The sequence below is a fragment of the Mustela nigripes genome, chromosome 14 (assembly GCF_022355385.1).
Source record: "Mustela nigripes isolate SB6536 chromosome 14, MUSNIG.SB6536, whole genome shotgun sequence".
Classification (NCBI taxonomy): domain Eukaryota; kingdom Metazoa; phylum Chordata; class Mammalia; order Carnivora; family Mustelidae; genus Mustela; species Mustela nigripes.
The window spans coordinates 40,532,821-40,676,999 of record NC_081570.1 but is presented as its reverse complement, the minus strand read 5'-3'; the positions used below and the strand labels follow the sequence as shown (position 1 = coordinate 40,676,999).

Genomic DNA, 144,179 nt, shown 5'->3' with positions numbered 1-144,179 from the left:
GGCTATTTGGAGTCCCTTGTGATTCCATATGAATTTTAAAATACCTATTTCTATTTCTATTAAAAGATCTTGGGATCTTGATAAGGTTTGCATTGACTCTGTGGATTGCTTTGTGTAATATGGCCATTTAAACAGTACTAAATCTTCCATTTCATGAACATAATATGTTTCCATTTATTTATGTCTTCTTTAATTTCTCTTAGCAATATTTTATAAGGTTCATGTACTAGTCTTTCATCTCCCTAGTTAATTCTTACGTATTTTATTCTTTTTGATGCTATTATTAAAAAATTTGTTTTTGTAATTTCCTTTTCAGATTGTTCATTGTTAATGTAGTTGACCCCTGCAGAACACAGGTGTTAGGACTGCTGAACCATGCAGTTGAAAATACATATATAACTTTGACTCTCCCCAAATTTAACTACTAATAGCCTACTGACTAGAAGGCTTACCAATAAAATAGTCAACACATATTTTTGTATGTTACATGCATTGTATACTATATTTTTACAGTAAAGTAAGCTAGAGAAAATAAAATATTATTAAGAAAATCATAAGAAAGAAAATAAATATTGATAGTTCTGTACTGTAAAAAAATTCATGTATATAAATAGACTCATTCAGTTCAAACCCATGTTCAAGGGTCAACTGTATGTAAAAATGCAACTGATTTTTGTATTGACTTTGTTTTTTGCTACATAGCTGAGTTTATTAATTAGTTCTAATAGGGTATGTGTGTGTGTGTGTGTGTGAGATCTTTAGGACTTTTTTATGTATAAGATCATCACCAGATAGAAATAATTTTACTTTAGGGATACCTGGCTAGCTCAGTCGGTAGAGCGTAAGACTTTTAATGGGGCGCCTGGGTGGCTCGGTGGGCTAAAGCCTCTGCCTTTGGCTCAGGTCATGATCCCAGGATCCTGAGATCAAGCCCCACATCGGGGCTCTCTGCTCAGCAGGGAGCCTGCATCCTCCTCTCTCTCTGCCTGCTTCTCTGCCTACTTGTGATCTCTGTCAAATAAATAAATAAAATCTAAAAAAAAAAAAAAAAGAAAGAATTTTACCTCATCTTTTCCAATTTGGATATCTTTCTTTTTTCAGCCTAATTGCTCTGGATACATCTTCCAGTACTATGTTGAATAGAAGTGGTGAAAGTGGGCATCCTTACCTTTTCCTTATTTTCAAGGAAAAGCTTTCAGTCTTTTACCATTGAATATGATATTTGCTGTTGGTTTTTCATATGTGGCTTTTATTATGTTGAGGTCATTTCCTACTATTTCTAGTTTTCAGAATGTTTTTATCATGAAGGTTTGTTGAATTTCGTCAAATGTTTTTTTCTGTATCAGTTGAGATGATCATGTGGGTTTTTTTCCTTCATTCAGTTAATGTGATATACCATATTGACTGCTTTTTGCATATTGAAAAATCCTTACATTCTAGGGATAAACTGCACTTGATTGTGGTGCATAACCCTTTTATACTGCTGAGTTTGCTTTGCTGGTATTTTGTTGACGATTTTTGCATCAATATTCCTAAGGCAAATTGGCCTATAGTTTACTTGTAATGTCTTTTTCTGGCTTTGGTATCAGGGTAATGCTGACCTTACAGAATGAGTTAGAATTGTTACCTCCTCTTCAGTTTTTTGTAAAAGTTTGAGAAGGATTGGCATTTGTTCTTTAATTTTGGTAGAATTAACCAGTGAAGCCATCAGGCAGTCCCAGGGCTTTCTTTCTAGGGAGATATTTTATTGTGAGTTTAATCTCCTTACTAGTTATAGTTCTATTCAGATTTTCTGTTTCTTCATGATTTAATCTTGCTAAGTTTTTTTTCTAGTAATTTTCCCATTTCATCTAGATTATTCAATTATTGATACACAGTTGCTAATAATACTCTCATAATCCTTATTCTTTCTGTAGAATCAGTAGTTATGTTTTCACACTCGTTTCTTTTTTTTTTTTTAAAGATTTTATTTATTTATTTGACAGAGAGAGATCACAAGTAGGCAGAGAGGCAGGTAGAGAGAGAAAGAGGAGGAAGCAGGCTCCCTGCTGAGCAGGACCCTGAGATCGTGACCTGAGCCGAAGGTAGCGGCTTAACCCACTGAGCCACCCAGGCACCCTCACATTCGTTTCTGATATTAATAATTTGAGTCTTCTCTATTTTTCCTTAGTCATCTAGTGAGAGTTTTGTCAATTTTGTTGATCTTCTGGTTTCATTGATTATTTTTCTATTGTTCTTGTATTCTCTATTTCATTTATCTGTGGTCTGTATTATTTCTTTTTTTCTGTTAGCTTTGGGTTTAGTTCTTTTTCTAGTTCCTTAAATTGCAATGTTAGATTGTTGATTTGAGATCTTTCTTATTTTTTAATGTGTTTATAGCTATAACTTTCCCTCTTAACATTGCTTTAGCTGAGTTCCATAAGTCTTGGTATGTTGTGTTTTTGTCAGTCATCTCAAAGTATTTCTTAATTTCCTTTGTGATTTCTTCTTTAAACTATTGTTTGTTTAAAAGTACATTTTTAATAGGCACAATTTTGTGAACTTTCTAATTTTCCTTCTATTATTTCTAATTTCATCCCATAGAAGATACTTTGCATAGTATTTATATTTTTAAATCAATCGAGACTTAATTTGTGGACTAATATATGATCTACCCTAAAAAATGTCCCATACGCACTTAAGAAGAATGTGTATGCTGTTATTGTTAGGTAGAGTGTTCTGTGTATGTTCGTTAGATGGTGTTGGTTTATTGTGGTAAGTCCTTTATTTTCTTATCTTCTGTTATTTCCTTCTTTATCATCTTCTGGAATGGCTGTCCTATTCTTTATTATGAGTAGGTAAAGAAGTCTTCAATCATGTAAAATTGTCTATTTTTCCCTTCAATTCCCTCAAGGGGAAAAGAGAAAAATGAAGGGGCAGCAAAAAAGGGGGCACCAACACTTTAAACTCCCTGGAAGTCACTAGTTGGAGGGGGAGGGGCTTGCAACAACTGGAAGGGGCAACAATAATGGCTGCCCACCTCTTTGTACCTCTGTGATCAGAAGCAGCAAACAGCAATCAGAGCACAGTTCTCCAATATTTGGAGGACAGGTTCCTTTTTGCTCACCCTAGCTTGTACCAACTGTGGTCAAGCTACTCAAGGAACTTGTGCATAGCAGCCTGCCACTGGGAGAAGTCGGTGGATAGCTGCTACTGTGTTAAGTTAAATTTATTGAAACTCACCACAATTTATCTTCCATGTCTTCCCCTGGAAGTTGTAGGTAAGGCATAAATAGACTCTAGAGTTCCAAATACATAGTTATATGAGGCAGATTCTGCTGTGCAGTTGTTGTCTAGGTGGAGAGACAGAATCTTGGTACTTCTTACTTTGTCATCTTTCCAGAACACTTTCTTGGTAACATTTTGCCATCTAAAAAATAAATTATGGTGATTACAATATATTTACATTAAAAACCAGGAGCTAGCATATATGTATTTACTGAAGGACAATCTCAGAAACAATAATCTAAATATTTGACCATAGGAAAATGATTAAATAATCATATATTCACTTCAAGAGGTATTCTCTAAAATTGTCATTCTCTACAACATTTTTCTCTAGTACCTTGCCTTACTTTGTTTTTCTGTATAGCACCTGATATTTTACTATGTATGTATTGTTTATTGTATGAACACTAGAATTAAGACCATAGAGTAAAGTCTTTGTCATTTTCACTACTGAATCCTCAGCATCTAAAATAGAGCCTGGCAAATTATAGGAAATATGTAAATATTTATTGAACATATGCATAAATGAAGCATGAAAAGTTCTTGGGAAATACCATTTAGTAAAAAAGACAGAAAATGAAATATTTTCTCTCATTAAAACAATGAAAAAATGGCATACGTGTTGACAGAGTTTGGAATTTAGGAACTTGAAGACAATGGTCACCAAGGTAATGTGAAGAATGGAAATGATATTCTGATAGGAGACAAGGTTGTAGGCAATGTTTCCTCTTTCTCTTTCCCTTTATTCCTGGTATTTTTGTTTCAAAATGGTTTGTGCTATGAAAAACAACAACAACAAAACCTTCAAAAACTCTCTTCCTGAGGCAGATGAAAGTATAGATAGGATATTATACTTGCCAAACTTATTCCTGATAAATGGAGCTATATATTCCAGGGTGGGAAGGAATAGTCCTTGGAGCTTTCAGAGAGGAAAATAAGCACAGAGAAGGATGATTGCTTAGTATTTGAATAGCAAGTCACATGATAGATTAGAATCAAGGGATAGAGGGAGAAGGAAATAAGAACTAGCTTCTGTGGTCTGTGTCTACCGGTTCTGTTCTGAATTTAACAATAGAACACTAACAATCAGGCAAGGCTAGAACATAGAGTTTCACATCTTGTACATGTCACAAAGCTGCTGAAGCCAGGAAACAAGTGGCAACTAAAATTCAGACCTTACTCTACTTTCTGAGCCACTGAAACTCGGTGTAGGTCTGTATCTGCTCAGAAGATGTACTTTTTTCTGATTTTTCACAAAGGCATCACAAAGGATAGGTAGTAGAATGGGCCACTGACTTAGTGTGCTGGAGTCTGATGCCAAGTAAAATAACCTCTTAGTTGTACCACATCAATCTCTACTCTAAGCAAGTAGTAGGGTCGGCTCAATGTGTAGGTTTCAAATAACCACATGAAAAGACATGTGATTAGTATTCATCACATACAGTCTGTTACCCAGACTTGCACACATGCTGAAATAAATTTATATACTGGATGTAAATATAGAACACTAAATGACCTACTTTCTTCTAAGCCTACTGCCATGATTAAAGAAGAAGTAAGGGTGGGAGGCTTGCATATGGGAATATAGAAAGAAAAGCTTTGGAGTTACAACTCTTGGACTCATCAGTTGGAAAAACATTATGTTGAAGTCTTCAATCACTTTCTCCTTATACCTCTCTGATTGCCTTAGGAAAAGACATTAAATAGTTTCTAAGTGGTTTATATTTTTCACATCCTCTGCAATACCATGTGAACTCAATATTTCCCAAACATACCATGCTTTCTAACCCTGTCTCTCCTTGGCCCATGCCTAGACAGTCATTGTCTCCTCAGCAAATTCTTTTCAGCTTTAAAATTCAGCTCTTCAGTCATTTTTTTTTTTTTTTTTTTTAGGAAGAACTCCTGATACACCTTCCTCAGTGGAGATATTTCTTCCCTCTTTTGTGTTCTCCCAGCATTTGGCATACTTCTCTATTAGCATGTAGCATGATCTGTGAACATATCTACTGACTTTATTAGACCGTGGGCTATCCTAGATTTTATATATATACATATACGTGTATACATATACACATATATATATATTTATGTCCAGTCTTAGCATCTAACACGATGGCTAGCAAACAGGGCTATTATGTTTGTTGAATCATGAATCAATGAATCAATGAATGCAATAAGGACACATGCCTGTACCTGAGGCAGAAAATGTGGGTTCAATTTTTGGATTTAATGTTAACTTTTTTTATGTGGCAGATTAAATATGGCCACAAATACTTTGGTGCTCGTCCTATTAAGAGATGGGGTCTAGGGGCGCCTGGGTGGCTCAGTGGGTTAAGCCGCTGCCTTCGGCTCAGGTCATGATCTCAGAGTCCTGGGATCAAGCCCCGCATCAGGCTCTCTGCTCAGCAGGGAGCCTGCTTCCTCCTCTCTCTCTGCCTGCCTCTCTGCCTGCTTGTCATCTCTCTCTGTCAAATAAATAAATAAAATCTTTTAAAAAAAAAGAAAAAAAAAAGAGAGATGGGGTCTATGTCCTTTCCTCCTGAATCTGAGTAAAGACTCTGGTACTGTTTTAATTAATAAAATATGGCAGAAATGACACTGTCAGTTTCTAAGTCTGGGACTTAAAAAACTGGAAGTGTTCATTTCCTATCCCTTGGAAATCACCCCTTGGAGCTTTTGGGTGTCAGGTAAGATGTTTGGCATCCTTCTGAAGGGACATCACGGACAGATTTTGAGACTACATGCAGAGAGAAGGGCCTGGCTAAGCCCAGCTTCTATGTGAGGGAGACTTAGCTGAATCCAGTCTTCCAGTTGTCCCTGCTAATGCCTTAGTCATGTGAGTGAAGCTGTCTAGGATCCTCCAGACTAGCCAAACCGCTAGCTGAATACCATCCACTGTCACCATCAATTGTTCATCCAAGCTTATGCCAAATATTAACTCACAAAATTAAGATATATAATGATTTTTTTAAACGCTATTAAATCCAAAACTGATAAACAGAACAGAAGCTGATACCTGGAATTGGGATATTTCTATAACAAAAAACCTAAGACATTGAATATTGACTCTGTGACTAGGCAATGGGTATAGATTTGAAGGGCCTTGAGGAATCTGTTAATTAAATCTGGAAGAAGAGAATCTGGAGAAGACTGTTGGTGAAGACTTGCAGAATAGTCAAGAAATTGTGTTTGGAAGTGGGAAGAAGTTTTGGCAAATGGTCATTTATAGTAACATGTAAAATAGAAAGATACCTAATGAACTTGAGAATCTGACTGGGAATTTGCCAAGCAAAAGTATAAAGCATTGACTAGCTTTTTCTAGCTATCTATGATAAAATATGAGAAAAGAGAGGTAAACTAAAGAAGGACCCAGGGTAGTATTTCTAGCCTGTTTCCAGGACAAAGATGTCCAAGGAATAAATGGCCTCTTGTTACTGGTCCAATCCAAGGAGCTGCCAGCAAAATAAGGTCACAGTGTAAAAACAAATCAAGGGTGCAACTGTAAAATCTTTTTTTTTTTTTTTTTAAGATTTTATTTATTTATTTGACAGGGAGAGGACAAGCAGGGTGGGGGGATGGCAGGGGAGTGGGAGGGAGAAGCAGGCTCTCTGCTGAGCAGAGAGCCCAATGCAGGCCTCCATCACAGGATCTCGGGATCATGACCTGATCTTGAGGCAGATGCTTAACTGACTGAGCCACCCAGGCATCCCTGTAAAATCTTTTGTTAAGACCTCATAAAGATTTAAGGCTGTATCTTATAGATCCTTTATAAATTATTCCTGGGGTAAAAAAAATTACTTCCAAGAATCTTAATGCTATACCTCATTGTTCCTCAATGCTAAATAATAGGTTTTCTCAGAGTCTTAAGTGTGTCATTCCACAGAAACGTCACAGAGCATGCAAGGTCAAGAAAAGCTCTCTGAAAGAGATATGTGGGTGTGTTTTGTGGATAATGGAGTAGAGTATACTTTGATACACGGGAAACTCCCTGAATTTTCAAAGGATTACATTAGCTTGGCCTGAAACTGACAGCGACAACACAAAATGAAAAGAGGTCTTTGGAATCCCAATCTGCTGTGGGCAGAGAACAGGCTGAGAAACTACTCAACTACAAAAATGGGCTATTTGTTATGGAAAAAAGAGGGATGACTCAGAGGGAAAAACCAAAAGTCACAGACATTCTTATTCCCAGGGAGCAGAACTAGGCCTTAAGGAACTGGTAACATGTGCCTGGCTAGATTTCCGAATACACCAGTGACTGCTGTGTGCTTCCATTCCCCCACCCACTGCTACCACCACCTTCTTTTGAACCGGAGTGTCCATTACAGTTATTTTATGCCTGTCACTACTGTAGTTGTGTGTGTAAGGGGAAGATAACTTATCTCTTTAGTTTAGAGATCTTCAGGTTGAAAGGCAAAACTCTCAAGAAGCTACAACTGAGGAATTACATCTGAGGCGCTTCATCCACACCTGGAACTTACTTGGATAATGAGCTCATGGACCTTAATCCTGAGTCTGATGCTGTAATGTAATGGGCTGTTTGGAGGGGCTGGTCCTTTGAGGAGGTGAATGCATTTTGCCTGTGGGAAGAGTGTAAACAATTTGTGGTCAGAGGGCAGATGGTGACGGATTAAAGATGGCTGTAAATTCTTTGATCCTCTTACTGTTGTCCTTACGGCTTCTCCTCCAAAATCTGGGTGGGCTTTAGATTGTTTTGAGCAATAGAATACTGTAGAAATGACACTGTGCTGGTTTCCAAGTCCAGGTCTTAAGAGATTGTTAACTTCCACTTCCTGTATCTAGGGAACATTGTCTCTTTGAGCCCTGAGCCACCATGTACCCTGCTGGAGAGATCACACTGAGATTGTCTGCAGGGTAAGAGGGGCCCAAATGAAGCCAGCTTTCTAGCCATTCCTGCCAAGACTTGAGGCATGTAAGTGAAGCCAAATGAATACCTTTGAGTGACCCCAGTTGACTCCTTGTGGAGCAAAGAAACAACCAACCTAGTGCTGACTAGATTCTTGATTCACAATTGTAGGAAATAATGAAATGTTTGTTGATCTAAGCCAACAAACTTTGGGATAGCTTGTTACACAACAATAGGTAACCGAGATCTTCATGACTTTAGGTCAATCTTTTCTCTCTAGAACTATTTCTTCAGCTTGGACAGTGTTGCACTCAGTTGGTGAACTCAAAAGGCCTTAAAGGTTCTGATTTTCAGTTCGATGCAGCTAAAGGTGGTTGGACTATTCCAGATGGTGTTTAGACATTTGTTAAATGACCAGAGGAATATAGACTACATATATTTAGGTACTCAGTAAGTATTTTAATGAGTTTTGAAGGATGGAAAAGAATGGAGTAAGTAGAAGTGAAGGAAGGAAACAGACAGATGAACAGCATGTGCAAAAACTCAAAAACCTGGACAGCTTAGGAAATTGCAAGCATTTCAGAATCGTTGAAGTAGCAAGTACAAGGGAGAATGGGGGAGAGGAAGCTGGAAAGATAGGGCCAGATGGTAAAGAGACTTTCATGCCTGGCCATGTGTTTTAGGCTTTATCTGCAGACCCTAGGAGACCTTGAAAGGAAAATTATCACTGAATCCTCAGTAAGATAAATGCATTATCCCTTTTTTCATGGACATAGAAACTAAAGTCTTGTTACCTGTCTAAGACTACATAATTAGTAGGTGGCTGATCCAGGATTGGAATCCATGTCTAATAACTCTGAAACTACATTTTCAAAGACTTCAGAAAGGAATATAACTTTAATTTTTAAGAAATCACTTTGAACATATTCTTCGAAATTATATAAAGTCAGAGAGATGTGAAAGTGAATGTCATAAGCAGTATGAATTGCATATGATTAATTTTCCTTGGGTGAAATAGAAGAAATGATTAATTATTCTTGGAGAAATGAGTAAAGCCTTTCAGAAAAGATGACATCTTATTTATGTATTTATGTATGTTTTTCTTTTTCTTTTTTTAATAGATTTTATTTATTTATTTTGAGAGAGAGGTGGGGGGTTAGAGAGAGAGAATCTCAAGCAGACCCCATGCTGAGCAAGGAGCCAAACTCAGGGCTCCATCTCGTGCTGGTGGGATCTTGGCCTGAGCCGAAATCAAGGGTCAGTTGCTTATAGGACTGAGTCATGAGGCACCCCCATTTATTTATTTATTTATTTTTAACTTATTTTTATTTTAAGGCAGAGCTAGCATTCACTGAGCTCTAACTACATGTCTGGCATTGTTCTAAGTGTTTTCCATGTATTATTTATGTCTCACAACAACCCTGTGAAGTATGTACTATTACTTTCTACTATTACTTTAAAGCAAAGAGAGTTTAGGTAACTTTCTCAAATCTCACATTCAGTAAACCTGGATTGGATCCTGGTGGGCCAGAATCATGCTTTTAATTATCAGCAGGAACATTTAAACTGGATTTTAAGATAAGGAGATTTTTGGGCCAAAGAGCATTTAAGAGAAAGAAGCAAATGCAAATACTTGATGCAAATGTTTGTTGGCATGAAAGTTCCCTATGTTCTAAGAATACCATTTCAGGGAAGCTGAAATTTAGAGAAAGAACAGTGTGTGTGTGTAGTAGGCAGTGGAGGGAGAATGAGAGAAGTATGGTAGGTGAGGGTGCTAGAAATGTAGTCTGGGGCCACGTAATGGAAAGCCTGGGATGCTAGACAAAGGACTTAATACTCCAGGGTATGGGGAGACATTTAAGTTTTTCTTTCTTTTTTTTATTTTTTATTTTTTAATCAAAGGAGTACTTACTACAATTAGGTCTATATTTTAGAAAGAACAATCTGGTTACAAGGGGGAAATGGATTGAATAGAAGAGACGGGAGGCATAGAGAAAGGAGTCAGGAAAGTAGTTACATCCTACCTCATCCTGAGGTAGGATGGTGGTAGGGAGATAGGGGACAGGGAAATGAGCAATATGTAGGTTAGTGCTTGTTTTCATAGCTAATAGCTAGTTCCTACTGGGCATAATTTTGAAAGTTGATTAAATGCGGCCTGTGTTTTGCTTGGAGAGGCTTGGATAAAAAGCTTATTTTCCTAATTTGAAAAGTCAGGAACTCTGTTTATAATTCAGTGGTCCACACAGGGCAGGCAAATCAAACACACTAAGGCCATTAAAAGACACACATGTAAAAAGAGTTTGAATACTTTGGTGTTTTCCTGGCCTTCCCATCTACAGCTATTTGCATTATTTCTACCTCAAAGACAGGACCCCAGCTGCATTTAAACAGGCATATTCCTGGATTTTAAAATGTCCACAGAAGGCCACAAAACTTGACCTCACCCAAATAAAACTGAACAAAGGCTGAGACAAATCCTGCATTCTGCACATCCTGCCTTAACGAACATGACAAAGGAAACCTGCTGACACCTCCAAACCTTTTCACATCAATTCCATTAGCCTGGAAAGCCCTCCCTTGCACTGACCTCCTCTAGGATGAGCTCAGACCCACCTCTCTCAAGGCAAAGCCAGATATGCACTTCTCTCTGCTCCTCTAGTACCCTCCATGTCATCTCTTTAATAGCTATGTGCTTTCTTATCTTTTTCTCTCACCTGTACTGTGAACTGTTTAAGGGTACAGATTTAATTTTACTCATTTATTTTATCTCCAGTGTCAGGCAAGACCCCTAACACATGAATGCTTTTTAAGTGACTGGCAGCATATAAATAACCTTTTTCTTCTTTTTTTTTTTTTTCCTGCTGAGATACAATTGTGGGACTTGTTTCAAAGAGATAAACAGTCTATACAATTAATAAAGAACTTTTTCTTTCCCCCTCTGTCAGTCAGCATATAAACACACGATAAAAATCTTCAGTTAAAGAAATTCAAATGCAATGAAATACTGTCAAAATTATCTTAAAACTTAAAAAGTAATCAAAATAATGCATTCACATTGTTTATAAAGTCAAAAAATACTATCAGACTTATGGTGAAAAAGCCTCCTCCCCAAACTTTTTTGGCTATTTCTTTTGGTATTTACTTCCATTAAAGGATAATATGCTTATACTGATTCTTTTTGATTTCTAAACTTTAGACATTATCTTTTGAATTCTTATGGTGAAAAGTGAGGTGTCAGCTCTTTCCCATCACTCTAGGTCCCAACTTCCTCTCTCTAATGTATATAAAACATAATTTTTGACTAAACCACAATTCACCCTTGGAATTATTTAAAGTATTATTTACTGCCAAGCTAAGCACTGTACTATAATTATATTTTCCTTTCTTGTATACTTTTCTTACTGAAGATATTAATCATTTTATCTTTTCCTGTGCTTTATTCTCTATGTCACTATTTTCTACATTATCACATATATCAGATAAATTCATCTGTTCCATTTATTTTCCTGAGGATAAACATCCTGGAGCCCTGCATTCTCCTATTCCAATCTTCAAACATGCTTAACAGTTGCTACCCCAGCATTCTCCTTTACTGTCATAACAGAGAATTTTCCTTGCCACTCTCCTGTGGTAAATGTCTTTTTTACCAATCCCATGTTTCTTTCTCTTTTTCGCCTTTATTTTGGTGGCACATATCCCGTCAATAGCTTACTGAAAAAGAGGTACGGGAAATAATTTTTTTTGGAGACTTTGGAAGTGTCAATATGCCTTAATTTTACCTTCTGGCTTGACTGGCAGTTCTCTGTGTATGGAATTCTAGCTTGGAAATAGTTTTGACAGAACTTTAAAGGCATTACTACTTTCTTTTCTAGTTTATATTGCTGAGACATTTCATGTACTTTGGGTTCTCTGTCTATACCTTGTAGGATACCATTATTTTCCCTTGGTAGTTTAAGCACACTTTATCTCCTGGTACCCTAAAATTTCTTTCTTTCTTTTTAAGATTTTATTTATTTATTTGACAGAGAGAGGGATCACAAGTAGGCAGAGAGGGATCACAAGTAGGCAGAGAGGCAGGCAGAGAAAGAGGGGGAAGTAGGCTCCCTGCTGAGCAGAAAGCCGGCTGCAATGCGGGGCTCTATCTCTGAGATCATGGCCTGAGCCAAAGGCAGCAGCTTAATCCACTGAGCCACCCAAGTGCCCCTACCCTAAAATTTCTTAAGGATGTACCCTGACACTTCTTTTTTTAAAGATTGTATTTATTTATTTGACAGACAGAGATCACAAGTAGGCAGAGAGGCGGGCAGAGGGGGAAGGTGGATCAGGCCCCTTGCTGAACAGAGAGCCTGATATGGGGCTTGACCCCAGGACCCTGAGATCATGACCTGAGTTGAAGGCAGAGGCTTAATCCACTAAGCCATGCAGGTGCCCCACCCGGACACTTTCTTAAAAAAAGATATTGTGCTCAGGCTTTAGTACATCTTTCAAATGGAAAACATGTGTTCTTCAAATTCTGGAAATTTTTTCTGTGTTCTTTCTTTAATAATTTCTTTTTCTTTATCTCTTTACTTTCTCTTTTCAAAACTTACATTGTTTGGATTGTGGATCTCCTGAACTGATCTTCTAGGTTTCTTCCCTCTTCTGTCGTCGTGCTGTTTGTCTTCCTGTTTTGTTTTTGGGGAGAGATTTCTTCCATTTTAATTTCCAACTCTTCTATCGATTTTTTAAAGTTTTCTCCTTTCATGTTTTTAAACTTCATGGTTCTTATTCTCTTTTTATTCCTTTTTTTCTTAAGAAAGCATCCTATTCTTGGGGCACCTGGGTGGCTCAGTGGGAAAAGCCTCTGCCTTTGGCTCAGGTCATGATCTCAGGATCCTGGGATCGAGCCCCACATCGGGCTCTCTGCTCAGCGGGAAGACTGCTTCCCACTCTCTCTCTGCTTACTTCTCTGCCTACTTGTGATCTCTCTCTCTGTGTCAAATAAATAAATAAAATCTTAAGAAAAGAAAAAAAGAAAGCATCCTATTCTTGTTTCATGAATGCAATATCTATTCTTACTCTCTAAGTACATTGATGATCATCTAAAAATTTTCTTCTGGTCTCTAGTTTGTTTTTTGCTTTGTTTTGAGTTCCATTTCTTGATTTCTTTTGGTTTCTGCCATTTTGGAGGCTTTCTTCAACTATTTGGTGAAACTTTGCTGTCCTTTATATTTAGTAGTGAGGTACTAAAACATCAATTGAAAGCTATTGTCATCTCGTGGCTTCACTATAGGGTAATAGGGAGGTTATGTGATCATTTTGCTGGGTACCTCAAAATATCAGTATCTATAGCTTTTTTTTCTGAAGCTGGTCAGTTTCTCCAGATTGTCCCCTTGAGTAGTAGAGGCAGGTATGGCTGCTTGGCTATCCACGTACTCTAAGCTGATTAGGACTAGGGGCCAGAGGTCTCACCATTCAGTGAGTGCACATTCACTTAATTTTCCTGTTTTCTTTTCTTTCTTTCTTTAAAAAAAATATATAGATATAGATAGATAGATATAGATTTATAGATTTTATTTATTTCTTTATTTGTCACAGAGAGAGAGAGAGAAAGAAAGAGACAGAGCACAAGCAGGCAGAGAGGCAGGCAGAGGCAGAGAGAGAAGCAAGCTCCTCATGGAGCAGGGAGCCCAGTGCAGGACTTGATCCCAGGATCATGGCCTGAACTGAAGGCAGCGGCCTAACCGACTGAGCCACCCAGCTGTCCCAATTCCCCTGTTTTCTGCTGGCACTACTCTCCTTCTGCTAAGTGCCTAATTTCTCTGGGCTCTGACTTCATGGGTGCAATTTTTCCATAGAAGAAATTTCTGGTCTCCTACCAGGATAGGGAGATACACTAGCCTGGTTGAATGAACTGGGGGAAGGGAACTGCAAGTCTAAGTTTTCTCTACACAGACATTTAACCAATATCCACACCTCATCCCTGCCTTCTGCAATGCCCTGTGCCTCAAATTACTGAGGTTTTCTCAAATGGCAGTACAATTTAGTCATTAAGGAACTGGACTTTGAACCCAGACAGCCTGGGCTTGAAATTTGTCTAGGTGCCCTTGGACAAATGATTTGATCTCATGCTTCGGTTTCCTCAGTTGTAAAATGGTGAAATTAATAGTACCTACTTTGAAGGATGTTGCGAAGATTAAATGAGTTTATGTATGCAAAATGCTTAGAATAATGTCTAATATGTACTAAGATATATAATAATATAATATTATTCTTATCCTTATTTGTTTCTACAACTTCCAACTATCCCCTCAGCATATACTTCAACTTTCTCAACTTTACTGACTTTTCCATCTTCTAAAAATTTGCCTATTGACAACTTCTCCTGCATTCTTTTCTTATGAGTTGATATTATTGAAATAAACATTTGTTCCCATTTTATTGATGGTTTTGGAGAAAAGGGAAGAAAACACACATACAGATTATAATGTATACATATTATGTATAGAACATATATATTACATATAATACATGTAACATATTATGTATTATTATATGTTACTATACTAAAACTGGTTCAATTCACCAAAATAAAAACACTGAGATCATATCATCAATGTTGATAAGATTGTGCTGAAATAGGGAACTCATTGTTATCAATATGAATTCATATAATTCCTTTAGAATACAGAAATGTATACTGAAACAAAAAAATGCTTTAACCTGTAACTGGCTATCCAATGAAATTATTTAGAGGGGGAAAATCAATAAACAAAATGTTATTCATTTTAATGAAAAATTAGAAGCAACAATAATTTCTAACAATCTTAGGATGTTAAAATTTAGTACATGTCTTACACATCTAACACATGGTTGATAATATATAGTAATTATTTTCAAATATGACTTATGTTAAAGTTTAAATATTGTAATATAACACTAAGTGCAAAGAAAAGGACACAAACATATGTCCATTGTGGGTAAGCAATGTAAACTTTATATGTTATAAAGAGAATATACAAAATAAAACCAGTTGTTTTTAGAGAGGTAGAATTAGGGAGGTTTTGTTTTTCTTTTTAAAAAAATCCCTTTTATGTTGTTATAAAAATGTTTTTATAATTAAAAAAAAAAAACCCTCAAGCCTAAAGCTGACAAAAATCATGGTGATTGTGCCTACCAGACCCCTGAGATGAAGACGAAAACTAAACGGTTCAGCCAAACATCTGAAAGTTTCAGAAGAGCCAGGTCTTTGATGTTGGATAGACTAAACAACCAGATGTTTGACTGAAGTTTTCTGTTTTCATCTGAAAATCTGACATCATGTAACTATAGCCTAAGTGTATTACTAATGTCAGTCACCATAAAGTTCAATGAGTTGTTAACACAGTCCCATGCAGCTCTCTTGGCCTTCCTCATTTGGTACTCATAAACATCATCATCATTAGCTTGCTCTTTCTTTTAGGTGTTATATGACTCTTTGATTATTCTTCATTTTCTAAAGAATAATGTCTAACCTCCTTAAACCTTCCTAATGTGGCTCCAACTGCATCATCAGCCCCATCTCTCACCATTTCCCTCCCTCACAAGGTCCATATTTTCTAGGTGTTGGAAATACAGTCCCTGATTCTCAAGATATTCATAGTGGTATTATTATTATTGTTGTTGTTGACTAGAGAATATTAGTGTTATCATTCATTGAGCTATTATGAGCCATAGTGATAGGGCTTAGTGTAAACAATTGAATTTAATCTTCACCATAACTTTTGTAGCATTATTATTTTCATTTTACCAATAGTGAAAGAGAAACTAGAGAGATTAAGTCTCTTGCCCAAGGTTATATAACCTGTAAGATACAGAGTCAGGACTCAGTCTATTAAATTCCAAAGCCTATGCTCTTAATCACAACATCATAGAGACATGTCTACTAATAAGTTTACTAAGGTATTATGGTGGCTATGTAGAAGTATGGAGAAAATAAGGACTATAAAATGACAGCAAATAGATAGGCAGAAGTCTAGTCCAATTACAATTTGTAAAAAAAATCACCTACGATGTTCTGGGTCTCATCCCAAGTGCTAGGCACACAGGGAAATCAAATATCATCTTTGGCCTGAAGGGGAAATCAGTCTGATAAGGGTGTCAGGCACCTAAAATTAGGTGGAAAATGCCAGAATTCCAGAAATGGAGCCCAGAGGAGTGATGGTGTCATATTTCCCTAGACCTTGGCTGGGGTATAAGATCTCAGGGTAAAAGTTCCAGGAGAAGGATCAAGGGGAAAAGAGACCCTAAGCACTAAGTAACTTAGAAAGAGTGCCCAGGGAGATCATTGTCTCCTCACAGGAAAATCTGAAAGTTGAAGAAAGAGGACACACTGTTACCCATCTGAGTCAAGAAAACACTGAGACTCATGACAGTCATAACTATTCAAGACAACAATCAAAATCTATTTGTTTTCCTAGTTCATATTCTGTGCCTCTGTTGGACACCAAGGATTCAGATAAGAGTCAAACCTAACTTATCCCTGGTCATTGCGGTTGGCTCATTCTTTCTACAATTAAGTATGGAGAACCTACTATGTGCATTTCTCTAGGCATTGGGGATACAACAGTAAACAAAATAGACATGTCTTCTGTTTTGGAACTTACATTCTACTAGGGGGAGACAGGCAAATAAATATGTAAAATACATAATATTTTTTGAAAGATTTTATTTATTTATTTGACAGAGAGAGATCACAAGTAAGCAGAGAGGCAGGCAGAGAGAGAGAGAGAGAGAGAAGAGGAAGCAGGCTCCCACTGAGCAGAGAATCTGATGTGGGGCTCGATCCCAGGACCCTGAGACCATGACCTGAGCCAAAGGCAGAGGCTTTAACCCACTGAGCCACCCAGGTGCCTCGTAAAATACATAATATTTTAGATGGTGATAAGAGCCAAGAGGAAAAATAAAGCAAGGAAAGGGGGCAGAAAGTATCAGGGAGATGGAGAAGTCAGGAAAGGCCCCTCTAGGAAGATGATTTGGAATAGAGACCTTGAATTTTCACAAAAAGAAGAGAATTCCATGTAGAGAGTAGAGCAAGTGCAAAGGCTGTTAGGCTAGAACGTTGCTTGATGTGACCAGGAACAGCAAAGAAGTCAGTGCAACTGGCAAAGAGTAAGGATTATAAGAATTTTGATTTTTATTCTAAGAAAGATGGTTAGCCATCAGAGGGTTTTAGAACAGAGGAGTGATAATGATCTACTTTATGATTTTGAATTTTCATTCTGGTTGCAGTGTAGATAATAAACTAAAAGAGGATAAGGGTGGGAGTAGGGATACCAACTAGGAGGTTGTTGCAATAATCCAGAGGAGAGATGATGGTGGCTAGGATCAGAAACATAGCAGTAGAGGTAGTAAGTGGTCTGATTCTGGCTATACTATGGTATACTCAGAAACTTGGTAAGTTTGATGATGGACCAAATTGGAATGTGAAAGAGTGGAGTCAAAGAGGACACCAAGGTTTTACCCTAAGGAAATGGAAGAATAGAATTTTAGTTTTCTTTGATGAATAAGATTGAATAAGAAGCAGGTTTTAGGGGAAAGATTTGGAACTCAGTTCAGACATGCCAAGGTTTATATACATATTGATATTCAGGAGGTGGTGATGAACAGATAATTGGATATATGAATCTAGAGTTCCATGTATTCAAGCTGGAAATAAAAATTTTGGGATTTGAGGGAGGAGCAAGATGGTGGAGGAGTAAGAGACCAAAATATTATCAGGTCCCAGGAGTTCAGCTATATAGTTATCAAACCATTCTGAACACCTACAAACTCAACAGGACATAGAAGAGAAGAGCAGCAATTCTAGGAACAGAAAATCAACCACGTTCCAGAAGGTAGGACCTACAGAGAAGTGAATCCAAAGTGATGGGAATATAGACTTCATGGGGAGGGCTGGCAAGTGAGAGAGCAGTGGCACACAAAACTGGATCTTTTAGAAGTCTGCTCCTTTGAGGGACATAACTCCAGAGGCTAAGCAGTAGGTGGAACATTTGTGGGGACAGTGTGGTCTCAGGACCTTTGGGGACACAAAAAGACTAGGGGTGTCTAAGGGTGGCAGAACTCTCAGGTATTGGATCAGGGAAGCTGGCTGCAGAGATGGAGCCAAGAACTGAGCTCTCAGCTCAGGATTACCTTAAACTATGATCGAAGGCACAGTCGGGCCACTGCTCTTCGAACAGGGACACCACAAGTGGCAGATCTGGAGAGATACCCTCCTCCCTCCTCTGGGAAGACTGGCATGGGGGCCCACTGCAGGAATCTGCTGGGTTTGGAGACTCCAAACAGGGTTGTGCACCAGAGATAGAAATGCTCAGTCACAGGCTGGATGAGCTCAGAGTATGGCTGGAGACCAGGGAGACAGGAGGAATTGACTGCTTTTCTCTGAGGGTACATTGAGGAGTGGGGAACTGAGCTCTCAGTTTCTATGGGACTGGAGGTTGGGAGGCTTCCATTTTCATTCCTGGCCCCAAAGCTGTATGGAAAGTGTTCAAAAAGAACAAAAGCTACTGAGAGCAAACCTGAGCAGATTGCTTAGCCTGGCTCCTGGCAAGAGTGGTGCAATTCCACCTCAGGCAAAGACATTTGAGAATTGTTGCAACAGGCCCCTCTCCTAGAAGATCAGCAAGAACATCCAGCCAAGACCAACTTTGCCAATCAATGAGAACTGCAGAACTCCAGAGCTAGGGGAAAGCAATACATAGGATTCATGGCTTTTTTCCCATGATCCTTTAGTCTTTCAAAGTTAAATTTGTTAACTTTATTTTTTTCTTATTCTATTTTTAAAATTTTTCCTCTCTCCTATTTTAATGTTTTTTAACTGTTTTATCTCATCAGTGCCTTTAAAAAATATTTTTCTAATTTGCATTGTTATATTTTACCCTTTCATTGTATTTAACCTTACTTTTTTGTATACATAGAGGTTTTTTTTATTCTTTAAAATTTTGGTATACAATTTCTTCTAATAGATCAAAATATACCCTGAATCTAGGGCATGGCTCTGTTCTAGTCTCCAGACTGATCACATTCTTTCTTCTTCTTCTTTTTTTCTTTTTTCAACCAACTTTTTATCTTATCAATTCTTTTTTTAGAATCTTTTAAAATTTTCATCTTTACAGTCATATTCCAATGCTTCATCATGTTTACCCTTATTTTTGTATATATGTAAGTTTTTCTTTCTTTAAAATTTTGGGAAGCAGTGTCTTCTAACAGACCAAAACACACCCAAAATCAAGTGTGTGGCTCTGTTCTATTTACTAGTCTAACATATATATATATATATATTTCCCCCCCCTTTCCTCTTTTGGTTTTGGGTCTCTTCCAATTATATATATTTTTTCTTTTTCTCTTTTTTCCCCTCTTTCTCCCCCGCATTTTGGGTCTCTTCTGATTTGGTTAGTGTCTATTTCTCTGGAGCCATTGCTACCCTTTTAGTCTTTTGTTCTCTCATTCATCTATTCTTTTTTTTTTTTTTTTTTTAAAGATTTTATTTATTTATTTGACAGAGAGAAATCACAAGTAGATGGAGAGGCAGGCAGAGAGAGAGAGAGGGAAGCAGGCTCCCTGCTGAGCAGAGAGCCTGATGCGGGCCTCGATCCCAGGACCCTGAGATCATGACCTGAGCCGAAGGCAGCGGCTTAACCCACTGAGCCACCCAGGCGCCCATCTCATTCATCTATTCTTATCTGGATAAAATGACAAGACAGAAAAACTCACCACACACACAAAAAAGTACAAGAGGCAGTACTGATGGCTAGGGCTAATCAGTACAGATGTTAGTAATATGTCAGTACTAGAATTCAGAAGGACAATATCAAGGTGCTAGGTGGGCTCAAAAAAAGCATGGAAGATATTAGAGAATCCCTTTCTGGAGAAATAAAATCCATTTCTGGAGAAATAAAAGAACAAAAATCTAACAAAGTTGAAATAAAGAAAAGCTATTAATGAGGTGCAATAAAAAAATGGAGGCTCTTGCTGCCAGGATAAATGAGGCAGAATAGAGAATTAGTGATATAGAAGACCAAATGAAGCAGAATAAAGAAGCTGAGCAAGATAGAGGGACCATGAGGGGAGAATTTGAGAGATAAGTGATACCATAAGACAAAACAATATTAGAATAATTGGGATACCCAAGAAAAAGAAAGAGAGAGAGGGGCAGAAGGTATATTGGAGCAAATTATAGTAGAGAACTTCCCTAATTTGGGGAAGAGAACAAGCATCTGTGCCAGGAGGCACAGAGAACCCCCCTCAAAATCAATAAAAACAGGTCAACATCCCATCATCTAACAATAAAACTTACAAGTCTCAGTGGCAAAGAGAAAATCCTGAAAGCAGCTCAGGACAAGAGGTCTGTAACACACAACTGTAGAAATATTAGACTGGCAGCATACCTATCCACAGAGACCTGGCAGGCCAGAAAGGACTGGCATGATATATTAAGAGCACTAAACAAGAAAGCTATGCAGCCAAGAATACTATATCCAGCTAGGCTGTCACTGAAAATAGGAGAGATAAAAAGCTTCCAGACAAACAAAAACTAAAAAGAATTCGCAAACACCAAACCAGGCCTACAGGAAATATTGAAAGGGGTCCTCTAAGCAAAGAAAGAGAGCCTAAAAGTAACATAGATGAGAAAGGAACAGAGATAATATACAGTCGCAGTCACCTTATAGGCAATACAATGGCACTAAATTCATGTCTTTCAATAGTTACCCTGAATGTAAATGGGCTAAATGCCCCAGTCGAAAGACACAGGGTATCAGAATGGATTAAAAACAAACAAACAAACAAGACCATCAATATGCTGTCTACAAGAAACTCATTTTAGACCCAAGGACACCTCCAGATTTAAAGTGAGGAGGTGGAAAACCATTTACCATGCTAATGGATATCAAAAGAAAGCTGGGGTGGCAATCCTTATATCAGATAAATTAAATTTTAAGTCAAAGATAATAATAAGAGATGGGAAAGGACACTGTATCATACTTAAAGGGTCTGTCCAACAAGAAGATCTAATAATTTTAAATATCTATGCCCCTAACATGGCAGCAGCCAATTATATAAACCAAATAATAACAAAATCAAAGAAACACATCAACAATAATACAATAATGGTAGGGGACTTTAATACCCTCCTCACTGAAATGGACAGATTACCCAAGCAGAAGATCAACAAGGAACTAAACACTCTAAATGACACACTGGACCAGATGGACATCACAGATATATTTAGAACATTCCATCCCAAAACAACAGAATACACATTCCTCTCCAGTGCACATGGAACATTCTCCAGAATAGATCACATTCTGTGTCACAGATCAGGTCTCAACCAGTACCAAAAGATTGGTGTCATTCCCTGCATATTTTCAGACAACAATGCTTTAAAACTAGAACTCAATCACAAGAGGAAAGTTGGAAAGAACTCAAAAACCTGGAGGCTAAAGAGCATCCTAATAAAGAATGAATGGGTCAACCAGAAGTTAAAGAAGAATTGAAAAAACTAATGGAGACAAATGATAATGAAAACGCAACTGTTCAAAATCTCTGGGACACAGCAAATGTGGTCTTGAGAAGAAAGTATACAGCAATACAAGTCTTTCTCAGGAAACAAGAGAGGTCTCAAGCACATGACCTAACCCTACACCTAAAGAAGCTGGAGAAAGAAAAGCAGAGAAAGCCTAAACCCAGCAGGAGAAGAGAAATAATAAAGATCAGAGCAGAAATCAATGAAATAGAAACCAAAAGAACAGAAGAACACATTGATGAAACTAGGAGCTCGTTCTTTGAAAGAATTAATAAGATTGATAAACCCCTGGCCAGACTTATCAAAAAGAAAAGAGAAAGGACCCAAATAAATAAAGCCATGAATGAAAGAGGAGAGATCACAACCAACATGGAAGAAATACAATTATAAGAACATATTATGAGCAACTATATGCCAGCAAATTTGACAATCTGGAAGAAATGGATGCATTCCTAGAGACATATAGACTACCAAGACTGAACCAGGAAGAAATAGAAAACCTGAACAGACCCATAACCAGTAAGGAGACTGAAACAGTCATCAAAAATCTCCCAACAAACAAGAATCCAGGGCCAAGCGGCTTCCCAGGGAATTCTACCAAACATTTAAAGAAGAATTAATACCTCTTCTCCTGAAACTGTTCCAAAAAATAGAAATGGAATGAAAACTTCCAGTCATTCTATGAGGCCAGCATTTCCTTGATCTCAAAACCAGACAAAGACCCAATCAAGGAGAATAACAGACCAATATCCTTGATGAACACCAATGCGAAAATTCTCACCAAAATAGTAGCCAATGGGGTCCAACAGTACATTAAAAGGATTATTCACCACGACCAAGTGGGATTTATTCCTGGGCTCCAAGGTTGGTTCAACATTCGCAAATCAATCAATGTGATATAAGATATTAATAAAAGAAAGAACAGGAACCATATGATCCTCTCAATAGATGTTGAAAAAGCATTTGACAAAGTACAGCATTCTTTCTTTCTTTCTTTTCTTCTTCTTCTTCTTTTTTTTTTTTTGTTTGTTTTCAGCATCCTTTCTTGATCAAAACTATTCACAGTGTAGGCAGAGAGGATATATACCTCAATATAATCAAAGCCATCTATGAAAAACCCACAGCAAATATCATTCTCAATGGGGAAAAATTGAGAGCTTTTCCCCTAAGGTCAGGAACACAGCAGGGATGTCCACTATCACCACTGCTATGCAACACAGTACTAAAAGTCCTAGCCTCAGCAATCAGACAACAAAAAGAAATAAAAGGCATCTGAATCAGCAAAGAAGTCAAACTCTCACTCTTTGCAGATGATATGATACTTTCTGTGGAAAGCCCAAAATACTCCACCCCAAAACTCTAGAACTTATCCAGGAATTCAATAAAGTGTCAGGATATAAAGTCAATGCACAGAAATCAATTGCATTTCTATACACCAACAGCAAGACAGAAGAAAGAGAAATTAAAGAGTCAATCCCATTTACAAGTGCACCCCAAACCATAAGATACCTAGGAAAAAACCTAACCAAAGGGGCATAGAATCTGTACTCAGAAAACTATAAAGTACTCATGAAAGAAATTGAAGAAGACACAAAGAAATGGAAAAACATTCCATGCTCATGGATTGGAAGAACAAATATTGTGAAAATGTCTATGCTACCTAAAGCAATCTACACATTTAAAGCAATCCCTATCAAAATACCATCAATTTTTTCAAAGAATTGGAACAAATAATCCTCAAATTTATATGCAATCAGAAAGGACCCCAAATAAACAGAGGAATGTTGAAAAAGAAAACCAAAGTTGGTGGCATCACAATTCCAGACTTCAAGCTCTATTACAAAGTTATAATCATCAAGACAGCATGGTACTGGCACAAAAACAGACACATAGATCAATGAACAGAGTAGAGAGCCCAGAAACGGGCCTTCAACTTTATTGTTAATTAATCTTCGACAAAGCAGGAAAGAATGTCCAATGGAAAAAGGACAGTCTCTTCAACAAATGGTTTTGGGAAAATTGAACAGCCATATGCAGAAGAATGAAACTGGACCATTTCCTTATACCACACACAAAAATAGACTCAAAATGGATGAAAGACCTCAATGTGAGACAGGAATCCATCAAAATCCTTGAGTAGAACCAAGGCAACAACCTCTTCCACCTCAGCCGGAGCAACTTCTTCCTAGGAACATCACCAAAGGCGAGGGAAGCCAGGGCAAAAATAAACTATTAGGACTTCATCAAGATAAAAAACTTTTGTACAACAATTGAAATAGTCAACAAAACCAAAAGACAACTGACAGAATGGGAGAAGATATTTGCACATGACATGTCAGATAAAGGGCTAGTATCCAAAATCTATAAAGAACTTATTAAACTCAACACCCAAAGAACAAATAATCCAATCAAGAAATGGGCAGAAGACATGAACAGACATTTCTGCAAAGCAGACATCCAGATGGCCAACATACACATGCAAAAGTGTTCAACATCACTAGGAATCAGGGAAATAAAAATCAAAACCTTAGTGAGATACCACCTCACACCATTCAGAATGGCTAAAATTAACAAGTCAGGAAACAACAGATATTGGTGAGGATGCAGAGAAAGGTGAACTCTCCTATACTTCTGGTGGGAATGCAAGCTGGTGCTGCCACTCTGGAAAACAGTATGGCAGTTCCTCAAAAAGTTGAAAATAGAGTTACCTTACAACCCAGCAATCGCACTACCGTATTTACCCCAAATGTAGTGATCTGAAGGGGCACTTACACCTGAATGTTTATGGCAACAATGTCCACAATAGCCAAACTATGGAAAGAACCTAGATATCCATCAACAGATGCATGGATAAAGAAGATGTGGTATATATATTTACAATGTAATATTATGCAGCCATCAAAAGAAATGAAATCTTGCCATTTGCAATAACTTGGATGGAACTAGAGGGTATTATGCTGAGCAAATAAGTCAATCAGAGAAAGACAATTATTGTATGATCTCTCTGATATGAGGAATTTGAGAGGCAGGGAGGAGGGTTGTCAGGTGTAGAGGGGGAAAAATGAAACAAGATGGGATTGGGAGGGAGACAAACCATAAGAGACTCTTAATCTCATGAAACAAACTGAGGGTTATTGGGGGTTGCGGGGTAGGGATAGGGTAGCTGGGTTATGGACATTGGGGAGGGTATGTGCTATGGTGAGTGCTGTGAAATATGGAAGCCTGATAATTCACAGACCTGTACCCCTGGGGCAAATATAATACATTATATGTTAATAAACTAACTAAGGAAGGGAGTATACAGAAGAAAAAAGTTGAAGGACTGAGATCTGGGCACTCCAACATTTAGAGGTCAGGACATGAGAAACTAGAAAAAGAGACTAGAAGGATTATTAAAAATAGAAAGAAAGCCAGAAGAATGTAGTTTCTAGGAATCAAAAGAAAGAAGTTTTTCTGGAAACATTTGCTAGGAATGATCTAGTTCAGGGTTGGTCAACATTGGCACTGTTGATATTTTGGGCAGGATAATGTATTGTAGTGGAGGGCCGTCCTTCACATTGTAAGATGTTTAGAAACATCCCGCACATTTTACCCACTAGATGACAGTGTCCTCCCCACCACCTCTTCAGTTGTCGCAACCATTAGGGTTTCTGGGTATTACTAAATGTTCCCTGTAAGGTAGAGAGGGAGGGCAGCAGGCAAAATCACCTATGACTGAGAACCACTGATTTAGTAGAAAAGAAAAATATTCATGACGTTGGACGGAGAATGGGAGAATTTCTAAGGTGGTATCTTTGAGTTAGTGATAAGGGATGCAATCTACTGTCCAAGAAGAGGGCTTGGTCTGCTAGTTTCATGGACTATGAATCCACATTAACAGAGAAAACAGAGAGTATGGGCACAGATGCAGCTAAGTGGCTAGATGTGTTTTGTAGCAACCTAAGGAATGTCCTTAGATTCAACTCTTCTAGTTGCCTTTGTTTTCTCAGTAAAATAAGTAGCAGAGTAATCAGCCAAAAACAAGCACACAAAAGGAGGTCCTGGAGGTTTTAGGAGATGGGAGATCTGACAGGAGATCATCTAGGAGAATGAAAGACAAGCTAGACTAGTGAAATGTATGGTGCTTGCTGAGAAGCTTTACTATTCAGCAGTAAATTTCCATTAAGAGTAGAGTAAGACTAATTAACATTGTTGTGTGTTTTTTCCAGTCATACTCAGGGGTCTTGGCACACAGAATAAACTCAGAGTTGGATATGGGCAGGGTTGCATTCTTACCAAGGAATATCATGAAATGAAGGGTGGCCTGGGAGTTGACTATGAGCAAGGGAGTGATTATAATGATCGACCATAACATTTAAGCTGAGTAGAAAAGGAAGCAAGGGTATGAAGGGGGAAAGGGATGATAAAAAGGCCATAGCATCATCAGTGGAATATAAATCCCTGAGGTACTGAAGGATTGTTGGAGGTGAAGTACTAAAGACAGTGAGATGGAAATATAGGAGGTCAGGGTAAGGATAGGGTCTAGGGTATGACCAGAGTAATGAGTTTCAGAGTAGGGTAGGAAAGGAGTCACAAAGAAAGATGCACAGAGCTGAAGAGATGCCCAGAGCCACAGAATATCAGAGTCCAGGGCACAAGGAGGGACAACAAAACCTTACTGTAGTAACCATATAAACAATTAGCAATTTCTACCCTAGCTGGAATGATTATCCTTTTTTTGGTAATATTATTTATTCCTTTTGCCACTGACTGATTTCAGAGATGGCCAAGTAGATGAGGGAAATTCTGCAGGGAGCTTATGGAAAATGTTTTCTTATTCCAAAGAATGGTTTGTTTCCTCTTCCTCCTCTGGATTATGTGATGCCTGAAACTTTTGTAGCCACTCTTTTAGTAGCCTAAGGATAAACTTAACACTAAAATGTCAGAGAGATGGACAGAGCATGGGCTATTGATGACACTGTTGAACCATTGTACCAATCGATCCTGGAGATGGCCCTACTCATAAAGCAATATTCCTATTTTGAGAAATAATAAGTTATCTTATTTTTAAGTCAGTTTGCATTAGGTTTCTGATACTCACAGCCAAAGCATCTGATAACCTGCCCTTGAGGAGCCCCTTGCCTGTGGGAAAGCCAGGAAACAGATGAACACACCTCAATATGTCACATGCTGGAAAACCAGGGGGCTGTGAGATCCTTGTATAGGTGCCCAACCAGACTGAGAGTCAGGGGAGCCTTCCCAGGTGAGAGTAGTCCTTAAAGGTCAATAAGGATTTGGAAGGCAAAAGAAGGTTCCTGGGGAGAGGGAATGGGATATGTGATGGGGAAATGGTAAAACAACAAACAAACAAACAAACAAAACACTCAAAACTTAGTAGTTTTATAGCTAGCAGGAATTCTGGATGACCTCAACAAAAATACTAACATTTGCCAATCAAAAAAGTCACATACGTCAGAAGTTCATTAGTTGCTTATCCAGTATTCACCTTCCTTCTTTCCCTTCCTAACCATATCTGTGTTTTCCTTTGGGAGCTACTTCTCCCCTCCTGTGTGACTGACTCCAACCCCAGCTCTAGAGGTAGCCTCTGACTGACAGAAAAAAACTAGAGTTTTTTTATGTCCCTTGACATGGTGATTGTTCAGTAAATGAGGTACAAATCAATCAAATTTGGCAGTCTTCTGGTTACAGAAGATAGTTCACAGGTAGGGTGGACAAGTTTGGGGCTTTTACTCACTGGTTTCGAGAAATGATACTCTCTCTTCCTGCATATAAACAAAAAAGCATATAATCTTCCTGCTAGATGCTGATTTGTGTCCATGGGGGACCCCTGCAAGGATTATAAGCTACACACATAGGAGGTCAGAAATGAGACAACTGAGGAGAGCAATTGAGGAAAAGCCCTGAATGAACTGTAGGGAAGTCTGTCCAATTACTTGATTTTCAGTTACAATTGCTAATATACCCTTTTGTTAGTTAAGCCCATTTGAATTAGATTTTCAGTTACTTGAAACTGAATGGTCCCAATCTGAAACACATATACAGAAGATTAGTATGTTCATTAGTAACCTACATTATATTTTATATTAGCTGATACAAGAGCAATTCATACATAACATAATGTTTTGTATCTTTAATTTCTTGGACACTAGATGATATACAGAATGTCTGGTTTCACACCAGACATCTGTCTACTCTAATGGCTTGGGGTGGGATACATAGATAAAACTCAGAAGTGGATGGGGGACAGTGTTTTATCTTAAAGATAAGGGAGAGCCAGGGGAAGGGGTTAGGGAAGTTAAACAAACAAAAAGTAATAACTTCCACAGTTTTGAGGACAAGTCATTTCAAAAAAGAAATATTTTCCCCCTGCCTTTTCCTTTCAATAAAATTCTTACTGACCTTCAAAATCTACTGATGTATTCAATAGTTATTTATTAAGCATTTAATTTGTGCCAGTCACAGCTGTAGGAATTTAGTATATAGCAGTAAACAAACCAGGAAAAATTCTTGCCATCACAGAGCTTAGGTCCTTTTCAGGCCAAAACAGTATCCTTTCCAAAATGTCGAGGGAGAGGGAGAGAGAGAATCTTAAACAGTCTCCACACTGACCGTGGAGCCAAGCAGGCGGGAATCTCATGACTCTGAGAGCATGACCTGAGCTGAAATCAAGAGTAGGACACTTAACCGATTGAGTCACCTAGGCATCCCTTTCTCAATCATATTTAATATATCCTTCTGCTTTATGGCACATTGTTCCATTGTAATTAAACTTATGATCTGCTTCAAGTTAGAGGTATTGCTTTAGGGGTCTCCTTCACTAGACCAAAGGGTTCCTGGGATCACAGTCTATGTTATTAATCTGCCTCCCAAGCACAGACCTGGTTCAGAACAAGTGCCACTAGGTATTTGCTGAATGAGAGCATGACCCTGTCTACAGTCCTAAAAGGGCAAGCAAGACCACATGGTGAACTCTCACTGTAGGCTCTGCCAGGCATTCATTTGGAGTGGTTGGGAGCCAAACTGTCATGAATTTAGGTGATCTGGGAGTTATACAGAAATGACATTCTCAATGAGTGATTATTATTGATAAGTGATAATAATAAAGTTCATGTATGACTGTGGGCATAATAGGAAATGAAAGTCTGGATAATTGTATTATGAAATTCAAACAGCTATGCAGCTTAATGAATGTTAATGGCTCTTTGATGAAGAAAGGGAACATGCCAATGAAAATGGTGACTGCAAGCATAAAAATATTTCTTTGGTTAAAACTTAACTCAAATGTTGGGCCACATATGCATTTAAGTATTTTATAAATTGTTATAACTTAGGGGCAAAGACCTCTGGTTTTTCAAAAAACAAAAAAGAATTACTGTAAAGATACAAAGCAATAGTTGGCTATAAAATGGTTGGTGTAAAATAAAATAAAATAAAATAAAATGGTTGGTGTTTATTGCTACACAGTCAACAGAGGGAGCCCATGTTACAAAACCTTATATAATTCCCTTATTGAATTTTGTACACTGGTAGAAAGTCAATAGGAGATATAGAAAGGAATAGGAGAAGTAGAATAGAATAGTTAAGGTACTGGACAAATTTGATTTGAAACTGTACTGGGAATCTAGAATCCATCTTATTAAACTGAGTTTAAGGGATGACGTCAAGTTAAAGGTATTTCAAAATAGCATACATGTGGGGCGCCTGGGTGGCTCAGTCTAAGCATCTGCCTTCAGCTTAGGTCATGATCTCAGGGTCCTGGGATTGAACCCCACATCGGGCTCCTTGCTTGGTAGGGAGCCTGCTTCTTCTGCCTCTGCTTCTCCCTCTCCCTCTGCTCCCCCTGCTTGTGTTCCCTCATTCTCTCTGTCAAAACAATAAATAAAATCTAAAAAAAAAAAAAAAAAAGCATACATGTACTAGACTTGTTTTTAAATCACTTTACACACTGCCAGCCAGCATGATCCTTTATTTTTAAAGTCATAGTTACAGAACTCTCCTGCTTAAAACCCTCCTGTGGCCTCTTCATTACTTAACATGACAAATGCAACCTTAGGGGGTGGGTGTATTAAAGGAGATAATCCATAGCACAGGATTTGGCACAGTAAATTGTCAGTAAATTCTTAGTATTATTTTTCACTATTGTGTCTTCTATTATGGTGATCCTTCAGAGTAGAATACTTTCCAACTGCCCCAATCCTACTACTCTCATCTGGTTAACTCCTTTATCGTACTCGTGGCTTCAGGATCCCAGAAGTTTTGCTTCATTCACAGTCTGGATGCTCTTCTGTAGTGATATGTTCTGTAGTCATATGCCCAACTTAAAAGCAGAGGCAAGATCCCATAAATTGTTCTGTCTCTAATGCCTAGCAATCAAGTGACCAGTCATCCAGGTTTGCCTGGGACCGTTACAGTGTTAGCACTAAAATTTCTAGGTCTCTAGAACCCCACAGTTCCAGGGAAACCAGATAGTTAGCCACTCTCCCAAAGATCTTGATACCTAAAAATAGTTCCATCAATAAATTTGTTTTCCAAGGCAAATTCTCTTTGGTGACTCATTTTTGCTTCATGGGTTTAAATTTCTCCAGTTATAACTAACAAATTTATAAACATATATTTTTATCCCCCGGGGTACAGGTCTGTGAATCGCCAGGTTTACACACTTCACAGCACTCACCAAAGCACATACCCTCCCCAATGTCCATAACCCCACCCCCCTTCTCTCAATCCCCCTCCCCCCAGCAACCCTCAGGTGGTTTTGTGAGATTAAGAGTCACTTATGGTTTGTCTCCCTCCCAATCCCATCTTGCAACATGGGGGCTTAAGTGGGTAGGAGAAGAATCAATGAAACAAGATAACTAACAAATTTAAACAAAATAACACCTAAGTCTTTTTTATACTCTGGATTTTAGAATTGGATGTCTCATTAACGTTTTGCCTACATTCAACATTTTATCACATCTATACCAAGGGAATTTTAACTATACTAATTCTCTCTATTTTTTTTTTTTAATTTTAAAAGATTTATTTATTTATTTTAGAGAGAGAGTGAAAACATGAGTGGGAGGGGCAGGAAAGGAAGAGAGAATCTCAAGCAGATGTCATACTAAGCACAGAGTCTGACACAAATCTCTCAATCTCAGAACCCTGAGATCACAACTTCAGCTGAAACTAAGAGTCAGAAGCTCAACAACTACACCACCCAGGTGCCCCAAAAAGATTTTTTTAATTGGTGTATAGTTGATACACTATGTTACATTAGTTTCATGTGAACAACATGGTGATTTGACAGCTCTGTATGTTATTCTATGTTCTCCACAAGCATGGTTACCTTCTGCCACCATACAATGCTATTACAATAGCATTGACTATACTCCCTACACTGTAACTGTCATCCCTCTGACTTATTCATTCCCAAACTGGAAGCCTATACCTTCCACTTCCCTTTACCCCTTAAATTTTCTTTTTTAAAAGTACTGCAGAAAATACTCATGAGAAATCTAATGAAAAGTAAAATATAAATCTTGTATCTATGGTGTAATCCCAATTTCATAAAATATGTATATTTTTGTATTTCATTGAAGAAAAGAGAATGTAATTATGAATACATGTTAATAAATTCTCCCACTTTCTTAGTTTTTAAAAATTTCTACAGTGATCATATGATTTTATAGTCAGTTAACAATGCCTACAAAACATCAATGTTTGTGGTAATGGGTGTCCTTTAAATAATTATTTTTCGGGAAACTAAAACTTTCCTTTTACATGAAGTTGTTGACAAAAGTTAACTAACTGAATACATGTTTCTTTTAACAGTGCTTCTCAAATATTAATGTGGGTCTGGGTTGGGCCTGTGATTCTGCATTTCTGACAAACTTCCAGGTGATGCCATTACTTCTGGCTCATGGACCATATTTTGGATAGTGGGCTTTAGAATATATGAATTCCAATCCATGTTTGACTATCAATTACAGTTTTTTCAACCATACTGTGCTTTGGTAGTGCTTCCCCAAATGACACACAGGAGAAATACAGGAAATATCTCATAATTCACCTTTCTGAGGTGTAGTGGTTGGGAGTTCCCACCTTAGAGTTAGTTGTCTTTTGTAAATGACAAGTCAATTGCAACAATATATGTTTGACCAACCAAAATACCAGAATCCTATGTTGACAGATGAAACATTGCTCTTCCCTCGGTCCCAACAGCAGGTTTTTGCATAAGATTCTGAATACCTGACATTGTTACATAATTCCAACTTCTCCAGTTCTAGGGCACTATTTTAACTTTCTGAAAAATGAAAAATTGCAAAAATTTCTCTCAAAAGTTGTTGAATATAGAAAAAAGAATTATTAGTGTTTTGAAAAGTATTCAAAATAGAAAATTAAGCGGTACTTAAGTGATGCAACCATTTAAGCCTCTGACTCTTGGTTTTGGCTTGTATCATGATCTGAGGGTTGTGGGATCAGACCCCAAGTCAGGTTCTGAACTCAGTCTGCTTGAGATTCTCTCTCTCCTTCCTCTTTCCCTCCCCAAACTTGCGCAATCTCTCTCTAAAAATAAATAAATAAATAAAATTTAAAAAAAATAGAAAATCAATGTGGCACTTCTCTAACACATGTTCCTTCCTTCTATTAACATAGACACACACCTCTTACGAAGAGCAGCTATGGAAGTTTCAATGATGCCAAGAAACATAGGACTAAATAAATCAAAAGGTTATAAAATCATATGTAAATGCTTTTCGGACAAATCAAAGAGTGCTTTCATCTAAATCCTTTATTTCTTTCCCACCCCTAAGGAAGATGGACAGTTTCTTTGATTAAAATAACAGTTTGAAGAGTTTTTTTAAAAGATTTTATTTATTCATTTGAGAGAGAGAGAGCACATGAGCAGGGGGTAGGGGCAGAGGGAGAGGGAAAAGCAGACTTTCTGCTGAGCAGGGAGCCCATGTAGGACTCGATCCCAGGACTCTGGGATCATGACTGGCCTAAGGCAGACACCTAACCTCAAGCCACCCAGGCACTCTGAAATGTTTTTTAAAGAATATTTTTAAGGTTTTTTTTTTTTAAGATTTTATTTATTTGCTAGAGAGAGAACAAGGGAGAGAGCACAAGCAGCGGGAAGGAGCTCCCACTAGCAGGGAGCCTGCTATGGGGTTGGATCCCAGGACTCTGGGATACTTAACCAACTGAGCCACCCAGGCACCCCAAGATTTTGTTTTCTCTTATTTTCAATATTCTTAAAAGTCTTAAAATCTTCCTTTCTTTAATATGACAAAATATTTATTTTTTACTTGTCTTCTAAATAGAATTTAATAATGTTTACTTCTAATTAAACTCTAAAATGTTATTAAAATAAAAGTAATCCCCAAACCTTAACTCAAAAAGTATTTTCTTTTTCTTCCTATTCCCTTTAAGTCTTTATATGCTGTGTTTGTATACGGCTAATCCTAGGGAATATAAAATGTTGTGCTGAACTTTTTCTCCTTAATGACAACAGAAAGAAAATTGTGCTTTCTTTTCAAGAATTTATTTGCTTGTGTATCATCATTATAAATAATATTTATATATCTCCTAGGTATTGCAATCATGTCTCATATTCTTTCATCTGGAAGCAGTTTGGTGTGTATTACTGATGTGTATTCATTAAAATGAGTATTATTTTAATAAACATTCATTTGTTCATTATAATTCATATTTACCTGAGTCATGCTAGAGGTCAACCCAGGGGTGTCTGGGTGGCTCAGTTGTTAAGTGCCTGCCTTCGGCTCAGGTTGTGATCCTAAGGTCCTGGGATAGAGTCCTACATGGGTCTCCCTACTCAGCAGGAAACCTGCTTCTCCCTCTCCCACTCCCCTGCTTGTGTTCCCTCTTTCGGTGTCTCTCTGTCAAATAAATAAATAAAATCTTTAAAAAGAAAAAAGTCAACCCAATGAGCATCTAAACTAGTAAGCACTTAAAACAGTACTACTATTACTTTAATAAATGAATACTGTTATTTCTCTTTAGAAAATATTTCTCTTTAGAAAATTTATTTAGGAAATAAATGTTTCATAAAAAATTAACAGGGCACCTGGGTGGCTCAGTGGGTTAAGCCACTGCCTTCGGCTCAGGACAAGACCTCAGGGTCCTGGGATCGAGTCCCACATCGGGCTCTCTGCTCAGCAGGGGTCCTGCTTCCCTTCCTCTCTCTCTGCCTGCCTCTCTCCCTACTTGTGATCTCTCTCTCTGTCAAATAAATAAATAAATAATCTTAAAAAAATAAAATTAACAAATTAAATGAAAACTTTTCAGGAAGGAAGAGGTAAAGATACAATTGAATTCTATTTTAATGGTAGATGGGGAGAGGGAATAATTATATTTAAAGGTAGGCTTATCTTTGAATTTCTTAAATAATTTCACAGAAATGTGACAAAATATTTTAATTTCATTCAATAAATTGCTGCTTCACCTTTTTAAAAAAAAAAATAAAGGTAAGCTTATGCCAAAAATTGATGGTACTCAGAATTACCCTTTAAAATGCCAAATTAGAGAGGAGGGGAGCCAACATGGCTTAATAAGAGGACCCTCAAATCACTTGTTCCATGGATACAACTAGAAAACAGTCACATCAGTGTAAATAACCCAGAAAGCAACCTGAAAACTGACAGCTCAAACTCCACAACTAAAGGTAGTGAAGAAGCCATATCAAAGAGGGTAGGAAGGGCAAAGACTAAGCGAAGAGTAAAATGGATGGGCGCAAAATAGATCCATATGTAGGAGGAGTTATAAAGTGGAGAAGAGAAACAGATTATCCCACTGAGAAGAGGGGATGTCAGATCCCGCAAAACATTTGGCTTTGAAAATTAGATGGGTGGGGGCACATGGGTGGTTCAGTTGGTTAAGTGTTTGACTCTTGGTTTCAGCTCAGGTTATGATCTCACAGGTTGTGAGATTGAGCCCTACATGGGGCTCTGCACTCAGTGGGGAGTTTGCTTGAGATTCTCTCCCTCTGTCCTTCCTCTGTTCTCTCTCTCTCTCTCTCTCCCTCTCTCAGATGAATAAATAACTCTTTTTTAAAAAAAAAGAAAAGAAAAATAGAGGGGTCAAATTCCATGAGTGCTTATAACAGGAAGACTTAAAGCCTGGAATTTAAAAATCAGAGGGCTCTACTCCAGGAGAGCTCAGAAGGTGATAGGAAGTAGAGTCCTTGCCCTTAAAGCAATAGTATGACAAACAGCCAACAGAGATACAACACAGAAGTAGCAAAAGGGAAAAAAATCCACAGCCAAGAATACTCTATCCAGAAAGGCTGTCATTCAGAATAGAAGGAGAGGTAAAGAGCTTTCCAGACAAACAAAAGCTAAAGGAGTTAATGACCACTAAACCAGCCCCATAAAAAATGCTCAAGGGAACTCTTTGAGTGGAAAAGAAAGATCATAAGTAAGAGTAAAAAAAGTAGGAAGCACAAAAGTGGTAAAAACAAATATATTTGTAAAAATCAGTCAAGGGACATACAAAAGAAAAGGATGTAAAGTATGACCCAAATACATAAAATGTGGCAAGGAGAGGGGTAAAGAATGGGCTCAAACTTAAGTGATATTGACCATGAACTTAATACAGACTGCCATATGCAAAAGATGTTATATGTAAACCTAATGGTAACCACAAATCAAAGATATGTAGTAATAGATATGCAAAAATAGATATGCAGTAATAGATATGCAAAAAATTAAGAGAAAGGAATCCAAATTGATCACTAAAGAAAACTAGCAACTGTAAAAGAAAGTGAGAGAAGAAAAGACCAGTGAAGAACTAAGAAAACAACCACAAAACAAGTAACAAAATGAGAATAAAATGCTTATTAATAACTACTTTGAATATAAATTTTTTGGACTAAAAAGTTTAATCAAATGACATAGGGTAAAAGAATGGATTAAAAAAAATAAAATAAGATCCATCTATAGACTGCCTACAAGAGACTCATTTCACACCTAAAGACATATGCAGGCTGAAAGTGAGGGGATGGAGAAACATTTATCATGCAAATTGATGTCAAAAGAAGGCAAGGGTAGCAATACTTATATTGGAAAAATAGACTTTAAAACAAAGACTACAACAAGACAAAGAAGGATAGTATATAATAATAAAGGGACAATCCAACAAGAAGATATAACAATTATAAATACTTATGCACCCAACATGAGAGGACCCAAATACATAAAACAGTTAATAAAAAGCATAAAGGAATAACGATAATAATACAATAATAGTAAAGGACTTTAACACCCCACTTACATCAATGGACAGATTTATCCAAACAGAAAATCAACCAGGAAACAGTGACTTTGACACACTAGATCAGATGGACTTAGCAGTCATACTCAGGACATTTCATCCTAAAGCAGCAGAATACATATTCTTTGCAAGTACATATGGAACATTCTCCAGAGTATATCACATATTGACATAAAACAAGTCTCAACAAATTAAAAAAGGTTGAAGTCATACCATGCATCTTTTTTACCACAATGCTATGAAATTGTTTGCGTGTGGGGGGAGGTAGAGACACAGATAAATTATAATAATAAAGGAGAAGAAACAAGTATATGGCAAAGATGAAAATATCGTTAGTGAGCAACTACAAATAACTTTGTGCCAGTAAATATCAAAACTTACACAAAAATCAGGAATTTCTTAGAAAAGTATAAATCATCAAGAAAGAAAGAAGAAATAGGAAACCTGGATAGTATTACCATCATTTAAAAAATTGAATTAGTAGTTTTAAAGAATCTACTCACTTAAATGTATCAGGTGAATTTTATGAAACCTTCTAGAGAAACAGATTATCCTGGTGTTCTTGAAGTTAGAAATAGGATTCCTTAGCCAATTTTATGAGAGTGCCAAAGACTGGTTATTTATATCCAGAAGCTTAAAGTAATTGCAAAAATATAAAAAAATGAAAGTAGATGTGTTAAAACTCATAACTACTTTAAGCTTAAATGTTTTACTTATATCCAAACCAGAATTTTGTGTAATTCTACTTTCCTGATTTTAATAGAAACAATGCATCAATATTTTCAAAGACTACCTGCAAAAAAATATTTACCATTAAAAGTTGGTAAAAGTAGGGGCACCTGGGTGACTCAGTCATTAAGCATCTGCTTTTGGCTCAGGTCATGATCCCAGAGTCCTGGGATGGAGACCCACATCAGTCTCCCTGCACAGCAGGAAGTCTGCTTCTCCCTCTCCCCCTGCTTGTGTTACCTCTCTCACTGTGTCTCTCTCTGTAAAATAAATAAATAAAATCTTAAAAAAAAAGGATTTTAAAAAGTTTGTAAAAACGTATATAGAGGTGCATATTTTTCCTTTCACCTCAGGCTTCACCATTTCAACATGGCACCATAAAAACCTAACTTTAGAGCTTAAATAATTGGGCAATAGCTTTGGCCAAAATGAATACTTTTCACATATTTAGCATGTTTTCCATTCCTTCTCTTCTCTTCAATTATTCTACATTACTTAGTTTTAGAATGCAAAGCAGGATGTATACAGTTTCTTCTTACTTTGCAACTATCTTGTATGTAGAACATCATGCACTGAGTAATTTTTCAGAATATATTACAGATTACTTAGTTTGCTAGCTTGCACTCACCTCAACCTATTAACAATTTATATTAAAATTTTGTCTATGGGTGCCTGACTGGCTCAGTTGATAGAGCATGTGACTCTTGGTGTTGGGGTTGTGAGTTTGAGCCCTATGTTGGGTATAGAGATTACTTAAAATTATTTTTTGTCTCAACCCAAATGTCCATAAATGAATGAGTGGATAAACGAAAATGTGGTCTATGTACACAATGGAATACTATTCAGCAATGAAATGGAAGGAAGTCCTGTTATACATTCTAACATGGGTGAACATCGTAAATGTTAATCTAAGTAGAAGAAGTTAGTCACTGAAGATAACATATTGTATAATTCCATTAATGTAAGTGTCCAGAATAGGCAAATATGGAGAAACAAAGGGGTGCCTGGCATGCTTCTCCTTCTCCCTCTTCCCCTGCTCCTACCACCCCGACTTGTGCTCTCTCTCTAACATTCTCTGTCTCAGATAGATAAATAAAATCATATATCTATAGATGTAGATATAGATATGTAGATATATATGTTTGTTTGCCTAAGTCCAGTGATGGTGGTCGGGGGGGTGGGAGTGACTACTTATAGGTATGGTATTTCTTTTAGAGTGATGAAAATATTCTAAAATAGTTTGTGGTTATGGTTGGAGAGTTGAGTTATATGCCTCAAGTGGGTGACTTATATGATCTATGAATTATGTAACCAGAAAGTTATTGTACATAAAACAAAAATAACCTATCCCCCATCAGTTCCTATTTCACTTGAAGTACACACAAAGAGATGTACCATCCATGAATCTAGTCCTACTTGTTCAGGTCATGATTCACCACATCTTGGGAACCTTCCCTGACCTCCAGGCTAAGTTAGGGATTACTCAACAATCCCACATGCCTCCTTTCTGCTATCATAGCACACTTCATATATTGCATTTGTACTGCTGCATGCATGCCTCCCTGGGGCTAGAGGAGTCAGACATAGTCTTGCTTTGAAGAGCTCTACTATAAGCACTGAAGGTCAAGATCAAAGCTAGAGGGTGTTCGGGGAACAAAGGAAAAAGAGTAGTCAATTCTAACTTGTTGAGGTGGAATGGGATTAAATGTAATGAGAAAGGCATCCTTGAGATGTTTAGGAATCGGTTGTATCTTGAAGGATGAATCAGAATTAGATAGGCAGACATTGAAGCAAAGTCAGGAACATCACACTGGGAATCATGGATGTGACTTAGGACCAGAAGTCAGAATCCTCATTCTGCCCTGTATAACACTTGGAAAGTCCCTGCTCCTTGCTGGGCCTCAGTTTCCTAGAAACTAAAGGGAGGTGTTTGACTAGGTGGTATCTGATAGTCTTGCTACTATCCTAAGCTCCTATAGTCCTATGTTCCCCTATATTATCTCATTGAGTCAGCAATATATTGACCATCAGTTATGTGGCACTGAGAATACATGAGGGTACAACATAAGGCATTTTGATGTGTCATCAAGGTCAAGTGCAAGCTGCTATGAAAGTAACAAAGAGATGTGCACAACTGAAAAGGAAGAATACTCTTTCTGAGACTGTGGCATTTGAACTGAGATCTGAAGGATGAGGACGGTGGGTGTGTCCTGTCCCAGGTAGAGAGGGGCAGCACACAGAAAAGGTCAGAGTCATGAGGGATGAGGTTCAGTTGAGGGGCTAAAAGGAACCAAGTGACACGACAATGGAAGTAGGAATGGGGCCAGAATGTGAGTGGTAATCAGATCACCAGAAGCCTTGCAAGTCACAGAAAGAACTTTGATCTTTCTCTAAAGAGTAATGAGATGTGCAAGCAATGTAAGTGTCCACTGACAGATGAATGGATAAAGTAGATGTGGTGTATCACACAGTGGAGTCTTACTCAGCCATAAAAAAGAATGAGATCTCAGGAGCACCTGGCTGCCTCAGTCACCAGAGCATCTGACTCTTGATCTCAGGGTCATGAATTGAAGTCTCACATCAGGTGTAGAGATTGCTTAAAAAAAAAAAAGAATGAACTCTTGCTATTTGATATAACATATGATTTCACATATATGTGAACAAAGTTCCATTTATAAAATAAATAACAGAGATCAAAAGTACAGGATAGGGAATATAGTTAATAATATTGTGGTAACTTTGTATGGTGACAGATGATAACTATACTTACCATGGTGAGCATTTTATAATGTATATAATTATATGTTGTACACCAGAAACTAACATAATATTGTATTTTGACCATACTTCAGTTAAAAATTTTAAAATGTGAAAATAAGGATAATGGATGGATAAACAAAACATTCTTTAAATGGGATATTATTCAGCCATAAAAAGGAATGAAGCACTGACCCATGCTATATTATGGATGGATCTTAAAATGTTACAAAATCTTGAAAATATTATGGAATATGAAAGATCATATATTGCATTAAACGTTCAATATGCAAATCCATAAAGAATTAAAAAAAATCCTCTAAATTTGAAGTAGGATGGAAAAAAGGTTTCAAAAAAGGAAAAAAAAAAACTTTTGCACTGGTGTTAGTAAAGGAGAGCCATGTGGCATGGTGTTTGTAGTTAAAGGGTATATAGGGAGTTGTTGGTGATGAGCCTTTCCCCTTAGAAAGCATCTTGTTTGCAGCATAATCCAGCCTTAGCCTCAGCCTTCAATTGTGGTCAGGAAGTGTTTCTTAACAGTTTCCTGGATAGTCGCATATTACAAGTCGTATACCCCTTTCACCATCCATGAAAGAGTACAACTTATTTTCAATTAGAGTACAAATGCTACTATTTTATTTGATTCATAGGAGAGTTTTTGTTATACTATGTTTCAGGATGTCCTGTTTGCTTAATTCAGTAAGTTAAAGGGCCATTTTTGTTTTATTTTTGTTGGTCTAGCTTTTGTGTGTGTGTTTAAGAATAATACCAACGAAGAAAGAAGCATGTTGGTAAAATTCTAATAAAAAAAAATAGTGCTGCCAAAACTCTTTTGTGGTTTTGAATCGAAGAGCTAAAATATAAGAATCTGTAATTTAATAATTATCTACCCTCTGAATTTAGAAACCCTGAGAATAATGCATAATTCTAAATTTGCAGGAGTTATTTCACTCAGTGTAATCTCCTCCAGTCCTGTCCATATTGATACAAGAGGTGGGTATTCATCCTTTCTAATGGAGGCATAATATTCCATATCATATATGGATCATATTTTCTTTATCCGTTCGTCTGTTGAAGGGCATTTTGGCCCAAGCAGAGAGAGTCAATTATCATATGGTTTCACTGACTTGTGGAGCATAAGGAATAACATGGAGGACATTAGGAGAAGGAAAAGATAAGTAAAACTGCAGGGGGATAAACTATGAGAGACTGTGGCCTCTGAGAAACAAACTGAGGATTTTGGGGTAGAGTGGGGGGTTAGGTGAGACTGGTGATGGGTATTAAGGAGGGCATGTATTGCGTGGAGCACTAGGCATGGTGCATAAACAATAAATCTTGGAACACTGAAAAAAGAAGATTAAAAAAGAAAATAAATATATATTCAGGAGTTGTAAAAATAATTGTCCTTAACAGTCAAAAAGATATGTTTAGCAGATTCAAAGGATATAGAATGTTTTAATATCTGATATTACTATTTGAAGAGACAAACTAGCTGGCAAGTTTAGATCTCAAGAATACTGGTTTCCTAAAATTTACTTTGTAACTTGATTTATTAAAGCACATGATATCATTTATGACTTAAATAATCTAAACTTAGGAAAAGGGACAGAAAAACTATGTTCTTTAAAATTAAAGCTTTCTATATCTTGAATTTAAAAAATTTCAATTTTGACATTGAATATAGAAAAAAATTTCAGGGTTTAGGGTAGCTCTATTTTTAATTTATTTTTTTTTCTCAATTTCTTAAGGAATTTCCACACTGTTTTTCAAAGTGACTGCACCAACTTGCATTCCCACCAGCAGTGTAAGAGTGTTCCCCTTTCTCCACATCCTCTCCAACACTTGTTGTTTACTGTCTTGTTAATTTTGGCCATTCTAACTGATATAAGGTGGTATTTCAATGTGGTTTTGATTTGAATTTCCCTGATAGTTAATGATGATGAACATTTTTTCATGTGTCTGTAATTGCACTACTGGGTGTTTACCCCAAAGATACAGATGTAGTGGAAAAAAGGGCCATCTGTACCCCAATGTTCATAGCAGCAATGGCCACAGTCACTAAACTGTGGAAAGAGCCGAGATGGAATACTAAACCTCCATCAGAAAGGATGAATACCCAGATTTTGTATCAACATGGATATGACTGGAGGAGATAATGCTGAGTGAAATGAGTCAAGCAGAGAGAGTCAATTATCATATGGTTTCACTAGTGGAGCATAAGGAATAACATGGAGGACACTGGGAAAAGGAAAGAAGGGAATTGGGGGAAATTTGAGGGGGACATGAACTATGAGAGACTGTAGACTCTGAGAAACAAACTGAGGGTTTTGGAGGGGAAGGGGGTAGGGGGTTGGGTGAGCCTGGTGGTGGGTATTAAGGAGGGCACGTATTGCATGGAAAACTGGGTATGATGCATAAACAATGAATCTTAGAACACTGAAAAAATAAAAGTTTAAAAAATTTTTTAAAAAGAAAGAAAAAAAATTCAATTCAGTTTTATTATTTTCTTTCCAAAACACCTTTCTCTATTTAAAAATATTCGATGGCACCTACTGCCTGTCAACTCAAGCCCAAATCTTAGCTTGGCATTCAAAGCCTTCCACAATCCGATTGTCTATTTTTCTTGTTTTCTCTCCCATCATTCTGTTTCTTGTTAAACTCCTGCTCCTGATGGATTAGACTAGGATTTAATCTTAAAACAAGCTCCCTGATACACTTGGATGTGTGATATTGACCTCACTGCCTAAGAAGCCCTTCTTCTACTTCTCTGCCAAGCAAAACATTGGTATAGATCAAGATACAGCTCAGAGTACTATTATACTACAACAAGTTCTTAAATGATTTCCCTGCAGTCCATCTTGTATATCACGTCTAAGCCAATCTTACTAAAACAATTGTTTTTATCCTTTTATTATCAGCCAATGACTGGGAGTTCTAGTTCAAGATAGCAAACTAAACAATTACATTAGAGATGTGGGAAATTCTTCAGCATGTGACTATTAAGAATGAGGACATTCTTCTACCTTATAATAAAACCACCACACTCATGAAATTTAATACTGATATAGTGTTACTAATATAAACTTCATAGTCAAATTTCCCCAATTGTTCTGATAACATTCTTTATAGTGAGAGAGAAAGAGATCCTATCTCCAACTAAGTATATCATGTTGCATTTAGTTGACATGTTTCTTCCGCCTCATTTAATAAAGAACAACTCCCTTTTATTGGTATTTCATGACATGGTTGTTTTTGAAGAATCTAGGACAGTTGCATTGCAGAATATTCCTTAATTTAGGTTTATTCAATTATTTTCTCATGATTAACTTTAGGTAATTTGGGGGGCACCTGGGTGACTCAGTCACTTAAACATCTGCTTTCAGCTCAGGTCATGATCCCATGGTCCTGAGATCAAGTCCCATATTGAGCTCCCTGCTCATCAGGGAGCCTGCTTTTCCCTCTCCCTCTGCTGCTACCCCTACTTGTGCTCTCTCTCTTTCTTTCTCAAGTTAATAAGTAAAATCTTAAAAAAGTAAAACTTAGGTAATTTGGAGGGGGAGAGCAGGAATAGTGTATAGGAATTGTGTCCTCAGTGCCTCATAATGGGAGGTAAATAATGTCGATTGGTCTCATTTTTCACACTATAAATTTGGTCAGTTGGTTTTTAGAAGTCTGCTTTGGTGAGGAGATGCCCCAGCCTGAAAGGCACTCACGTGGCTAAGTGGGGCAAAATCGTGGGTGGGACAGTATGGTCTCAGGATCCTTGGGGGGGTCACAGGAAGACCAGGGGTGCCTGGGTGTGGCAGAGTTCCTCAGATCAGAGCAGGGAAATCAGTTGCAAGCAGTGAGCCCAGGAATGTGTTTTCAAATTGGGGTTACCATAAACCATGAACTAGAGCACAGTAAGGTGACTGCTCTCCAAGCAGGGGCCCAACAAGCAGAAGAACTGGCAAGATCCCCCTTCCTCACCTGGGAAGAGCAGCACAGGAGAACACACTGCAGGAGTCTCCAGGGTATGGAGACTAGAAAAGAGGCTGTGTGCTTGAGATAGAAATGCTTGGTCACAGGCTGGGTGAGCATAGAGTGCAGACAGACACCAGGGAGACCAGAGTGATTGATGGCTTTTCCCTGAGGGTGAACTGAGGAGTGGGGCCCTGGAGCCAAAAGCTCAGCTTGGGAGGCTCCCATTTTCATTCTCATCCTCTAAAGCTGTGCAGAAAGGCTTCAGGGAACAAAAGGCACATAGAACAAGCCAGAGAAACTTACTTAGCCTGGTCCCCTGGCAAAGACACTTGAGAATCAGTGTAACAGGCCCCTCCCCAAGAAGATCAGCCAAGAACATGCAGCCAAGATCAAGTTTACTGATCAAGGAGAACTGTAAAACTCCAGCACTAGAGGAACAGAGCATATAGAGTTCGTGGGGTTTTCCTCCCATGATTTTCAGTCTTTCGATTTTAATTTTTTCTCTTTCTTTTTTCAACCAATTTCTTATTTTACCAATTCTTTTCAAAATCTTTTTAGGGGCACCTGGGTGGCTCAGTCGGTTAAGTGGCTGCCTTTGCCTCAGTCATGATCCCAGGGTCCTGGGATGGAGTCCTGCATCAGGCTCCCTGCTCAGTGGAGAGCCTGCTTTTCCCTCTCCCTCTGCCTGCTGCTTTGCCTACTTGTGCTATCTTTCTAATAAATAAATAAAATCTAAAAAATAAAATTTTAAAAATTTTGAGTCTTACACTTACATTCTATCCCTTGTATTTAAGTGTATGTGTGTGTGTGTGATTTTCTTTCTTTATAATTTTGGGATGCAGTTTTTTCCAACAGGCCAAAATACATCCAGAAGCTAGTGTATGGCTCTGTTCTCTTAACCTGTTTGATCATACATCATATTCTTTGTTTTTTGTTAAAGTCTTTTTTAATTTTCATTTTTACAGTTACATTCTATCCTTCCAAAGTATTCAATTTTATTTTTTACATATATGATTTTCTTTCTTTATAATTTTTGGATTGAGTTTTCTAACAAGTGGACTAAAGTATACACAGGATCCAGTGTATTGCTCTATTCTGTCTGCTTGTCTGATAATATTCTCTCTTTTTCAAACCTTTCCCTTCTTTTGTTTCTTTTAATTTTTTTTTTCAGTTTTGTGTCTCTTCTGATTTGTTTAGTGTATATTTTGGGAGAGTCATTGTTGCCATTTTAGTATTTTGTTCTCTTGTTCATCTGAGTGCATCTAGGCATTGAACAGGAGTCTGCAGGGTTTGGAGACTACAAAGGGGACCATGTGCCTGAGATAGAAACACTTGGACAAAACGACAAGACAGAAAAACTCACATCAAACAAGAGAACAAGAGGCAGTACTGACTGTCAGGGACCTAATCAGTATGGATATAAGTAAGATGTTGGAACTAGAGTTCAGAATAATGATTATAAATATACTAGCTGGGCTTGAAAAAAGCATAGAAAACACTAGAGAATCCCTTTCTAGAGAAATAAAAGAACTAAAATCTAATCAAGTCAAAATAAAAAAGGCCATTAATGAGAAGCAATAAAAAATGGAGGCTCTAGGGATGCCTGGGCAGCTCAGTTGGTTAAGGGTCTGCCTTCAGCTCAGATCATGATCCCAGGGTCCTAAGATCGAGTACCACATCAAGCTCCTTGTTCAGTAGGGAGCCTGCTTCTCCCTCTTCCTGCTGCTCACCATGCTTGTGCTCTCTCTCTTTGAAAAATAAATAAATATTTAAAAAAAAAAAGGAGGCTCTAACTGCAAGGATAAATGAAAGGAAGACAAATACAGAAGACAAAATGGGAAAAAAATAAAGAAGCTGAGAAAAAGAGAGATAAACAATTACTAGATCATGAGGGGAGAAAAAGAGAGATAAGTGATACCGTGAAGCAAAACATTAGAATAACTGGGATCCCAGAAGAAGAGGAAAGAGAGAGAGGCACAGAGGTATATTGGAGCAAATTATAGTGGAGAACTTCCTTAATCTGGGAAGGAAACAGGTATCCAAGTCCAGGAGGCACAGAGCATCCCACTCAAATCAATAAAAATAGGTCAGCACCCTGACATATAATAGTGAAACTTATAAATCTCAGAGATGAGAAAATCCTGAAAGCAGCTTGAGACAAGAAGTCCATAACCTACAAAGGTAGAAACATTAGATTGGCAGAAGACTTACCCACAGAGACCTGGAAAGCCAGACAGGACTGGCATAATATATTCAGGGTGCTAAATAAGAAAAATATGCAGCCGAGAATACTTTATCCAGCTAAGATGTCATTCAAAATAGGAGGCATGTAGAAAGCTTCCAGGACAAACAGAAACTAAAAAAATTTGTGATCACCAAATGAGCCCTACAAGAAATATTAAAAGAGATCCTTTAAGCAAAGAGGGAGCCCAAAAGTAACATATACCAGAAAGGAACAGAGACAATACACAGAAACAGTGACTTTACAGATAAGACAATGGCACTAAATTCATATCTTTCAATAGTTACCCTGAATGTAAATGGGATAGGTGCCCCAATCAAAAGACATAAAATATCAGATTAGATAAAAAAGCAAGGCTCATTGATAGGCAGACTGTAAGAGACTCATTTTAGGTCTAAAGACACCTTCAGATTTAAAGTGAGGGGCTGGAAAAACATTTACAAAAAAAAAAAAAAAAGCTGGGGTGGAAATCCTTATATCAGACAAATTAGATTTTAAACCAAAGACTGTAATAAGACATGAGGAAGGACACTATATCATAATTAAAGCATCTATCTAACAAAAAGATCTAACAGTTGTAAATATTTATCCCAACATGGGAGCAGCCAATTATATAAGACAATTAATAACAAAATCAAAGAAACACATCGACAGTAATACAAGAGTAGTAGGGGACTTTATCACCCCACTCACTGCAATGGACAGATCATCTAAGCAAAAGATCAACAAGGTAACAAGGGCTTTGAATGACACAATGGACCAAAGGGACTTCACAGGTATATTCAGAATATCCCATCCCAAAACAACAGAATACACATTCTTCTCTAGTGCACATGGAACAGTCTCCAAAGTAGATCACATCCTGGGTCACCAATCAGATCTCAACCAGTAGCAAAAGATCAGGATCATTCCCTGCACATTTTTGCACCACAATGTTTTAAAACTGAAACTCAACCACAAGAGGAAAGTTGGAAAGGACCCAAATACATGGAAGTTAAAGAGCATCATACTAAAGAATGAATGGGTCAACCAGGAAATTAAGGAAGAATTTAAAAATTCATGGAAACGAGGGAAAATGAAAACACAACAGTTTAAAAGCTTTGGGATGTAGCAATGGAGATCCTAAGAGGGAAGTATATAGCAATACAAGCCTTTCTCAAGAAACAAGAAAGGTTTCAAATACACGACCTAATCCTACACCCAAAGGAGCTGGAGAAAGAACAGCAAAGTAAGCCCAAATCCAGAAGAAGAAGAGAAATAATAAAGATCAGAGCAAAAATCAATGAAATAGAAACAAACAAACAAAAAAAAAAAAAAAAGAAAGAAAGAAAGAAAGAAAGAAAGAAAGAAAGAAAGAAAAAAAAACCAGTAGAACAAATCAATGAAACCAGGAGCTGGTTCTTTGAAAAAATAAGATTGATAAACCCCTGGCCAGACTTATCAAAAAGAAAAGAGAAAGGACCCAAATAAATAAAATCATGAATGAGAGAGGAGAGATCTCAACTAACATGGAAGAAATACAAACAATTGTAAGGACATATTTATGAGCAACTCTATGCCAATAAATTAGGCAATCTGGAAGAAATGGATGGATTCCTAGAACATATAAACTACCAAAACTGAAACAGGAAGAAATAAAAAACCTGAACAGACCCATAACCAGCAAGGAAATTGAAGCAGTAATCAAAAATCTCCCAACAGACAAGAATCCAGGGCCAGGTGGCTTTCTAGGGGGAATTCTACCATTTTTAAAAAAAGATTTTATTTATTTATTAGACAGAGAGAGAGAGATCACAAGTAGGCAGAGAGGCAGGCAGAGAGAGAGGAGGAAGCAGGCTCCCTGCTGAGCAGAGAGCCTGATGCGGGGCTCGATCCCAGGACCCTGAGATCATGACCTGAGGCCAAAGGCAGAGGCCTAACCCACTGAGCCACCCAGGCTCCACAAATATCATTCTTAATTGGAAAAAACTGAAAGCTTTTCCCCTAAGGTCAGTAATACAGCAGGGATTCCACTATCACCACTGTGATTCAACATAGTACTAGAAGTTCTAGCCTCAGCAATCAGACAACAAAAAGAAATAAAAGGAATCTGAATCAGTAAAGAAGTAGTCAAGTTCTCACTCTTCACAGATGACAAGATACTCTATGTGGAAAACCCAAAAGACTCCAGCCGAAAATTGCTAAAACTCATACAGGAATTCAGCAACATGGCAAGATATAAAATCAATGCACAGAAATCAGTTGCATTTCTATACACTAACAATGAGACAGAAGAAAGAGAAATTAAGGAGTTGATCCCATTTACAACTGCACCCCAAACCATAATATACCTACGAATGAAACTAACCAAAGAGGCAAAGAATCTGAACTCAGAAAACCATAGAACACTCATGAAAGAAATTGAGGAAGAAACAAAGAAATGGAAAAATGTTCCATGCTCATGGATTAGAAGAACAAATACTGTTAAAATGACTGTGCTACTTATAGCAATCTACACACTCAAAGCAATCCCTATAAAATACCATCAACTTTTTTTACAGAGCTGGAACAAAAAAATCCTGAAAACTGTATGGAACCAGAAAAGACCCTGAATAGCCAAAAGAATGTTGAAAAAGAAAACCAAAGGTGGTGCCATCACAATTCTGGACTTCAAGCTCTATTACAAAGCTGTAGTCATGATAGTATGATACTGGCACAAAAAGACACACATAGATCAATGGAATGGAATAGAGAACCCAGAAATGGACCCTCAACTCTATGGCCAACTCATCTTCAACAAAGCAGGAAAGAATATCCAGTGGGAAAAAAGACAGTGTCTTCAACAAATGGTGTTGGGAAAATTGAACAGCCACATGCAGAAGAATAAAACTGAACCATTTCCTTATACTGTACACAATAGATTCAAAATGGATGAAAGACCTAAATGTGAGACAGGGATCTATCAAAATCCTAGAGAAGAACACAGGCAGCTACCTCCTCAACCTCAGCTGCAGCAACTTCTTGCTAGACATGTCTTCAAGGGAAGGGAAACAAAGTAAAAAATGAGCTATTGGGACTTCATCAAGATAAAAAAAAACTTTTGCACAGCAGAGGAAACAGTCAACAAAACCAAAAGAAAACCAAAAGAATGGGAGAATATATTTGCAAATGGCATATCAGATAAATGGTTAGTATACAAAATCTATAAAGAATTTATTAAACTCAACACTCAAAGAACAAATAATCCCATCAAGAAATGGGCAAAAGACATGAATAGACATTTCTGCAAACAAGACATACAAATGGACAACAGACACCTGAAAAAATGCTCAACATCCCTTGGCATCAGAGAAATACAAATCAAAACCACAATAAGATACCAACTTACACCAGTCAGAATGGCTAAAATTAACAACACAGGAAACAACAGATGTTAGCAAGGATGCAGAGAAAGGGGTACACTCTTACACTGTTGGTGGGAATACAAGCTGCTACAGCCACTCTGGAAAACAGTATACAGGTTCCTCAAAAAGTTGAAAATGGAGCTACCCTATGACCCAGCAATTGCACTACTAGGTATTTACCTCAAAGACAAAAATGTAGTGATCTGAAGGGGCACCTCCATCCCAACGTTCATAGTAGCATTGTCCACAATAGCCAAACTATGGAGAGAGCCCAGATGTCCATCGACAGATGGATATAGGATATATACACACACATACACATACATACACATACCTACATACACTCACACAGAAACACACACTCTAATACTACTCAGCCATCAAAAAACCGAAATCTATCTGCAATGATGTGGATGTAACTAGAGGGTATTTGTTAAGCAAACAAAACAAAGGATCGGAGGGGAAGAAAGAAAAATATAAAACAAGATGAAATCAGAGAGGGAGACAAACCATAAGAGAGTCTTAATCATAGGAAACAAACTGAGGGTTGCTGGAGGGGAGAGGGCGCGGGGATGGGGTGTTAAGGTGATGGACATTGGAGAGGGTGAGGCTATGGTGGGTCCTGTGAATTGTGTAAGACTGTTGAATCACACACCTGTACCCCTGTACCCCTGAAACAAACAATGGTATGTCAGATATGCATTATATGTTAACTAAAAAATAAATAAAAATGAAAATAAGGGAAAAAAATGATCATTTGGTTTGATTACTTTATCGTCTTTTCCCATTGGAAAAGTAGTTTTTTCTTTTTGTACAGAATCTGTGTGTATGTACAGATTCTTTGAGATGTGAATATCATGTTCTCAACTATCTTAGACTTAATGTGTACTAACACATGGACTTCTTGCATAAATCAATTATTATTAAAGAGATTGCAAAAATGATTTCCTAAATCTAACTTTCTACATTTATTAGTTGGCTTTCTGTCCTTAGCCCTTTAAATTTTTTATAAAAGGTTTTCAGGATGGATTCATGGGTCCTTTTTTAGTTCAATATGTTACAATTTATTATTATTCATTTTGTCCTCAGAATTTCCCTAGTTTGAAAAGTGGGAGCCTCTTTAAGCTAACTCAGGTGTCCTTTTGACATGGTCCCATCAATTTATGTGTGCTTTCTTACTTTAGGTGCAAGAAAATGTTCTAGATTTACTTCATAATTTCCTTGCCCCAGTCCTAGAATTAACCATTTCTTCAAGGAATATTATTTCCTTTGAGTGGAGAATTGTTTTTAGAAACCAAGTCTGAGAGGCACCTGGGGGGCTTAGTCAATAACTGTCTGCCTTCAGCTCAGGTCATGATCCCAGGGTGTGGGATTGAGCCCTACATCAGGCTCCCTGCTCAGCAGGAAGCCTGCTTCTCCCTCTCCCACTCCACCTGCTTGTATTCTCTCTCTCACTGTGTCTCTCTGTTAAATAAATAAATAAAATCTTAAAAAAAAAATGAAACCAAGTCTGAGCATTAACTGTGTTGATACATGAGGGATCAGTATTAGGAAATACAGTATAAACACATATAGCATAAAGATACTAATGTTGGGCACCTGGGTGGCTCAATGGGTTAAAGCTTCTGCCTTTGGCTCAGGTCATGATCCCAGGGTCCTGGGATTGAGCCCCGCATCGCATCGGGCTCTCTGCTCAGCAGGGAGCCTGCTTCCTTCTCTTTCTGTGCCTGCCTCTCTGCCTACTTGTGATCTCTGTCCGTCAAAATAAATAAATAAAATCTTTAAAAAAAATTTAAAAAAGATACTAATGCTAATAATAGTATTAGAAGTATCCTTGTAAATAAATACATACACACACAAACACACATTGCATATACATACATACTAATACCTTCAATTCCAACCCAATACCATAGCACATGGCTTTTTTTTTTTCTGATTTGCATTTCCCTGATGATTAATGACTTTGAGCACATTTTTATGTATCTGTTGGTTATTCGTACATCTTCTTTCAAAAGATTTCTCTTCAGGTCTTTTGCCATGGCTCACTCTTGAACTATTACATGCTTAGGTGAAAATCCAAGGTATCCAGGGGCAAAACAACAGCTGGAGAGTTGAAAGAGCCAAGCAGATACTTCAGTTATTGTCTACCACAGTGGAGAGAGATTTAACCTATAAAAGCTTATTTGGTTTAAGTAAGAGGAAAAGCTCTAAGTCTGATGAATAGTTCTAACTTGAATCATCATAATATAAAGACGTGGTTCCTCAACCGGTTTCCAGATTTGAGCTAGTTCTCAAACTCAGAGCCTTTTAGGTAAAAGATGGCCTTTGAGGAAGGGCCCAGCTGTTCTGCTAAAAATTTACATTACAAATTTTATTACATAGAAAATCTTCCTCCTACACTTCCTCCCAAATATCTGCAGCCATTAGCCAATGTGAGAGTGCATTGGGCTAAGGCAAATAACCAGATTTAAAAAACAGATTACCAGATACTGGCTATGAACTGCCACTAATTCCTGGATATCTAAAAGTCACAGTGGTCCCTTAGTTAAAATAGGGGCCTATGGAAGTAAGGTCATTAATGTAGCTTTAGACTGGTTCATCTCAGTTAGCCCAGTGAGTTCCAAACCAAACCCATGGTTATTTCCTCCAGTCCTAGGAGGCATAATTGGAGTAGGCATACTTAGCAAAGGGCAAAATCTCCACATTGGTTCCCTAACCCATGGGATGAGGGCTATTATGTTAGCAAAAATGAAGTGGAAGCCACTAGAACTGCTTTCCCCACCCAAAATAATAAACCAAAAGCAATACACATAGAGAGAGATTAGAAATTAATGCCACTTGAAGGACTCAGGAGTGGTAATTCTTGCCATATCTCTTTTCAAGTTGCCTATTTGGCCTGTTCAGAAGAAGATACCACTTAGAAAATGAAAATGGATTGTTTTAAGCTATTTAATCAGGTAGTCACTCTAATTATAGCTACTGTTCCTGGTGTTGCTTCATTGGTGGAGCAAACCAGTGCTTTCTCTTGTATATGCTATCCACCTATTCCTCCAGCAAATAATTTTTTTCTTTATTCCTGTTAGTGTGGACCATAACACACAGTTTTATTTCATCTCTAAAGATCAGCACTAACTTCGCTGTTCTACTGCAGGGTTAAATTACCTCTCTAGCTCTCTGTCATAATTTAGTCTAAATGGGCCTTAATCCTCATTCCACACAAATGGACACCAGAAGACATTTGTGATATCATGCTAGCTGGACATGGTAAACAAACATTAGTAACTACCCTAGATAATATGGTTAGATAAATGCAAGCCAGAGGGTGGAAATAAATTTTACAAAATTCAAGGGCCTGTTGCCTCAGGAAAATTACTATGAATACAGTGGTCTGGAGCATATCCCTTCCAAGGTGAAAGACTAGTTGCTGCATCTGATACCTCCAACCACTAAGAAAGAGGCACAATGTATAGTGGACTCCTTTGGATATTGGAGGTAACATATATTTCATTTGAATGTGCTACTTGGACCCACTCACTGAGGAACCTGAAAGAGGTTCCAGTTCTGAGTATGGTCTGGAAGAATAGAAAGCTCTGCAACAGATTCAGGCTACTAAGTTAGTTCTACCACATAGCAGATCCATGCTATGTGAAGTGTTTGTAGCAAATAGAAAGTCTCCATGGAGACTTTATCAGGCAACTCTAAGTTAATGAGAGTCTGTAGGATTCTAAAAAAAGCCATGTTATCACCTGCCAATTATTCTTCTTTGGAAACATCCTCTGGCTTACTATTAAACTAGTAGGGACTTAACATGTGACTATGGCCACCAACTTACCTTTGAGTTCAACTGTTCACCATGAACTGGTGTTGTCTGATTTCCTAACACATAAAGTTAGGCATGCAGATCTGTATTCAATTACAAATGGCATTAGGTTATATAAAATTGAATTTGAGCAGATTCTTAAACCACAAAGAAATTGCATGAGAAAATGGTTGAGATACCCATGGCTCTTACTCCTGCTACATGGTCTCTCTCTCACCATATAGCTATGGCATCAAGTAAAGAAAATACTTGATCCTGACTTTCAGACAGTTCCACATGATATGCCAGCATCATCTCAGAGTTCACACCTAAATTAAGAGAGCCCTGCTCATGTATGGCCTTGATAGGCAGGGGTGAAAGTCTCAGTAGGCATAACTTTGAGCAGTGACCTAGCTGTATAGCTTGGAAGAACAAATTTTCAGAGGTATAGATTTTTGTTGATTCATTGGCAGTAGGTAATGGTTTGGCTGAATGGTAGGAGACTTGTAAGGAATACAACTGGAAAATTAGTGACAAGGAGTCTAGGAATGATGTATGTAGGTAAGTTTCCCGATGGGAGAATGGACACAGAATATGAATATAAACGAGTCTTAAGTAAATGCTACCCCAAGAGCAATATCAGAAGAAATTTAATAATTAAGTGGACAAGATGATCTACTCCATGGACGTCAGCCTCTTTCAAAAGTCATCCTTGCTACTGCTATGAATAATAAACCATCCTTTGTCACTACAAAACCACTGAGGGCTAACTTGTCGGAGGGCACGAATGGTGAAATCTTAGATTCTTTACAGTTCTTGAAAATAAGATTTTAGACTGCTGTAATTTCATATGCTTATCAGTCTTTTCAATTATATAGCTATGATATAGAATAACATTTTAATAAAAGTACATGTGCTAGGTTTTGAGAAAAAAGTTCAATCTATTCATTCATACTATAACAATTATTTTATATGCATAGATCTCTTTATTTCTCATTTGTAATGACAAGAATTTGGTTAGGATGCTTTGTTCATAGTAACAGAAACAGAACTCTTTTTACTTTATGCAAAAAGGACAATTTATTATAAAATTACAAGGGTACCCTACCAAAGCCCAGAACCACAGTTAAAAACAGGACATTAATAAATATCAAATCTTGCTAGCTTAAGCAAACAGGGGAACTTATTATTAGGATACCAGACTGCCATACTAAGCCAAGGGCAGCTTCATGAAGGGCTGGAATAAGGAAATGGAGGACTATTAGAAAGCAGGAATCACATTCGCCTTATCTCTCATCTCTGCTTTTTACTTTGAAAGTGCTTTGCTGCTCTCTCACTGCAGATTTACTATTTTTCCTTCCCAAACGTAGCCCATAGCTCCCCAGGTTGTTTCCGCTATTCCAAAGACTAATCAGATCAAAGCCAGACTCTCTTATCTCCAATCCCAAATTCCTAGAAAAGTTTTAACATCTTAGCAAAATTAGAGATAACTTCTCTGGGATAGGTAGTAAGATAGAAGTTGGTGAGACACCAAGAGACAGAGAACAATTTATATATACGCTGTTCCTTACAGACCCTGAGTTCAAATAGCTTACTTAGATGTAGGGGTGGACATCTAAGAGAGCTGTTTTCACAACCAGTAACTATGTAGAAACAATGAGGTGTTCAGGAGACAGGTATTCTAATCCTTTTTAATATTTCCCATGGGACAGAATCAATAGACATGGGCAACGCTACTTTTAATTTAGAGAAGTTTCTTTTCATTTATTGTAATAGGTATGATTTATCTCTTGGGAAGATATGCACAAGTGTAGGTGAGTAACTTAAATACAAAAGTTAATATTATATTTAGTCATCTTCCAAAAAAGAAAGAAGAAAAGGAGAGAGAGAGAGAGAGAGAGAGAGAGAGAAGGAGGGAAGGAAAAAGGAGAGAACTGATTATATGGAGACTATTTAGGAGAAAGGGAAAAAAGATTAATTACATGGTGGATGATTTCAGAAATCCCTCAGGACTAAACATAGAAATCTGACCAAGGGTCTCTCAGATTATTTTCATTAAAAGGTTTTGGAAAACTCATTAAACTCAGTAAATTTTCTGCATTACCCACTGAGGATTATTCCTAATAAAATGATAAAGATATATTTAAAAAAAAAAAGAAGGATCTCTCAGATTAGTGAGAATTCTGATTCATCTAGCTTGAATCAGCAGTTTAGGAAAATAGCTGGCCACATTTCCATCATAGTGGAGTAAGGATTGGGAAACCATTCTGAGAAACGGACATAGGAAGGGGCAAAGAAAATTATTTTCTGGATTCTTCAGTTTCCAGGCTCCCCTAGAAGAGCAAAATTATATTGTTTACCAAAATCATGACAAAATAAAATTTGAATGTTAAGAGATTTATGTATTTAAAATTCAGAAAAGCTGATGGAAGTATTCTGCCCAGCCCTACCCACATGGAAGTAAAATTGAAAATGTCAAAAGTATAAGGAAATGTTGTGAATGTTTTATTCAAAAATCTATTTATGCTGAAGGTTTTTTAAAGTATTTCTCTTGTATGTTGAAATATATTCATATTATTTATTATGTCCTTTGATGAAATACAAGGAGTTAAACTTAATATTCATAATGTCACTCTACTGCTTCCTGTAATTTTGTTTCTAGAAATAAGAAATGGCAAGGGAAGTAGGACCACTCTAAGGTAAAGAACAAGTAATATTAGTATGGACATGTTAAGAGACTCAGAAGCTGGTGATTCAGTTTTAACTTTCCATGATTTCAGTGTATACAATGTTTCAAAAGAAAAAAGTCATTCAATATTATGTTGAAGGTTTTGTATTTCAACCTCTGCATTTCTTCGTGAAAATATTTCCTTAATGCTGTCATCTTTCTGATCATCATAAAGTGCCATATTCAGTACATTTTCAGTACAGTCTTCTAAGGAAATTGTTGACAGGTATGAAAATACTTTTTCCAGTAGAGGTTCCCTGATAAAAGGCATTGGAGAGTTCTTTTTTGCTAGAGTATCATCAAAAAACCAGTCATCAGCTGCTTCTATACTTTGGCTATGATAAGAATTAGATGGTAGTGTTGATAAGGTTAAGGTAACACTGCTGGGATGTGTTGCCAAGCTAGTCTCTGAGGGGTCACAAATGACCTTCTGCGTTGCAAGGCAGAATTCGTCTTTAGAGTGATCTTTAATTGCTGTAAAAGAAAATTAGATTTACTATTAATACTATACATTCATGACCTGAATCTTACATATAAAGGCGATATTTCTTTTTAAAATTCAGACTCTTTTTTGGGTTAAAATGGATGGAAGGACGCAATAATGAAAATTCTAAGTTGCTATCATCATCTGTACAATGTTAAGTATGTAACTGGGGATTAACAACTTCATTACAATCAAGAATAGAAAAGGCTGTTCTAAAGAAAATCAACCTGTTTTAATAGGAGAAGATTCTAAATAGGCTAGAAAGCTCAGTTCTGGAATATTGTAAGTAGGCAGATTACAAAATGTTTGGTTCACAGTGGAAAGGGCCTATGGGTTGCCTTGACACCAATTAAACTAACTACTAACATTCTTAGAGTGCCTTATAATATGTGAAGCAGTTTGATATATTTCCATATATCATTTATCCTTCCAATAATTTTTCAAGGAAGTTATTATTAGAACCATTTCACAAAAGAGAAGACTAAGATTTAGAGACTGATGACTCACCACAGATCAGAGACACAATGGACTTCACCTAGACTTCTAGTACTCTAAGATTCATTCTTCTTCAATTATTACATTATTTATACTGCACAGTTGATACTTTAAAATGTTGTTTAGAAAATATACTACATAATATATAGTATATATATACACCTTAGGATTAAGTATCTTTTATAATATTTTACATACTGAACTTTGATATTAATGTATTAATTTTTAAAGCTGTTTTAAATATCTTATTACATTTTGTATATCCAACATTTCTTACATAGGAGGAAAATATTTTGAGGTAGTAAGACACAATATACAATATCTAGAGGATTATAAAATACTCGTGTCTTTTGACCCTCCAGGATAACTATAGGGCATTGACTATGACACTTTTTTTTTTTTTTTTAATCTTAGGGATGGTGGGGGGATGAATGGAGACAATCTGAAACAGGCTACATGGGGCACCTGGGTGGCTCAGTGGTTTAAAGCCTCTGCCTTCGGCTCAAGTCATGATCCCAGGGCCCAGGGATCGAGCACCGCATCGGGCTCTCTGCTCAGCAGGGAGCCTGCTTCCTTTCCTCTCTCTCTGCCTCTCTGCCTCTCTTCCTCCCTGTGATTTCTGTCTGTCAAAATGAATGGAATCTTTAAAAAAAAAAAAGAAAGAAAAGAAACGGACTACATGCCCAGCATGGAGCTCTATGCCAGGCTTGATCTTACAACCCTGAAATCATGACCTGAGCTGAAATCAAGAATTGGACAGTTAACCCAATGAACCACCAAGATGCTCCTGACTATGATGCTTTCAGGTATAAATAAGGAACAAAAATTTGAATTTCACATTTTAAGATGTGACATTGTAAGTTTTGTTTTTTAAGGAATATATGCCCACTCACATACTAATACATTAATGTTTCCCTTGAATTTCCATGGTATTAAAACAATATTTAGATAACATTTAGGTAGGCCTCTTGGTTCTTTAAAAATTGCTATAATTATATATAATTATGGTTTCTTCTAACAAATTGTTGAGAAAATTTACCTTTTATATGTGCTGTTTCCTTTTTTCTTTGCTCCTCCTACATAAAAAAAGTTATTCATATTTTAAAAACTGAATGGTTTCTCTATAATTTCTTTAATATATTTAATATATATTTATATGAGAATAATATATTTTAACTTCATAATAAGGTTTTGATGGATTTTTTTCCCATAATATGAATTTATTTCATCAAAATATACTGACAGAAAAAAAAAATGTTTAGGTATCATCTGGAGAAAACATGAACTGGTTCAAGAAGGCAATCTCAGGATTAGGAATGAAGGGGTGAAATAGAGTTCATCAGGATTATTTCTCCCCCTCCTCACTAACTCAGAGTCACTAGAACTAGAGAGGTCTAAAAAACTAATTGGAATTCTTACTCATTTCATTAACCAACAACAAAAACATGAATTCATGTGCTATTCTTTTGAAGCAAATAAAATAGTTGCTCAAACAATATATTCTAAGATGTACTCTGCAAAGTGTAGTGGTACAGTAGTTCTCAAACTCCAGGGCATCAGAATCACCTGGTGTGCCTATTATTAAAATGTTGATACTTGGACATAATATCAGACCCTACTAAAACACATTCTCTGGGAGGAGATTGGGAGTATCCATTGTAACACTCTGATTACAGAGTTACAGAGTTCTGATTCAGTTTTTCTTAGACCACTAGATAAACAGTGGGCTACTGCATAGGGTGTTTGGGATGGAGTGGGTAAAAATGAGGCAGGAGAGATAATAACATTGCTTTCTTGTGTTTTAGGGGAACAGTGTTAGTACTCCATGCTGATCTGCATTGTCCTATTCCCCAAAATGGTTTCTTAGGATATATATATATACACACACACACACACTATACATTATATAGTATACATTATAAGTATGTGTGTGTGTGTGCATGTAAGTGTGTATATATAATATATATATTTCATATATGTCTTATATGTATATAGGATAACACCTAAGCACTTTTTTTGCAATCAACTTTACTTATTTGTTTTGTTTACCTTTTATTAATATAAATACCAGTACAGGCTCCTGACTTACCTTGCCTAGACTTAGGACCAATTCAGTTTGTGACTCCTATATAAATTATATCAGAATGCTGCCCCTCAGACTTTTATGTGCCTATGTTTTACCCGGTGAGTTTGTTCAAATGCAGATTATGACCCAGTAGGTTCTGGAATGGGGTCTGAGACTGTGCATTTCTAACAGATGTGCCTAGGTAATAACAATATTGCTGGTCTGGGGACCACAGAATAAGGCCCTAGACTGACTGAAATTCCACCCAAATTTAAGGGAATTGCAAAATGGACATTCTTACACATTGCTGCCTATAAACAGGTAGAATTTTTCTGGAAGGCCATATAACAAATCTACTTCTAGAAATGTATTACGCCAGGTTAATAATTTTGGATTTATGTAAATATTCAGTTACCAGAATGTTCTTTACAACAATCTTAAGCATTTTTTAAATCTGTAATTTAAAATTCTAAAAGATATACTTAAATGTATTATGATACATAGATAATAATATTATCAATATTCTTCCAACTATTAAAAATTATGCTATAGTTAGACCTGTACCCCTGGGGATAAAAATATATGTTTATAAAAAATAAAAAATTAAAAAAAAAAGAAAAGAAAAATACACAGAAGTAAGGGCTCAAAAAATGACAGGGATGTATAAAAAAGGGAAACAAACTTGGGGGTTCTCACTGCTTAAATCTGGAAAAAACTGAGCATCAAAATAAGTACAGTAATGGACTACCATCTGCTGAATAACACAGAAACCCATGAGTCTACACAGATAATAAAGACAGAGAATTTTTTTCTTATAGTAGAAAGCCCAATGGAAGATGGAAGTAGTATCATAAGAAAAACATTATTTTGCTACAGCTTTGTAAAGCAAGGTTCAGGTAGGAACCTTACCTTGGTTCAGGTAAACAGAGGAACTCTACTTATCACCTGTCTACTTGGTAAGTAGAGTTTGATGAAGAAAGATATTTTCATGGTTACATGGTTCAAAGTGTCATCACACAGATTATTTAATTGCTAGGGTAAAAACAGGAATAATACAATGGGTGAAGAATAGACATCATCCTGATGGTGTGATCAACTAAAATCATTAGTGAAAAGCAGATGAACATTGTATGTCTTCATATATGATAAAATGAATCTGATCACAAGGAAAGTCAAAATCAATCTTATGATCTATAAAGTAACTGACTGTATTCTTCAAAAATGTCAATATCCTGGAAGACAACAAAAGGACACTTCTAAATTATTTTGAACTGAATAATGATGAAAACAAAACATAAAAATTTGTGGGATGCAGCAAAAGCTTTGCTTAGAAGAAAATTTAAATATTAGATGTTTACATAAAAGAAGTCTAAGGATAACAAACTGAATATTCCGAGCAAGATTCATTTAGAAAAAGAGAGATAGAATCAGGAATGAAAAGAGTGCCATCACTAAAGATTCTACAGATATTAAAAGGAAAATAAGTGGATACTATTAAAACTTTATGCCAATAAACTTAACAATTTAAATCAAATGGACAAATTCATTGAAAAACAAATTTCTAAAGCATACAAAATAAAACACTTAAATGCCCCATATCTATTAAAGGTCCTATATTTATAGTCAAAAACTTTCTCTGGAAGAAAACTCTAGACCTAGATGACCTCATTGCTGAATTCTAGGAAAACCTTTGAGAACACAGTATTGCCAATTATGCACAAAAATTTTTCAAAAAGGAGAGTTTTCTGACCAGAATAACTATGATTTTAAAATCTAACGACAAAGAAGGGCATCTTGGTGGTTCAGGCTGTTAAGTGTTTGCTTTCAGCTCAAGTCATGGTCCCAGGGTCCTGGGATTCAGCCCAGCACCAGGCTCCCTGTGCCTGCTTCTCCCTCTGTCCCTCCCACTGCTCCTGTTTTTTTTTTTTTTTTTTCTCTCTCTCTCAAATAAAGAACTAAATAAAATCTTTTAAAAAATATAATACAGATATTACAAGATAAAATTATAGAATAATATTCCTCATATACATAGATGTAAAAGTGATTTAAAATATATCGGTAAATTGGAGTTTATTCCAGGAATATTCCAGGAATACAAGGTTGATTTAACATTTGAAATTCAATGTAATTCACAATAACAAAAGAGAAAATCCATGTGAACAATGTCAAAAGATGCAGAAAAACCATTTGGCAAAATTGAGCAAACTTCATGACTAAAAAAACAGAAACAACAAACTTTCATTAGACTAAGAATAGAAGGAAATTTCCATGACCTGACAATATGCAACTACAAAAATTTTATAGTGAACTTTACACTTACTGGTAAAGAGTTGAATGTATTCTGAGATCAGGGATATAAAAAGGATAACTGTTCCTGACACTTCTATTTATCATTATTACATGAGGTCTTACCCAGTACAAGATGAAAAATTAAAATAAAAGCATTAAGATTAGAAAGTAAGTAAAGTTGATGTTTTTCACAGATGATATGATTGTGTTGAAGAAAACCAATGGAGTCCACACACACACAAAAATTACTAAAAGTAATAAGTAACTTTATTTATAAAAGTCACAGAAGACAGGTCAATAGAAGTATCAATTGTAGTAAAGATGGCAATTTGCTTCAAACCAATCTATAAACTAAATGTAATTTCCATTACAATCTCAAAAAGGTATTTTGTAGTTAGAGATTAATTTATCTTAAAATTTATATGAACAGGCAAAAAACCAAGAAAATATTAAAAAATAACATTGAAAAAGAACAATGAAATTGGAGGAACAATACTGTCCAATTTTATGACCTACTATGTAGCTAGAGTGTGGTTTTGATAGAAATAGACACACAGGTCAACAGTATAGACAGAGAATCCAGAAATAGACCCACATGTATTTGCTCAACAGATTTTTGATAAAAGTTGCAAAAGTAATTCAATGTAAAAAGGATAGTCTTTTCAATAAATAGTGCTGGAATAATTAGACATCAGGAGCTCCCAAAATGAATTTTGACCTAAACCTCACACCTTATTAAAAAAATTAACTAAAAGTGGATCAAAGATAGAAATATAAAATGTAACACTTAATAGCAAAAACAATCCTAAAAAAAAAGTTGGAGAACTTCCTGAAATTAAAACTTACTTCAAAGCTATAATAATTAAGATGTGGAACTGATATAAGTATAGATATAAAGATCAATGGAATGGAACTGACATTCCAGAAGTAAATGTTCACATGTATAGCAAATTGATTTTTGACAAGTGTTTGAAGACAATCATTGGGGAGAGCATAGACTTTTCAACAAATAGTGTTGGGACAAGATATGTACATGTAAATGAATGAAGTTGGGCCCATACCTCACACCATATCAAAAACTAACTCAAAATAGATCAAACACTTAAATATAAGAGCTAAAACTATTAAAGCTCTTAGAAGAAAATATAGGCATAAATCTTTACACCTTAGATTAGAAAAAGGTTTTAGATACAACATTGAAGCTTTTTATCTTGATGAAGTCTCAATAGTTCATTTTTACTTTTGTTTCCCTTGTCTCCAAAGATATGGCTAGTAAGAAGTAGCTATGGCCAATGTCAAAGAAGTTGCTTCCTGTGATCTCTAGGATTTTGATGGTTTCCTGTTTCACATTTAGGTCTTTCAACCATTTTGAATTTTTTTTTTGTATGGTGTAACAAAGTGGTCCAGTTTGATTGTTTTGCGTGCTGCTGTCCAGTTTTCCCAACACCATTTGTTGAAGAGACTTTTTTCCCTTGATATTCTTTCCTGCTTTGTCAAAAATTAGTGGACCATACAGTTGTAGATCCATTTCTCGGTTTTCTTTTCTGTTCCATTGATCTACACGTCTGTTTTTGTGCCAGTATCACATTGTTTTGATCACTAAGGCTTTGTAGAGTATCTTGATATTTGGGATTGTGATACATCCATTTTTGTTCTTTATCAAGATTGCTTTAGCTATTCGAGGTCTTTTAATTATAATTTTGATTATTTGCAAACAAAATTTGGTCAGTTCATACTCTGGAATACTGTAAAAAAAAAGTCTATAATGTGGGGCACCTGGGTGGCTTCAGTGGGTTAAAGCCTCTGCCTTTGGCTCAGGTCATGATCTCAGAGTCCTGGGATCAAGCCCTGCATGGGGCTTCCTCCTCTCTCTCTCTGCCTAATTGTGATCTCTGTCAAATAAATAAATAAAATCTTAAAAAAAAAAAAGTCTATAGTGCACTATGGGTATATGCACCAACCTGGATGAAATCTCAGAAACATAATGTTGCACAAAAAGGTAAGAGTATATTAGACATGGAGTCTGAAATCATGTAAAATCTAATAATACATTGGTAAAATCATAAAGAAAAGCAAAGAAATGGTTAACTGCAATTATAAGATAGTTGCAGTGAAGGGCTGGGGTACAGACTGTAAGAGATAAATGAAGGCTCAGAACACTTCAAAGGTACTGGTAATATTCTATTTCTTATTCTGAGTGGTGGGTATAAATAATTACACTTATTAGTCTTTAAATTGTTTGTGGGTACTCTATTGTTTATATGCAGTATTTCACAATATACATTTTAGAAATGCAGCTCTAGTTCTATCCATTAAGCCATATCTTTCATTATAATTTTCATCCTCCTGCCTGCCTGTCTCTAGGAGGTGAGGAAGAGGCCAATACACAGGCAGAAACTGAGATGAGAAAAAGAAGGAAAATATGAAAAATCCTTTTGTACTGCCTGAAATGATTGTGGCTGAAGTCAGTACTACCTTATTCTTTTCATACCCTGTTTTCATACTATGATTTATACTATCATTTTTTCTGAATTAGGTTCCTATCACTATCAATAATTTTGAATAATATTCTATATTTTTGTATATTATTTATCTCTCCCATTAGTCTATAAATCTCATGGAAACAGGGACTCTTGTTTTTCTTGTTCACTACCAAATTTCCAATTGCCTAGAATAGTGCCTGGCATATAGGACTCTATTAGGTATTTGTTGAATGAACAATAAACAGTTTAATGGTACTGTTATATATGTACTTCTTCCATCATAGTACTCATGACATTTTGTTTATCTGTATCTATCATTAGGTATGAAGACATCATTGTACTACAGTATCCAGCAAAATGCCTAGCATGTGATGGGTACTCAGTAAATACATTTAAACATTTCTCTGCAATATAATCTCAATTTCAAACAATCTTCCATTTGAAAGAACTATTTAGAATTGATTTGATCATTAAACCCACCTGCCTAAAATCTCCCGGTAATCATAATGGTAAACTTGTATGGTGCTCACTATGTGGCCAGGCACAATTCTGAGTGTTTTCTACATACTAATTCATTTACTTCCCATAACAATTCTATAGAGATTAAATCATCCCCATTTTGCAGATGAGGAAACAGACACACAGTAAGTAATTTGCCTAGATTACACAGCTAGCAGTGGTTGAGCTAGGATTTGAAACTGCACCAACTGGCTCTACAGTCTATGCTCTTGACTATAATCCCATACTGCCTCCAGTGGATCTGTAAAGTCTGTGGAGTAAAATCCAAAATCTTTAAGCTATAAATAAGGTTTCTCAAAACCTCATCTCCAGGACCTTTTCCCACCATTTCCCTTTATGAACCTTAGCTCCCAAACATTATAACATTTTTACTGAACATGTTACTTACTTTCATACCTGCAAGCCTTTGAACATAGAATGAATGTCCTTTCCTCTTGGCAAACTTCTATTCCTTTCTCAAAATCCAACTAAAAATTTCTTCTCTGTGAAGGCTTTCTCAATTTATGCTCCCTTGTCTGCATTTCTTTAATTTTGTGGCTCTTACCATATTATGATGTAATTTTTATTTTATATGTTTTTCTTCTCTACTAACTTTGGGCTCATCTAGATCTGAACTCATATCTTATTTATGTAGCCTCAGTGCCAAACCTAGTGTTGTCATATTTAAGGCACTTGAAAAATATTTATTCAGCAAATGAACATTGAGTTCAACATGAGTTCAATATTCAATATGTACAATGAAACCTTGATATTCTATCAATTTGCTGCTTTTTAAAATTAATGCTATAATAATGATGATGCTATAAACCACTAATATTTGTTTTGTTTAATTATATCATAGTTTTACATTTCCACTGGTATCTCTCCTGTTTTACTTTGTCCATATAACACTGTTTTGACACCACATAACAGAAAGTTAACTATGTGTCTGCCTTTCCCACTTGTACTACACTAAGGATAACTTATCATCCTTAACGGGGGGGGGGGTCCCAGAGTTTAGAATATACTGAAATCTTAATAAATCTTTGTTAAGTAGTACTTAATTTCAGTTAGTTGGTTTTTTAGATTATTTGGTTTTCTGAGTTTCCTCTTATTTCCAATCACTTTCCTCTGTTAAGCCTGGCAATTTTGTTTTGTTTTTCTTATGCAATTTTTCTTCATCCCTGTAATAATCCTAATATGAGGAGTATAGGTTCTTAGACTAGAGATATAGAGAAGCAACTACTTCTTAGTTTTAGTTTTTCATTTTCCTATAATATAAAAACTAACTAGTTTGGGTAATTTAAATTTAGCTCCATATTACTATCTCTCATATTGAAAACAGTGGCTACTGTTTTTCAGATTTAAAGACAACAATGTTAGTGACATGGTATCAAATAAATTATTTGAAAATATTTCTATAAAACATCATACACTACCTGTGATAGGAATCCTCCAGTATGAAAATTTCGAGAAATAAAGACACAATGAGAATGAGGTTTAATCTTTCCCTTTGATGATCTTTGCCTGCATCTCTCATCAATTGCTTTAAATTTGGTTTTTCGAAATATTTCTCTGAAAAATATATAGAGAATATTATCAAACATGAGTTCCATTATAATGTTATTTCTAATAGTTATACATAAAGGTTTAAAATCAGAAATATTAATGTTTATTTTTATTTTTTATTAACATGTAATGTATTATTTGTTTCAGGGGTACAGATATATAATTCATAAGTCTTACACAGGTCACAGCACTCACCATAGCACACTCCAGCAATCCTCAGTTTGTTTCCTGAGATTAAGAGTCTCTTAAGGTTTGTCTCTCTCTCTGGTTTTGTTTTGTTTCATTTTCCCCCACCTTCCCCTATGATCCTCTGTCTTGTTTCTCAAATTCCTCATATCAGTGAGATCATTTAAGTGTCTTTCTCTGATTGGCTTATTTTGCTTAGCATAATACCCTTTGTTCCTTTCAAGTCATTGCAAATGACTTTCATTTTTTGATGGAGGCACAATATTCTGTTGTGTGTATGTGTCTGTGTGTGGATGTATACCACCTTCTATATCCATTCATCTATTGATGGACATCTAGGCCCATTTCCATAGTTTCCATTGTGGACATTGCTACTAACAACATTGGGGTTCAAGTGCCCCTTCAGATCACTACATTCGTATCTTTGAGGTAAATACCCAGCAGTGTACTTGCTGGGTCATAGGGTAGTTCTATTTTCACCATTTTGAGGAAGCTCCACACTGTTTTCTAGAGTGGCTGCACCAGCTTGCATTCCCACCAACAGTGTGGAGGGGTTCCCTTTTCTCCACATCCTCACCAATACCTGTCATTTCCTGACTTGTTCATTTTAGCCACTCTGACTGGTGTGTGGTGGTATCTCATTGTGGTTTTGGTTTGTATTTCCCTGATGTGGAATGATGTTGAGCACTTTTTCATGTGTCTGCTGGCAATTTGGATGTCTTCTTTGGAGAAATGTCTGTTCATGTCTTCTGCCCATTTCTTGACTTGATTGTTTTTTGGATGTTGAGTTTGATAAGTTCTTCATACATTTTGGATACTAGCCCTTTATCTGATTTGTCATTTGCAAATATCTTCTCCCATTCTGTCAGTTGTCTTTTGGTTTTGTTGACTGTTACCTTTGCTATGCAGATCTTTTATCTTGATGATGTCCCAAAAGTTCACTTTTGCCCTGCTTCCCTTGTCATTTTTTTTATTGTTTTATGTTAGTCACCATAAAATACATTAGTTTTTGATGCAGTGTTACAAATTCATTATTTATGTACAACATCCAGTTCTCCATAAAAAATGTGCCCTCCTTAATACTTACCACCAGGCTCACCCATATCCCTACCGCCCCCCAAAACTCTGTTTGCTTCTCAGAATCCAGTCTCTTTTGTGGCTCGTCTCCCCCTCCTATTTCCCCCAATTCACTTTTCTTTTCCTTCTTCTAGTGTCCTCCATGTTATTTCCTTTGTTCCACAAGTAAGTGAAACCATATGATAATTGACTTTCTTTGCTTGACTTATTTCACTCAGAGATTATGCTGAGTGCTTCCCTGGTCTTTGGCGATGTTTCTAGGAAGAACTTGCTGTGGCTGAGGTCACAGAAGTTGCTGTCTGTGTTCTTCTCAAAGATTTTGATGGATTCCTGTCTCACATTTAGGTCTTTCATCCATTTTGAGGTTTTTTTATGTGTGGTATAAGGAAATGGTCCAGTTTCATTCTTCTGCATGTCTGCCCAATTTTCCCAACACCATTTGTTGAAGAGAGTGTCTTTTTTCCATTGGACATTCTTTCCTGCTTTGTCAAAGTTTAGTTGACCATAGAGTTGAGGGTCCATTTCTGGGTTCTCTATCCTGTTCCACTGATCTATGTGTCTGTTTTTGTGCCAGTACCATACTGTCTTGACGACTATAGCTTTGTAAGAGAGCTTGAAGTCCAGAATTCTGATGGCACCACCTTTGGTTTTCTTCTTCAACATTATTTTGTCTTTTCTGGTTCCATACAGTTTTTAGAATCAATTGTTCCAGTCTGTGAAAAAAGTTGATGGTATTTTATACAGATTGCATTGAATGTATAGATTGCTGTAAGTAGCATAGACATTTTAACAATATTTTTTCTTCTAATCCATGAGCATGGAACATTTTTCCAGTTCTTTGTGTCTTCCTCAATTTCTTTCATGAGTATTATACAGTTTTCAGTGTACAGATTCTTTGCCTCACTGGTTAGATTTATTACTAGATATCTTATGGTTTTGGATGCAATTGTAAATGGGATCAACTTCTTAATTTCTCTCTCTTCTGTCTTGTTGGTGATAGAAATGCAACTCATTTCCATATGCTGATTTTATATCCTGACACTTTACTGAACTCCTGTATGAGTTCTAGCAGTTTTGGGGTGGAATCTTTTGGGTTTTCCACATAAAGTACTGTATCACCTGCAAAGAGTGAAAGTTTGACTTCTTGTCGATTCAGATGGCTTTTATTTCTTTCTGTTTTCTGATAGCTTAGGCAGGACTTCTAGTACTATGTTGAACAGCAGTGGTGATAGTGGACATCCCTGCTGTGTTCCTGACCTTAGGGGAAAAACTCTTAGTTTTTCCCCATTGAGAATGATATTTGTTGTGGGTTTTTCATAGATGGCTTTTATGATATTGAGGTATGTTCCCTCTATCCCTACCTATGAAGAGTTTTAATCAAGAAAGGATGCTGTACTTTGTCAAATGCTTTTTTTGCATCTATTGAGAGGATCATATGGTTCTTGTTCTTTCTTTTACTAATATATTGTATCACATTGATTGATTTGCAGATGTTGAACCAACCCTGCAGCCCAGGAATAAATCCCACTTTGTTGTGGTGAATAATCCTTTTAATGTACTACTAGATCCTATAGGCTAGTATTCTGGTGAGAATTTTTGTATGCATATCCATCAGGGATATTGCTCTGTAATTCTTCTTTTTGATGGGGTCTTTGTCTGGTTTTGGGATCAAAGTAATGCTGGACTCAGAGTTTGGAAGTTTTCCTTCCATTTTGACTTTTTGATGTTTCAAAACATCTCTGGAAGAACAGGTATTAATTTTTCTTTAAATGTTTGGTAGAATTCCCCCTGGAAAGCCACCTGGCTCTGGATTCTTGTTTTTTGGGAGATTTTTGATTACTGCTTCAATTTCCTTGCTGGTTATGGGTCTGTTCAGGTTTTTTATTTCTTCCTGTTTCAGTTTTGATAGTTTATATGTTCTAGGAATCCATCCATTTCTTCCAGATTGCCTAATTTATTGGCATAGAGTTGCTCATAAATATGTTCTTACAATTGTTTGTATTTCTTCCATGTTGGTTGTGATCTCTCCTCTCATTCATGATTTTATTTATTTGGGTCCTTTTTCTTTTCTTTTGGATAAATCTGGCCAGGGGTTTATCAGTCTTATTAATTCTTTCAAAGAACCAGCTCCTAGTTTTGTTGATTGGTTCTACTGTTCTTTTGGTTTCTATTTCATTGGTTTCTGCTCTGCTGGATTTAGGCTTTCTTGGCTATTCTTTCTCCAGCTCCTTTAGGTGCAGGGTTAGGTTGTGTATTTGAAACCTTTCTTGTTTCTTGAGAAAGGCTTGTATTGCTATATACTTCCCTCTTAGGAGCACCATTACTGCATCCCAAAGGTTTTGAACTGTTGTTTTCAATGTCATTTGTTTCAATGAATTTTTTTAATTTTTCTTTAATTTCCTGGTTGACCCATTCATTCTTTAGTACAATCTTCAACCTCCATGTATTTGGGTTCTTCCCAACTTTCCTCTTGTGATTGAGTTTCAGTTTCAAAGCATTGTGGTGCAAAAGTTTGCAGGGAATGATCCTGATCTTTTGGTACTGGTTGAGCTCTGATTTGTGACCCAGGATGTGATCTATTCTGGTGACTGTTCCATGTGCACTAGAGAAGAATGTGTATTATGTTGTTTGGGGATGGAATGCTCTGAATATATATGTGAAGTCCATTTGGTCCAGTGTGTCATTTAAAGCTTTTATTTCCTTGTTGATCTTTTGCTTAGATAATCTATTTCAGGTAGGGAGGTGTAAAAGTCCCCTACTATTCTGATATTATTGTCAATGTGTTTCTTTGATTTTGTTATTAATTGGCTTATATAATTGGCTGCTCCCATGTTAGGGGCATAGGTGCTTACAATTTTTAGATCTTTTTGTTGGATAGACCCTTTAAGTAAGCTACAGTGTCCTTCCCCATCTCTTATTAGTCTTTGGTTTAAAATCTAATTTGTCTGATATAAGGATCACCACCCCAGGGTTCTGTTTTGTTTTGTTTTGTTTTTTTAAAATACCATTAGCATGGTAAAAGGTTTTCCACCCTCTCACTTTACATCTGGAGGTGTCTTTGGGTCTAAAATGAGTCTCTTGAAGAGGCTGTCTTTTTCCCATTGGACATTCTTTCCTGATGCTGGGAAAATTGGACAGCCACATGCAGAAAAATGAAATTGGACCATTTCCTTACACCACACACAAAAATAGACTCAAAATGGATGAAGGACCTCAATGTGCGAAAGGAGTCCATCAAAATCCTTGAGGAGAATACAGGCAGCAACCTCTTCGACCTCTGCCGCAGCAACATCTTCCTAGGAACAACGCAAAAGGCAAGGGAAGCAAGGGCAAAAATGAACTATTGGGATTTCATCAAGATCAAAAGCTTTTGCACAGCAAAGGAAACAGTTAACAAAATCAAAAGACAACTGACAGAATGGGAGAAGATATTTGCAAACGACATATCAGATAAAGGACTAGTGTCCAGAATCTATAAAGAACTTAGCAAACTCAACACCCAAAGAACAAATAATCCAATCAAGAAATGGGCAGAGGACATGAACAGACATTTCTGCAAAGAAGACATCCAGATGGCGAACAGACACATGAAAAAGTGCTCCATATCACTCGGCATCAGGGAAATACAAATCAAAACCACAATGAGATATCACCTCACACCAGTCAGAATGGCTAAAATTAACAAGTCAGGAAATGACAGATGCTGGCGAGGATGCGGAGAAAGGGGAACCCTCCTACACTGTTGGTGGGAATGCAAGCTGGTGCAGCCACTCTGGAAAACAGCATGGAGGTTCCTCAAAATGTTGAAAATAGAACTGCCCTATGACCCAGCAATTGCACTACTGGGTATTTACCCTAAAGATACAAATGTAGTGATCCAAAGGGGCACGTGCACCCGAATGTTTATAGCAGCAATGTCCACAATAGCCAAACTATGGAAAGAACCTAGATGTCCATCAACAGATGAATGGATCAAGAAGATGTGGTATATATACACAATGGAATACTATGCAGCCATCAAAAGAAATGAAATCTTGCCATTTGCGACAACATGGATGGAACTAGAGCATATCATGCTTAGCGAAATAAGTCAAGCAGAGAAAGACAACTATCATATGATCTCCCTGATATGAGGAAGTGATGATGCAACATGGGGGCTTAAGTGGGTTGGAGAAGAATAAATGAAACAAGATAGGATTGGGAGGGAGACAAACCATAAGTGACTCTTAATCTCACAAAACAAACTGGGGTTGCTGGGGGGAGGGGGTTTGGGGGAAGGGGGTGGGATTATGGACATTGGGGAGGGTATGTGCTTTGGTGAGTGCTGTGAAGTGTGTAAACCTGGTGATTCACAGACCCGTACCCCTGGGGATAAAAATATATGTTTATAAAAAAAAATAATCTGTTAAATAAAATAATTAAAATACAAAAAAATAAATAAAAATAAATAAATAAATAAAATGAGTCTCTTGCGGACAGCATATCAATGAATCTTTTGTATGTGTAGTCTTTTGTGTATGTGTGTGTGTGTGTTTAATCCAATCTGACAGCAGTGCCTTTCAACTAGGGCATTTAGCCCATTTACATTCAGGGTAACTATTGAAAGATATGAATTTAGTGCTATTTTATTGCTTGTAAGGTGACTGTTACTGTATATTGTCTCTGTTACTGTCTGGTTTATGTTACTTTTAGGCTCTCTCTCTTTGTTTAGAGGATCTCTTTCAATATTTCTTGTAGGGCTGGTTTGATGTTCGCAAATTCTTTTAATTTTTCTTTGTCCTTAAAGATTTTTATCTTTCCTTCTATTTTCAGTGACAGCCTAGCTGGATCTAGTATTCTTGGCTGCAAGTTTTCTCATTTAGCACTCTGAATATATCATGCCAGTCCTTTCTGGCCTGTCAGGTCTCTATGGATAGGTTCTGCCAATCTAATGTTTCTACTGTTGTAGGTTACAGACCTCTTGTCCTGAGCTTTTTTCAGGAGTTTCTCTTCGTCTCTGAGACTTGTAAGTTTTACTATTAGATGATGAGGTATGGACCTATTTTTCTTAATTTTGAGGGGGATTCTCTATGCCTCCTGGATTTTAATGCCTGTTTCCTTCCCTAAATTAAGGAAGTTCTTCTTAATATACCTTCTGTCCCTCTTTCTTCTTCTTCTGGGATTTCCAATTATTCTAATATTGTTTTGTCTTATTGTATCACTCATCTCTCAAATTCTTGCTTTGTGATCTAGTAGTTGTTTATCTCTCTTTTTCTCAGCTTCTTTATTCTCCATCATTTGCTCTTCTATAGTACTAATTCTCTCTTCTGCCTCATTTATCCTAGCAGAAAGAACCTACATTTTTTATTGCCCCTCATTAATAGCCTTTTTTTATTTTGACTTGGTCAGATTTTAGTTCTTTTATTTCTCCAGAAAGGGATTCTCTAGTACTTTCTCCACTTTTTTCAAGTCCAGCTAGTATCTTTATAGTTGCCATTGTGAACTCTAGTTCTGACATCTTACTAATGTCCTTATTTATTAGGACCCTAGCAGTTGGTACTGCCTCTTGTTCTTTTTTTTTTTTTTTTTGAGATGAATTTTTCCATTTTATCATTTTTTCCAGAGAAGAATAGATGAATGAGAGAAGAAAATCTTAAAAGGGTAACAATGACATCAGAAAAATATACACTAAACAAATGAGAAGAGACCTTCTAGAAAGTAATTGCTTTTCTGTTCATAGAATTGCTGCTATTTTTTTCTTTGATCTCCTGTTGAATTTGTAGGTGTCAGAAAGTTTTGATAACTACCTAGCTGAATTCCTGGGACCAGATAAAATTTACATCTCCTACACCTCTGCCATCTTGCTTTCCCCCCATATATTTATTTTTAAAACACCGATCAACATATATATTCCCTTTTCATATGTTACTGATTTTACTAGACCTATTTTATTCATAGAATGTAAATTAAGCCACTTTTTATGCAGGATTAATATTTCCAGTTTGAAATTAACCACGATTTTTTGATATCCATCTTTCTGGTTGTGAGATCATCAATCTAGTTTAATGTTAACTAGTCTTTTCATAAATTTGTCTTCTATGACAAAGGAATGAAATGAAATTAATTCATCAGTTTTTTACTGAATAATATATCTGGCAAAATTAAATAGAAGGAAACTGGATTGAAACTAATGAGTTACAATGCAAGTGTACCCATGACCTTACCCATGCAACACAAACAATTTTGAGAGACGGTTAAAAATACCGAAGCAGCAAGTAAAATCCAGCTGATCAAAGATAATTAAGCATAAGGAAATGTAGTTTCTAATAGTCATTCCAAATTTACCAATTTAAAAAATAATGCTGATTGCCATTTCTTCATACAGAAGTACTAGAAAACTTCTAAGTTAATTTAAGAGACTGTATTTCATTACTTAATGTGGTTTAGGCAACCAGGATTCACTCATTCATTGAATTAAGTTCACTTAACAAATATTTAGTGAGTACTTGCTATAGGTCAGGCATTATGCTGGGTGCTGGATATATAGTGGTAAGGGAAAAAAAAGCACAGCCACTACCCTCATAGAACCGTTATTGCTCTTGTGGAGGTTAAACACTATTAAGGAAGGCAGACATTAATAAAATGCTGACAAGAAAATGAAAAATTACAGCTTTGGAAAGAGCTATCAAGGAAAGGTACCTGTTGTACTGTGGGACTATGCAACAAAGGGAATTAATCTGGTTAGAGAGTCAGGGAGAAGGCTTTTCTGAGGAAAAGACTGAATTGGGCATTTGAAGAAATAGTAATTTATTAGGCAGAGTGTTGTGGAGGAAGGGAGTTGTAGAAGAAAGTATTTCAGTCAGAAATAATATCAAGATAAAGACATAGGGGCCAGATTAGGACAGTGTAGCAGAAACAGTGAAAGCAAGAGTAAAGTGGGAGATGAAATGGGCAGACCATGTAAGGCCTCAAAAGTCATGCCATTTGTTTTTATCCTAAAAGCAATTGGAAGTCCTTTATAATATAGTGGGGATGGATGGAATGGTCTGGTAAGTTGATTATATATGTATTTGGAAAATGTCTGGCTCAAGTGTGGAAAAGAGATTTAATGAGAATAATAGTGTAGGTAGAGAGTCAGTTATTATTGTACTGCAGTAATCTATGTGAAGAATAATGATAAATAAGATGGTAACAGAGGTAACTGAAAGAAAAGAATAGATTTGGGTGATTTATGAGGTTAAATAGAACTTGGTGATGGTTCAAATTTGAGGGAAGTGGGAATGAGAGAGGAAGATAATCAAGCATGTCTTCAATTTTTAAAGAGGAAAAAAACCCTCTTTCTTGCCCTCACAATCTCTTCCAGTTACTTCCCCATTTGTCAACTCCCCTTCACCAAAAACAAAACAATACAAAACAAAACAGAAAACAACACCTTCCTTAAAGGGAGGTCTATATTGATTCAATTCTCTCACCTCCCGTGTTTTATTCAAACGTGAGCTTCTGAACTCATCACTCCACCAAAACTGTTAGAGGTCGTCAATAACTTCCATGTTGCCAAATTCAAAAATTATTTCTCCATAATCATTCTCAACTTCTTAAGCACTTTCAATATCATCATCTCATCCTTCTTGAAACATTTTCTAATTTTTTCCTTTCTATTTATTTTTAAAAATTTTAAATTCCAGTATAGTTAACATACAATGTTATCTTAGTTTCAGGCATAAATATAGTGATACAACAATTCTATACATTGCCCAATGCTCATCATGACAAGTGCACTCCTTAATCCCCTTCATCTGTTTCACCCATCCTCCCCTTCACCTCCCTTCTGATAACCATTAGTTTGTTCTCTATAGTTCACCTCCCTTCTGATAACCATTAGAACCATTATAGTTAAGAGTCTGCTTCTTGGTCCCCCCAACCTTGTGCTTTGCTCTTGGTTTTGTTCCTTAAATTTCACATAAGAGTGGAATCATATGGTATTTGTCCTTCTCACACTGACTTATTTTGCTTAACATTATACTGTATAGCTTCACTTTGCACTGCAAATGGAAAATTTTTTTTTAATGGTTGAATAATGCTCCATTATACCACACCTTATCTATTCATCATTCAATGGAAACTTATATTGCTTTCGTAGTATGGCTTCTATAATAATGCAATAAACAGAGGGGTTCATGTATCTTCTGAATTCATGTTTTTGAATTAGTTCTGGGTAAATACCCAGTAGTGCAAACACTGGATCATAGGGTAGCTCTATAATTTCTTGAGGAACCTCCATACTGTCTTCCAACGTGGCTGCACCAATTTGCATTCCCACCAACAGTGCAAGAGAGTTTCTTTTTCTGCACATGCTCTCCAACACTTGTTTCTTGTTTCTTTGATTTTAGGCATCCTGACAGGTGAGAGGTAATATCTCATTGTGGTTTTGATTTGCATTTCCCTGATGAGCAGTGGTGTTGAACATCTTTTCATGTGTCTGTGGGACATCTGGATGTCTTCTCTGAAGAAATGTCTGTGTCTTCTGCTCATTTTTAAGTTGTTTTCTGGGGCGCCTGGGTGGCTCAGTGGGTTAAGCCGCTGACTTCGGCTCAGGTCATGATCTCAGGGTCCTGGGATCGAGTCCCACATCGGGCGCTCTGCTCTGCAGGGAGCCTGCTTCCCTCTCTCTCTCTCTGCCTGCCTCTCTGTCTACTGTGATCTCTCTCTGTCAAATAAATAAATAAAATCTTAAAAAAAAAATTGTTTTCTGGGTGTTGAAGCGTATAAATTCTTTATATATTTTGGATACTAACCCCTTATCAGATGTCATTTGCAATTATCTTCTCCCATTCCATAGGTTGCCATTTAGTTTTGTTCATTATTTCCTTTGCTGTGCAGAAGGCTTTTATTTTGATGTAGTCCCAATAGCTTATTTTTTCTTTTATTCCCCTTGCCTCAGAAGACATATCTAGAAAAATGTTGCTATAGCCAATGTCAGAGAAATTAATGCCTGTGCTCTCTTCAAGTGATCCAGTTTCATCCTTTTATATGTGGCTGTCCAGTTTTCCCAACATCATTTGTTGAAGAAACGGTCTTTTTCCCATTGGATATTCTTTCCTGCTTTTCGAAGATTAAAAGACCACAAAATTTGGGACTTATTTCTGTGTTTTCTAATCTGTTCCATTAATCTATGTGTCAATTTTTATACCAGTACCATACTGTTTTGATTACTATGGCTTTGTAACATAATTTGAAGTTGGAATTGTGATACCACCAGCTTTTTCTTTTTCAAAATTGCTTTGGTAATTCAGGGTCTTTTGTGGTTCCATATAAATTTTGTGATTTTTTTTTGTTGTTGTTCTAGTTCTATGAAGAAATGTTGTTGGTGTTTTGGTAAGAATTGCATTAAATCTGTAAATTGCTTTGAGTCGTATGGACATTTTAGCAATTGTTCTAAGCAATTAGCATGGAATGTCTTCCCATTTCTGTCTCTAATTTCTTCCATCAATGTTTTATAGCTTTCTGAGTATGGGTCTTTCACCTCTTTGTTTATTCCTAGGTATTCTATTGTTTTTGGTGTGGTTGTAAATGGGATTATTTTCTTAATTTCTCTTTCTGTTGCTTCATTACTAATGTATTAAAAATGCAACAAATTTTTGCATATTGATTTTGTATCCTGTGACTTCACTAAATTCATTTATCAGTTCTAGTAGTTTTTTGGTTGAGTCTTTAGAGTTTTCTATATATAGTATCATTATCTGCAAATAATGAGAGTTTTACTTCTTCCTTACCAATTTAGAATGTCTTTATTTCTTTTTGTTGTCTGATTGCTTTGGCTAGGACTTCTAGCACTATGTTTAATAAAAATGGCAAGAGTGGACATCCTTGTGTTGTTCCTGACCTTAGGGGGAAAACTCTGTTTTTCCCTATTGAGAATGATAACAGCTGTGGGTTTTTCATAAATGAACTTTATTATGTTGAGGTATGTTCCCTCTAAGCCTACTTTTTAAAGGATTATTATCATGAATGGGTGTTGTACTTTGTCAAATGCTTTTTCTGCAGCTATTGAGATGATCACTGTTTTTTATCCTTTCTTTTATTGATGAGATGTATAACATTGATTATTTTGTGAATATAGAAACACCCTTTGGGGCGCCTGGGTGGCTCAGTGGGTTAAGCCGCTGCCTTCAGCTCAGGTCATGATCTCAGGGTCCTGGGATCGAGTCCCGCATTGGGCTCTCTGCTCAGCAGGGAGCCTGCTTCCCTTCCTCTCTTTCTCTGCCTGCCTCTCTGTCTACTTGTGATTTCTCTCTGTCAAATAAATAAATAAAATCTTTAAAAAAAAAAACACACCCTTTCATCCCAGGAATAAATCCCACTTGGTAATCGTGAATGACTTTTTTAATGTATTGTTGGATTTTATTTGCTAGCATTTTGTTGAGATTTTTGCACTTATGTTCATCAGAGATATTGTATTGGTCTGTAGTTCTCTTTTGTGGTGTATTTAGTTGGTTTTGGTATCAGGATAATGCTGGCCTCACAGAATGAATTTGGAAGTTTTCCTTCTTCTATTTTTTAGAATAGTTTGAGTAGAACAGGCATTAACTTTTCCTTAAATGTCTGGTAGCATTCAACTGTGAAGCCATCTGCCCCTGGACTATTGTTTGTTGGGTGTTTTTTGATTATAGATTCAAGTGCCTTGCTGGTAAAAGATCTGTTCAAATTTTCTGTTTCCTCCTGCTTCAGTTTTGGTAGGTTATATTTCTCTGAATTTATCCATTTCTTCTAGGTTGTCTAATTTATTGGCATATAGTTTTCCATAATATTCTTACAATTATTTGCATTTCTGGGATGTTGTTATTTCTCCTCTTTCATTGGTGATTTTGTTTAAAATCCTTCTCCCCACCCCCTTTTCTGGAAGAGTCTGCCTAGAGGTTTATCTATTTTCAAAGAACCAGGTCCTGGTTTCATTGATCTGTGGTTTTTTTTTTTTTTTTTTTTTTTTTTTTTTACTTTCTATATCATTTATTTCTGCTCTAATCTTTATTATTATTTCTTTTCTTCTCCTGGTTTTAGGTTTTGTTTGTTGTTCTTTTTCCAGCTTCTTTAGGTGTGAGGTCTCTCTTGCCTTGTGAGGTAGGTTTGTATTGCTATGAGTTTCCCTCTTAGAATTGCTTTTGCTGGGGAGTGGCTGCCTGGCTCAGTCTGTTAAGTATCTAATCCTTAGTCTGGCTCAGGTCATGATTTTAGGGTTGTGAGATTGAGCCCTGTGTCAGGTTTTGTGCTGGGAGTGGAGCCTACTTAAGATTCTCTCTCTCCTTCTGCCCCTCCTTTCTCTCTCTCTTCCTCTCTTTCCCATTCTAAAAAATAAAAATAAAAGATATATTTAAAAAATAACTGCTTTTCTCTATGACCCTGCAATTGCGCTACTGGGTATTTACCCCAAAGATACAGATGTAGTGAAAAGAAGGGCCATATGCACCCCAACGTTCATAGCAGCAAAGTCCACAATAGCCAAACTGGTCCCCAGTTTGAAGAGCCAAGATGCCCTTCAACAGATGACTGAATGAAGAATCTGTGGTCCATATATTCAATGGAATATTACTCAACCATCAGAAAGGATGAATACCCAATTTTTGCATCAGCATTGATGGGACTGGAGGAGATTACACTGAGTGAAATAAGTCAAGCAGAAAAAGTCAATTATTATATGGTTTCACTTATTTGTGGAACATAAGGAATAACATGGAGAACATTAGGAGACGGAAAGGAAAAGTGAAGAGAGGGAAATTGGAGGGGGAGATAAACCATGAGAGACTGTGGACTCCAAGAAACAAACAGAGTTTTAAGGGAAGAACTGGGGAATGGGTGAGCCTGGTGGTGGGTATTTAGGGCAAGTATTGCATGGAGCACTGGGTTTTATACATAATTAATGAATCTTGGAACACTACCTCAAAAACTAATGATGTACTGCATGGTGACTAACACCACAATAAAAAGAAAAAGAAAAAAAATTGCTTTTGTTACATCCCAAAGATTTGGACAATTGTGTGTTGTTGTTGTTTTAAGGTTTTGTTTATTTATTTGGGAGAGAGAGAGAAAGTGAAAGAGCAAGCACAGGTGGAGAGGAGGGCCAGAGGGAGAGAGGGAGGGAGCAGGGAGCCTGACCCTGGGGTTCAATCCCAGGACCCAAAGATCATGCTTTGAGCTGAAGGCAGACGCTTAACCAACTGATCCACCCAGGTGCCGTGGACTATTCTGTTTTCATTTTCATTTGTTTCTACGTAGTTTTTAATTTCTTCTTTCATTTCATGGTTGACCCATTCATTGTTTAGTATTTATTTATTATTTAATCTCCATGTATTTGTGGATCTTCCCAAAATCTTCCCAGATATTTTGTGATTGATTTCTAACTTCATAGCATTATGGTCAGAAAATATGCATGGTAAAACTTTGATCTTTTTTAATTTGTTGAGGCTTGTTTCAGGTCTTAACATGTGATCTATTCTGGAGAATGCTCCATTTGCACTTGAAAAGAATGTGTATTCTGCTGCTTTTGGATGGAATGTTTTGAATATATCCATTAAATCCATCTGGTCCAGTGTATCATTCAAAGTTACTGTTTCATCATTGATTTTCTATTTGAATGATCTGTTCACTGATGTAAATAGAAGCTAAAGTCCCCTACTATTGGTGTATTACTATTGAATATTTCCTTTCTGTTTGTTATTAACTGTTTTGTGTATTTGGGTAATCCCATGTTGGGTGCATAAAAATATTTACAATTGCTATATATTCTTGTTGGGTTCTGTTTATTATTATATAGTGTCCTTCTTTGCCTCTTTTCACAGACTTTATTTTAGAGTCTGTCTGTCCAACGTAAGTATTGCTACTCTGACTTTCTTTTGACATCCACTTGCATGATGAATGTTTCTCCATCTCCAAACTTCAAATCTACAGGTGTCTTTAGGCCTGTAATAAATCTCTTGTAGGAAGCCTATAATTGGGTCTTGTTTTTTTATAAACTCTTTCACCCTATATCTTTTTATTGGAGCAGTTAGTCCATTTGCATTCAAAGTAACTATTGTTAAGTATTTATTGTCATTTTGTTACTTTTCTGTGGTTGTTTTTGTAATTTTTTTCTGATTATTTTCTTTCTCTCTTTCATGGTTTGCTGGGGGGAGTTAGTGATATATTTGGGTTCCATACTTTTAATTTTTTGCATATCTACTCTATTGTTTTTTGATTTGTAGTTACCATTAGGTTTATACATAACATCTTTTGCATAAAGCAGTCTATGTTAAGCTGATGGTTGCTTGATTTTAATTTCATTTTTTACTTCTCTTCCTTCTACATTTCAGACATTTTGCATGATTTTTTACATCTTTTTATTTTGTGATTCTTACTTTTCTTATTCTTACTTATGGTTTTTGCTTTCCACTCAGATTCCCCCTTAACATTTCTTGTAGGGCTGTTTAGTGGCCAGGAGTTCTTTTAACTTTTGTTTGTTTGGGAAACTATCTCTCCTATTCTGAATGATAGCCTCACTGGGTAAAGCATTCTTGGCTGCAGAATGTTCCCCTTCAGCACTTTGAATACATTATGCTATCCTCTTTCAACTTACAAAGTTTCTGTTAAATAATCAGCTGATAACTTTTTGGGGTTTCCTTTGTATGTAGCTGTCTTCTTTTCTCTTGCTACCTTTAAAATTCTCTATCACTATTTTTTGACTTTTTAATTACTAAGTGTCTTGGTGTGGACCTTCTTGCTTCTTGAGTTGAATTTGTTGTGGGATCTCTGTGCCTCCTGTATCTGGATTTCTGTTTCCCTCCCCAGATTTGGGAAGTCTTCAGCTATTTCACAAATACATCTCCTGCCTGCCTTTCTCTCTTTTCCTTCTGGGATCCCTCTAATATGAATGTTATTATGCTTGAAGGAGCCACTGAGTTCTGTAAGTCTGTTCTCATTATACAGTATTTATTTGTCTCTCACCTGTTCAGCTTAATTGCTTTCCATTATCCTTTCCTCCAGGTCACTGATATATTCCTCTGCTTCCTGTAGACTACTACTTATTCCATCTATTTTATTTTTAATTTCTTTTATTGAGTTCTTTATGTCTGATATGTTATTTTTAATCTTTTTGTCAAGGTTCTTACTGATATCCTCTACCCTATTCTGAAGTCCAGTATTTTTATGATCATTACTTTAAATTCTGTAACAGGCATATTATTCTCTTTCTCTTAGATATACTGCTGTGATTTTTCTTGTTCTTCCTTTTGCAACTCTGTTTCCTCATTTGTCTACTTCTCTGTGTATGTTTCTGTGTGTTACAAAAGTCAGCTCTGTTCTATTATTCTTGAAAGTAGTGGCTTTATGAAGAAGAGGTCCTGTAGTGCCCCTCAGTGCAGTGTCCCCTATTTACCAGAAACTGGCTCTTCAGAGGAGTCTTCTATGTTTGTTGCTTGTATCCTGCTAAGGTGTGAGCCACTTTTCATTTTTGTCCAGACATCTCACTGACTCTTTGTCCATTGTGAACTATGCTTGCTCTCAATGATATTAGTGAGACCCAGGTAGGCCAGCTCTGAGAGGGTATGATAGCAGAAAGGCTTGGGGCAACTTTTGATGTTAGCAAAATTTGCACTGAACCCCTAGTCCCAGGCCAGACCTCCCACAGCCAAGTGGCTCTTGGGGGTACAGTGACTAAGGATGGTGGTGGTGGACACCTGGAACACTTGGTGGCTCGGCATGGCATTTGCAGTGTTAGTAAACTTTGCATTGACCCACTAGTTCTAAGCTGGATCCCCCAAAGTGTGATGACCATGGGGGCATAGAATGTAGAGGCATGGATGGGTGCAGCATGCACAGCGTTAACAAAAATTACACTGAGCCTGGAGCTGAGATCACCAGGCTTGGAGTTGGCAAGTGCTCAGGAGAACTTGTTGGCAGGGCTCAGTACCAATAGGGCAGCACCACCTCCTACAGTTGACTCTGTGTTTATGCTAGGGGGCAGGAGAGGAAAATGGCAACTGCCAGCTCCTTTGTTCCCAGAGAAATCCCCCAATACTCTCTGAAATTGGTATAAACAGATTTCCCTCCAATCAGCAAGCTGTCACTTCTATGTTGCCTTTCCTTGGGCCCTTGTCTCTTTAAGGGTGGGGACTCTTTATGGGCTATCACTAGCCCTCTGACTTTTAAAGCTCTAGGCTCCAAGTCCTGCTGGTGATATGAACTCACAGAATTCAGCCCCTTTGGTTTTCAAGGCCAGACGTTATGGGGATTCATTTCCTTTGTGTGGGCTTCCTGGTGTTTTTCCCTCTCCAAGTCTGCAGCTCTCTCCCTCCTGTGGGTAGCTCCTGACCACAATATCTGCTCTTCCTAAACTCTCTCATGCAGCTTTTTCTCTACCTTTAGTTGTGGAGTTTGTTCTGCCAGTCTTAGAATCACTCTCCAGTTTATTGACGTGGATGTGAATAATATCCAGTTGTAAACATGGGACAGGGTGAGCCTAGGGCCCTCCTCCTCTGCCATCTTCCCAGCAACCCCGAAACATTTTCTAATTTTGATTTCCTTAACAGCATATCTTTCTGTTCTTCCTTTTCAGATGATTCTTCCTATTCTTTTGCTAGATTTCTAAATGTTGGTGGGCTGAAGGGCATAGTCCTAGGTTCTTTTCTTCCAAAAATCACTCCCTGGTTAGTCTCACCCAGTTCTAATGACCTTAGATACCCTCTATTCATTGATATCCTCAATCTTCAGGCTTGAATTCTCTTCTGAACTTCCTACATGTGTATCTGAGTATTTGATATTTCTAATGGATGTCCAAAACACTTTCCAAAATGTAACTCCTAGTTTATCACTATTCCTTCAACTTGCTCCCCAATCTAATCATATTCCCATCTCAGTAATTGGCATGATCAACTACTCGATTGCTCATGGTAAAAAGGTAGGTGTTGGCATTAATTCTCCATTTCATTTATCTTTCCTTACCTCATTCAATCCACCAAACAAGCCCTCTTAACTTTACCTGCAAAATACACCTCAAATCCAACCTCTTCTTTTCATCTCCTTTAGTCTAAGTCTCTGACCTAGATTATGCAATAGCCTCCTAACTTGCTCTGCTTTCACTCTTGCTCAATTAAATACAGTCTTCACAGAGAAGAAAAACCTTTTGAAAATATGAATTAGAACTCTCAAATATTACTGGTAGAAGTATAAACTCACTTTGGAAGACTGTTCAGCAATTTGCTAACAAAGTTAATATGATCCAGCAATTCTACTCTTACGTATTTACCCAAGAGAAGTGAAAGCACATGTACAAAAAGATTGTACAAGAGCATTCATAGCAGCCTTACTCCTAAGAACTAAAAACTGGAAATGATCCAATTGTCCATTAACAGAATAAAGTGAGGTGTATTTATACAATTAATAAAAATCATCAATAAAAAGAATGAAATATAGATAAATACAAAGATAGGAATGAATTTCAAAAATATTATGTTAAGGCAAAAATGCGAACATAAAGTCCATACGATCCCATTTACACGTAACTCAAGACTAGGCAAAATTAACCTCTGGTAATAAAAATCAGAATAATGACTGTCTCTGAGTAGGAGGTGGGGAGTGACAACTGGAAAGGAGCATGAGGGAACTTTCCAGGGTGATGGAAATTTGTATATCTTGATCGGGGTTGTGCTGATATGGGAATATATATGCTGAAATTCATCCTCATACATTTAAAATCTATGTACTATAGTGTATGTGAATTATATCTCAAATTTTAAAAAGTGTTATAAAAGTGTAAATCATCTATAGGTGACATTATAGTGTCCTTAAAAGGGAGAAAACATTACTGCTACCTCATGGTCTGGATATGAATTCTAAATGAGATCACATATAAAGCATTTAGAACAGTGGCCACTAGGTTATTATAGTTATTTAAGTCCCCAGTGTTAGCCATTATTATGCTGATAAAGTCATTCTCCTGCTTAAAACCTTACAATGGCATAAATAACAAAATACAAACTCCATATTCTAGCCCACAACATGCTATGTGATCTAACCTCCATCTACATCTTTAATTTCATCATTATTTCCCTCACTTACTACAGTCTGTACACTAGCCTTTTTTCCCTTTCCTGAACAATACCAAGGACATTTCCACGTGGGGTCTTTGTACTTGCTATCCCTTCAGCTTACAGAGCTCTCTGACAAAGTCTTCATATGGTTGGTTCCTTCTTTTAACTCCAATATCAGATTAAATACTGCCCACTTACAGAGACATTCCCTGGCCACTTTATTTTTCATTATCTGTCTCCTCCCAGTGGCACTGCTAGTCTATGAAACAGAAACCCTGTCTGACTTATTCACAGTTATATCCATGGTACCAAGAACAATGGCAGGTACCAATAAGTATTTGTTAAAAGAATGAGTAAGTGAATTTCCAGTTTTCTGACTTATGCAAATGAATAGATAGTATGTAGTCATTGGTTAAGATAGGGAATCCTGGAAGAGTATGTGCAAGAACGTGCTACAATTTACATTTTTAAACATCAAACAAAGCAACTACTCAACAAAATAATCAAAACCACCAAATTTTAGGGTTTTCTGTCTCTGGCAAAAGACTACATTTAGACTATACCAGAGGATTCTGTCAGCTCCTCTCTTAGATATCTAAAAAAAAAAAAAAAAAAAAAAGAGTCTTTTTGTCCCAGTAATGTTTTTAACCTCTAAATTAGAAATCAAAAACTATGGGGTGCCTGGGTGGCTCAGTGGGTTAAAGCCTCTGCCTTTGGCTTGGGTCATGATCCCAGGATCCTGGGATTGAGCCCCTCGTCTGGCTCTCTGCTCAGCAGGGAGCCTGCTTTCTCCTCTCCCTCTCTGCCTGCTTCTCTGCCTACTTGTGATCTGTCTGTCAAATAAATAAATAAAATCTTAAAAAAAAGGAAATAAAAAACTAAAAATTTCTAGACTTATAATTTGAACACGTCTTCCAGAGAATAAAATATATTTCATTATTTCTTAGAATTTTAATGCATGAAGATTACTATTACAGTACTCAGACTATTACACTAGTAGGATGTGTCTTTCTGGGCTATTTTAAACATGTAAAGCTTTCCCTTCCCAATCAAAGTGTCTATAACCAAACCTCAAATTACAGAATCAGTGCTATTATAGTTATTTAATACCATTTGGAAAAGTCTTTCACTGAATTTTTAAAAGGAAAAAAAGTTAAACATTCTAATAAACCTTACCTTCGTTTGCAAATCAGGAACCACAAAGCTGATGCCAAAGCAAAGAAACCAATTCCCAAAGTAACAGCACCAGCAGCCAGAAAATAAGTTAAGTGGTTAAAAAAACCTACACAAATAAATTATAAAAGATTATTTCATGCATGTATCTTCATTCTGTAGGTAAAATTAAATGACATAATAATTTGAATGATATGATATACTGTAGTGTTAAAACATTAACCAGGAAGTTCGAAAACCTGAATTCTAGGCTCCTGTGGAATTCTAACAAATTTCAACACAAGGTCTCATGGTTATTAGGGCTCAGGGTGCATATCTCTGACCCTGCCTCAATTTGCTACCTAGATTTTTTTTGTACAGCTGTCACCTTTTTTTTTTTTTTAATCTAGCCTTCTCCTTTCCCAGTCTAGCTGTAAATTTTCAAATTATTTTTCCAGTATCAGTCTTTGCAGTCCTTCAATAAGACAATAAAATCTGTATTATCAATCACTATAAGAAGGTAGATGGAAGGTAATAAAGAACAAATATGAGGAACTTTGTTTTTATCTCTATTTTATCCCAGGAACAATAAAAGATCACGGCCAAAAGCTAAATAAAAGCAATATAAAATAATAGCATATCACAGGTTTAAAACTGGAAAAGCCTATAGGAATTGTGTGTTATAACTCCTTCATTTTACAGATGAAAAAAATTGAGGTCTAGGTAAGAGAGGGAACTAAACTGAGATTAGGCAGCAGATTAAAGTCAGTCCTGTTTTTTTCTATTAACTTATCCCTACTACAAATCATCTTAATACTAGTATGTACTGCAAAGAATTAAGAATAAAGAATGCATGAGGTATTTATAGTCAGGTTGGTCAAGTATTCCTTAAGATTGTGAAATGTGAAACCTAACCATAAAGCAAGCTGTAGGAAGCTTTTGTAGAAAGCTGTATAGAACATAAAGGGCCTTAAAACAATTTAGTAGTACAGCTGACCCTTAAACAACATGAGGATTAGGGGTACCAAACTGTGTACACTCATAAATGCAGATATAATTTTTGACTCTGCCAACACCTAACTACTTATGTATATACATATATAAACAACAGCCTACTGTTGACCAGAAGCCTTACCAATAACATAAACAGTTGATTAACACATTTTGTATGTTCTATGTATTTCATACTATAGTCTTACAATAAACTAGAGAAAAGAAAATGTTATTAAGAAAATTATAAGGAGGAGAAAATACATCAATAGTCCGGTACTATGTTGAAAAACATCTACATATAAGTGGACCGGCACAATTCAAACCCATATTGTTCAAGGGTCAGCTGCATAGTACCTGGGGAAAAAGAGTTTAAAGGTATAAAACTATAGGGAACAAACTGATGATGACCAGATGGGAGGATGGTTTAAACAGGTGATGGGAATTAAGGATGCACTTGTGATGAGTGCTGGGTGTTGTATAGAAATGCTGAATCGCTAAATTGTACACCTGAAACTAATATTACACTGTATGTTAACTAACTGGAATTTAAATAAAATGAAACAATATGGGACCGGGGAGGGAGACAAGCCATAAGAGACTCTTAATCTCAGGAAACAAACTGAGGGTTGCTGGGGGATAAGCGAGGGGTGGGATAGGGTGGTTGGGTTATGGACATTGGGGAAGGTGTGTGCTATGGTGAGTGCTGTGAATTTTGTAAGACTGATGAACCATAGACCTGTACCCCTGAAGCAAATAATATTTATATGTCAATAAAAAAATAAAAACTAATGGAATATCTTTATGTGTGAACATATTATAAGTTCCACTAAACATATGACATTATAAAGACTTTGTTGTTCCCATGTTTTTGTTGTTTCCTATGTAATTTCCAGCTTCCAACATAATGCCTCTCAAAGGGTCCAGAAAATGTGTACATTTGGGAACTAATGGTACCAAAAAGTTATAGAAGGCTATTTATCAAAGTGATACTTACAATACAAAGAAAAAACCTTCTAACTGCATATAAGGAAGTTAATTAAATAACTTATGATAATGTTACATATGAAAAATACCATATTCTTTATTTAGTGCAGGGTTTCTCAACATCAATACTATTGATCTTTTGGATCAGATCATTTGTTGTAGGGATTGTCCTATGCATTGTATGAAAGACGTCTCCAGGCAAATGTATTCTGGGGGACAAAACTGTCCCACTTGAGAATCACTGGCAGAGTGGTATAATGAAATATCAGATAGTATTCATTGGTAAAAGCAAGATAGATAAAATGCATATTTTTTAAATATTAAAAAGACACTGTCATACTCAAATATAAGATAAAAAAGATTTCTAGGGGCCCCTGGCCAGCTCAGTTGGAAGAACATGTGATTCTTGATCTTGGGGTCATGAGTTTGAGCCCCACATAGTGTGTAGAGATTAAATAAATAAAACTATGGGAAAAAAGATAAAGATTTCTGGGGTGCCTGGGTGGCTCAGTGGGTTAAAGCCTCTGCATTCGGCTCAGGCCCCGTGGTCCCAGGGTTCTGGGATCGAGCCCCGCACTGAGCTCTCTGCTAAGCGGGGAGCCTGCTTCCCCTCTCTTTCTGCCTGCCTCTCTGCCTACTTGTGATCTCTGTCAAATGAATAAATAAAATCTTTTAAAAAAAGATAAAAATTTCTATAGACAAAATAAATAAATAAAAGCAACACGGAGTAATAAGTAGAGGCTAAAATCACAGGCATAAGCAGCACTGAGATCTGGAAGCAAGAATTAGTTAGAAGAAGCAGAAAAAATCACTGAGGCAAGACCTAGACCAAATCATCCTTTGGCACTGTGAATGACTCTACATTAACAAAATCTCTGAGGGAGGGGGTTCCTGAACCACTAACAGAAAACCAAGAAGGAACCTTGGAAAATGAAAAATTCAAAAAATTTAAGATAAATTCTTTTTTGAACACAATTAATGAGATGAAATATAACACTGAGAAACTCGTCTAATTACATAAAGGAATAAAAAATATAAGGAAATATAAGATTGGAAAAGATTAAGGGTATATAATATAAAAGTAATAGGGGTCCTAAAAGAAAAAATACAGGAGTAGTAGAGAAGTAATATTCAGGGAATTAACCTAAAAAGGATTTTACTTTAAAAAAATTTTTAATTTATATAGTAATATTCATTTACTTGTGTGTGTGCTGTTCTGTAAGTTTTGACAAATACAAAAATATGTCACAGCACCATAACCAACTTACATGACACTTCATTACCATCCAAAATCCTCATACTGCCTCTTAGCAGCCAAGCACTGATTGCTAGCAATCATTGTTTATTCTCCATCCTTATACTTTTGGCCTTTTCCAGAATTTCATATAAATGGAATCATACAGCATGTGGCCTTTTGAGTCTAGCTTTTTTCACTTAGCATAATGCTTCTGACATTCACTTACACTGCTGCATGTATCAACAGTTTCTTTTTATTCCTGAGTAACATTCCACTTTACAGATGTACCACAGTTTGTTTATTCCCCCGCTGAGACATTTGGTTGTTTCCAGTTTAGGTTGTTAGATTAAAGCTACTATACTTATGCATAAAGATGTTTGTCTGAACATAAATTTTTATTTCAGTAGGGTCATGTAGCAAACATATATTTAAATGTGTAAGAAACTGCCAAGCTGCCTTCCAAATTGTACCATCTTGCTTTCCCACTAGCATTATATGACAGTTTCACTTGCTCTGTATCATTGCCACCACTTGGTTTTGTTAATTTTATTTCAGTCATTCTAGTAGATGTACAGTGGTATCTCACTGTGGTTTTAATTTGCATATCCTTAATGAATAATGATGTTGAGCACTTCATTTGGGCTTATTTGTCATCCACATGTCTTCTTCAGTGAAGTATTTGTTTAAATCTTTGCTGATATTTTAGAATTCCTCAAGTCCTTGGTCAGATATGTGATTTGGAAATATTTTCTCCAAGTTTATGGCTTGTCTTTTCAGTTCTCTTAAGGGTGTCTTTCACAGAGCAAAACTTTTAAATTTTGGTAATGTCTAATTTATTAAGTTTTTCCTTGTACAGAGGAAATATTATATTTTCCTTGTGCTATGGTATTATCTAAGAAATCTTTGCCTAACCCAGGCCACAGAGATTTTTCTCCTATGTTTTCCTATAAAGGAGTTATAGTTTTATGTTTTACATTTATGATTCATTTTGAATTAATTTTTATATAAGGTATAATGCATGGGTCAAGTTCCTTTTCTCTTCTCCTTTGGATATGTATATCCAGTGGTTCCAACACCATTTGCTGAAAAAACTATCCTTTTTCACTGAGTTGCTTTTGCACCCTTATCAAAAATCAAGTAGCTATATCTGTGTCAGTTTGTTTCTTGAATCTCTGTTCTGTCCCCTTGATATATATTGTCTATCCTTTTGCCAATAACAACAACAACAATAACAATAACTAACATTCATATAGTAAGTACTCCCTGCCAGGCACTGTTCAGTGTATTAAATATTTAAACTCATTTAATTCTCACAACTCTGAGTTAAGTACTATTATTTCCTCATTTTACAGACGTAGAAACAACTGAAGCAAAATAAGGTTAAGAGACTTGTTTGAAGGCACACAACTACTACGTGAGGGAACAATAGTTATTGCTAAGGTCCTTCCTTATCTAGATTGGGTGGAGAATAAAGACCTTTAGATTACCTTTAGATTATCTTTAGATTTGTTAGAAAAAATCAAGTAAGGATGCTAAATATTTAAGTATATCATAATAAAGAATATCTAAATGGTCAATAAATGTATGAAAACTTCATTAACTATTAAGAAAGTTCTAATTAAACCACAAGATAACAACTCTATATGATGCCTGAGATGAAAAAGACAGAAAATGTTAATTGTTGCCAAGGAGGAAGAGTAACCTGAACTCTCATTTACTATCAGAGCAAATGGAGTTTTGTACAATACTTTGGAAAACTGTTTGGCTCTATATTAAAGTTGAAAAGGTGCATAGCTATGACCCAACAACTTTACACATATACCAAAAATGAAATGCATTCAGAAAAGTATGTACTAGAATGTTTATAGCATCACTATTTAAGAAAGCCACAAATTAGAAACTATACAAATGCCCATCAATAGTTGAGTGAATGAATTTTTAAAAATTGACTTAAGAAAAAAAATATTCTATAAATAGGAAAGAATAGATTACAACTATTTCAAAATAATGTTGGGCAAAAGAAGGCCAACCTAAAATTCAAACACGGGTATTTGGGGAGTTCAAGAATGCTGGTAATGTTCAGTTTCTTGAGCTAGGGGCTGGTCACAAAAGTGTGTTCAGTGAAAATTCATCAAGGTTAACACTTAAGACTTATGAATAAGCAAGATATGTATGCATCAGCATGAACAGAACTGAAAAACATAATGTTCGGTGCAAAAAGAAATTCCCCTAAATCTGTATTCAATTATTCCAATTATATATTGATTCCATGTATGCACATTTAAAAAAAACACAAAATAATAATATTTTTTAAAAAAATTACTGTAATAGAAGCATTAAAATACATTAAATTCATGATATTTGTTGTGTCTGGAGAGAGAATGAAGGGAATAGGACTAAGGATAGAACATAAACAGACTCTATCTGTAATGTTTTATTATTAAAAAATTATAGATCTGAAGCTTATATGACCAAAAATATGTATTTAGTAGATTACATGAGTGTTTATTATCCTTTATCCTTTTCCTATTTCTTTTCACTATTCTGGTTTCCTCAAATATTAAAAAAAATATAAAAATAATATAATTTCAATTTCATAAAGAAAGAAAGACAGAAAGAGGAGAAACATTTGTATAAGGAAGATAATTAACAGTGGTTATCCCTGGAGTAAGGGCCTATAGTTACAATTTTCCAAAGATAATTAACAGTGGTTATCCCTGGAGTAAGGGCCTATAGTTACAATTTTCCACTCTAGACTTTGTGTGTGTGTGTGTGTATTTTCTACCATGAATATCTTAGAAAAATCACAAAAAAATTTTTTTAGAGTTTCTTATGTAATTCCTGACACCTTTACTTAGGTGCTACAAGTTTCCTTGCAGAACTTTATTGGTATCACTGTGATTATAGCCCACTTACCTGTCTCCCCTGAAGATCTCTGCCCTGCTCTATCTTTTATTTTTTTTCTTTCTTTTCTTTTTTTTCCCCAAGTTTCCATTAGAGAGAAAATAGGTGTGATTAGTACACCGTCATAGTCCCTGGTTTAAACGGGTCATTTACATCTCAGGGAAATCCCAATCAGGTAAAAAAGAATCTCAAAGTTTCCAAAACACTTTACCAAGAGAAAGACAAATTTCAAATTCATTAATACCTTCAACAAGTCACACATTCTCTCTAAATCAATCTGTAAAATGAAAAGGTTGGACTCTGTAATCATTAAGATCCCCTTCTCACTTTAAAGTTTTAGTCAATACATATAAAAAAGTAGTATTTTTACTTTTTTGATAATGTTCTTAAGTATCCTGTCTAAAGTAAAGACTCTATTGGGGTGCCTGGGTGGCTCAATTGGTTGAGCAGCAGGCTCTTGATTTCGGCTCTGGTCGTGATCTCAGGGTCCTGGAATTGAGCCTTGCTTTGGGCTCTGCACTCAGCAGGGAATCTGTCTGAGGATTCTTCTCTCCCTCTCCATCTGCCCCTCCCCTCCCACTCATGTATGTGCATGTGCATGCTCTCACTCTAAAAATAAATCATAAATAAATTAATGGCTCCTCATTTTCAGCAGTTACTCTATCATATCACCTTGTTTGTCTTTAATAATTACTATTATAAATAATTTTCTTTCCTGGTTTATGTCTATCCTGTCTTCCTCTGCCAGAAGATAAATCTTTTTCATTATTATATTCTTAGAGTTTAGAATAATGACTGGTTACTCGAGAAATGATTGAATATTCAATAAATGAATGATAGGCACTATGCTAAATGTTAGTATTATAAAAATGAACAAAATAACTATGTTGTTTATAATATAAGTATGTATGTAAGAAGGTCATACATGTGAAAAGGAATAAATGCAATTAAAAAGTATATATGTGTTATTATGGAAGAAAAAAGGACAGAGTGTGGATACAGAAGTTTTATAAAAAGGAGAAATTTTGAAAAGCTCCATAGTTTAGTTAAACATTGCCTGAGCACTTTCTATTGCCAAACCTTTGCCAAGAATTGGTGATTGAAAGATAAATAACACATGATCACAGAGTTTATAATCTGCAGGAAACAAGACATTTAAATGGATATATTCATTAAAACATTCTAAGTGATATGATGATAACCTTTTGACAGTGCTAAGACAACAGAGGAGTTTGATCAAGTGTAGGTATAGTCCTAGAGATAATACCTGAGCTAAATCTTACAGACTAAGTAAGAGATAGCTAGATAAGAACATTAAGTCTTTTTTTTTTTAAGATTTTATTTATGTATTTGATAGAGTGAGTGAGAGAAACAGCACACGTAGGGGACAGAAGCAGAGGGAGACGCAGGCTCCCCACTGAGCAGGGAGCCCAATGCAGGGTTCGATCCCAGGACCCTGAGATCATGACCTGAGCTGAAGATAGCCAGCTTAATTGTCTGAACCATCCAGGTACTCCAAGAACAGTGTCTTAAATCAGGTTATGATTCTCCCATCTTAAAATTAATAAAACTCTCTCCTGGCAGCACCCTCCAGCTTACAATAGATCTTTTTTTTACCCCCTACCAATGAGAATTCCTACTTCTTCACATCTATTTCCAAGGCCATTAATAACTTCATTAACACAAAAATCAAAACTGGCCATTCTCTTTTGCCTTTGCATCAGTAAACTAAATTCGCTCAGTTTTCTTTCCATTTATGTATCTATACATTTATTGCCTCTGTAGGTCTCTCTTTGTTTGTCCATCTATCCTTTAACATATGTATCTATAACTAAATATATTCTTTATATTGATATAAATGTATGTATGTATATATCTGTCTAGATTTAGGTAGATACATTAAAGGATATACAGATGGATATATAGAGGTATTTAAAGGATATAGATAGATATGGATGCTACCTGTATACACCTATCTATAACTTCCCTAGATTTATTAGGTACTTGTGTCAGAAGTGTTTTCAGATTATTTTTTGCAATAGTTCCAGAACTACAAGTCCTGTTTTATTTTTTCCTCTTCTTCTTTTTGTTATGTTATGTTAGTCACCATACAGTACATCATTAGTTTTTGATGTAGTGTTCCATGATTCATTGTTTGCGTATAGCACCCAGTACTCCATGCAATACGTGCCCTCCTTAATACCCATCACTGGGCTAACTCATCCCCCCTCCCTCCCCTCTAAAACCCTCAGCTGGTTTATCAGAGTCCACAGTCTCATGGTTTGTCTCCCCCTCCAAAACCCCTCCCTTCATTTTCCCCTTCTTCTCCTAATGTCCTCCATGCTATTCTTTATGTTCCACAAATAAGTGAAACCATATGATAATTGACTTTCTCTGATTGACTTATTTCATGCAGCATAATCTCCTCCAGTCCCATCCATGTTGATGCAAAAGCTGGGTATTCATCCTTTCTGATGGCTGAGTAATTCCACTGAATATATCGACTATATCTTCTTTATCCATTCATCTGCTGTTGAAGGGCACCTTGGCTCTTTCCACAGTTTGGCTATTGTGGACATTGCTGCTATGAACATTGGGGTGCATATGGCCCTTCTTTTCACTACATCTTTATCTTTGGGGTAAACACCCCATAGTGCAATTCTCAGTCATAGGACAGCTCTATTTTTAATTTTTTGAGGAACCTCCTCAGTGTTTTCCAAAGTGGTTGTATCAACTTGGTTCTCACCAACATGTAATAGGGTTCCCCTTTCTCTACAGCCTCTTCAACATTTGTTGTTTCTTGTCTTGTCAATGTTTGCCATTCTAACTGGTGTAAGGTGGTATATCTCAGTGAGTTTTGGATTTGAATTTCCCTGATAGCTAGTGATGTTGAACACTTTTTCATGTGTCTGTTAGCCATTTGTATGTGTTCTTTTGAGAAGTGTCTGCTCATGTCTTCTGCCTATTTTGACTTGATTATCTGGTTTTTTTGGGTGTTGAGTTCCAGAAGTTCTTTATAGATCTTGGATAGCAGCCATTTGTCTGTAGTATTGTTTGCAATTATCTTCTCCCATTCTGTGGGTTGCCCCACAGACTGTTTTCTTTGCTGTGCAGAGCTTTTTATCTTGATGAAATCCCAAAAGTTCATTTTCACTTTTGTTTCCCTGGCCTTTGGAGAAGTGTCTTGAAAGAAGTTGCTGTGAATGATGTCAAAAGGGTTACTTCCTATGTTCTCCTCTAGGATTTTGATGGATTCCTGTCTCACATTGAGGTCTTTCCTCCATTTATAGTTTATTTTTGTGTATGGTATAGGAGAATGGTCGAGTTTCATTCTTCTGTATATAGATGTCCCATTTCCCCAGCACCATTTATTGAAGAGACTGTCTTTCTTCCATTGGATATTTTTTCCTGATTTGTCAAAGATTATTTGACCACACAGTTGAGAGTCCATATATGGGCTCTCTATTCTGTTCCACTGGTATATGTGTCCATTTCTGTGCCAGTACCATGCTGTGTTGGTGATCACAGCTTTGTAATATAGCTTGAAATCTGGCAACATGATGCCCCCAGCTTTATTTTTCTTTTTCAACATTTCCTTGTGATTTGGAGGTCTTTTCTGGTTCCATAGAAATTTTAGGATAATTTGTTCCAGCACTTTGAAAAATGCCATTGGTATTTTGACCAGAATGTCATTAGAAGTATAGATTGCTCTGGGCAGCACAGACATCTTAACAATGTTTATTCTTCCAATGCATGCATGGAATATTTTTCCAACTTTTTGTGTTTTCTTCAATTCCATTAATGAGTGGTCTATAGCTCCTTTACCTCATTGGTTAAGTTTATTTCAAGGTATCTTATGGTTTTTAGTGCTATTGTACATGGAATCAGTTCTCTAATTTCTCTTTCTACAGTTACATTGTTAGTGTTTAAGAAAGCAAATATTTTCTGTGGATCGATTTTGTATCCTGCCACATTACTGAATTGCTGTATGAGTTCTAGTAATTTGGGGATGGAGTCTTTTGGGTTTACATAAAGTATCATGTCATCTGCAAAGAGAGAGAGTTTGACTTCTTCTTTGCTAATTCAAACACCTTTTCTTTTTGTTGTCTGAGTGCTGTTGCTAGGACTTCTAATACTATGTTGAACAGTAGTGGTGAGAGTGGTCATCCTTATTGTATTCCTGATTCCAATAGGAAGGCTCACAGCTTTTCATTCATTGAGAATGATATTTGCTGGGTTTTTCACAGATGAATCTTATGAAATTGAGGAATGATCCCTCTATCTCTATACTCCAAAGAGTTTTAATCAGGAAAGGATGCTGTATTTAGTCAAATGCTTTTTCTGCATCAATTGGGAGGACCATAAGGTTCTTCTTCCTCCTCTCATTAATGTGTTCTATCACATTGATTTGTGAATGCTGAACCACCCTTGCATCCTAGGGATAAATCCCACCTGATCATGCTGGATAATCCTTTTAATGTATTGTTGGATCCTATTATCTAGGATCTTGCTGAGAATTTTGGCATCCATAGTCACCAGGGATATTGGTCTATAATTCTCCTTTTTGATGGGGTCTTTGCCTGGTTTTGGGATCGAGGTAATGCTGGCCTCATAGAATGAGTCTGGAAGGTTTCCTTCTGTTTCTATTTTTTGAAACAGCTTCAGGAGAATACATACTAATTCTTCTTTGAATATCTGGTAGAATTCCCCGGGGAATCCATCGGGTCCTGGACTCTTTTGGGAGGTTTTTGATCACCGGTTTAATTTCATTACTGGTTATTAGTCTATTCAGGTTGTCAATTTCTTCCTGTTTCAGTCTTGGTAGTTTATAGGTTTCCAGGAATGCATCCATTTCTTCCAGGTTGCTTAATTGATTGGCATGTAGTTATTATTGGTAATAATTTCTGATAACTGTTTCTATATCCTTGGTGTTAGTCATGATCTCTCTCCTTTCATTCATAATTTTATTAATTTGGGTCTTTTATCTTTTCTTTTGAGTAAGTCTGGCCAGTGGTTTATTGATCTTACTAATTATTTCAAAGAACCAGCTTCTAGTTTCATTGGTATGTTCTACTATATTTCTCATCTAATTCATTGATCTCTGCTCTAATCTTAATTATTTCTCTTCTTGTGTGTGGGTTAGGCTTAATTTGTTGTTCATTCTCCAGTTCTTCAAGGTGTAAAGATAGTTTGTGTATTCAGGATTTTTCTTTTTTTTTTTCTTTTTTTTTTGTTTTTGTTTTTGTTTTTGTTTTTGTTTTTTTTGAGTGAAGTTTGGATGGCTATGTATTTCCCCCTTAGGACTGCCTTTGCTATATCACATAAGTTTTGGATCTATGTATTTTCATTCTCATTGGCTTCCATGAATTGTTTAAGTTCTTCTTTGATTTCCTGGTTGACCCAAACATTTTTGAGCAGGATGGTCTTTAATTTCCAAGTGTTTGAATTTCTTCCAAACTTTTTCTTATGACTTGAGTTTCAGTTTCAAAGCACTGTGGTCTGAGAATATGCAGGGGAAAATCTCAATCTTTTGGTACTGGTTGAGACCTGATTTGTGACCCAGTATATAGTCTATTCTAGAGAAAGTTCCATGTGTGCTTGAAAAGAATGAGTATTCCATTGTTTTAGGGTGGAATGTTCTGTATAGATCTATGAGGCCCATCTGGTCCCGTGTGTCATTCAAAGCTCTTGTTTCTTTGTTGATTTTCTGCTTAGATGATCTGTCTATTGCTGAGAGTGGATTGTTGAGGTCTCCCGCTATTAATGTATTATTATCAATATATCTCTCCATTTTGGTTAACAGTTGGCTTATGTAGTTGGCTGCTCCCATGTTGGGAGCATAGATATTTACAACCATTAGATCTTCTTGTTGGATAACACTTTAAGTATGATACAGTGTCTTTCTGTTTGACTGATATGAGAATTGCTACCCCAGCTTCCTTTTGAGGTCCATTGGCATGAAGGTTCTCTATCCCTTCACTTTGAGTCTGGATGTATCTTTAGGTTCAAAACGAGTCTCTTGTAGACAGCATATGGATGGGTCCTGTCTTTTTATCCAATCTGCAACCCTGTGCTGTTTTGTGGGAGCATTTAGGTCGTTCATGTTGAGAATGATTATTGAAAGATATGATTTTATTGTCATCATGTTGCCTGTAAAGTCCCTGTTTCTATAGACTGTCTCTGTAAATTTCTGTTCTATATCACTCTTGGGGGTATTTCTCCTTTTATAGAACCCCCCTTAGTATTTCTTTCAGGGCCAGCTTAGTGGTCACATATTCTTTCAGTTGCTGCCTGTCCTGGAAGCTCTTTATCTCTCCATCCATTCTGAATGACAGCCTTGCTGGGTAAAGTATTCTTGGCAGCATGTTCTTCTCATTTAGTACCCTGAATACATCTTGCCAGTCCTTTCTGGCCTCCCAGGTCTCTGGAGACAGGTCTGACACTATCCTGATGTTCCTCCCTCTGTAGGTAAGGAATCTCTTCTTCTTAACTGCCCTTAAAATGATTTCCTTGGTTCTAAGATTTGCGAGTTTTACTATTACATGCCAGGCTGTTGGGTCTGTTCTCCTTGATCTTGGGAGGAGTCCTCTCTGCTTCTAGGACACAAATTCTTGTTTCATTCCCCAGATTAAGGAAGTTCTCGGCTACAATTTGCTCAAATATATCTTCTAGTACTCTCTCTCTCCATCCCTCCAGAAATCTCAATAATTCTGACATAGAAATGTTTCATGGCATCATTTATTTCTCTAACTCTGTTTTCATTGATTTTAAGCTATTTGTTCCAGGTCTCCTCCTGTTCCCTCTTTTCTATCAGTTTGTCTTCTAGATCACTAATTCATTCTTCTGCCATGTTTACCCTGGCTGTTGGAGTATCTAGATTAGATTGGATCTCACCAATAGCATTTTTAGTCCTGCCAGATTAGCTCTCATTTCTGCCCTTAGAAAATCTATGATGCCCTTAATGGTTTTCTCCATTCTAGCTATTGTCTTCATAACTGTTACCTGGAAGTCTATTCCTGTCATCTTCCTTATATCCATAAGCATTAGTTCTGTGGCAGGGCTCACAATCTCTGAATCTTTCCTCTGTTGGGGGTTCCTCCTCTTAGTCATTCTTTTGAGTGGTGGTTCAGAGACTGTACAGAGTCCAAATTATTGGCCACAACCCAAGCAAGATGCACCTGTTTTATAGGAACCTTAGAGATGTTGGCCTCTTCTTCTTCTAGTGTGTCTTCTGGGGGAGGGGCCTGCTGCACTGTTACTCATACAGCCCTGTTTGGGCAGAGTTGCTCTGCCCCCTGTGAGGGGAGGATGGGCTCAGTGAAAACTGGTTTTGGGGGGCTTTTGTTCTCTGGCAGCTTTCTGTGTTCTCTTCTGAGTGAGCAGAAGTGACTGTATCCAAACCTCTGTCTCAGAACAGAGAGATCACTGCTCTCTACTGAGTACTCTAGGCCACACTATCTCCATTTCTCTCTGTGTTACTAAAAAACCTTGAGTCCTGGGTCATGTGCCCCACAGCAGCACTCCCAGGCCTCGCTTCCAAGTTCAGGCATATCTCTGCCCTTTGTGCTCTAAAACTGCAAGCTGCCCCCATTTCACAGGTGTGCCCCTGCAGCCCCCCAGGTTTCAATCTGGGGGGCTGCCTAAAGTTCTTTCCCTACCACTACCACTCTCTGAGTCTGTGCCAGTCCCCAACATGGGAGGCTTTTGTACTCCAGTGGCACAGGATCCCTGAGGCTCCCTCCCCATTCTGTTTATCTTCTGATATCTGCCCACAGAATCACAGCTCCATATTTCATAACTCAAGACCAATTGTCAGAAATATTCTGTTTGTAGAGATCCATATCTTCTTACATCTCAGGCTGATTTTGTGGGTGCTTGGAATGGTTTGGTAGATATCCAGCTCAATTCAGAGGACTGGTTGAAATAGGGTTCCCTAGTCCTCCACCATCTTTTCTCTTGCCTTTGTTTTATTATTTGAATCTTCATGAATTACCTGTTTATTACACTCTTCTGGAATTTTGCCAGATTTCAGTATCAGGTACTCTAATTCAGCAAAAATCTTTTTTTTTTTTTTTTTTAAGATTTTATGTATTTATTTGAGAGAGAGCATGAGCAAGTGGGGGGAGGAGCAGAAGGGGAAGAAGGGAAAGGAAGAATCTCAAGCAGACTCTGTGCTGAGTGTGGAGCCCCATATGGGGCTTGATCTGACAACCCTGAGATCATGACCAAAGCCAAATCCAAGAGTTGGTCCATTAACTGACAGAGCCAACCAGGCACCCCATCAACAAAAATCTTTTAAACACCAAATATGCATAGAATATTATTTCAGGTATCAAGTGAGGGATAAAAAACCATTTAAATAAGAATGAATCCTTGCCCTAAAGGTTTAAACATCTATAATGAGATATAAGCAAGGCTCATATGCAACCAGTATAAAAAGTTGACCATACTTTTTTACTTGGTATTTGTTCAGAGTGGTTATAAGACTAATTAGATCTGTTTGTGAATATAGTAGTTACTTATTGTGATGGCTGGACTTTAACGTTCTGATTTGAAAAATGGGAGTCTTACACAACTATAATTATAAATAAATAAGATAATGTTGCAAGGAATTAATAACATGGAAAAAACCAGGAAGACATCTCAAACTTAATGTGCATATACAGGCCATAAAGTAAGACTCTATAAGTTTTACAGAATCATTATTACATATACCACATTCTCTGAAAATAATGAAATTAATTTTGAAATTAATAACCTAATATATACCCTAAGAAAAGCTCCTATACCTGTGGAAATTTAAAATCACACTATAAATTACTCATGCCTTAAAGAAGAAATAAATGGAAATTTGAAAATACATAGAAATAATCAATAATGATATGTACAAATACTTGTGGCAACAATGCTGGAGCCAAATTCAAGGTGAATATATGGCCCTAAATGCATATATTAGAAAAGAAAGCTGAAAAATAATAAGCTTATCATTCAAATTATAAGTTGAGAAAGACCAGCAAAATAAGCCCAAGTAATGTAGACAAAAGAAATAAATAATGAACAGAAATTTATAGGATAAAAATTAAGATTCTTGGTAAAGACTAACATGATTTAATAAAGCTCTAGTTAGATTAAAAACCAAGTAAAAAAGTACAAATAAACAATATTTAAAATGAAGAAAGAACATAATTACAATTACATTAGAGTTTAAAATAAGAAAATACTTCAAACAAACTTATGGTAATACATTTTAAAACTTTTACAAAATTATATATACCTAAAAAGTAACTTACAAAAAATGACTCAAGAATAGAAAACCTAAATCAACATGTATCCATTAAACAATCAGCAGTTACAAAATTTCCCCTAAAGAAAAGAGCAGGCCCCAATAACTTTATAATTTCTACTGTATACCCATGATTCAAGTATTTCTTATCTTATACAAGCTCTTCCAGAAAATATAAAGAGATTGCTGGCTGTTTGTCCAAATACATTTTCCTCTTCTTCCCCGGCAAAAAGCTAGACTACCGTGTCCCAGCTTCGCATACCATTAGGTGAAGCCATATGACTGAGTTCTAACCAATAGAATTTGAATGGAAGTGATGTCATAAAAACCTCTCAAGCACCTTTCTCCATGTTCTTTCTCCTTTTAGGTATGACTGGGATGGAAATCATTCCCAGGGAACTTTGGAGCCATGTGTCACCATGGATCTAATTAACATTCATAGAACACTCAACCCAAATAAAATGAAAATACAACATTATCAGGATTTGTGGGATGCCACTAAACCAGAACTTAGGTGAAATTTTACACCAACACCTGCAATATTAGGGGAAAATGTGTGGAAAACCTTAAAAACTAAAGTAAAGCAGATTAAGCCTAAAATAAACAGAAGAAAAAGGATATTAAAAACTAAAGTAAAAACCAATGAAATAGAAAACAAAACAATCCAGGTGGTAAAAAACTTGTAATAGATATGCAAAAAATAAAAAAGAATCCAAGTATATCACTACAGAAAGCCAACAACACATGGAAGAGAGAAGAAAGCGTCTAGAAAATCTATGGAAACAACCATAAAACAATAAAAAATGGCAATTAAATATATATCTATCAATAATTACTTTGACTGTAAATGGACTAACTGCTCCTATCAAAAGACATAGGGTGAAAAAGTGGATTAAAAAAAAAAAGACCCATCTATAGGCATCCTATAAGAGACTTATTTCAGAACAAAAGACACCTAAAGACTGCAAGTGTGGATATGGAGAAACATTCTTCATGCAAATGGATGTCAAAAGAAAGCCAGAGTAACAATACTTATACTGGACAAAATAGACTTTAAAACAAAGATTGTAACAAGAGAAAAGAAGGACACTATATCAGAACAATCTATTAAGAAGATGTAACAATTATAAATATTTATGCATCCAATATGAAAGCACCCAAATACACAAAACAGGTAATAGCAAAATAAAGAAAATAATTGATAATAATATAATAATAGTAGGGGACTTTAACTCCCCACTTACACTGATGGACAGATCACCCAAACAGAAAATAAACAAGGAAACAGTGGTTTTAAATGACACACTGGACCAAATGGAGTTAACACATACATTCAGAACATTCCATCCTAAAGCAGCAGAATACACATTCTTTTCAAGTGCACATAAGACATTCTCCAGAAGAGATAAAATATTAGGCCATAAGATAAGTCTCAAAATTGAAAAATATCAAAGTCATATCATGCATCTTTTCTGACCACTATGCTGTAAAACTAGAAATTAACCATGAAAAAATCTGGAAGGACCACAAATACATGGTGGTTAAATAACATGTTACTAAACAATGAATGGGTCAACCACAAACTAAAAGAAGAAATTAAAGATTAGAGGGAAACAAATGAAAATGAAAATACAACAATCCCAAATCTTTGGGATACAGCAAAAACAATTCTAAGAGGAAAGTAAATAGCAACGTAGGTTTACCTTAAGAGGAAAGAAAAATCTCAAATAAAAAATCTAACCTTGCCTTTTGGCTCCCTGAGCAGCACCATGGCGGTCGGCAAAAACAAGCGCCTTACGAAAGGCGGCAAAAAGGGAGCCAAGAAGAAAGTGGTTGATCCATTTTCTAAGAAAGATTGGTATGATGTGAAAGCACCATCTATGTGTAATATAAGAAATATTGGAAAAACATTAGTCACAAGAACTCAAGGAAACAAAATCGCTTCTGATGGCTTCAAGGGTCGTGTTTTTGAAGTGAGTCTTGCTGATCTGCAGAATGATGAAGCTGCATTCAGAAAATTCAAGCTAATTACTGAGGATGTTCAGGGCAAAAACTGCCTGACCAATTTCCATGGCATGGATCTTCCCCGGGACAAAATGTGCTCCATGGTCAAAAAATAGCAGACCATGATTGAAGCTCATGTTGACGTCAAGACTACTGATGGTTATTTGCTTCGTCTATTTTGGGTTGGTTTTACTAAAAAACGCAATAATCAGATTTGGAAGACCTCTCACGCTCAGCATCAACAGGTCCACCAAATTCGGAAAAAGATGATGGAGATCATGACCCGAGAGGTTCAGGCAAATGACTTGAAAGAAGTGGTCAAAAAATTGATTCCAGACAGCATTGGAAATGATATAGAAAAAGCTTGTCAGTCTATTTATCCGCTCCATGATATCTTTGTTAGAAAAGTAAAAATGCTGAAGAAGCCCAAGTTTGAATTGGGAAAGCTCATGGAGCTTCATGGTGAAGGTAGTAGTTCTGGAAAAGCTACTGGGGATGAGACTGGTGCTAAAGTGGAACAAGCTGATGGATATGAGCCACCAGTCCAAGAATCTGTTTAAAATTCAGACATTCAATGGTGACAAATAAAAAATCTTATTTGTGAAAAAAAAATCTAACCTTATGTCTAAAGGAGCTAGAAAAAGAACAAACAAAACCCAAAACCAGCAAAAGGAAAAGACATAATAATATTAGAGCAAAAATAAGTGATATAGAAACTAAAAACAAAACAAAACAAAAACAAAAAACCACAATAGAACAGACCAATGAAAACAGGAACTGGTTCTTTGAAAAGATCAACAAAATTGATAAACCTTTAGACAGACTTTTCAAAAGAGAAAGAGAAAGAGCTAGCAAAAGGGAGAAAGAGAAAGGACCCAAATAAAATCACTAATAAAAGAGGAGAAATAACAATGAACACCACAGAAATACAAACTATTATAACTGAGTGTTATGAAAACCTATATGCCAAAAAACTGAACAACTCAGACAAAATGGATAATGTCCTAGAAATATATAATCTGCCAAAACTAAAGTAGGAAGAAATAGAAAATTTGAATAGATCTATTACCAGCAATGCAATTGAATCAGTAATAAAAAAAAACTCCCCAAAACTAAGGGTCCAGGATCAGGCAGCTTCACAGGTAAATTCTACCAAACATTTACAGAGAACAAATACCTATTTCTTCTCAAACTATTCAAAAAAATAGAAATGGAAGGAAAACTTCCAAATTCTTTCTATGAGGCCAGCATTACCCTGATTCCAACACCAGATAAAGAAATCACCAAAAAAGAAGAACTATAAGCCAATATCTCTGATGAATATCGATGAAAAATCCCAGCAAAATATTAGCAAACTGAATCCAACAATACATTAAAAAATCAGTTATGATGATCAAGATCAAGTGGAATTTACTCTGGGGATGCAAGGGTGGTTCAATATAGATAAAACAATATGTCTCATCAATAAGAGAAAGGATAAAAAACATAGGATTGTTTCTTTTTTTAAGTTTTTATTTATATTCTAGAAAGTTAACATTCAGTATAATATTAGTTTCAGGCATAAAATATAGTGATTCAACACTTCCTGGTGCTCATCACAACAAGTGCACTCCTTAATCCCCACCATCTATTTAACCCTCCCCGCCTACCCGCTTCCATTCTGGTAGCCATCACATTGTTCTCCACAGCTAACAGACTGTTTCTTAGTTTGTGTGTGTCTCTCTCTCTTTCCCTTCACTCATTTGTTTTGTTTCTTAAATTCTACATATTTGTGGAATCATACAATACTTATCTTTCTCTGACTTACTTCACTTAGTAAAATACTCTCTAGCTCCATCCATATCATTACAAATAACAATATTTCCTTCTTTTTTATGGCTGAATAATATTCCATTATATATTTTTATATATGTGTGTGTATATACATACATACATACATATATACATATATACTACCTCTTCTTTATCCATTCATCAGTCAATGGACATGTGGTTGTTTCCATAATTTGGCTATTGTAGATAATGCTACTATGAATATCAGGATGTATATATCCCTTTGAACAAATTTAATACAATTGTTACCAAAATACCAACAGCATTTTTCAGAGAGTTAGAACCAACAATCCTAAAATTTGTACAGAGCCACAAAAGACCCTGAAGGCAAAAGCAATTTTGAAAAACAAAAAAAAGCAAAATGAGACATCACAATTCTGGACTTCCAATTATATTACAAAGCCGTAGTGATTTTAATAGTATGGTACAGCATAAAAATAGACACATAGATCAACAGAACAGATGAGAAAACCCAGAAATAAATTCATAATTATATGATCAATGAACCTTCAACAAATAAGGAATGAATATACAATGAGAAAAAGACAATCTCTTCAACAAATGATGTTGGGAAAACTGGACAGCCACATGCAAAAGAATGAAGCTGGACCACTTTCTTTGATTATATACAAAAATAAGTTCAAAATGGATTAAAGACCTATAAATGAGACCTATAACCATAAAAATTCCAGGAGAGAGCAGAGGCAGCATTTCTCTGACATTGGCTCTAGAAATATTTTTCCAGATATGTCTCCTGAGGCAAGAAAAATAAGCTATTGAAACTACATCAAAATAAAAAGCTTCTGCAGAGCAAAGGAAATAATCAACAAAACTAAATGGCAACCTACAGAATGAGAGAAGATCATTTGCAAATGACATATCAATAAAGGGTTAGTATCTAAAATATAGAAAGAACTGATAACAACTCAACACCCTAAAACCAAATATTTCAATTATAAATGGGCAGAAGACATGAACAGACATTTCTCCAAAGATGACATCCTAATGGGCAACAGACACATGAAAAGATGCTTAATACCACTGATCATTAGGGAAATGTAAATCAAAACCACAAGGAGATATCACCTCACTTGTCAGAATGGTGAAACACAAAACACCAGAAACAACAAGTACTGGCAAGGATGTGGAGAAAAAAGAACCCTCTTGCACTGTTGGTGGGAATACAGCTAGTGCAGCCACTTCAGAAAACAGTATAGAGCTACCTCAAAAAGTTAAAAATAGAATTACACTTTGATCCAGTGTCTGCACTACTGGGTATTTACCCCCCAGATACAAAAACACTAATTAAGAGGGATACATGCACCCCTATGTTTACTGCAACATTAGCTTCAGGAGCCAAACTATGGAAGCAGCCCAAGTGTTTGTCAATAGATGCATGGATGAAGATATGGTATACCGAAAGACACATGAAAAGATGCTCAACATCACTCATCATCAGGGATATGTATATCAAAACTACAATGAGATATCACCTGACACCTGTTGGAATTGTTAAAATTAAGAAGACAAGAAACAAATGTTGGCAAGGATATGGAGATAAAGGAACCCTGGTGCACTGTTGGTAGGAATGTAAATTGGTAAAACCACTGTGGAAAACAGTATGGAGGTTCCTCACAAAATTACAAAAAGAATTACCATACATTCCCACAACTCTACCTTTGGGCATTTACCCACGGAAAATGAAAACACTAATTACAGAAGACAGATGCACCCCCAAGTTTATTTCAGTATGATGTACAACAGCCAAGATATGGAAGCAACCTAAATGTCCATCAGTAGACAAATGAATACATAAAATGTGGTGTATATATATGATGGAATATTACATGGCCATATAAAGGATGAGATCATGCCATTTAAGACAACACAGATGGACCTAAAGGATATTATGCTAAATGAATTAAATCAGACTGAGAAAGATATATACCATATAATTCTACTCATAAATGGAATCTGAAAGAGTGAATAAATAAAACATAGAATCAGAACTATAAGTACAATGAACAATTAATGATTGTCAGAGGGGAAGGGGGTGGGAAGTTGGGTAAAATGGATGAATGGGAAAGGCAGATACAGGCCTCCAGTCATGGAATGAGTAAGTCACGGGAATAAAAATCAGAGCATAAGGAATATACTCAATGATATTCTAATAGCTATGTGATGGGACAGATGGTAGCTATACTCGTGAACATAGTATAATGTATAAACTTGTCAAACTTAGTGAAGTTGTACACCTGAACCTAAAGTAACATCATCAATTATAGTAATTAAATAAAAAAAAAAGCTGTAAGACACATGCACAGTGGAATGTACTCAGCCATAAAAAGGAATGAAATCTTGCCATTTGCAACACAGCTGATGGATCCAGAGGATGTACTGTTAAGTAAAATAAGTCAATCAGAGAAAGACAAATACCAAATGATTTCACTCATATGTAGAATTTAAAAGACAAAACAAATGGGGGGACCTGGGTGGCTCAGTGGGTTAAAGCCTCTGCCTTTGGCTTGGGTCGTGATCCCGGGGTCCTGGGATCGAGCCCCACGTTGGGCTCTCTGCTCAGCAGGGAGCCTGCTTCCCTTCCTCTCTCTCTGCCTGCCTCTCTGTCTACCTGTGATCTCTGTCTGTCAAATAAATAAATTTTTAAAATCTAAAATAAATAAATAAATAAATAAAAATAAAAGACAGAATAAATGAACAAAGAAAAGAAGAGATAAACAGGCATGCCTGGGTGGCTCAGGTGGTTAAGCATCTGACTCTTGGTTAAGCATCAGATTCAGTTTAGGTCTTGATCTCAGGGTTGTGAGTGTAGGCCTTGTCTTGAGCTCTGGGCTAGGTGTGGAGCCTACTTTAAAAAAAAAGAAGAGACCAAAAAAACCCCTCAAAACAAAAAACAAACACAAAAACCCCAGCCTCTTTAACATACAGAACAAACTGGTAGTTACCAGAGGGGAGGTTGGTAGGGGATGGCTGAAATAGGAGAAGGGGATTAATAGTATATTTATTGTGATATGCACTGAATAATATATAGAGTTGTTGAGTCACTACATTTTACACCCAAAACTAAAATGACACCATATGTTAATTATATTAGCATTTTCAAAATGCAAAATTTTTTTAAAATTAAAATCTTCTAGAACTACCTTATGACCCAGCAATTGCAATACTAGGTATTTACCTAAAGTCTAAAAAATACTAATCCACAGGGGCACATGCACCCTGATGTTTTTTATTAAAATTTTTAAAATTTTTTTTATAAAACTATAATGTATTTTTATCCCCAGGGGTACAGGTCTGTGAATCTCCAGGTTTACACACTTCACAGCACTCACCATAGCACAATCCCTCCCCAATGTCCATAACTCCACCCCCCTCTCCCAACCCCACTCCCCCCAGCAACCCTCAGTTTGTTTTGTGAGATTAAAGAGTCACTTATGGTTTGTCTCCCTCCCGATCCCATCTTGTTTCATTTATTCTTTTCCTACCCTCCAAACCCATGCTGCATCTCCACTTCCTCATATCAGGGAGATCATATGACAGTTGTCTTTCTCCAATTGACTTATTTCGCTAAGCATAATACCCTCTAGTTCCATCCACGTCGTCACAAATGGCAAGATTTCATTTCTTTTGATGGCACCCTGATGTTTATAGAAGCATTATCTTCAAAAGCCAAATTATGGAAAGAGCCCAAATGTCCACTGACTGATGAATGCATAAAGCAGATGTGGGTTATATATAATATTCACATACATAGATGAATATTACTCAGCCATTAAAAGGAATGAAATGTTGCCATTTGCAACGAAGTGGATAAAGCCAGAGTGTATTACACTAAGCAAAATCAGTCAGAGAAAAATACTGTATGATTTCACAAGTGTGTGGAATTTCAGAAACAAAACAGATGAACATAAGGGAGGGGGGAAAAAGAGAGGGAGGCAAACCAGGAAAAAGACTCTTAATTATAGAGAGCAATCTAACTGAGGGTGGTCAGATGGGACATTGGGAAGTGGGGGGAATAAATGAGTGCTGGGTATTAAGGAGGGTACTTGTTGTGATGAGCACTGGATGTTAGATTTAAGTGATGAATCACTAAATTCTACTCCTGAAAACAATATCACAGTGTATGTTAATTTAAATAAAATTTAAAATTTAAATTTAAATAAAAACATGAAAAAAAAATCTGGGCCTACAGTTCAGACACCAGAAAAGTCAGAGGTTTGAAGCTTCAGGGGCATTTGTAGGTGGCAAATTCTCTAGAGGGAGCCATGTAGCAAGAAATGAGAGTAGCCTCTAGCAGCTGAGAGCAGCCCTTAAAGGACAGCCAGCAAGAAAATGAGGACCTCAGTCCTACAACTAGAAGGAATTGAATTCAGTTAACAACCTGAATTAACTTTGAAGCAGATTTTTTTCACCAGAACCACCAAAAAGGAAAGCAGCCTACCTGACATCTTGATTTCAGCCTTACAATATCATAAGCAGAGAAATCTGGCTACCCTGTAACTAGACTTCTGCTATAGACCTAGACCTACCTAAAAACTAACACGAGTGTTGTTCTAAGCAGCTAAAATTGTAGTAATTTGTTAATCAGCAAGAGAAAACCATTACAAACTGGAAACAAGCCAAGTGTCTACCAACAGATAAACAAATTGTAGTATATTCAAACAATGGAATACTCTGAGCAATAAAGAGAAATAATCTACTGATACACACAACACGGATAAATTTTAAAATAATTCTGCTGAATGAAAGAAGCAAAAAAAGAGAGAGATTACATACTATATGATCCCATTTATATAAAACTCTAGAAAATGCAAACTAATCTATAGTGACAAAAAGCAGATGAATGGTTGCTAAGAGATGGGGAACAGTGAAAGATGTGGAGGGATTACAAAAGGGTATACAAAAACTTTTGGGGGTAATGAATATGCCCATTATCTTGATTGTGGTGATTTTCATGTGTATGTATGTCAAAACTTTGTCTAAATCATCATAAATATGAATTTCAATTATTCTTCAATACAGCAGTTTTTAAAAGTAGAAACTTAAATCATATTTTAAAAGAAGCAATGGAAAAGGAAAATTTGAACACAATGAAAATGAAATTAAAGACTACATATTTAAAAATAAATAGAGTCTCTGGGAGATTTTTTTGTTTTCTTTGAGAACCAATTTAAATTCTGCAATGAGAGGTGGATCTGAAACTTTGCTGAAGTAATTATGGTTGATCCTCATTATTTGTGGATTACATATTGGTGAATTCGTTTACTCAATGAAACTTATTTGTAACCCCAAAATCAATACTCATAGTGCTTTTATAGTTATTTACGAGCACATGAATGAGCAGAGTGGTGAAAAATTTCAGTCGATGTGCATGTTTTTAGCTAAGGTCAAACAAAGCAACATTCTGCCTTTTTATTGTAGATCTCATACTGTCAATAATTACCCTTTTTGTGCTATCGTTTTTGCATTTTTGTACTTTTTGTCGGTGATTTCACTGTTCAAAATAGCCCTGAAGCATAATGCAAAACACTGTCTAGTGTTCCTAAGTGCATGAAGGCTGTGATGTGCCTTACAGAAAAAAATGTGTGTGGTAGATAATTTTCATTCAGCTATGAGTTATAGTGCTGCTATTGGCAGAGTTCAATGTTAATGAATCAACTAACAATCCCTTATAAGGCGTCTTTAAATAAAAAACACACATAAAACAAAACTGTGTATTTACTGGTTGACAAAAACGTAATCAAAAGCTTGCAGGGACCTAACCCTGTATTTTTCTGAGAGCAACAGTTCAGTATTTGTTAATTCCGTGTTCACAGCAACTTTATAGAACATAACTAACATGAAGAATGAGAATTCTTATTCTCAATAATAAATAAAAATAAGGTTCTATGATTGAAAGGCTTATATGGGTAGTCAGAGGCTTTAGAAACAATTATTTCTCTGATGACTTCTGCTTTGCCTATTTTTTAATGACATAAACTAAATTCAATGAATTATGCAGATTTTTAATTCCTTATTCTCCACTGAGGATATTCTGATCTTTCTTCATTTTGCTCAAGTTTTCAACCCCATCTACCACTATCCTTAATTTCAAATGACCCTGTACATTTCATACCTTAAGCCTCACTTCTAATGAGAATGCCTCAATTCCCATAAGAATGTTAATTCTTTTTAAAAAAAGATTTTATTTATTTGAGAGAGGGACAGAGAGAGCAAACATGAGCAGGGGTTGGAGGAGAGGCAGAAGGAGAGGGAGAAGCAGACTCTCTGCTGAGCAGGGAGCCCAACGTGGGGCTGGATCCCAGGATCCTGAGATCATGACCTCAGCTAAAGGCAGACGCTTAACCAACTGAGCCACCCATGCACCCCGAGAATGCTAATTCTTTTTTTTTATTATTTCTTTTCAGCGGAACAGAATTCATTGTTTATGCACCACACCCAGTGCTCCATGCAATACGTGCCCTCCATGATACCCACCACCTGGCTAATTCTTAAACCCCTTTTCTTTAAGGAAATTCAGGAACTCCTGTCGCTGGGAAATTTTCTCTCCCACTAGATGGTAAACTCTTTTAGTTTATAAGTTTTAGTTCTATGAGTTCTAGGTGCAGAATGCTTTTATTACACTCCACCACCACCAAAACCTTCAAGAATCAGGAGGAAGTAATGGGGTATGGCACCTGCAAAGGCAAAGTTAACAGAAGGTTTTGAAATACATCTCAAGGTCAACAGAGACAGATGCTCTTTTAGCATAAAAATATCTAAAAATTATGCTACTAAGAACACGAATATGATTCCTTTCCCCTGGTATACATGCCCTATGTAATCCTCTCTCCTTGGATGCAGGAAACAAAGGTCTTCATGGGTATTTTTTAAAGGTAGAAGGAGGGTCCAAGAGAAGCAGTGCTGCTCCAGGCATATACTTTGTGCAAGGGAAGCTGGATTTAGGGTACCATGCTCAACTTTTCATCTCTCACATGTATATTCTGTGTGATTTGGATTTTATCATTGTAAAACTGAAATACAGAACTAATTAAATCTTGTTTGGTCTTCTTTGTATGTTCATTCAAAAGAGAGGGGAGCATTTTCATTCCCTTTTCCAATCAGTGTAAGATAACTTAAGAGTAAGTGACAGGGAAAAAAAGAAAATCTCTCCTGGAACTCATCTGGCCTACTAAACAAACCTACTTTAACCTTCTATGTTATCAAATGTACACTAAAGGGGTAAAGGGGCACTGCCAGCTTAACTGTAGGGGAAACTGTATTATGTTTAGTGTAATGAAAGAGAAATGGTCATAAGCATTTCAAAATTGTTCCAAATATTTTTTTCAAAAGAGAAATAATTTGTTGCTAGAAAGGAAACTTGTTACAACTTCACTATGAGATTCCCTTACACTCTGCTTAACCTCTTATTTAAAGAGGTCCCTGTTATGTACAGTACCATCACACATAAAACTGAAAGAAGTTCTGGGGAGTGGGGAAAACTACTTTGATCCTTCATTTCTCACTCAAGATAAGTATGGCAGTCTCAGGTGTTCATATTCTTCATGACAGTTTTTTTTATATTATGCACAGAGAAATATGTCTTCAGAAACTTTTCTCTACAATCTGGGATATATTTCAGTGTAATGACATAAGCCTAAATAATGAAAATTGTATGACTGCTTTACTGTCAAAAGTATAGCCTGTGAAATTGTTGGACAAAGACATAGCCTACAGACTACTTGTTCAAACCTTAGAGTATTAATAAATAACATAATAAAAATACTAACAATGCATACTCTATTAGAGGAAAATCATTGTGATCTAAAGCTTACCAACACTTATTATGACCATTTGATCATCTGTGGAACACTTCTTTCTTTTATTTAAGGAACTTGAAGGAGAAGGCTTATGAAAGTTCAATTTTGATGATGAATATTCCATCTCATTAAGGAGCATGCAAAATTAACTGTTAGTTTTCTTATCTTCTTTATCTGGGATAAGACTTTTTGGCTTTCAATTTTAAATCCGACGGAAGAAAATTCTACATTTGTGAAAAACGTTCCTTTGTTTCCCTTTGATACTTCATTTCTGTAGTTAAAAAAAAAAGAAGATATGGGGCGACTGGGTGGTTCAGTGGGTTAAAGCCTCTGCCTTCAGCTCAGGTCATGATCCCAGGGTCCTGGGATCAGCCTGCTTCCTCCTCTCTCCCTCTGCCTGCCTCTCTGTCTACTTGTGATTGCTACCTGTCAAATAAATAAATAAATAAATAAATAAATAAGTCTTTGAAAAAAAGATATTTATGAGAAAGTTATAGTTTTTCTAGCTTTTAATAATATATCTGACTTGTTAGGAGACTGCCATGAATTTTCCAATAAATGTAGTGATTACTCTTTTTGATATATTTGCATCATTTGAATAGCATTTAATAACTCAAATGTGGTGTTGACTATAGATCACATTCTAGATTAACATTTTATTTCTTTTCAGAGTATTTTTTACTTTAGATACCTCTTTTGTGATTCATCTTTGCCACATCAATTTAAATTCATCATATATGACTTTTGATTTTTTCATGACATCTTCCATTTGGCCTTAGAAACTTACTATTTTGGGGCACCTGAGTAGCTGAGTCGCTTAAGCATATGCCTTTGGCTCAGGTCATGATCCCAGGGTCTGGGGTCTGGTCCCTCATCAGGCTCCTTGCTCAGCAGGGAGCCTACTTCTCTCTCACTACCTCTGCTTGCTACTCTGCCTACTTGTGATCTCTCTCTCTCATAAATGAATAAATAAAAATTTTTTTAAAGATTTTGTTTATTTATTTGACAGACAGAGATCATAAGTAGGCAGAGAGGCAGGCAGAGAGAGAGAAGAGGAAGCAGGCTCCCCAAGGAGCAGAGAGCCTGATATGGGGCTTGATCCCAGGACCCTGGGATCATGACCTGAGCCAAAGGTAGAGGCTTTAACCCACTGAGCCACCTAGGTGCCCCTAAATAAAATCTTTTTAAAAAATAAACATTATTTTGTAGATCTGAGTGAAGTTCTTTCAAGATGTTCTGAAAGATCATAGCTATTGCCAATTTTAATGAAAATAGGATTTTTTCTTTTCTTGAATAAATTCAAAACTGCTCTTTTTTTTGCCTTTTTAATAAAATGAATAACTATTCCAAATCTTTTATTTGCTATATCCAACGCTTTTTTGAGTATGCTTATCCTATTATAATCAAACCTACATTTTCTGTAACTTGGTGGCTCTTTTGAACTTTGGTTGATTTTTGTTTCACAGAGGTTAAGAAGAATGAAGGACTTCTGCTTTCCAGTTTGGTCAAATTTTGGTAAATAATATTTCTGAGAACACCTGCCAAGTGTTTCTACCATTTATGAAACTACTTAAAAATCATAATCCTTTATGACATGCTTTAAACAAAACACTGTGGGTGTTTTTCCTTTATTTTTCTGTTTAACATATAAAACATTTTTTAAATGCAATGACTGAAAAAAATCATATGGTTTCTATGTTCTGAAACTCAGATAAATTAACTTTGAGTTAAGAGATGTTAGCAATGTACTAAAAACATAATTTCTGTTTCATTTTTAGTTTGAAATAATTGTTCTCATCATCCTGAAGCTCATTGGTTAAATTTAATACTGAGATGCTTACTAAGTCTTTTTAATTCCCATGTGCTTTCCTCAATGCATATACTAATTATGTCATATGACATTGTTAAAATTTATTAAAGTATGTTGAATTAGTATTCTTTTTTAAAATTCTGAAATATCCTTTATTTAATTTATTTATTTTTAATTTAATTTTTTTTCAGTGTTCCAAGATTCATTGTTTATGCACCACACCCAGTGCTCCATACGATATGGCCAACTAATCTTTGACAAAGCAGGAAAAAATATACAGTGGAAAAAAGACAGTCTCTTCAATAAGTGGTGCTGGGGAAATTGGACAGCTATGTATAGAAGAATGAAACTCAACCATTCTCTTACACCACACACAAAAATAAACTTCAAATGGATAAAAGACCTGAACATGAGGCAGGAATCTATCAAAATCCTAGAGGAGAACATAGGCAGTAACCTCCTTGACACAGGCCACAGCAGCTTCTTTCAAAACATGTCTCCAAAGGCAAAGGATACAAAAGCAAAAATGAATTTTTGGGACTTCATCAAGATCAAAATCTTCTACACACCAAAGGAAACAGTCAACGAAACAAAGAGGCAACCCACAGAATGAGAGAAGATAGTCACAAATGAATTAGTATTCTTTTCAATTGTCTTTTCTTAAAGTTATTTAAAATTCCTTTGTAATATGTAATCTATACCTCTGTGTTTCTTCAAATTTATAATTCCAACAACATCACTTTTGATGTTTAAGTAGAAGCAAGTTTCTTTTTTCTTGTCTTTTTAAAATAGATATTTCTACATTTTCACTGATACTTAATTTATAAACTGATTTTTAAAATAATTCCAGATAAAAGTTTCTGTTGCCAATTTTATCTTTATTTCATTTTTTTGTTGGAACTCTTTGTTTTTCTAACATCCACAAAATCATTTTTCTCCCCAGTACTCTAATAAATTAAATTCTTTGAAGTATAGCCTGCTCTGAATTTGAAGATGGTAGCTGCCTAATATAAGTAGTTTTTTTAGCACAGATATTGTTTCCCTTTTATTTGATATGAAAACCATAATAAAACATAATTATAACATAATAAAGCAGATGTTTTAAATCACTTAGTTATATAATATTAAATCATTAATTATTATAATTAAAATTATTTCATAAAGTTCTAAGCATTAGTCAGAAATGACATTGGGAAAAAAAATCTGCTAAAGAATGTAATAAGAGAAGAAACTGGAGATGTCACAATTCCAGATTTCAAGTTATATTACAAAGCAGTAGTAATTACAACAGTATTGTACTGGCATAAAAATAGATACATAGAGATTGAAAGCATGCTATAGCTGAGGAGTATGTGATCAGCAGCCTTGCTCAAACCCTTACCTCACTGATCTATGCATTTCTCTATGTCTTGAATCTGACTGCAGTGGACCAACAGAAGCAAGAAGAGCATCCTGGGCATATTTACTCACAGACTAGCAAAATAACAGCCACACTTTTGTCTGCTATATTAGACTCTGGGGGTACCCATGAGAGGATCACTGAGTTGGAAAATATCTACTCTGCATTACAGAACTCAATAACCTTTGAGGATGTGGCCATGGACTTCCCCCAGGAGGAATGGGCATTGTTGAATTCACAGCAGAGAAAACTGTACAGAGATGTCATGCTGGAGAACTACAGAAACTTGGCATTCTGGAAAAGCAGCTCAGCAAACCCACTCTGATTATCCAGATGGAACAAGAAGAGGAAATGAAAACAGAGACAAGAAATCACCAAGATAGCTCTTCAAATGGGATAGTTCTCCTTAAAACCAAACAAGCACAACATAAACAAGATATTTTGAAGACAGAAGCACTCAGTGGCAAGAGGAAGAAGCAAACTCATGGAGGCAGATCCACTGAACAGAATAAAATTGCCTTGAGCATGAAATCTAGCATCATTCGGAACCAGAGAATTTATCCTGGAGAGAAACTCCATCAATGCCTTCATGAGAGCATTCTTTCTGGGGAAAAATTCAATAACTATAAAAATTATAAAAATGCCTTCATCAGTTCTTTCTTAGCTGTACAAAAGAGACAACATACAAAAGAGAAATCCTATGAATGCACTGACTCTAGGAAAGTCTTAAATTCAATCTTCTAACTTAAGCATGAAAAAGCTTGGATTAGAGAGAAATCTTTTCAATGTAGCCAGTGTGGTAAGGTATTACAGAACCATTCATCCATTGTATTGCACTTAAGAACCCACAGTGGAAAAAATCATTTTAAATGATTTAAAAAATCATTTTAAATCATTGCCTCTTAAAAATCATTTTAAGAGTTCATCCTCTTATCTTACATGGCACAAGAGAATTCATACTGGGGGGAAGCCCTTTGAAAAACCTTCAGAGTGTGGTAAAACCTTCAGAGATAGTTCACTTCTAAGACAAGATGAAGGAATTCACTCAAGAGACAAACCCTACAAAATAAAATAAAAATTAAAAAAAAAAAAGAGACAAACCCTACAAATGTGATCAGTGCAGCAAACCTTCAGTAGAAGCTCTAGGCTTACCATGCACAAGATAATATATAACAGAGAGAAGCCCTATGCCTGCAATGATTGTGGGAAAACCTTCAGTAGTCTTTCATACCTTACACAACATAAGACAACCCACACTGCAGAGAAATGTGTTGAGGATAGCCACTGTGGAAAAGCATTAAGTAGTCCGTCATACCTGAAGACACACCTGTGGATACATACTGGAGAGAAACCTTACAAGTGTGATCAGTGTGGGAGAACTTTTAGAATGAGCTATAGTGTTTTTTGTTTTTTTTTAAGATTATTTATTTATTTATTTATTTATTTTACAGACAGAGATCACAAGTAGGCAGAGGGGCAGGCACAGAGTGGGTGGGAAGCAGGCTCCTTGCCAAGCAGTGAGCCTGATGCGGGGCTTGATCCCAGGACCCTGAGATCATGACCAGAACGGAAGGTAGAGGCTTAACTCAGCGAGCCACCCAGGCCCCCAAAATGAGCTGTAGTCTTAATGTGCACAAGAAAATGCATGCTGGAGAGAAACGAGGTACATGCCATGACTATGGGAAAGCCTTCAGGGATCATTCATGCCTTAAAGAACATGTGTGAATTCACACTGGAAAGAAACCTTTCACATTTAGTCAATGTGGGAAAGCCATCAGAGTGAAATCTTTCCTTACTTTGCACAAGAAAATTCACATGAGAATGAAACAATATAAGTGTAAGGAATGTGGGAGAACCTTTGGTGGTCTCCTATCCCATAGATCTCATAGGAGACATGAAAAAGCACACCAGGGAAAAGAAACGCTTCGGTATACTGAGTGTGAAAAGCTTTTAGGAGGCATGTATCCCTTACAATACACAGAAGAACTCACACTGGAGAGAAACCCTATGAATATGATCAATGTGGGAAAACCTTCAGTGTAAGATGTAATCTTACTGTGCAAAAGAGAGTTCATATTGGCAAAAAACCCTATTGATGCAATGTCAGTGGACGTGTTCTCAGTAAGTTCTCAACCCTTTGGCTGCATCAGGAGAGCACTCATGCTGGATAAAACTCCTAGTAATGTCCATGTGCAATAGTTTTTAGTGAACTCTCATTCTTTAAGGCCTACAAGCAAATGTTAACTGAAGAGAAAAACTGAATGTAAAGAATGGGAGAAAGCATCTGAATAGACCTATGTGAGAAATATGTTATGCAATAACTGTGATAAATCCTTTATTCATCCCTTAGATATGTGACCACTTGATGTTGAAAGTAAAAACTTACGACGTATTCAAGACTTGTTACTTGAGAAAAATAAATGCCTAATGTTTTAAGCCAAAAAAAAAAAAAAAAGACACATAGATCAATGAAATAGAACAGAAAACCCAGAAGTAAACTCACAATTATTTGGCCAATTAATCTTCAACAAAGGATGAAAGAATATACAATGAGAAAAAGACAATCTCTTCAACAAATGATGTTGGGAAAACTGGACTGTCACATGAAAAAGAATGAAGCCAGACCACTTTCCCTCATCACACACAAATAAATTCAAAATGGATTAAAGACCTAAATGTGAGACCTGAAACCATAAAAATTCTAGAGTACAGCCAATAATTTCTCTGACATTAGCTATAGCAACATTTTTCCAGCTATGTCTCCTGCAGCAAGAAAAAGGAAAGCAAAAATAAGCTATTGGGACTACATCAAAATAAAAAGCTTCTGCACACAGAGAGAAAAATACTATATGACTTCCCTCATATGTGGAATTTAAGAAACAAAATGGATGAACATTCAGAAGGGGGAAAGAAAAGAGAGGTGGGGTAAAACAAATCATGGGAGACTCTTACCTATAGAAAACAAACTGAGGGTTGATAGAGGGAGGGCAGTGAGGGGTGAGACAGATGAGTGATAGGAATTAAGGAGGACACTTGTTATGCTCAGAGCCAGGTGCTATATTCAAATGATGAACCACTGAACTCTATTCCTGAAGCCAATATTGAACAGTATGTCAACTAACTAGAGTTTAAATTTTAAAATTATAATTATAATAATAAAGCTCTGCACAGCAAAGGAAACAATCAACAAAACTAAAAGGCTACCTACAGAATGAAAGAAGACATCTGATAAAGGGTTATATCCAAAATATATAAAGAACTTATACAACTCAACTCCCAAAAAACAAATAGTCTAATTAAAAAACAGGCAGGGGCATATGGGTGGCTCAGTCCCTTAAGCTTATCTGACCGCAGCTCAGGTCACGATCTTGGGGTCCTGAGATTGACCCCTGCATTGGACTCCCTGCTCAGCAGGGAGTCTGCTTCTCCCTCTTTCTTGGTCCCTCCCTCCCTCCCTCTCTCATCTCTCACTCTCACTCTCCTTCTCAAATAAATAAATAATAGGCAGAAGTCGTGGACAGACATTTCTCCAAAGAAGACATCCAGATGGCAGACAGACACATGAAAATATGTTCAACACCACTGATCATCAGAGAAACACAAATCAAAACCACAATAAGATGTCACCTCACACCTGTCAGAATGACTGAAAGCAAAAATAAGAAACAACAAGTGTTGGCGAGGATATGGAGAGAAAAGAACCCTCTTGCACTCTTGGTGAGAATACAGACTGGTGCAGCCAATGTAGAAAACAGTATGGAAGTTCATCAAAAAGTTAAAAATAGAACTACCCTGCAATCCAGTAGCCACACTACTGAGAATTTCAACAACATATAAAATTATAAATTTTATAATTTAAACTTTATAATTTAAATTTTAATTTAAATAATTTAAAATTTAAATAATTTAAACTTTATAATTTAAATTTTAATTTAAATAATTTGAACTTTATAATTTAAATTTTATATTATAAACATATAAATTTCCCAACATATAAAAACCCTGATTCGGAGGAATACATCCCCCTATGTTTATTGCAGCATTATTTACAGTATCCAAACTATGAATACTGTAGTGTCTATTGATTGATGAATGGATAAAGAAGAGGTGGAATACAATTCAGCCATAAAAAGGAATGAAATCTTGCCATCTCCAACAACACGGGGAGAGCTAGAGAGTATAATGCTAAGCAAAATAAGTCAGTCAGAGAAAGACAAATACTGTATCATCTTACTCATATGTGGAATTTAAGAAACAAAACAAATGAGCAAAGGAAAAAAAGAGAGAGAGAGAGACCAACCAAGAAACAGACTCTTAACTATAGAGAATAAACTGATGATTCTCTCAGAGGGTAGGTGGGGAAATGGAGAAAATGGTGGGGGAGGAAGGAAGGATGTAGTAAGAAAATTAACCATAAAAACCCCATAAAATGTGGTAAGGAAATTAACCATAAAATTAACCATAAAAGTGGCCTGATGAAAATCTGATCCCATTAGTTTAATTTAGGAAAATAATATTCAAAACCACCTCATCTAGCAAATGCAAATAGCTATAGTATCTGCCTTATTAAGGACTGTAAGGATTAAGTAAGATAATGTATATAAAGTGCTTAGTATAGCATCTAGTAAACTAAAAGCTTAATAAATGCTAGTTAATCACTCCCCCTACTGTCCATGCTCTCTCTCACCTTCATCACACTTCAGTCCCAATCTCCTTTACCTCTGAAATTTTAACTCCTATGTTCTAGTCTTTGATCATAATATGCTTTTCTCTGATCATTATTCTAGCTTTTACTACTAATCCTACCATAATCTTAATTCTACCTCCTTGATATTCCTAAACCCTTGACCATCCCATTTCCCCTCAATTTATTATTATTCTCTGGCTTTACTTCTAGCTCTACTTTTCCCCCTATCCATCACAAAATCTCATAGTCCACAAATTAAATAGTACTACATTGGGTTTTGTTAAATCCTAGAGGTCTATCGGTCACAGGATCTAAAGCTAGAAAAACTTTGGGTCCATATTCTGGCTCTGTTACTTACTAGCTGCGAGAAATGAGCAAGGTGTTTATTCTTTTTTTGGATATATAAAGAATGATAATCATCATAATTAAATGCAGTAATGTATTTAAAGCTTTTACCATAAATGCTACCATATATTAGATCTTTAACAAGTCTTGGTTCCTTTCTTCTCTTCTCATTCCCTTCAGTAACTATTCCAAAATTTCATCTTTTTATTCAAGCTCTCACTTAATCTTTCTCCCACTAGCTCAGCAGATGACCCAATTCCCTATTTCATAGAGAAATTTGGAGGCATTAGGCCAAGACTCCTTTAATTTCCTCCAAACCACTTGTAATTTAATCTGTATTAGTATTTCTTTCCAGTCTTGGTTGAAGACTCTCCCTTCTATCTATGGCTTAATGTTCCATCCAAGCTCAGAAACCACTAATCATCACTTCTCTCTTCCTTCTGTACTATTTCTTCCTCTTCTTTCCCTATCGATCTTTTCCCTTCACATATAAACATTCAAAGCCTCTTTCCTCCTTAAGACGAATAGACCCTTCATTATTCCTCATGGCCAAACCTCTTGAACAATGGTTCACTCTCACTGTCTCTGCTTTCTCACTTCCTATTCACTTTCAACTCATTCTTTTACTTCTACCCATACATTCTTCCAAAGCTGCTCTCACTAAGGTCCACACTGATCTCCATATTACCATGGCCAATGGACACTTTTCTACAGTATTGACACAGTTAGTTGATCCCTCCCTCATTCGTGTAATTCTTTTCTTCTTTGCTTCCATGCCGTAAGTCTTTTCAGGTTTCCATTTCTTGCTTTAGTTTTATCAAACTCATCTTCTAATGCCCATCTCCCAAATGTCATAGTTCCCTCAGATTCTATTTTACATATTTGGTTTTTTTTTTCCTTCACAGTAGTTGGGTGATGCATCTGAACCTATGACTTTAATTACAACATCTATATGCTGATGACTCATTAAACCTTATTTCTAGTCTTAGGTCTCCACTGTAAGGTCCATAATCTTTTACTCAACTAGCTATCCCATCTCTCCTTCCAAATGTCCCATAAATACCTCAAATTCGATATACTGAAAACTAAACTCATATTTGCTTCTACACATATAGGATATATTTTAGAAAATTAAAAAAAAAAAAAAACATCTGGGGCACCTGGGTGGCTCAGTGGGTTAAAGCCTCTGCCTTCGGCTCAGGTCATGGTCCCGGGGTCCTGGGATCGAGCCCCACATCGGGCTCTCTGCTAGGCAGCAGCCTGCTTCCCTTCCTCTCTCTCTGCCTACTTGTGATCTCTCTCTCTCTCTCTGTCAAATAAATACATAAAATTAAAAACAAACAAACAAACAAACAAAAAAACATCTTCCGCACAATTACCAAGGCCTTTGAATACAAAAAATAATTATTTCTTGATTTTTTCAAGGGTCAGTACATAATTAATACTATTCCAGATGCATAATAGGTAATTAGTCCCTTATATACAATAGATGCCTTAGGGCACTAGGGTTAAATAACTCAGTTGAGACAGGGCTCATTTACCTTCTGTATCTACACATCAAGTTAGTAGCTTTTACCTCTTATCTCTGGTACACTCCATGCCTTCCTCCCTCACCTTTGCTGGCTAATGCTCTCATGCTTTTCTGTTTGCCTACTATAATAGCCTACAAAATTGGGTTGACCCAAATCTAACTCTCTAATTTGATTTCATGACACTTCCTTTTAGGCTCACTATGGGACAACCATACAGTGTGTCCTGTACCTCCCTGAATATAATGAATTCTCCTGAACTAAAGTCTCTGTGCTATGATTTTCTCTCTCTGGTATCCCTTCAACCTCTCCATCACATGAGCTTTTTTTTCTTTAATTGCACAAGCAAGTGATAAGTACACATTCTTTAAAAGGATTCACACAATGCGACAGAGTAAAAAAGTTAACGATTCCTTTTTCTTCACCTCTCTCCTCCAAATACCACACATATACACACATACACTTTCTTCTCCACAGATAGCTATCATTAACAGTCTGGTTTGTACCCTTCCAGACTAAATTCTGGAGTTAACTCCTCCTATTTGCTTCTATAAAACTTCAGGTTTACCTTTATCAGGATGTCATAAAATATTTTAGTTGTTTAACTTTTGGTTTATACCCAACCTGGACAATAAAATCCTGAGAGTGGGGCTTTCTTTTTAATATTTATGATCCCGCATTTGTCACAGTGCTTCATACACTTTTGTTGAAGCATAAATTACACTGTCTTTGTTCTCACCATGGTCTAGTGGGGAGACATAAATAATACCAGGGGAAGGAACAGAGTACTTAAAAATCAAAGAGTTACCTGAAGAGTTTAGGAACTCTTCTAGGTAACAAGACAGGTAACTTTTAAGTAAGTGTGACTATAAGTACATGAAAGGAAACAGAAATATGTTCCACAATAGAGTGGCACCACAATTAAATATTAATGTGTGCTAAAAATTTTAAAAAGAACTGGTGGTTGGCAGAGTCAGGGGCTGGGGAGTGAAATGTGCAAATGGGTAAAAAAGAGTAAGAGGTACAGGCTCCCAGTTATGGAATGAGTAAGTCATGGGATGAAACATACAGCAAAGGGAATATACTCAATAGTATTGTAATAGCATTGTATGGTGACAAATGGTAGCTATACTTGTGAACAAAGTATAATGTACAGAGTTGTAGAATCACTGTGTTGTACACCTGAAACTAATGTAACATAGTATGCCAACTACAATAAAAAAATAAAAATAAAAAGAGGCACTTAACTATTATTATTAAACATTATTATATTAACATATACAAAGATTTTTTAGGTTTTTTTTAATCAGGCTAGGAACTTAATATAACTCTACTTATAATCTCTAATTATCATCTCTTTTGCAGAGGAACAAACTAAGACTTAATGTATCAGACATCATCAGGGCCTGCCCATATGTGGCAATTTCCATTAGTGTTAGACTGATGGTTTCCAATTTCAATCATCTTTTTGCCTGAAAGTTTTCTCAATCAACAGAAGCATGCTACTTGAGGGAAGTACCAGTGAGTTAAGACTCCCAAAAGTAACCCTTAACCACTGAGGGAAGGGAATTGGTAGGTAAAGATCCCAGTTTTCTTATCCCTCAGTGAAATAATTCTGAGTTTTATTCTATATAGCCTCTAAAGGATCACCAGTAGAATTAAGTACCAGTTTCCCTCAGTGGTAACCTGCTCATTAACACACTTTATTGGCTTTCCTCTCTTCCTTGCTTCATTTTCTCACTATTCTTCCCAAATTTCTTTGTATTCCTATCCTTGCCTCAGAGTTTTAGTTGTGGGGAAACCCAATTTAAGGTAAAGCTGCCTGAAGTCCAGCACCTGGGTGGCTCAGTTGGTCAAGCAACTACCTTTGGCTCAGGTCATGGTCCTGGAGTCCCAGGACTGAGTCCCACATCCCGCTCCCTGCTCAGCAGGGAGTCTACTTCTCCCGGACAGTTTCCCCTCCCATGTTCTCTCTCTCTCTCTCAAATGAATGAATAAAATCTTTAAAAAAAAAAAAAAAAGAAGCTGCTTAAAGTCATACATTGCTAATAAATAATGAGCTTAGGTCCATCTGAATGAACATAACCCATATTTTATTATATTTATACCAACTTCTAAGATGTTTTAAATTTTCTCTTTCCTATTCACTAATCACACTAAGAAGGCTCACAACTAAGTTTATATGTGGCATAAACTCAGAAAAACATGTTCTAGCTTTATTTGTTCATAAAGTTAAGCAAATCCTAATCCTGGAATAAGTCAGCCATAGATACTACTGTGTACAATGAAAGTGCTTACACTTTGTTACCATTAAGGCCCTTGCAAAAGTAAGCGCACATACAAAGGAGAGACTCTTCGATTTTACCTGAATTTGCACGTGATAGGAAGTTGGTTTCTTTCTGGAAAGTGTTCAGATGTAAGGAAGGGTAAACGGGATTATCTCATTATTTCAAAGACTATTCTGGAAGGGCCAGAACATTTTTAGATTTAGCACTTTCCTCATCCTTTTAAGAAAATTCTGACCTTACCCTTACACACAGGACAAGAGGCTCCTCATAGCAAGCCAGAAGAGTTAACGAAAGCCCAGAGTCTTCCAGGGACTCTAGGTCAGAAAACGGTCATCAACTACAAAATTTCAAAGCCCAGGGAGTACCAAAAAGGAAGCGAGAGAAAATGAGGGTGCCCCTTCTCAGACCTGCATTGGCGACTCAACTGAAGCCCATGTCCACAGGAGTGAGAAGAGCGGGGTCAGTTTTTCAGAAGTTTTGAAGCTTGCTAGGGGGGAAAGAATGAAGAAAGAAACGAGATTCGGCTGGAGCAAGCAAGGACCTGCATAACCACCGGGAACCACTGCTCCTGCGGCCGCAGCTCTACAGACATCTGGGAGGTGAGATCTCCTCTAGTATTTCCGGGATTGGGCAGTGCCTCGCCAGGAAGCTGGAGCGTGGCCGCCGGAAGCAGGACCCTCACAGGATCAGGGCTAGACAACGGTGAAGTCAGGGCCCGGGCTTCCAAAGTTGTAACCTTACGCCGACAGTTGTGCAAGTTGGCACCAGCTTCTGGGTTGATGTAATCAGAGGGAAGAGGACCAAGCCTTCCAGTGTGCACAGTATATTCTAGTCACTTGTTATCAGCATTTAATTCAGCAGCGTGTAGTAGATTTATTTATACAATCAAAGTCTTAAGAGAAATTAAACGTTAAAAATCTGATTTGTGTTTTTACCAACTTTGATATATTGATTTCAGCAATTTTTTCAACCGATACTGGCACTGAGCATTTATGTGTCGAATCCTGTGGCAATGAAACATTTTTTTGCTCCCAGGGAGCATCCAAAATAGGTAAAAACACTCAATTGGAGTATATCAATACTTCATATCTGTTAAATCCAATTTATTAAACATCTATTCTGAATTAAGCTCTGCCAGGTATTGGTCATGCAAGCTGAATCAATCTTTGGTCTAGAAATCTGAGTTCACATTCTTGGTGGAAGGAAGAGAGAGCACAAAACAATTATTTTTAAAAATGTAAGATGAACACTGGTAAATGCTACTACAAAAGATTCAGGACAAGTGTGTATACAGGAGACAGAGATCTGAGTTATACATCTAGAGAGAATTGAAAAGTCTTGGCAGAGGAGCAACATGTGTAGTAAGCCCTGGAAGAAGAAAGGTTACAAGTGGAGTTCTGGCTGAAGGTTTGTACTTTCCAACAGAGCTAACGAGGGTTTTGCTCCATTTTTCTCTAATTTTCTCTTGCTTTCCAATCCACTTTGCCTTCCACCCACCCACAGCCCAGTTCTCTTTTCTTGAAAGTAGCTTGGCCAGGGTATATCACTTACAAATGATAATTACCTCTTATTAAGATGCTTATTTCTGCATAAACAGTACTTGTAAAAAAAGAATTTTCATTTTTTTAGATTTTGTTTTAGCCAAGTCAACAAAGCACAGTTCCTGTGGCCCATCTGCTAGAACACAAAAATAGCCTCAGTATGCAGAAACAGATGTTTAAAATGGTATTCATTAAAATGAGATTCCACCTGTAATAGAAAACAGAAAGTGGATGCAAAAGGAATGTTGTAAGCTGGCAGTGCTTGCTTTTTTGCCTTCCATTCGCTTCAAAATGTATATTTGTGGGTAAAATCTTGCTAATAGAAATACACTTCTGGCTTTAATGTCTAGTGATATGGGTTATTAGTAATACTGAAACACAATCATCCTAGACTCATATGGAGGGTAGCAGTCATAAAAAGGAAAAAACAGCCCTCCAGGGCACATGTCTTCTTACTAGTGAGCAAATTATCTTCGGCAGAAAATTAATGACTACCCTATCTGAGCAACAAAAATGAACATTTACATTACACCTTCTGTGTCAGGTGCTTTATTGTATATTTTTATAAGAACCCTATGAAGAAGAAATTATCTTTACATCATAGATGAGAAAATTGAGTTATATGTTAAATAACTGCCCAAAGCCACAACTACATTGGAATCCAAGACTCGGATTCTTAAACCAATATACTTTTCCCACTATTTCATACTGTCTTTGCAAAATGAAAGCAAATAGAGGTTAAAAACCCTACACTATCAGGTAGGGTATCTGGCATGTAAATCCATGTTTGGTTCTAAAGCCTATGCCTGGGTATTTCTACATATTTTTGTCCTTTGCCTCCCAAGTTCATTTAGCTCCATCTATAGAGTAGAGGAAAAGAAGAGAGCATCTAGTGAAATAAGAAGAGTTCTATGTTATCATTAAGCAAGCTCGGGCTAGCATTTCCTGAACTGTGAATAGTTCAGAGCAACATTATACAGACTGGTGAAAATACATTAATCATTTTTTAATGTATGTAAAATGTAGATTAACTTTATTAATTCTTAAACCATATTCTTTCATTCATTAATCCAACAGATATTTGTTGATCTCTTATTTGTGTGAGACTTATGACTAATCAGAGAGAAGTCCTTGTCTTCAAGGAGTTATGTTCTGATTGGAGATTAAGGTAGTAAACAAGACAAATAAATATCAACAAAATATATTGCACATTTAGATGATAAATGTTAAACAGAAAAATAAGGCAGAGATTGTAAAAAGCAGAAAGTTATATACCATTGTTACAGTAATACTAGGTTTTATAATTACCCATGTGTTTACCTTTATTGAGATCTTTAGTTCTTCTTACAGCTTCAAGTTACTGTCTAGTGTCCTTTCCTTTTACCTTGTAGAATTTCCCTGAGCATTTTTTGCAAGGCAATTATGGTGATTATGAACTCTCAGCTTTCGTTTTTCTGAGAATGTCTTGATTTCTCCTTCACTTTTGAATGACAGTTTTGTCAGATATAGGATTATTGGTTGAGACTTTTTTCTTTTAGCACTTTGAATATATTGGCCCACTGCCTTCTGGTCTCCAAAGTTTCTGATGAGAAATTTGCTGATAATCTTATTAGCAATCCCTTGTGTGTTATATAATTTGCTTATCTCTGGCTGCTTTCAAGGTTCACCCTTTGGCTTTTGCAAGTTTGATTATAACGTGTTATGAGTTTCTTTGGTTTTATTATACATGGAGTTTGTTGAGCTTCTTGAATGTTTATGTTCATGTCTTTCCTCAAATTTGGGAAGTTTTCAGCCATTATTTATTCAAATATTCTCTCTGCCCCTTTCTCTCTCTCTTATCCTTCTGGGACTTCCACAATAAGTAGTAGTGTCCCACAGGTCCCTTGGGCTCTGTTCACTTATCTTCAATCTTTTTTTCATTCTGTTCCTCAGTCTTGACAATTCCTATTGTTCTATCTTCAAGTTCACCAATTCTTTCTTCTGCCTGCTCAATCAAATCTGTCTTGGAATCCCTTTAGTGAACTTTTCATCTCAATTACTGTCCTTTCAGCCTTGTGATTTCATTTTAGTTTCTTTTTAGTTTTTTAATCTATTGATATTTCCATTTCATTCATATATCACTTTCCTGACTCTCTACATCTTCCTTTATTTCTTTCAGCATCTTTAGAGTTTTCAAATCTTTAATATATTTCCTATTAAGTATTTTTCAGGGACAGAGTCTGTTGATTTACCTTTTTTCCTTTTAATGGGTCACACTTTCCTCTTTCTATGTATACCTTGTGATTTTTGTTGTTATTGAACATTGGACATTGAATCTAATAATGTGATAACTCTGGCAATCAGATACTCTCCTTTCCCCAGGATTTGCTGGGTTTTGTTATTTTTAAAAGATTTTTATGCTTTTTTATTGTTTTTTTTTCTGTGCTGTTTCTGTGCCAATGATCAGCTCAACAAGTAAACTTAATGTCTTCTTTTTTTTTTTTTTTTAAAGATTTTATTTATTTATTTGACAGACAGAGATCAGAAGTAGGCAGAGAGAGAGAGAGGAGGAAGCAGGCTCTCCGCAGAGCGGACAGCCCGATGTGGGGCTCGATCCCAGGACCCTGGGATCATGATCTGAGCCAAAGGCAGAGGCTTTAACCCACTGAGCCACCCAGGCGCCCCAACTTAATGTCTTCTAAAGTCTTTTCTGGGCATGTACAGTCACTTAGTGATTTTTCTCCATATATTCAGTTGTTTTTTAATGTACTAGTCTTTCACATCTGGCTACTGAAAGGATAAAAGCAAAAAATGAAGGGTTTTTTAAAAAGAGGGGTACAAAGCCCTTTAAATGTCCTGGAATTCACTTCAGCTAGAGTGGGAGGGGCTTGCAACTCTTGGAGGAGATTTAACAAGAATGACTGCCATACTCTTTGTACCTTTGTGATCAAGTGCAGCAATCAGTCATCAAAGCGCAACTCACCAATATTTGGAGGGCAGGTACCCATCCTAGCTCCTACAAACGTGTTCAAGATGCTTTTGGAACACATGTACAGCTTCCTGCCATATGTCTGGGCATTGGGAGAAGGTAGCTGCTACTGTGCTAAGAGCTAAAATTGACTAAAAGTAACCACAATGTATCTGTCTAGACCTTATCCTGGAAGTTGTGAGCCTTCAACAGACTCCAGAGTTTCAAAATTAGTTATATCAGACAGATTCTGACAGTGCAGTTGTCATTTAGGTGGGGAGACAGATTCATGGTGCTTCCTACTTTGCCATCTTCTCCAGATCCTCTATTATGTTTTAATAGGATCATTTTGGGTACTGTGCTGAGAATATATTGAGGGAAAACAAGAGAGGAAGCATGAACAAATTATGAAATTATTGTATTAAGTAATCTAGGTGAACAATCCCCAACAGATTAAAGGGTGGGATAAGGCTAAGGTCAGGGTAATTATTCCCTGCAAGGGGACTACTTTCTGCAAAATCACGTGGCCATGTCTCTTGCCTTACAGCTATCGTTCTTTTCAAGATACCTAATTCAACATAATTCTTTCCTCCCAAATTATGATAACTTCCCTTTTCTCTTTTGGGTAGTGACAGCTTGGCTACTATTAAGCTCAGGGTTAATGAACTATTTCTTGTGGTTTCCCTGTACCTACATCTTACAAATATTCCCTTATAAATAAACCCTCATTGAATTATCCTTTTTTCAAGTGTTCCATGTGTTTACTGTTGAGACCCTAACTGATACAGGAATTCTTCAGTTCAAGTTGCAATGTCTTAAGTATTCTCAGTAAATTAAGTTTGTGAATTATGTTTGCATATTCTATATAACTGCATTTAAAAATCTGTATATCAGTTACTGACAGAAGTATGTTAAAATCTCTCATTACCATCATACCCTATGTCTTTGAGAACCAAGATTCTCAGTATGGAAGAGGGAAAATAGAGAAGTAATATGGAAGATAGAAGAGGTCATATAAAAACACCATAGTATTAAATTTGAATTGGAAGTGTTAATATGAACATGTGAGATGTCATATAGATGTTTCCCCTAGCACCCACATTCCCAGGTTGTATTCTAGAATTAACATTTGCCACTTTAAGAAACCAGAGCTTCTTAGAAAAGTGGTTTAGTTCAGAAAATGTGCAAGATGAGCCTAGAACATCTTGTCATACCAGATAGCAAGGAAGGTATCAAAGAATACTAGTATCAAATCAAAAGGATACATGACTAAATTTGAAGAGGTTCCCACTGGCCAGATTTGGGACAAATTGAGCTTTAGTGAAGATCAAAATTACAATAGATTGAAATTCATAGAATCCATGAGTTCATAGTGATAAAAAAAAAAAAGTTGGTCACATTCAGAACATGACAGGAAAAAATATGAGATTTTAAACTTGATAAAGGGAAAGATCAAGAGTTTATCCTTCCTTTCCTGCATGAACTATATCATTTGGTACGCAAATAATAGACAAAGAGAAGCATCACTTTAATGAAGCATTTCACCGAATAAAAAAGAAATATTAGCATTAGAATATCAGGACTTTGGAAGTCTCAGTGAATTAATGCTTATAAGCATTTGGCAGCAATGGTTGTTAAATCACAACTAGACATAGTGTGTCTCTTAATGAATGACCACAGCATTTCCCATGGTCTTGATCATGTGAATGAACCTGAGTCTACTGAAGCCACTGGATCTAGCTATGAACTTGCTGGAAATAACAGGAGTCAGAGAAACACACTAACTTGTGTGTTCTTCTTACCTAGTTTCAAGAGTATTCACTTTATAATAATTCTTAAACTAAGCATTCATGTATTACTCTTTATCTGTTTCATTTTACAATAAAAAGAATAAAAGTCTTTCACTGTGTTGGTAGAATTGCTTATTTTTCCTTGTAGTTCTGTCCATTGTTGTCATGTGTATATGTATGTCATATATATATATATATATATATATATATATATATATTTATACATATATACGTGGTAATGGTGAATGTGGAGATATATATATATATATATATATATATATGTACATTCACCATTACCACATACATATGTATGTCATACATGCATGCGTACACACACACACACATATATAATTTTTTAGGTACATAAAAGAATTATTTAGAATTATTAAACTTTTGGTAAATTATGTTGTTATTCTCTATTGTTAATATATTTTACACTGAAGCCTGTTTTTGTATTAGTATACTAACTTTCTTGTGGTTAATATTTTCCTGGTATATGTTTTCTATCTCTTTAGTTTTTAACCTTACTGTATTCTTTGGTTTTAAATATGCCTCTAGTATTGCTAGATTTTATTTTTTCATCCACTGTATCAGTCTTTGTCTCTTAGCAGAGCTTTTATACACTTTTATGTATGATAATTATTGATATTCTTGGATTTGTGTTATCTTTTATCTTTTTTTGTTTCGATATTCTTGGATTTGTGTTATCTTTTATCTTTTTTTGTTTCTTTTTTCTATCTTCTTTGCAACTCCTGAATTTTTGTCATTTTATTTTTTTACCCACTACTATTTCAGAAAGTATCTACTCTAACTCTAATATATTAGTGCTTACTTTTTATATTTTTATATTCATACTTAACATATCAAAGATGAAAATTATTTAATATGTTTATCTTTTTCCCAAACAACACAGAGATTCTAGAATACTTCAAATAATTAACTATTTTGTCTGTTCTTATTATTTAATCTAAATATTTGAGTGGTCAACATTTGATTTTATTCCACAAGTGCTAAAATATAAGCATAAAGACAAAATAAAGGTGTGCCTGTGTGGCTCAGTGGGTTAAGCCTCTGACTCAGGTAGTGACCTCAGTCCTGGGATCAAGGCCCATGTAAGGCTTTCTGCTGAGTGGGGAGCCTGCTTCTCTCTCTCTCAGGTATATGTTTTCTATCTCTTTAGTTTTTAACCTTACTGTATTCTTTGGTTTTAGATATGCCTCTAATATTGCTAGATTTTATTTTTTCATACACTGAATCAGTCTTTGTCTCTTAACAGAGCTTTTATTATTGACATTGTTTACTTGTGATCTCTCTCTCTCTCTCTCTCTGGCAAATAAATAAATAACTTTTTTAAAAAGACAAAATAAAAATAGGACTGGAATAAATGAGTCAATACAATAATTTATATCAAACTCTCCTGAATTACACGTTATTTTTTCATGTGCTTTTTCTGCTTTTTTAAACCCTGATGATGTTGTTTTTATTTTTTTTAAATCAGTGTTTGCTAACACCATCTGTTGAAGAGATTGTCTTTTTTCCACTGGATATTCATTCCTGCTTTGTTGAAGATTAATTTCCCATATTTATGAAGGTTCATTTCTGAGTTTTCTACTCTGTTTCATTGATCTATGTGTCTGTTTTTATGCCAGTATCACACTGTCTTGATCACTATAGCTTTGTAATATAACTGGACCGAAACAAGCAAAAAAGAAAAACAAAAACAAAAAAAAAAATGAAAATGAACTACTTTCTTATACCATATACAGAAATAAATTAAAAATGGATAAAAGCCCTAAATGTGAGACAGGAAACCATACAAATCCTAGAGAAAAATATAGGCAGTAAGCTCTTTGGCTTTGGCCATGACAACTTCTTACTAGACACAGGGAAAGGAAAACAAAAACAAAAATAAACTATTGGGATTTCATCAAGATAACAAGCTTCTGCACAGCAAAGGAAATAATACAACTAAAAGTCAACCCCTGGAATGGGAGAAGATATTACAAATGACATATCTGGTAAAGGATTAGTATACAAAATGTATAAAGAACTTATCAAACTCAACACCCAGAAAACAAATAATCCAGTTAAAAAATGGACAGAGGACATGAATAAATGTCAAAGAATTAGATGGCTAATGGACACATGAAAAGATGCTCAGCATTACTCACCATCAGGAAAATGCAAATCAAAACTACAATGACATTCACCTTATACCAATCAGAATGGCTGAAATTAACAACATAGGAAACAACAGGTGTTGGCAAGGATGCTGAAAAGGGGAACCCTCTTACAATGTTGGTGGAAATGCAAACTGGTGCAGTCACTCTGGAAAACAGTATGGAGTTTCCTCAAAGAGTTAAAAATAGAACTACCCTGGGGCGCCTGGGTGTCTCAGTGGGTTGGGCCGCTGCCTTTGGCTCGGGTCATGATCTCAGGGTCCTGGGATCGAGTCCCGCATCGGGTTCTCTGCTCAGCAGGGAGCCTGCTTCCCTTCCTCTCTCTCTCTCTGCCTGCCTCTCTGCCTACTTGTGATCTCTCTCTGTCAAATAAATAAATGGAATCTTTAAAAAAAAAATAGAACTACCCTGTGATCCAGCAATTACACTACTAGGTATTTACCCAACGCATACAAAAATACTGATCCAAAGGGATACATGCACCCCAATATTTATAACAGCATTATCAATAATAGCCAAGTTATGGAAACAGCCCAAATATCCATCAATTGATGAATGGGTAAAGAATATAATATAGTAGAATATTACTTAGCCATAAAAAAGAATGAAATCTTGCCATTTGCAGTGACATGGATGGCAAAATTAAGTAAAACTAAGGCAGTCAGAGAACAACAAATACCCTATCATTTCACTTATATGTGGAATTCAAAGAAAAAAATCAATGAACATAGGAGGGAGAAAAGAGCAAAACCAAGTAACAGACTCTTAATCATAACAAATAAACTGAGGGTTATGGGAAGGGAGGTGGGCAGGGGAATTGGTTAAATATGTGTTGGGGATTAAGGAGGGCACTTGTGATGAGTACAGGGTGTCATATATAAGTGATGAATCATTAAATTCTACACCTAAAGCAAATATTACATTCTATGTTAACTAACTGGAATTTAAATAAAACTTAGAAAAAATCTCTTTATCTTTTTGGGTAAGAATTATTTATTATTTTTCTTACATTTGAATTATTTATCCCATCTTGCATATTCATTTTACATCTCAAAGACCTTCTATTTGTGTTTATTTCCTTCCTACTTGAAATTTCTCTCTTAAAATATTTTTTACTAGGATCTGTTTGTAACAAATTCTCTCAATTCTTTTATGTTTAAAATTATTTTTAGGGAGAGAGGAAGCAAGATGGCAGAGGAGTAGGAGACTGAACTATCATTAGGTACTAGGAGTTCAGCTGGATAGTTATCAACCATTCCCAAAACTCAACAGGAGATAGAAGAGAAAAAGAACAACAATTCTGGGAGAAGAAAATTGACCACTTCTGGAGAGTAGAAGGTGTGGAGAAGTGAATCCAAAGCAATGGGAAGATAGACTATGGGAGGAAGAGGCCAACTCTTGGCAAGCAGTGGAGCAGCAGAGCACAAAATTGGAACTTTTAGAAGTCTGATCCACTGAGGGACATCACTCCAGAGACTAAGCAGTGTGTCTCAGGACCTCTGTGGTCACAGAAAGACCAGGGGTGTCTGAGTGTGGCAGAACTACTAGGAATCCGAGTGGGGAAGTTGACTATGGAGACATGACTGAGGAGTAGGCTCTCAGCCTGGGGCTACCTTAAGCCATGATCTAAGGAACAGTTGGGCCACTGCTCTTCGAACAGGGACAACATAAGTGGCAGATCCAGAGAGACACCCTCTTTCCTCTTCTGGGAGAAGCAGCATGGGAGCCCATGGCAGGAATTTGTTGGGTTTGGAGACTACAAACAGGACTGTACACCAGAGATAAAAATGCTCAGTCATAGGACGGGTGAGTTTGGAGTATGGCCGGAGACCAGGGAGATAGGAGGGATTGACTGTTTCTGAGGGTGCACTGAGGAGTGGGGCCCTGAGCACTCAGCCCCTTTGGACTGGGAATTGGGAGGCTGCCATTTTAATTCCTGTTCTCCAAAGCTGTACGAAAGCATTCAGGGAACAAGAGCTACTGAGAGTGAGCCCAAGCAGAATACTTAGCCTGCCCCTGACAAGGGTGGTGCAATTCCACCTTGGGCAAAGACATTTGACAATCACTGCAACAGTCCTTTTCCCCAGATCAACAAGAACATCCAGCCAAGACCAAGTTCACCAATCAATGAGAATTGCGGAATTCCAGTCTAGGAGAAAGCAACAAATAGAATTCATGGAGTTTTCCCCATGATCCTTTAGTCTTGCAAAGGTAAATTTTTTTAATCTAGTTTTTTTCTTAGTCTATTTTTTAACTTCTCCTCTTTCCTCTTTTAACATTTTTAAAACAATTTTATCAATACCTTTTTAAAAATTTTTAAAATTTTCATTGTTACAGTCATATTTTATTCCTTCATTCTACTTAACCTTACTTTTTGTATACATATAGGTTTTTTTCTTTAAAATCTTGGAATGCAATTTCTTCTGATAGGTCAAAATATACCCTAAATCTAGCTCATGGCTTTGTTCTAGACTCCAGCCTTCTCATGTTCTCTCCTTTTTTTTTTTCTTTTTCCAACTTATCTTATTGATTCCTTTTTAAAAATCATTTTAATTTTCATCTTTACAGTCATATTCCATCACTTCATTGTGTTGACCTTTATTTTTGTATATATATATAAGTTTTTCTTTCTTTAAAATTTTGGGAGGTAGTTTCTTCTAAGAGGCCAGAATACACACAAAATCAAGGGTGTGGCTCTGTTCTATTCACCAGTCTAGTATATCTATATCTATATCTATGTAAAATTTTTTAATTTTTTCCCTTTTACTTCACCCCTGGGCTTGGGTCTCTTCTGATTTTGTTACTGTATATTTTTCTGGGATCTTTCCACCCTTTTAATATTTTATTCTCTCATTCTTATATCTTATCTGAATAAAATGCCAAGTGGAAAAAGTCATGACAAAAGAAAGAACAAGAGGCAGTACCAGTGGCTAGGGACCTAATCAATATGGACATTGGTAATATGTCAGAACTAGAGTTCAGAATGGTGATAATCAAGGTGCTAGCTGGGCTAGAAAAAGGCATGGAAGATATTAGAGAATCCCTTTCTGGAGAAATAAAAGAATAAAAATCAAGCCAAGTTGAAATAAAAAACTATTAATAAGGTGCAATAAAAAAATGGAGGTTCTTACAGCTAGAATAAATGAGACAGAAGAGAGAATTAGTGATATAGAAGACCTAGTGATGGAGATAAAGAAGCTGAGGAAAAGAGAGAAAAACAACTACTGGACCACAAGGGAAGAATTCAAGAGATAAGTGATACCATAAGATAAAACAATATTAGAATAATTGGGATCCCATAAGAAGAAGAAAGAGAGAGGGGGGCAGAAGGTATATTGGAGCAAATGATAGTGGAGAACTTCCCTAATTTAGGGAAGGAAACAGGCATCAAAATCCAGGAGGCACAGAACCCTCCCCTCAAAATCAATAAAAATAGGTCCACATCCTGTCATCTAATAGCAAGACTTACAAGTCTTAGTGAGAAAGAGAAAATCCTGAAAGCAGCTCAAGACAAGAGGTCTCTAACATGCAATGGTAAAAATATTAGATTGGCAGTAGACCTATGCACAGAGACCTAGCAGACCAAAAACGACTAGCATAATATATTCAGAACTAAATGAGAAAACTATGCAGCCAAGAATACTATATCCAGCTAAGCTGTCACTGAAAATAGAAGGAGAAATAAAAAGCTTCCAGGATAAACGGAAACTAAAAGAATTTGCAAACACCAAACCAGCCCTACAGGAAACATTGAAAAGGGTCCTCTAAGCAAACAGAGAGCCTAAAAGTAACAAACCAGAAAGGAACAGAGACAATATACAGTAACAGTCATCTTTTAGGCAATACAATGTCACTAAATTCACATCTCTCAATAGTTACCCTGAATGTAAATAGGTTAAATTCCTCAATCAAAAGACACAGGGTATTAGAATGGATAAAAAGAGAGAGAGAAAGGAAGAGAGACCCATTGATATGCTGTCTGCAAGAAATTCATGTTAGACCCAAAGACACCTTCAGATCTAAAGTGAAGGGGTGGAAAACCATTTACCATGCTAATGGATGTCAAAAGAAAGCTGGGGTGGCAATCCTTATATCAGATAAATTAGATTTTAAGTCAAATATTTTAATAAGAGATGGGGAAGGACACTATATCATACTTAAAGGCTCTGTCCAACAAGAAGATTTAAGAATTTTAAATATCTATGCTCCTAACATGGGAGCAGATAACTATATGAACCAATTAATAACAAAACCAAAGAAACACATTGACAATATACAATAATAGTAGGGGACTTTAACATCCCCCCTCATTGAAATGGACAGATCATCTAAGCAGATCAACAAGGAAGTAAAAGCTTTAAATGACACACTGGACCAGATGGACATCACAAATATATTCAGAACATTCCATCCCAATGAAACAGAATACACATTCTTCTCTAGTGCACATGGAACATTCTCTAGAATAGATCACATTCTGGGTCACAAGTCAGGTCTCAACTGGTACCATAATATTAGGGTCATCCCCTACATATTTTCAGACCACAATGCTCTGAAGCTAGAACTCAATAACAAGAGGAAATTTAGAAAGAACCCAAATACATGGAGGCTAAAGAGCAGTCTACTAAAGAATGAATGGGTCAACCAGGAAGTTAAGGAAGAATTGAAAAAAATTCATGGAAACAAATGATAATGAAAGCACAACTGCTCCAAATCTGAATATATCTAAATCTGTGGGACACAGCAAAGGCAGTCCTGAGAGGTAAATATATAGCAATACAAGCCTTTCTCAAGAAACAACCTAACCCTACATCTAAAGGATCTGGAGAAAGAACAGCAAAGAAAGCCTAAACCCAACAGAGCAGAAATCAAAGAAATGGAAACCAAAAGAACAGCAGAACAAATCAATGAAAGTAGGAGCTGATTCTTTGAAAGAATTAATAAGATTGATAAACCCCTGGATAGACTTATTAAAAAGAAAAGAGAAAGAACCCAAATTAGTAAAATCATTAATTAAAGAGGAGAGATCACAAACTGTTAACAGGAAAGAAATACAAACAATTATAAGAACATATTATGAGCAACTATAGGCCAGCAAGTTTGACAATCTGGAAGAAATGGACGCATTTCTAGAGACATGTAAACTAGCAAAACTGAACCAGGAAGGAATAGAAAACCTGAATAGACCCATAACCAGTAAGGAGATTGTGAAGCAGTCATTTGAAATATCCCAAACAAACAAGAGCCCAGGGCCAGATGGCTTCCCAGGGGAATTCTACCAAACATTTAAAGAAGAATTAATACCTCTTCTCCTGAAACTGTTCCAAAAAATAGAAATGGAAGAAAAACTTCCAGATTCATTTTATGAGGCTGGCATTACCTTGACCCCAAAAGCAGACAAAGACTCCATCAAAGAGGAGAATTACAGACCAATACCCTTGATCAAGATGCAAAAATTCAGATATCCAACATTCTTTATCTGGATGCAAAAATTCTCACCAATATACTAACCAATAGGATCCAACAGTACATTAAAAGGATTATTCACCATGACCAAATGGGATTTATTCCTGGGCTGCAAGGTTGGTTCAACATCCACAAATCAATCAGTGTGATACAATACATTGATAAAAGAAAGAACAATAACCATATGATACTCTCAATAGCTGCTGAAAAAGCATTTGACAAAGTACAGTATCCTTTCCTGAACAAAACTCTTCAAAGTGTAGGGATAGAGGGTACATAACTCAGTATTACCAAAGCCATCTATGAAAAACCCACAGTAAATATTATTCTCAAGGGGAAAAAACTGAAAGCTTTACCCCTAACGTCAGGAACACAGCAAGGATGTCCACTAGCTCCACTGCTATTCAACATAGTACTAGAAGTCCTACCCTCAGCAATCAGACAACAAAAAGAAATAAAAGGCATCTGAATCAGCAAAGAAGAAGCCAAATTCTCACTCTTTGCAGATGATATTATACTTTATGTGGAAAACCCAATAGACTCCACACCGAATCTGCTAGAACTCATACAGGAATTCAGCAAAGTGTCAGGATATAAAATCAAAGCACAGAAATCAGTTGCATTTCTATACACCAACAGCAAGACAGAAGGAAGAGAAATTAGGGAGTCAATCCCATTTACAAATGCACCCCAAACTATAAGATATTTAGAAATAAACCTAACCTAAGAGGTAAAGAATCTGTACTCAGAAAACTATAAAGTACTCATGAAAGAGATTGAGGAAGACACAAGAAGAAAAAATGGAAAAACGTTCCATGCTCATGGATTGGAAGAACAAATGTTGTGAAAATGTCTATGCTACCTAAAGCAATCTACACATTTAATGCAATCCCTATCAAAATACCATCACATTTTTTCAAAGAAATGGAACAAATTATCCTCAAATTTATCTGGAACCAGAAAAGACCCCAAATAGTGACAGGAATTTTAAAAGAGAAAATCAAAGTTGGTAGCATTACAATTCCAGACTTCAAGCTCTATTACAAAGCTATAATCATCAAGATAGTATGGCACTGGCACAAAAAGAGACACACAGATCAATGGAACAGAATATAGATCCCAGAAAGACCCTCAACTCTATAGTCAACTAATCTTTGACAAAGCAGGAAAGAATGTCCAATGGAAAAAGGACAGTCTCTTCAACAAATGGTGTTGGGAAAATTGGACAGCCTCATGCAGAAAAATGAAACTGAACCATTTCCTTACACCACACACAAAAATAGACTCAAAGTCCTTGAGGAGAACACAGGCAGCAACCTCTTCAACCTCAGCCACAGCAACTTTTCCCTAGAAACACCGCGAAAGACAAGGGAAGCAAGGGCAAAACTATTTGAAACCTCATCAAGATCAAAAGCTATTGAAACCTCATCAAGATCAAAAGCTTTTGCACAGCAAAGGAAACAGTTAACAAAACCAAAAGACAACTGACAGAATAGGAGAATATATTCATAAATGACATACCAGATAAAGGGCTGGTATCCAAAATTTGTAAGGAACTTATCAAACTCAACACCCAAAGAACAAATAACCCACCAACAAATGGGAAGAAGACATAAACAGACATTTCTGCAAAGAAGACTTCCACATGGCCAACAGAGACAAGAACAAGTGCTCCACATCACTCCACATCAGGGAAATACAAATCAAACCACAATGAGAGGGCGCCTGGGTGGCTCAGTGGGTTAAGCCGCTGCCTTCGGCTCAGGTCATGATCTCAGGGTCCTGGGATCGAGTCCCGCATCGGGCTCTCTGCTCAGCAGGGAGCCTGCTTCCTTCTCTCTCTCTCTGCCTGCCTCTCAGTGTACTTGTAATTTCTCTCTGTCAAATAAATAAATAAAATCTTTAAAAAAAAAAAAAAACCACAATGAGATACCACCTCACACCAGTCAGAATGGCTAAAATTAACAAGTCAGGAAATGACAAATGTTGGCAAGAATGTGGAGAAAGGGGAGCCCTCCTACATTGTTGGTGGGAAATGCAAGCTGGTGCAGCTGCTCTGGAAAACAGGATGGATGCTTCTCAAAAAGTTAAAAGTAGAGCTACCCTACAACCCAGCAATAGCACTACTGGATATTTATGCTAAAGATGCAAATGTAGTGATCTGAAGGGGCACATGCACCCAAATGTTTATAGCGGCAATGGGCACAATAGCTGAACTATAGAACTTCATTCAACAGATGAATGGATAAAGAAGATGTGGTATTTATATACAATGGAATATTATGCAGCCATCAAAGGAAATGAAATCTTGTCATTTGTGACAACGTGGATGGAACTAGAGGGTATTATGCTTAGTGAAATAAGTCAATTGGAGAAAGACAACTATCATATGATTTCCCGATATGAGGAAGTAGAGAGGCAACGTGGGGGGTGTGGGGGGTAGGAAAAGAATAAATGAAACAAGATGGGATCAGGAGGGAGACAAACCATAGGAAACTCTATCTCACAAAACAAACTGAGGGTTGCCAGGGGGAGGCGGGGAGGGAGAGGTTCGTGGGGGTGTAGACATTTGGGAGGGTATATGCTATGGTGAGTGCTGTGAAGTGTGTAAACCTGGCAATTCACAGACCTGTACCCTTGGGGCTAATAATAAATTATATGTTTATAAAGAAATAAAAAATTTAAAAAAGAACTGTAAAAAAAGACCTAAAATTATATTTATGATCCTAGTTTCTTCAGAATTTATAGAGGAAGGAACAGAATATATCTCTCTCTTATAGATTGGAAGCATGACTAATTAAAAAATTAGTGACTGGAAGTAACTGTCAGTTGCCCACCAAATGTTTATCTCCTATTAGTTTTTCACTAAAAGTACTTGGACCTTGTTCAAGGTAGCAACATAGTAGGCCCTGGGTGATAAGTCTTAGTTGATGTAAACCAACCATGAGAGTTATTTTTCCCCTTTCTTTTTTCTTTGTAGTTTGGGGTGACCATGTCACTCCCTCATGAGATTGAGATGTACAACTAATTCTTCTGGGAGATGGGTGTGGGCAGTTTGAAAAATACATGCCTTGGTTCCTTCCCTTTTGCTCCTGGGTTGCACATGTTATGTCTGGAACTTAGATAAGCCATTTTTGACTATGTGGGAAAGGCCAAGTGAATTACAAGGGCACTGAGCTGAATAGATTAGCTAAATAAATAGATGTATTAATTAATTAATTGATTGATTGATTAAAAATGTGATTTGAGAGAAGTAAACTCTTAAAAAAGAAAGATGCGTGATCCCAGGGTTCTGGGATCGAGTCCCGTATCGGGCTCTCTGCTCGGCGGGGAGCCTGCTTCTTCCTCTCTCTCTGCCTGCCTCTCTGCCTCCTTGTGATTTCTGTCTGTCAAATAAATAAATAAATCTTAAAAAAAAAAAAAAGAAAGATGCGGTGCATATGTGTACAATGGGATACTATGCAACCATCAAAAGAAATGAAACTTGCCATTTGCAATGAGGTGGATGGAACTAGAGGGTGTTATGCTGAGCAAATAAATCAATCAGAGAAAGACAATTATTGTATGATCTCTCTGATATGAGGAATTGGAGGCAGGGCAGGGATTGTGGGGGGTAGGGAAGGAAAAAATGAAACAAGATGGGATCGAGAGGGAGACAAACCATAAGAGACTCTTAATCTCACAAAACAGAGGGTTGCTGGGAGGCAGGGGATTAGGGATAGGGTGGTTGGGTTATGGACATTGGGAAGGGTATGTGCTATGGTGAGTGCTGTGAAATGTGTAAGCCTGATGATTCACAGACCTGTACCCCTGCGGCAAATAGCACATTATGTGTTAATACAAATAATTTTAAAAGTTATTTTTAGTTTGAATTGGTTCTTAAGTGATATTTTCAACAAGGGGAATTTTGGGTTGAAACTTAATTGTCTAATCTCATTCAGCTTTTGATGCCAGTGTTAATAAGTCAGCTATCAGTCTAATGGCATTCTTTTCATGGGCATGTTTTTTCTCTCTGGCTAGTTTTTAGGATTTTCTTGGTCTTATATTCTAGTTTCACTATAAAGTATTTAAGTAAAGATTTTCTGCTTAAAATTCTTGGTATTTGTTGGGATTCCTGAACTTTCTAAGTTCTGAATAATTCTAAGGCATTATCTTTTAAAATATTGCTGCTTCTCTATTCACTCTATCCTCTCCTTCTGAAAACTAATTAGACCTTCTTAATTTACCCTCCCTTTGTCTTAATAGCTTTCATTTTTTCCTGTGCTAAGTGTAAAATAATTCCTTCAAATTTATCTTCCTAATCTTCATTTTGAGTATAACATTTTCCATTTCTAGAAATTCATTTGTTTTCCATATTATGTTTGTTGTTTTAAAAAATAATCTCTTACTTTTATCCATGTTCTCATTCCTTCATTTTAAAAAATATAATAAACATGAATATTTTATGTTATGTTTGTAATGATTCTGCAGTCTATGGATCTGATTCTGCTACCTGATTTTATGCTGGCTTTCATATATGATATGTTGTTTCCTTGGGTATTTTATGATTTTTTTTTTACTATGAGCTTATATATTTTTGAACTTTACCCATGGGAATTCTTTGAAGGCATTCTAAGGAATTTGTATTTGCTTTGGTGAGACATGCAGTTGTATTAACAGATAGGACTGTGTTATTTGTTTAACTTACTCTTTTATTTTGCTTTGAAATACTTACAGAAAGACTGCCAGCACAGTACAAAGAACTCCTAGAAATCCCACTAAAGCTTCAATACCTGTCCCAACAATGTCTTTTATAGCCAAAGATTCTTGTGATCAGACTTCTTTTATTCCCCTTCGATACAGAAGAGTGTCTTAGTCCTTCTTGACTTTTGGGATCTCAACAGTTTTGAACTCTGCAGGAGAGTTATTTTGCAGAATGTTTATTTGGGTTTTTTTTTCTTATGTTTCTTCATAATTAGATTCAGGTTATGCATCTCTGCAAGAACATTAAAAAATTCTTGGATTTTTAAATTACATTACATTAAGTAGCCCACATAGTGGTTTCTTCCATCATTGGTGAGGTTAACCTCTGTCATTTGATTAAGGGATCAGGTTTCACACCATTATGATTAATAAGTAGTTTGTTTAGAGATATTTTGAGTACCTTTCAGCTCCAGGTCCATACTTCATTGCCTGCTCTGTAAAATGGAACTTCAGCCTGTAAACATTTCTCTTTTGCCTGATGAAATAATGATAATATTTGTCAGGCCACAGTGCTGGAGAGACACTAAAGAAAAAAACCGGTTTCTCTTCCTGGTTTTAGTATGCTTTTCTCAGTGGGCTTCTGTAGTAAGTCTCTTTTGCAATGTGTGACAGCCAACAGCATTTAGTGACCATCAGCATGTGGTATCTAACCATTAATGGCTTCCTTTGGTTCCCTAGAAGGCAACTTTCTGCACAGTGTGCAGCAGCCCTCGTGAGTTCTATCAGTGGGACACCTTCCTAGATGACTTCCCCTGGTAACTCAGTGAACCAGAGCTTCACCATGTCCAATGAGGGTTAGATCACAGCCTGAGTGGAGCCCTTTTTCAGATTTGTTACTTCTTTGAATGCTCTGCCCACTCCTGGAGGTAGTGCTATTCCCTATATCTCCTATTTGACTCTAGAAATCTCTTCCCTTTTTGTTAAATAATTCCTTGTTACAATTCATAATTCTTTACACTAAACTTACCCTGTTTAAATTACTGTGTAGTATCTTTCTGCTAAGTGGACCCTAACCCATCCAGATTAGATACTGGGAATGGTCCCAAGAGATAAACCAGAAAAGATTGAATTTGGGGTTTTAATTAGTCATGCCTTTGAGCTTGAATGTAGTGCTGAGATCCTTGCCAATAGAAAGTGGGATACTAGTAGCTTATGTTATGCAATATCACCACAAATAATCATGTTATTACGTACAGATGGTTGTCAACAAATAACAACTGAAACAACTCACCTATTAACCCAAGCTACTGCTGCATTTGAACATGATGATAATGATGACTAAAAGAACTGGTGGGAATATATCGTACTGGCTGTACTGAATGTTTACAGAAAGAAAATGACAAGTTCACATCTTACATCTCTCAGCTGAAGTTGTGATCTGAGAAAAAGAGAGCTGCTTTGATAGCCATAAAATCTCTCATATCCAATGACCACAGGGCTGATATTCCTAGAAAGAAAATGTAAAATTTAATCACATATATTGTTGAATTAGTGTCAGTAGGATTCATAG

At 36.4% G+C, this 144,179-nt stretch overlaps 3 protein-coding genes across 3 annotated transcripts; 2 read left to right on the top strand and 1 right to left on the bottom strand.

Annotated features, from left to right (window-relative positions):
* Window positions 1-55,634: 55,634 nt before the first annotated feature.
* C14H1orf185 (chromosome 14 C1orf185 homolog) lies at window positions 55,635-88,165 on the bottom strand. Its single transcript, XM_059377082.1, has 5 exons — window positions 88,135-88,165; window positions 84,914-85,019; window positions 65,309-65,444; window positions 57,574-57,610; window positions 55,635-56,029 (listed from the first exon to the last, which is right to left on the bottom strand). Exons 1-5 carry the CDS (start codon window positions 88,163-88,165, stop codon window positions 55,635-55,637), a joined length of 705 nt encoding a protein of 234 aa, XP_059233065.1.
* A 13,894-nt stretch (window positions 88,166-102,059) lies between these two features.
* Window positions 102,060-102,410, top strand: LOC132001743 (small ribosomal subunit protein eS1-like). The gene has a single exon (XM_059376583.1). It carries the CDS (start codon window positions 102,060-102,062, stop codon window positions 102,408-102,410), a length of 351 nt encoding a protein of 116 aa, XP_059232566.1.
* A 6-nt stretch (window positions 102,411-102,416) lies between these two features.
* Window positions 102,417-102,854, top strand: LOC132001742 (small ribosomal subunit protein eS1-like). The gene has a single exon (XM_059376581.1). It carries the CDS (start codon window positions 102,417-102,419, stop codon window positions 102,852-102,854), a length of 438 nt encoding a protein of 145 aa, XP_059232564.1.
* Window positions 102,855-144,179: the final 41,325 nt, after the last annotated feature.

What these genes read in the sequence shown, in the direction of transcription:
- C14H1orf185 (XM_059377082.1), bottom strand. Translation starts at nt 88,165, where the DNA reads ATGAGGATTTTGGATGGTAATGAAGTGTCAT. An exon ending in CTGGAGGATTCCTATCACAG is followed by an intron (nt 57,611 to 65,308) that starts GTAGTGTATGAT and finishes TTTTTTATGTAG; the next exon opens with GAGGAGCAAAGAAAAAAGGA. An exon ending in GGAAACAGCACATATAAAAG is followed by an intron (nt 56,030 to 57,573) that starts GTAAATTTTCTC and finishes TTTCTTTTACAG; the next exon opens with CAATTAAAGATCACTCTAAA.
- LOC132001742 (XM_059376581.1), top strand. Translation starts at nt 102,417, where the DNA reads ATGATTGAAGCTCATGTTGACGTCAAGACTACTGATGGTTATTTGCTT.
- LOC132001743 (XM_059376583.1), top strand. Translation starts at nt 102,060, where the DNA reads ATGGCGGTCGGCAAAAACAAGCGCCTTACGAAAGGCGGCAAAAAGGGA.